Consider the following 144,179-nt stretch of genomic DNA (forward strand, 5'->3'; position numbering starts at 1 on the left):
TTAGAGCAGAGCGTAGTATGCGTAGACCAACTAACTGTCAGCTCTACTGTGATTTGACGTCAAAATCTTGTCTTGGTCGTACTGACGTCGGTTTTTGAACATTGTAATTTTTTTTTTTTACAGTGACTTTTTATTTATTTTCTTAATATAATACAATATATTTGGGCCAAGAGATATACAATAGTTATAGTTAGTTGTTGTAATGCATTTTTTTGCTCAGAATTTCATGCTCTTTCAGATGGTAATCATTTTCGTTTATTTTGACTTTTGAAAATCAGCTATTTCTCTACCCCTTATTTCCCTTGCAGTTTTGCCTATTGTCTGTACACAAACCCGATATCTACGGCTAATTTCAAAATTCATTGTCGTACGCTACGATAATCGTGAGATACACTCTGGTACAGAGTATTTTGCCTATGGCGTCACTATTTTTGTCAAAAAAGTTTTCCCGGGCCTAATCCGCGTCCTCCCTCTCAAAAATATCTTGTAATATATTGTTCTTTGGAATAGACTAAAAATGGCTATGTCGTAGAAAAGATGTCACGGGACCCAAGGCTTGGCCCTCTACTAATCTGTTATAAGATCAACATTTCAATTTGAACCAAACGTTAGTTCTATCAGAGATTTGGGAAAAGGAACCTTATTTCCAAGCACGCGTGCGTTTGCAATGTTTCCAAATTTTCGGCTTATGAAATGTTGATAGATAGACGTTAATTTCAAAAACTGTAAGGGTGGTCCATCTATTTGAGTGCTCAAATGAGACATTTTTGCTTTTTACAGGGAAGTCATCATATCTATTTGATCTAATTTATATCACTTAATTAAAGAAGGAAAATAATATTGCAACAATTAGTGCGGGGTAATGAACTCAAAAATCTTTTTCCCATTTTCAACAGATCCATTTTTATCTTAGGTTGTTCCTTGAACGGATGTGATTCTTTGTCATTTCAAAAATATCTTATATTTGGGAAGCATAAAACACAATCATGTTCTTGTACTTCAGATTGCTCTTATTTTTGAGCTTTTCGAAATATCTTTCGAATTTTAAAATAGCAGCAACCTATACCAGAGAGAATGAAGACAAGGAAGACTTCCGAGAGAATGATTTCTTTGATGAAGAGAAGAGTTTTAATAATCCAAAGTTGATCTTATCGGACAGCATTGGTCATCTTGAACATCATACGACAAACAGAAACAAAAAAATTGACAAAAATCCAAACAAAGCAGACGACTATGTTAGTGTTGGTTCTCAAAATGGATACAACTTGGACAAATCGAAAGTTCAACATTTAGAAACAATGAAAGATGATGACTCTGATGAAGAAGAGTACGAGAGACTAGACGAGGATTGGATTCAAAAAGTAGCTGCTGATGGAGAACGAAGAATAAGGAGAAGGAGAAGAAGGAGGAGACGTCGACGTACTCTGACTTCTTTGCCGGTACGTTTACCTGCACCGTGTGTTGGATCCAACGGTCAAGTTTGTCGGTGGCTTCTTGTGAATGGCGAGTTCAAATATGTTTGTGGACTAGTGTCTACCATCACTTGTAACAGCCTTCGTCGATGAACATGTATATAGATCCGGCGGAATTTTGAAGCTTCTGTCTTTTAGCTATCCAACAAGGCTTCTCGCTTTAAAGCAGGGGTACATTACAGTGATAAATCTAGAACTTATAAATCAAAAACGGAAAAAAAATATTTGAAGGAAACTCGGATTTAATAACTGAGATCAGCGAGGTATGCAGATGGCTAAAAAAAACATAACATTATTGAATGGAAGCTAATCTAGAAGCGATTATAGAAGTGCCTAGACTTTTTTCTTTCCTCAAAGTCATAACAATATTTATTTGTACTTAAACCAGAGGCTATAGTATATGACACAGTGCAAGAGACACTTTTTCAAAAGAAGATCTTGACGTTTGAAAGATGGGGTTTAGAAAGTTACAGCTCTTTTGGTTGTTTTGCATCTTTAGTCTCCTTGCACACAACACGAACTGTAATAGAATTGAACAACGACCGTCGCAGAGAATGTATGACAAAACAATCCCAAAGGAACAGCAACGATACTTTTTGATGAAGTTCTCAAGGAACACTTTGCGCAAAATTAGTTGCATTCCCAACAAAAAGACAAAAGAGTGCAAATATGTCATGGTTGAGGGCGTGATTAAATACCTTTGTCAAGATATCAAATCTTTAATTGTTTGTAACTAATTTTTTAAACCCTTTTATATAAAATTTTGAAAATTTTATTGCAGTATTTACACCGTGTCGAAAGTCTCTGAAAGGGTCCTAAAATCACAAAGTCACTCATATACTCCCATCATGCATGCGGTCATAAATTCCCCTAATTTTAATCAAAACTTGGAAATTTTGGCTGTAAATTGGAAAAAATGGTCATAAAAAAATCAGGATCAAAATTTTCGAAATTCAGCCTCTCAAAAGGTCGACATTTGAACCTCAGACATAAGCTGTCACCTCGGAAACCTATCATCCCCGCAGGCCGGGGTTTCACCAGATTAACCTAAATTTAACTTCTGTGTTCTGATTTTTGCATAAGGCTATAATCGCTAATGAGAAAGTGATTAACATAGTGCTTATTTCTTCTCCTTTAAATGAAAATTTCCAAATAATCAGAAGTGGTGATATTAAAAGGGGACTATTAAAAAGGGACTTTTTTAATTCAAGATGTTTGATAAACGGTGACGATGAGAGTTATTTAATATGTGTTTTGAGTAAAATAGAAGCCCATTTCGAATGCTCTGATCTTACTGGATATGAAATTCTGTATTTAACAGACCAGTGAGTTATATTCAAATGTATCAACTGCCTGTGTGGACCAAAGTTTTCAAAAGTTTCAACGGGGAGTGAATACGGAAATACCGGCAATTTTTTCCCGAAACACCGGAATACCGAACACAATTAACTCCAAATACCGTCAGCAAAAATTTTTATATTTCATTTTGGGGCCTTGTTCGTGAGGAAAGGTATTTCAACTGCAAGAATCGTTGATAAATAAGAAGTAAGGGTTTACCCTGTTAAAATCTTCATTTTAAACTGTTATTTTCTCAGTATATCAGACGAACGATCTAATTTCCATGTGCAAATAGCATAGAAGAAGTGAAGTTTAATTACTGACAAAGTGCAACCATGGTTTGTGCCTCGGTTTGTGCCGACCGAAGAAAGTTTTAAGACTTTCTTATTTGGCTAAAAGCACTATGTTTTAGAATGGTTTTACTATTGTAACAAGCACCTCAAAAAGCTCTTTTTATGGAATTCTTTAGTTCTATTTTGAGAATTAGGCATTACCTTCATATGAGAAAAGGGCAATAGCTTTCTTGAACAAGATTGGGGAGGCAAATCAAAAAAAGACAACGACTGCAAAATTTGTGCTAATTTACAGGTCCGCTATTGTGGCTAAAAGTGTGTTTCGTGATGTGAAATTAGGGAAAGGAACTCCAGATTGGTTTAGTCCGTCCATTTGCCTTTGGATCAAATTCTACTCTAATAAAGAGAAAAAACATTTGTAAGTGCTTGAGAGAAGGCAGCACTTTTTTGCAAAATTCATTATTTAAAGGATAGTGGATGGACTATAACCGAAAAAAAGTTACCACTAGACTGACTAGAGGTGGAGCTGTTTCTGACCCCATGTCACCATGCTACTGTTAGGGAGCTAAAGTATCAAAACTGTCAAAACTGTTCGTTTTAGAAAACATGGGTGTAGTTGTCTAAAATTTAAGAAAGTTTAGCGCCACAGGTGATTTTTGGAAGTGTCTTTATGAAAAAAACAGTTCGGAAAGATTTTAAAATTACGAGTAAATACCGAAATACTGAAGCATTTTTAGGCAATTTACCGTCACCGGCAGCATTTCAAATACCGGAGTACCGTACTTATTTTCTTAAAATCCCTAAATACTAGACAGAAAAAGGAGGGTGACAGTATATGTCACAGTAAACCTTTAACCCCCCCCCCCCCCAAAGTCAGTGACCAAGACAATTAAACGACACAAAAATAGAAAGATCAATGTGAAATCGAAAGAAAAAGACACCACCATCCAAAGACTTTGGTAAGAAATCAGCCTTAAAAAAGAAAGGAGAGAGCGTTTCATTTCTAACTAGGAAGATGTAAGATATGGAAACCGGAACGCGTTAAAAATTATCAAAGAAGAATTCAAGACAATATCTTAAAAAACTTAACAGACTTACACCAACCACAATCATGGTCGTAATATTTGAGAAAAAAGGGAAATCCACCAGGAAGTTTTGAAACCACAATCGATTTGTAAGTGCTCTAAAGTAGATTGGAAGGGTAGAGTTTTAACTCTGAGTTTTAACATGAGACTTAATACAATTAGGACCTGAGGATCCAAAAGTTAAAAAGTGGTCCAATAAGGCTCATAATATAGCCTGGAGGCCTATAAACCCGAGCCAAATTGAAATAAAATATCCGATTAAATTTGAGAGATGGCCCAAAATTGATATTCTCGCGGAAATAAGCTGAATTCTCAAAAGATTTCGATCATGATTGCAGGGTAAAGAAATAAAAATCAAATACCAACAAGAATAAGAAAGAGTATGAAGAAAAGGACATTCAATCCAGGCCCCCAGCGGTTTGCGTGAATGGGCTTTTTGCGGTTGCGTGAATGCATGAGAATTGAAAAATAATTTGCGTAAATGCGTGAATTTCGAAAGAAAATTGCGTGATTGCGTGATGAATTGAGGGGCCACTGAAGTTCACTTATGGTGAGAAGAAGCTGACAAAGGCATTTGTGAATGTTGTACCAAGAAGTTAAAACTGTTCACGGATATCTTTGAAACCGGCCTATTTTTTTAGAAAAGAAAGATAGCTGTTTCTTTAGAGTTTGCATTTGAGGGAACAGCAGTTAATATGATGGTATTTGTGAACTCCAGGGCAATTATACCCTGAACCAGCTTGCTTGCATGTAACACGGTATGTACACAAGCCTTGAATGACAACTTTGCATCTGAACTCGAGGTTATCCCATCGGTTATTACATCTCACCATTTCTGCGGTCATCTGTGCGCCATCATTTTTGCAGTAAACGTAGTTATTGACAATCAATCGTTTACTTTTCCCGTTTGTGAAGTCAGCTAAAAATTTCAAAGAAAATACTGCTGAAAACTTTGCTAAATAGTTGTTTAAACTAAGGGCCTACAGTAAAGTCAAAATTGTTAAAATATTCCAGTCGAGTATTAAGTAGAACTCCGTTTCATTTACCTGAGGGAGCCAAAACTGAATAGAGCGAGAAAAAAACACTAGGTCACCGAGGCAGCTGTGGGATAAATACAGTGGAGTCTCTGAAACTCGAACACGGCCACACGGGGAACTACACAAATTTGCTCGAGTTATGGAGGAAAGGTTTATAAGGCATTGTTAACTGAAGGAACGAGAAAATTTGTTCGAGTTAAGGAGACATTTGAGTTGAAGAAACTCTACTATATTAGATTACAATCAAGGTCACAATTTGTATTTCAGAAAAAAGGGGAATTCCCACGAAATCTGATAGCCACAAACGATTTGGAAGCGCTCTAAGAAGTTAAGTTGGAGGGGTAAAGTTTAAACTCTGATTTTTAACGCTAGACTTAGGACCTTAGGATCTGAGGATCCAAAAGTTCAAGAATGGTCTAATAAGGCTCAGAATATGGTCCTGAAAGCCCATAAAACCCTCCCGAATTGAATATTCGATTACATTTAACAAATAGCCTAAATAAGACTTTTTCGAAATTTCGAAAAACGAGGAAATAAGCAAAATTCTCAATATGTTTATATGCTGATTGTGTAAGAAGCGATTTATTATCAGGGTCATTTTCTATCAATGATTATCCAGTGATCCGTGCATTGCATTTCACAGGAATACAGTAATTTATAAATAAACTATTTAGTGTTCCTCTTACCGATAGCTTTTTGTTTGAGGGCTTGTTCCATTTGGTCCGTACTTTCCACAGTGTCCATGATATCAAAACTTCCACAGAAATTCAAAATGGCGGGTGAAAGGTTCAATTTGTTGGAATGACCGATAGGAACAATTTCTTCTGTTTCAATCCAGTATTTTTGAAGTCGAATACACCACCGGCCTTGTAGTGAAATAAAGATGATATGTAACTTTGAAAGATTTTTTTTTACTTTGACTTTCCATACCAGATAATTTTCTATGTACGTGAGTGGGATTATATTTAGAAGCACAAACGGTTAAGATTGTATCAAGTCTAAAGTCTGAAGCTTCTAATTTATATTATGAGTTGATTCAGAGAACTCATAAAGTTAGTGCACTTTTTAAATGTTACTAACCTTTTTCATTCCAAATTCTACTTCGTCCATTGTTGGTTCATCTTGGGACATTTTTGAGACGTAACATTTCTTGTCCACAAAAATCCTGATCACGCTCAATTTCTAAGGGGAAGGAAATGCAGAAATGTTATGGTTAGTTTACAAACAATCGAGCACTCACTTTTACCTAGACTAGCAAGCGTATGTCTTTCTTTGGACACAGGAACGCGGGAATAGTGCTTCTTATAATAAAGAGTTCTTATAGAAAATAGAAATTGCCGAGGGAGAGTGGTTTGGAAAGACATATTGTATCTAGTGAACATATAGACATAGAGCCAATTGCAAGTTTGATATGCAGCGAAATACAACGACGGGGTTTACTAGTCTTTCATTTACCGAGAATTTGAATAAAAACTGTTGAAATCTTTCAAATAGTGAGCAGCAACCACTCCAGCGTGTTTTGGCACTCTGTAGATCAGGATACCATTTTGTTTATCAATGTGAACGCGTTCGTCATATTTCTGTTGTTTTTCATTGAACTCCAAATGATAATCACTGTCTGATGAGAAAAAAGAGAAAATGAAATATTGATTAAGCGTTAAAGAATAGGGGTTAAGGTGGCAGAAATTACTTTTGAGATGACTAAAAAAATTGCTGGATCCATCCATCGGAAAATACTTTTTGCTTTTATTCATTCAAAATCTTTGCACAAAATTGATAATTCATTGCAAGGAAAAGTTTTTAGGGGGTGTACAATTTGCAAAGAAGCGGTAGGGTGGAATCTTGGCGGTTAGTTCCACTGTCAAAACCATTCAGGCAGAAACAGAATTCATCAGTTGAACGGAATATTTGAACAAAGCTTTTAGTCCCAGAGAAATTCTTTGTTGGTGAACCTTTGGACCTGATGTAGACGGTGTTATGTAGATTTGGGTAAGATTTTACAAAGTGATGGATAAAACCCTTTGTCTTTTTTGAAAGAACTATATCTTTTACATTGATCCGTACTCTCTAGGTATAGTATTCGTTGCAAAATTTCGTCAAGTTATACTTACAGCTGCAAGAACGATGAAAGATGCCAGAGCTAAGATAGTGAATGAACCCTATAACATGCAAAAATGTGAAAATAGAGAATGATAAAAGCAATCAAATATATTACAGGTTATATTAGCTTTACAGCAATTCTCTAATTCGATCTTCAAGGGACCAAGAGTGTTTTTTCGAATCAAAGAAAGATTCGAGTTATAGAGAGGATTTTACACTACTTTTTAGCTGAGGGAACTCGAAACTAGAAAGATTCGAGTTATAGAATTTAAGATTATTGAGAGTCCACCGAAACTGAACTTAATAAAAATCTGCTTATCGTTTCATGAAAATATTGCAGTTTGAGAGTAAAAATGATACTTCTTACCATATTGTTTGAAATGCAATGTTTTGAAGACTGTATGATGATCCTTTGCGTTTTGAGGTGTCGAAGTGTTAAAAACCCAGCCTTTTTATAATGAAGACAACTGTCATTTGATTGGTCCATCTTTGAAAGTTCTATTTACATAAATGAGGGGGGCTTCATATTTGCGGTGCTCGTGAAGAGCAAACCTTCTTATACAGCTGACCTTACAAAATCACAAGTAATGTTGACTTTTGGTGAATTGATCAATCTTTTTCAATATTTACTTCTGGGAGGGTGGGCGAGTAATTTACCCTTTTGTTTCAATTCTTTTTTTTTTATTGTCCGCAAAGGATTATTACTATTTGAAATTTTTCGGGAAAATTTTCTAACTTAATGTATCAAAAATTATGACTGTCTCTCTACGAAAAATCGGGATGAAAAATTTGTCAAAAAGCACTATTTTCAAGATTTCGAGACAAAGAAGCTTTTACAAAAATTTCCCGAAAATTTGTTTTTAGTTTGGAAAGGTAAACCATTTACGTAAAAAAGTTTTCAAAATGTTTTTTCTTCGCCGAAAATAAGGTCCTCAAAGGTTGAAATACTCTTCTTCGCAAAAGTTTTCATTTTCTTTTTCATCTATTTCTTTCATTATCATTTTTAGATTTTCAGATTCAGGAATAGTTGGCCTGAAAGAAAATGTATAACATGCCATAGTTTTGTTGGTTACATCAGGCAGAAAACTATACTTATACATGGCAAATATAAAAAATTCACTATGTTCAGAGCCCTTAATTTCAGAGAAAGCTAAGCTTTGGCATTCACGGTAGTATTATGGTTCAAAAATGACTTTTTGACCCAATTTTTGGCACCTTTAGAGACACGTTGCAATCAAAATCAATTAGGTTATTTTGATTAAAAGTGAAGTGGTTCAGGAGCAAAGACCTGTTGACAAAGGGTCGTAAAATTGACCAATTTTAATTTACATACATAGGCGTCTAAGAGATATCGGAATTCGAGTATCCTGCTGAAGCTGAACTTCTTTCGAAAGGGATCTTCGCACGTGTTAAGTGCTTAGAATATTTAAATCTCATTTCATAATCAGTTTTACGTTAGGGGTCGTCCACATAGTACATACGCACTAAAATGTCGGAAATCGAGTACCCCCTCCCCCCCCCTGTACGCAAGCGTACGCAAATGGCTAAACCCTCTGGTAAGTACGTACTTTTCATTCATCCCTTCCCCTTGGGGTGTCGGGTATATTGTAAATGACTACCAAGGCGAAAATTTTTTCAAACTGCGGAAACGTTTAGACGGGGGTATGGTGGTTCCATTGAGACGGGGGTTCTGTTATTATCAGTTAGGTAGGGTCAGGGTTGCTAGTAACGGCTTGTCACTGTGCCGGGTGCATACTCGGCGCCTTGGGCCCCGCAGGGTTGCTAGTAACGGCTCGAATTTCAGTCAGGTTAAAAAAGGGGTACTTTTACCCATGTTACAATAACATTACCCCCGTCTTTTTTTGTCATCCTATAAGTATTTACAAATTTTGTGTTCTGCTGTGCGAGTGTGGCTCAACGGATAGCGCGCTGGATTTCTGATCAGAGATTCTTTCATTTGGTGAGTTCGAATCCCGGTCGGGTCGATATTTGGAGAAAGTTTGAAATATAGAACAGTTAGTAGAAATCATCAGAAAACAAGTCTCAGAAAGTCAGAAAATAGAAAAGACGAAGAGATAGAATAGAAGATAGGAAGTAGAAAAAGTAGAAAAAATCCTGGAGAGTCATTTACAATCTACACACGACCTCCCCTTGGTGGAAGAAAATTTTGAATTCAAATCATTTGGTTCGGACCTTTATTTTATACATAAAAGTTATGTTTATTAAGAAACTTTTTCTTTTCTATGATGCGTATAATAAGCGTAAAAGTCGACAAAAAACAAGCAAAAAAGGGCTATGAAAAAATTTTCTCTGCGTATGTACATTTTGCTTTGACCCCTCCCCTCCCCCTGTATGCAAGCATACGCTCTTGAGAAGATCCCCTCTCTCACCCTTAGCGCGTACGTACTAAATGGACGTTCTCCTATGCTATATTGAAAATCAAGGAAGTAGTAGGGCAAATTTGATAAACTTATAAAAAGCCGTGATATTACTTTGTAAGTGTAAGTAAGCATGGCGTAAGCATAAATCTCTAGGCGTGAAGACTGAAAGCTTGAAATGTCTTGAATGTCTCCATAACTCGAATGGTTTCCCCCTTGACCGTTCGATTTATGGAGACTGTACTGTATTTGATTTCCAGTTTTACTGGCCTCTTTACATCGCAGAATTGTTTAACCACCCTCTGGCACGTGACAGTGTGGAAGACTATGGGCTACCTATAACAAAATTTGATGAAGAATACTGTTCGTTTTTCACTTTTTCACGTTCATCGAAAATTGAAAAAGAAGAAGAAATAAAAAGCACTTTAATAGAATCAATATATTTCCCTGCTGTCTCAACATACATCAACCGTCAACGTCCCACTCATCACTCAAGGAGGCTTCAAGTGGACAGATAATATTTTCTTTTTAAATAATGGTTCAAGTGTCCAAAAACTGTAGATGTGGAAAGAAAAATCAAGAAAAATGTTAAATCTGATGTTAGAAATAAAAGAAACACCCCTGTGTCACAAACTCGGTGGCACACTCGTCCATGCTAGAAAATTTAGTCAGAATTTTGTTCCTGGTGGGGGAAAAACAGTGACACTTTTGTCCGAATTGGGTTGATTGTGTAAATTGACGTTCATTAGAAAGATTTACAATATAAAATCATTTCCACTGGATTTTTCAACCTGACAACAATAGAATTTTTATCATCCTCATTTGGGTTTCAATAGAAATTTTCATCTTTGGAAGAAATTTCGAAAACCAAAAGTAGAACATTTTTTGGTCTGCAAAAAGATTTATTAAATTTTAATTTGAAAGCCTTTTTAGCGATAAAACTAGACTATGCTATAGTCTAAGACAAATCACTATCTTTTATAAGGCCAGCTGTGTTCGGTATTCGAAAAAATCAAACTAGCGGGAGAGAGAAACTGAGATTCCAAGAAATTAATGCCTTTATTTTTGTGGATACCCTCTCCCTTTTATTTCTTTTATATTTTCTCTTTTCTAAGAATAGCAAATTTTTATCAACAATCATTTTTTTAATAAGGCGATAATGAAAAAATGTATTGTTTCCGGAATGCAGGTGAAGGAAAAAAGCTCTCATGTGGCCGGCCGGAAAAAGTTTTGTTTTGCTATTTTTTGCCACCGCAGGGAGCCTAAAGCGACCGAGGATGGCATTCATAGCTTCACGCATAAGGAAGTTGGGTAAACATCTCATAATTTTGCGTTTGCGTTTGCGCCTTTTTCAGTATTTTAGTTCCCTTAACGGTAGCTTTCTTATCTTACGGTCTCTCTATTGTTTTATCATCATCAAAAAGACTTTTCCGGAGTTATTTTGATCTGATTACTCATTTTGAAATCTCAGTTTGTCTTTTTCTTATCCCTGGAGAGTTAACGAATCTAAGGAAATTCCCTTTTCTGAGAAATTCCCTTTTTATACCACAAGTAGTTATTAAAGCGCTCTTCATAGGTTAAAAATATTACTCTACTCAAAGCATTCGAACAGTTATGTTGCAGTATCTTCAGATACACGCTTTTTATAGAAAAAAACAGTAAGTTATATGATTTTATATGAGTTTTTCAGGCTTAAATGTAAATATTAATGAAAATGGAAACCTGTACTTTTCAGTAATTTCTGAAATTTGAGGCTCAGATTCTTCTTAATTTGTTCTTAGGTTTTGGCCAAATTTCAGCCTCGTATTCTTATGGAATTGTTCTTATAAAAAACGTGTAAGACAAGGCACGGGTGTCACTCTAAGTAGACTGTAAATCACTCCCTTGACACATGTGTTAGAATTTGAAAGAATTTTGTCTATCAGATAAGAGGTCACTCTTAACAAAAATTACTGTAGGGCTCATTCCTTTTGAACGCAAATTCAACTCTATGTGTTCGTTTTGCTGCGGTGGCAATTAATCGTTTTGCTGCGGTGGCACCTTATCGTTTTACTGCGGTGGCACCTTAATGAAAGTTATGGCTAGTGATAACTTAAGGTCATTGAAATAAAACTTTAAAGATAACTTTTATGTACAAACAGTATGAAGTAAGCCCTGAATACTAATGTATCAACTACTAACGAACAAAACTTGATTTACAAGCGGGAATATCTAACCAAACGACACGTTTGATAGCTTGAACGGTCAACTTGATTTTTTTTATGATGAACCATATATAGATGAACCCATAATCTGCGGCCGGGTCAGAAAATTTTTTTTTTCACCCGGCCAATTTCCGGAAACACTACATTTTTTTATTTTCTGCTAAGTTTGTAATTTTTTTTGCAACAAGAATATTTAGCTAAACTTTATAAAATTCCATAAAAAACATGAAATCATATAAGTTTTTTTTTGCCTGAGGATTATAATCCTTATTTTTATTCCTTTTATGTGAAAGAGTCAATTTTATCCCAATTTTATCACCTTGTTTAACCCTTTAAGTGCCAATGACGAGTACATTGGTCATGGGCTATGTAGGAGAACGAAGCTCTCCTGCGATGCCTAGTTTGAGTTAGAAATCGTCATTTTTGGTTTAACTCGTAGGCATTGGATTGGGCTTCATGTTCAAGCAAAAAAAGTGAGTCTTTTCAGCGAGATTTTAAGCTAAAAAGTTAAAAAAAATGCAAAAATTTGACAAAAATTCACTTTTTTAAGAATTTGACCGTTTTTTGACCATTTTTGTCAGCGAGTGATCCAGAGGAACGTAAACAGTGCCGTAGCAACTGGGGGGGCAAGGGGGGGGGCTATGCCCCCAATAATTTTTCAAGAATGGTTATTTTGCAAAATGTAACCGTACATCCTGTGCCCAAGTTCAGGAGTTGCCATAAAGCCATTATAACCGGGAGGGCACATTGCTATACATTGTATTTTACAAAATGCAAAGTTTTTCTTTTTTAATTTGTCATAATTGTCTTTATGTGCATGTTTTGAGTGTATTTTTATGCAATCTAGAGCTCAATTTTCAAAATTTCCCCCCTCGCGGTGTCACTAAACTTCAGCCCCCCCCCAATATGAAAATGCTTCCTACGGCACTGGTAAAGAGATGGGAAAACAGCTTCTTGAAAACAATGGCAAAAACGGCTCGTCATATATACCAGGTCTCTTGCCCTTAAGGGAGTTTATATGTCGAGTAAATAGGTTTCTTTTGTTGTCGCTATGAAAAATCTGCATAATTAGCGTGTTGTGACAAAATTCTTTTGTTTCAAGCCTGATTATGCGCAAACTTTTAGGGCTTATATTTTGGGTACACCTCTCCTATACGAAAAGGTACCTATATCTTCTTGCTCAGAATTTCCTAGCAATTCTACTGATTTAACCGCATCATGACCGCACCATAATATGGAAAGCTAGAGCTCGAAAAAATTATAACTTCACCTTGATTTTACTCGACTTCTGATTTTACAAGAACAAATTTAATATCATTGCGCTAAGAATTTCTTTTGCTATACATTGGTAAAAATATTGCTCCTTATTCTTAAAAATTGAACTAGTAATCGGCAAAAAAGGAAAACAAATTTTCATTTTCATCGTCAAATAAATTGTAGAAACCATCCGATTTGTATGGTGAGCCGTCTTTTCTGGACTTTCATTTAATGACCTAATCAACGTTTTTACAATAGAATTTTCAATAGAAGTGATCGTTGAACTTTGAGTAATCAGAAAAGCTGTTTTTTCCCATCTCTTTACATTCCTCTGAGTGATCCAAGACTTTCAAATCTGGCCCTGCTTTACTTGAATTGAAAAAATGACCGTGCCACTTAAAGAGTTAAGAAAATAAAAAGTTCTAGTATCTTCACCCCAGCACCATTGCTCAAAGACAAAAGCAAATCGATAAAAAATATTGAAAGTATAAATGCTTGCAATTTGTGTCTTTCCTGTTGATAAAAAACATAGTGGATGAAAAATACCTGAGTATCAGAGGTTGAGAATATTCCAACCTCTGAAGACCAATAATAAAAATTTTATCGCGTATGTGTCAATCTAATCACTGTAGAAAAAAATCAAAGATGAAGAATAAATATTACCATGATAATGTCTAGCGTCTAGCAAACTGTTTTATCAGTATGCAGTTTACTATTTACGAATTCCAGAAACCTCCAAGTGTAATTGAAATGAGTTTCTTTCAAAAGAAATCTTTTACATGATCCCCAAATGTATAACAGTAAATACTAAACTTTTAATTTTGGAAATGTCACTTTAATTGACTTGAAATAACAGACAGACTTTATGTTTGATTCTCTATCGCTGACTCTTTTTAAAAAGCATTGATGACATTTTTAAGTTGTGTTTTCAACGACGGGAATAAAAATATCAACTTTGAACTGCATCCAAGATCTTGGATGGTCGTCATGGTTACTTTTCTCTGCGTTGATTGCGCGCTGAATAGAATCTGGATTGGTCGGCACAACGTCGATATATGATTTCGACCTGTGCTTTTCACGGTTGATGAAATTTCTTATGATAATTTTTGCAGGGAAAAGTAAAAAAGTTCCAGCTTGTAAATTGTAAAAAGCTTTTGCAGTATGTGAATCTTGCTTTCAATTGATTTGAGCTTGAATTTTTTTTTACTCAAAAAGCTTTCGTTGAGACATTGAAAAGAGGTTGAAAGGAGAATCGTCCATGTTAAGAAATCCCCAGAAAAATACCAATGAGTAAAAACTCTGAGGCAGATCTAAAATGACACTAAATTTCTTATATAAAAAATTATAAATAGGTAATTCAATCATGATAAACAAACGATTCTAAACTGTTCTCCAACAGTGCCCTGCAGTACCATATTACAGTCTCGATTTATTCCAGAAGACCCAGAAGGCTGTTATAAATTTTTCCAAGTCATAATCTAAAAATATATCCCAGGGCGTCAAGTGAAATATTGCATAAGGCATTTTCTCAAATAATACCAGGACGTCATGTGGAATATTCCAAGTCGTAATCTCAAAAATATACCAGGATGCTGTGAAAGATTGCAAGTTATAATCTCAAATTATACCAGAACACGAAGTGAAATATTACAAGGCATTTTCTCAAATAATACCAGGACATCATGTGAAATATTCCAAGTCGTAATCTCAAAAATATACCAGGATGCTGTATTATAATATTTCATTCTGGTATTGGGCTCTCTGAAATTTATTGCCACACATATTCTCATTGTCCCATGCATCCAATTTCTGATTCTTACCTAAACAAATATAGAATAATAATCTGATAATTTTTACAGAGTAACCGAAAACTTGAATTTTCAACTAGGTAACTGAACTTTTCGACAGTTCAAATCAAAATGAGAGATCCAAATTTGAGGAACTGTGAAAGTTGTGAAAAAGAGGTAAAAACAGTTTTTACCACAATAAATCCACAATAAACTTTGTTTGAAATTTTTTGTTAGTCCAAGCAAAACCTCAAAACCGTTTTTATGCCAAATTAGTATCGTCCGTTTCTTCGAAACTCTACCGCCGATTTCTTTTCCCGTATACCTCCATAACGCCATAGCGCCATATTTTCCCGCCTTTACTATTGTTATTACGTCGATTCTGGATTTGAATCTGCGACTTCGGAAAGCTGGGGTTCTAAGAATAGTATTCAGTACACGTGAGTTATCATAAGATATTCTTTATATTTTTCAAGATAATAATAATGGTCGCCTACGAACAAACCAGAGTCACTGCGAATTGTCTAATTTCAATTAAGGTACAGAGTTCAATATTAATTATTACCAATTCTGATAAATTTCAGTTATTAACAGTTCAATGTTTCTTTAAATTTTAGTTCAACTACTTCAGTAATGTTAAAAGCTTTACTATTGCACCGATCCAACAACCAACGTTCATTGTTCTAGCGCTTAGCTTTTATATGGAACGTCTTACGCTTTCTTGTAGTAAGTCGGGATCTGATGAGTTTATTAATAATGTAATGGTTTATCGTGGTTGATTGAAGTCTTCTGAATTTGACGATTGATGTAGAATTTGACGTTATTCATTATTAATGCCAGGTGCTTTTAGGTTAGGATGTTTGTTCAGTTCTGACGTATATGCTCTAACTGGCGTGCACTTAGAGATGTGTTTTCGAAGCTTGTCTTTTGGTGTTGACTTCGAGTGATTGGTGTTTAGCCACAAATTGTGAAATATGTGGTTTTGGCCATGGTGGTATTCATCATAAGTTTGGTTGTTTATTTAGGAAGAGTAAGAGTTTCAGTCACGAATTCTAGGTTTGATCGTTCTGTAAGTATCTGAAATTTAGCTCATTATCACTATCATTGTAACGACGATAACATCGTTAACGACAAAACATGACTGAAAGTAGTCTTTATGCAAAAGATTTCTAGGGCTTTGTTAGGGCTTTTTCATTTTTAAACCTCACTCGTTGTTTTATTTAAAGCTTTTCGACAATAAAATCAGAGCGTCATCTAGTCGATTTATTTTTCTACCTGCACTGACTACTTCCTTGTTTTATCTACTGTTAGCTCAAAGGAAACGCAGTAATTATCTTGAAGAAGTCTTGATGAAATATGTTGAACAGAAAAGGAGACATTATAAATTGATATTTCCGCATCCGAGTCTATAAGGCGAAAAATTTCAATATATTTGAAAGAAAATCTCCTCGCATTCACTTTATCATGATCGTTCTTAAGAAAACAACGTAAAGAAAAGAAAGAAAGTTTATTATGAAGATGAGAGTTTGGATTTTAGTAGCAACCATTTATTTTTCTATTGTTAATGTCTGTACAAAACCATTGGAAAGGAGGTTCCTCAGCCAAAAAGGTGGTCAAGATTTGAAGAAAGAAGATTGTAGAGAAATCGTCGAAACATTGGAATCTGAAACTTTAAGTATCGAAGATGATCAACAAAATGACGATAACTTTTTAAAATCAATCAGTGAAGACGAGACTCAGAAGAAGAAGCGAGGGAGGAAGAAAAAGAAGAAACGTCGAAAGGAGAACAAGGGTGTCAACAACACAAAGAATGGCCGCGCGCATCGCACTGTTTCAAGATGTGGTACTAGAGTCCAGTATCTCTGCAATTGGCTTTTCATTGATGGACAATTGCGATTGGTTTGCAGTAATGTAAACGTTGTTCGATGTAGATAAATGCGAACTGATAATTTTCAGGAGTAGTCTTGAAGGAACCCTATTGGCAAGAGACGATAAATGTATTTCCATGACGCGTTTCATTTTACTTGGATAAATGAAAATTAAAAGGAGTCTTGGGATAACTGGATTACAAAAAAGTTGGCAAAGCCAGCACTCTCACAACACTGACACTAAATTGATACATTAACTGTTTACATGATATTGTGCAAGCAGATAATATCTCTTTATAATGAATTGCATAAAAATATTGAATGGTGTAGATGCTTTTTCTAACCATAAGGAAGTTGCTTTGCACATCTAAATGGGAAAAACTGATCGTTTTTAAAAACTCAAAATATATGAGGATGATAACTGCCGGAAACAATCAATGCTTAATATAGTTTAAGTGTCAGCAAGAAATTGAGCTCAAACCTATATATTTGTGTTAAAATTGAAAATAAAAATCAATTTGTCACGCTGCAATAATGTTCTTCTTAAATGTGAAATTGACTTTTTTTGTGTTAAGTTTGGGAGCTTTCCAATTCACAATTGAAATAAAAACTGATGGAAAACTTGTTTTTGATGAGCAAAGCTTGGATGAGGGATATGATGAACGAATAATTAAAGACAGCACTGAAGAATCTATTGGCATGAATAAGCTATTAATTTCTGAAAGAGAGATATACGACATCGATGCTGATGAGGCAATCCAGTGGAAAGACGAAGAGACAGTTCAACTCGATGGTGATAAGGAGAAACGGAAGCAAAAACAAAGACAACAGAGAAGAAGAACAACAACAATGAAACCACCCGAAATTTCAAGAGAATTTGGCCGTTTACAATGCCAAAATACAGTGGAGAGACGTTGCAGAATATTGTTCATTGAAAGTGAATTTCGATTGGTTTGTGAAAATATCAATGTTCTTCGATGTAACTGAATGATGTTTAGTTTGTAATGAAATATCAAACAGTTTTGACTGAGTTAGTGGCTAGCCCATGTTGGAATTCTAAAAGGCGAAGCATTTCCGAAGTGCTACTTATTTTTATCACTCCTGTCGCAGTGGGCCGGTGAAAGTTTCACCGGGTCTAATCTAGAGATCTTTAAAGCTCACTGAAAAAGCCATTACCAAGATTGTCACGGGGGTAAAATTCAAAACTTTCGCTTTCAAGAATTTAACGAACCTACAATCTCGGACAAAATATATTGGGAATTTTGGTTAATTCCTCGTTTTTAGCAATTTAAAAGTTCGGGCGAGAAAGTCGCTTTTGGGCTAATTGATAAATCTATTCGAATATTTCAATTTGGGAGGAATTTATAGACTTCCAGCCAATTTTGAACTTTTGGATCCTCAGATCCTAAGGTTTCATATCTTTAGTCTTGCGTTACCTGTCCAACCTAAATTAGGGTGGTTCCAAGTCGTTTGTGGTTGTAAGATTTTGTGGGAAATTCTTTCTCAAATATTATGAATTTGATTGTAGTTTGATTTTCCTTAAATTCAAGCTACCCAAGAAAATGCACCAATATTTTTAGCAATTTAACACCAACTTTTCTTCGCTCTAGTAACAAGAGTCAAACGAACCCATAAATTGAACAGAAAAGTATATAATATGAACAATAATTGAGGGTATGCGAATTTCAGCAATTTAAACCAGTTATTTGTTCGCAAACTCGTACGGAAAATGAGGGTTGGTTTCTACGGATTTTATTCTCCTTTTTTTCTAGGTTTCCAGGTGCTAGCAGTGAGGTGATGAAAATTCTTTTCACGATTTTTCTTTTAATGTGTTTCGAAAAATCATTGTAAGCGCTGCAGGCAACAATAGCAATTTTAGAGGTTAAAATTAGGCCCTATTTGGCAATCAAATTTTATATACTTTTGTATTCAGATCATCAAATTTTTAAATTAAACAAATACATTATAAATGACTCTACATTTAACTGTTTCTTGACACCAATCGTCATCTTTTCTTTTTGAAAAAAGCTGTAACACAACCATGTATCAAAGACCCGGTGGGCCCAACCCACTGGAAAATTTGATCAAAATTTCGTTCCAGTGGGAAAAATATTCTACCGTTTCAGCCCTCTACTAGGAATTTACTTTAATTCCATCCCCATTCGAAATTCAATGTAAAAAACTGCACTAAAAAACCATCCCCACATGATTTTTTTATCTTGGAACAATAATAGAGTTTCCATCTACATCGGGATTGTGTCACGAATATATTTCCTGTGAAATAAAATTCCACCGAGTCTTTGACCCTTGCAAGGGTTACATTTCTACTGCCTTCAAATAATACAAAAAGATATTATACAATGCAATCAAAAATTCTATATTAGTATGCATGTTTCAGTTTCGAAATATTTCTGTTTGATCAAAAATGTTTACCAAAGACCTTTACCAGTTACACCCCCTCCTCACAGACCCGGAGGATTTTTTCAGCCAGTGGGGATATAAAAATAACGGACTGAAACTCAATGGAGATTGATATTCCCATTGATCTATGGCTGGAGATGTCAATTCTTTTGTTTTTAAGCCAGAAATTTCAGTGGCGATGAGAAAAATAGCATAATGTTTTGTAATGAGGGTTGGTTGATTTTTTCTCAGTGGAGACAAAAATTGGAGGATCGTTTTCCACCGGGGACGATATTTTGGCCAATTTTTACAGTGTGAAGGGGTCCCAGTGGGTCCGGCGAGCAGTAGTGACCTGGCTTAATTTTCTTGGTGGTGCAAACTATGAAATCCCCCCCCATGGTTTTTTTGTCCTCATTTGCGCCCGCCATCCTTAAGTGAAAATATTAAACTGTAAGAGCAGTGAGTTGTTGAAAGTAAAGCCCGGAATCTTTGAGTTGAAAAATCTTTATTTATACGAAGGTGGTGGTAATGATAAGTTGATATCTTTTTCCTTGTTGCTCCGCATGTTTTGTTTTGCAGTTAGTACCAGACACGTTGGCGGTTAGTACCTTGGTGGGTCATTTTCATTTTAAGGATTTTGCAGTTAGTACCTACTGGGTACTAACTGCTGAAAGGGGGTGGTATCTCAGAATTTTTCAAAAAATCAATTAGTACTTTAGGATACTAGCTGCTGAAAGGGGGTGGTATCTCAGAATTTTTCAAAAAATCAATTAGTACTTTAGGATACTAACTGCTGAAAGGGGGTGGTATCTCAGAATTTTTCAAAAAATCAATTAGTACTTTAGGATACTAACTGCTGAAAGGGGGGTGGTATCTCAGAATTTTTTTTCAAAAAATCAATTAGTAACTTTAGATACTAACTGCTGAAAGGGGGTGGTATCTCAGAATTTTTCAAAAAATCAATTAGTACTTTAGGATACGAACTGCTGAAAGGGGTGGTAAGCTCAGAATTTTTTTCAAAAATCAATTAGTACTTAGGATACTAACTGCTGAAAGGGGGGGTATCTCAGAATTTTCAAAAAATCAATTAGTACTTTAGGGTACTAACTGCTAGGGGGCGGATCTCAGAATTTCAAAAAATCAATTAGTAACTGTAGGATAACTGCTGAAAGGGGGTGGTATCTCAGAATTTTTCAAAAAATCAATTAGTACTTTAGGATACTAACTGCTGAAAGGGGGTGGTAGCTCAGAATTTTTCAAAAAATCAATTAGTACTTTAGGATACTAACTGCTGAAAGGGGGTGGTATCTCAGAATTTTTCAAAAAATCAATTAGTACTTTAGGATACTAAGTGCTGAAAGGGGGTGGTATCTCAGAATTTTTCAAAAAAATCAATTAGACTTTAGGATACTAACTGCTGAAAGGGGGGGTGGTATCTCAGATTTTTTCAAAAAATCAATTAGTACTTTAGGATACTAACTGCTGAAGGGGGTGGTAGCTCAGAATTTTTCAAAAATCAATTAGTACTTTAGGATACTAAACTGCTGAAAGGGGGTGGTATCTCAGAATTTTTCAAAAAATCAATTATACTTTAGATACTAACTGCTGAAAGGGGGTGGTAGCTCAGAATTTTCAAAAAATCAATTAGTACTTTAGGATACTAACTGCTGAAAGGGGGTGGTATCTCAGAATTTTTCAAAAAATCAATTAGTACTTTAGGATACTAACTGCTGAAAGGGGGTGGTAGCTCAGAATTTTCAAAAAATCAATTAGTACTTTAGGATACTAACTGCTGAAAGGGGGTGGTATCTCAGAATTTTTTCAAAAAATCAATTAGTACTTTAGGATACTAACTGCTGAAAGGGGGTGGTATCTCAGAATTTTTCAAAAAAATCAATTAGTACTTTAGGATACTAACTGCTGAAAGGGGGTGGTATCTCAGAATTTTTCAAAAATCAATTAGTACTTTAGGATACTAACTGCTGAAAGGGGTGGTATCTCAGAATTTTTCAAAAAATCAATTAGTACTTTAGGATACTAACTGCTGAAAGGGGGTGGTAATCTCAGAATTTTCAAAAATCAATTAGTACTTTAGGATACTAAGTGCTGAAAGGGGGTGGTATCTCAGAATTTTTCAAAAAATCAATTAGTACTTTAGGATACTAACTGCTGAAAGGGGGTGGTATCTCAGAATTTTTCAAAAAATCAATTAGTACTTTAGGATACTAACTGCTGAAAGGGGGTGGTATCTCAGAATTTTTCAAAAAATCAATTAGTACTTTAGGATACTAACTGCTGAAAGGGGGCGGTATCTCAGAATTTTTCAAAAATCAATTAGTACTTTAGGATACTAACTGCTGAAAGGGGGTGGTATCTCAGAATTTTTCAAAAAATCAATTAGTACTTTAGGATACTAACTGCTGAAAGGGGGTGGTATCTCAGAATTTTTCAAAAAATCAATTAGTACTTTAGGATACTAACTGCTGAAAGGGGGTGGTATCTCAGAATTTTTCAAAAAATCAATTAGTACTTTAGGATACTAACTGCTGAAAGGGGTGGTATCTCAGAATTTTTCAAAAAATCAATTAGTACTTTAGGATACTAACTGCTGAAAGGGGGTGGTATCTCAGAATTTTTCAAAAAATCAATTAGTACTTTAGGATACTAACTGCTGAAAGGGGGTGGTATCTCAGAATTTTTCAAAAAATCAATTAGTACTTTAGGATACTAACTGCTGAAAAGGGGGTGGTATCTCAGAATTTTTCAAAAATCAATTAGTACTTTAGGATACTAACTGCTGAAAGGGGGTGGTAATCTCAGAATTTTTCAAAAAATCAATTAGTACTTTAGGATACTAACTGCTGAAAGGGGGTGGTATCTCAGAATTTTTTCAAAAAATCAATTAGTACTTTAGGATACTAACTGCTGAAAGGGGGGTGGTATCTCAGAATTTTTCAAAAAATCAATTAGTACTTTAGGATACTAACTGCTGAAAGGGGGGTGGTATCTCAGAATTTTTCAAAAAATCAATTAGTACTTTAGGATACTAACTGCTGAAAGGGGGTGGTATCTCAGAATTTTTCAAAAAATCAATTAGTACTTTAGGATACTAACTGCTGAAAGGGGGGTGGTATCTCAGAATTTTCAAAAATCAATTAGTACTTTAGGATACTAACTGCTGAAAGGGGGGTGGTATCTCAGAATTTTTCAAAAATCAATTAGTACTTTAGGATACTAAGTGCTGAAAGGGGGGTGGTATCTCAGAATTTTTCAAAAAATCAATTAGTACTTTAGGATACTAACTGCTGAAAGGGGGTGGTATCTCAGAATTTTTCAAAAAATCAATTAGTACTTTAGGATACTAACTGCTGAAAGGGGGTGGTATCTCAGAATTTTTTCAAAAAATCAATTAGTACTTTAGGATACTAACTGCTGAAAGGGGGGTGGTATCTCAGAATTTTTCAAAAAATCAATTAGTACTTTAGGATACTAACTGCTGAAAGGGGGTGGTATCTCAGAATTTTTCAAAAAAATCAATTAGTACTTTAGGATACTAAGTGCTGAAAGGGGTGGTATCTCAGAATTTTTTCAAAAAATCAATTAGTACTTTAGGATACTAACTGCTGAAAGGGGGTGGTATCTCAGAATTTTTCAAAAAGTCAATTAGTACTTTAGGATACTAACTGCTGAAAGGGGGTGGTATCTCAGAATTTTTCAAAAAATCAATTAGTACTTTAGGATACTAACTAAGTGCTGAAAGGGGGTGGTATCTCAGAATTTTTCAAAAAATCAATTAGTACTTTAGGATACTAACTGCTGAAAGGGGGTGGTAATCTCAGAATTTTTTCAAAAAATCAATTAGTACTTTAGGATACTAACTGCTGAAAGGGGTGGTATCTCAGAATTTTTCAAAAAATCAATTAGTACTTTAGGATACTAAGTGCTGAAAGGGGGTGGTATCTCAGAATTTTTCAAAAAATCAATTAGTACTTTAGGATACTAACTGCTGAAAGGGGGTGGTATCTCAGAATTTTTCAAAAAATCAATTAGTACTTTAGGATACTAAGTGCTGAAAGGGGGTGGTATCTCAGAATTTTTCAAAAAATCAATTAGTACTTTAGGATACTAACTGCTGAAAGGGGGTGGTATCTCAGAATTTTTCAAAAAATCAATTAGTACTTTAGGATACTAAGTGCTGAAAGGGGGGTGGTATCTCAGAATTTTTCAAAAAATCAATTAGTACTTTAGGATACTAACTGCTGAAAGGGGGTGGTATCTCAGAATTTTTCAAAAAATCAATTAGTACTTTAGGATACTAAGTGCTGAAAGGGGGTGGTATCTCAGAATTTTTCAAAAAATCAATTAGTACTTTAGGATACTAAGTGCTGAAAGGGGGGTATCTCAAATTTTCAAAAAATAATTAGTACTTTAGGATACTAAGTGCTGAAAGGGGTGGTATCTCAGAATTTTTCAAAAAATCAATTAGTACTTTAGGATACTAACTGCTGAAAGGGGGTGGTATCTCAGAATTTTTCAAAAAATCAATTAGTACTTTAGGATACTAACTGCTGAAAGGGGGTGGTATCTCAGAATTTTTCAAAAAAATCAATTAGTACTTTAGGATACTAAGTGCTGAAAGGGGCGGTATCTCGAATTTTTCAAAAAATCAATTAGTACTTTTAGGATACTAACTGCTAAAGGGGGTGGTATCTCAGAATTTTTCAAAAAAATCAATTAGTACTTTAGGATACTAAGTGCTGAAAGGGGGTGGTATCTCAGAATTTTTCAAAAAATCAATTAGGTACTTTAGGTACTAAACTTGAAAGGGGGTGGTATCTCAGAATTTTCAAAAAATCAATTAGTACTTTAGGTAAAGCTGAAAAGGGGGTGGTATCTCAGAATTTTCAAAAAATCAATTAGTACTTTAGGATACTAAGTGCTGAAAGGGGGGGGTATCTCAGAATTTTTCAAAAAATCAATTAGGTCTTTAGGATACTAATGCTGAAAAGGGGGTGGTATCTCAGAATTTCAAAAAAATCAATTAGTACTTTAGGGAACTGTGAAAGGGGGCGGTATCAGAATTTTTCAAAAAATCAATTAGTACTTTAGGATACTAAGTGCTGAAAGGGGGTGGGGGAATTTGGGTTTTTTCAAAAATCAATAGTACTTTAATGTCTTGAAAGGGGGGGATCTCAGAATTTTTCAAAAATCAATTAGTACTTTTAGGAATAAGTGCTGAAAGGGGGTGGTATCTCAGAATTTTCAAAAAATCATTAGTACTTTAGGATAGTAAGTGCTGAAAGGGGTGGTATCTCAGAATTTTTCAAAAAATCAATTAGTACTTTAGGATAGTAACTGCTGAAAGGGGGCGGTATCTCAGAATTTTTCAAAAAATCAATTAGTACTTTAGGATACTAAGTGCTGAAAGGGGGTGGTATCTCAGAATTTTTCAAAAAATCAATTAGTACTTTAGGATAGTAAGTGCTGAAAGAGGGTGGTATCTCAGAATTTTTCAAAAAATCAATTAGTACTTTAGGATACTAAGTGCTGAAAGGGGGTGGTATCTCAGAATTTTTCAAAAAATCAATTAGTACTTTAGGATAGTAACTGCTGAAAGGGGGCGGTATCTCAGAATTTTTCAAAAAATCAATTAGTACTTTAGGATACTAAGTGCTGAAAGGGGGTGGTATCTCAGAATTTTTCAAAAATCAATTAGTACTTTAGGATACTAACTGCTGAAAGGGGTGGTATCTCAGAATTTTCAAAAAAATCAATTAGTACTTTAGGATACTAACTGTTGAAAGGGGGTGGTATCTCAGAATTTTCAAAAAATCAATTAGTACTTTAGGATACTAACTGCTGAAAGGGGGTGGTATCTCAGAATTTTTCAAAAAATCAATTAGTACTTTAGGATACTAACTGCTGAAAGGGGGTGGTATCTCAGAATTTTTCAAAAAATCAATTAGTACTTTAGGATACTAAGTGCTGAAAGGGGGTGGTAATCTCAGAATTTTTCAAAAAATCAATTAGTACTTTAGGATACTAACTTGCTGAAAGGGGGTGGTATCTCAGAATTTTCAAAAATCAATTAGTGCTTTAGGATACTAAGTGCTGAAAGGGGGTGGTATCTCAGAATTTTCAAAAATCAATTAGTGCTTTAGGGCTAAGTGCTGAAAGGGGTGGTTCTAGGGTGAAAGGGGGTGGTATCTCAGAATTTTTCAAAAAATCAATTAGTGCTTTAGGATACTAAGTGCTTCAAAATGGGTTGCTGTCTACTGTACTGTCTTCAAAAATGTTTTTATTTAGATAGGATATATGAAGATTTCGTTTCTTTAGTTTCTATTATTGATGTTTCTAAAAAATAGTTCTTGTATCTTCAGATGTTAAAAAGAAAGTCCTGTTAGTTTGAGCTCTAAACCATAGTAGTTATTAATTATACCAAAGCACAAAAAAGGTTTTTCTGTGTTATCAGGTTTATGAGCTTATTTCGGGTCATTTAGAGCCGAAAACAGGGGGAATCATTCTTTTCTATGTAAAACAATGCTTACTGCTTAATTAGGGGTGGTATCCAATTTTGGACCCCAAATGCAGTTAGTACTTTAGGATACTTACTGCAGAAGGGTGGTGGGTGTATTTCAAAATTTGGATTTTGCGGTTAGTACCCATAGTGTCTGGTACTAACTGCATGACACCTCCCCCCTGCACGTAGCGGACTTGCTCGCCAGAAAAATATTCATATTCACGTGTCTTTCGATTTTTTCGTGATATTTTTTTTAACTTTTAGAGAACTATTAGAGACATTGCATTTGTGATTTATCATTTCTTTTATATCTTTTAGTTCCAACATTGAAATATTTACAAAAAGTATATTCAAATGATCTCGGATCTATTTATGTTGGAACTTTTGGTTTAAATATGCCGTCTGTTAACTGCCCCGTCCCTGGGTGCAACTATGCCACCCCAGACACAGAGGCAGTCATTGTTGCAGCCCTTATCACCGCCCACGCCAATTCGACACATAACGGTCCAGCCCAAGCAGGTCAAGGCACAACCAAGGTGGAGAAAGTCAAGCGCCCAACAATCGTATCATCCAGCACATCTGAAGACTGGACGTACTTCCTGACCCGATGGAATGAGTATAAACAAGCCACACGTGTCGCTGGAAGAGAAATTATCATTCAATTGCTTGAGTGTTGCGAGGAACAATTACGTAAAGATTTAACGAGATCCTCTGTCGGACCACTAACCGAAAAGACAGAGGACGACATCTTAGCAGCTATCAAATCACTTGCCGTCCGAGAGGAAAATATTATGGTTGCCCGAGTCGCTCTAAACAACATGCATCAGGACCAAGAAGAATCTATTCGTGCTTTCGGTGCCCGCCTCCGGGGACAAGCTGCAGTATGCAGATACGTTATCGATTGCCCAGGAGATGAGTGTAACATTGTAGTAGACTATACCGAACAAATTTTACGTGATGTTTTGTGCCGTGGGATTGTTGATCCTGACATTCAATTAGAACTTTTAGGTCATACAAATCAGGACATGACCTTAGAGGAAGTCTTTCATTTTGTTGAAGCCAAAGAGGCAGGCAAGAGATCAGCGAATCGTTTATTAGACAATCAAGCTGCTGCCATCAGAAGTAACTACTCAAAATCTAAAAGAGACACTTTGAAACAATCCTCACAAACTGATAAGACTGACAAAGTTGATAAAAACTCTAAATGTTCGTATGTGGGCACGTTTGGTCACGGTACAAACTCCACGTCTCAGTCTAGGAGAAACTCTTGCCCTGCGTTTAACCACACTTGCGGATATTGCCACAGACCTCACCATTTTGACCACGTGTGCAGAAGCAAGGATAAACCTAAACGTGTGGAAAAGAAATCTGACAATGCTTCGATCCAAGAAGAATCCAACAGTGTTTTCAATACCCTATGTGCTGTTTCTTCCAACGCTTCTACAGAGTCGCCAATTGCTCACCATTGTTACAATCCGTCGACCAACACCTGGAAAAAGCGATCGTCAAAATCGCAGCCCTTCATTCCGTTGTCCATCCAAGTTGCCGAAGAAGACTACCTCCAGCTTGGCTTCAAACCAATTGCCTTCGAGTCAAAACCGATTCAAGTCCGAGCAATGGCCGATACGGGATGCCAGAGTTGCCTCGTCAGTTTCAAACATATCCAACGTCTTGGACTCAACAAGAAGGACCTTCTTCCATCAACCATGAAACTCAACTCAGCAAACAACCAGTCAATCAAAGTCCTTGGTGCGATTATACTCAAAATGTCAGGAAAACGTGAGGATGGTACCATCAAGGAAACAAAACAATTCGTTTACGTTACAAACGAGTCCGACAAGTTCTTCTTGAGTCGGGGAGCGTGCATAGACTTGGGTATCATCTCCGAAACCTTCCCTACTATCGGTGAATCCCTATCATTGGCAGATATCAACATCCCTCAGGACATTGTTTCAGAGTGTGGCTGCCCAAGAAGAGCCCTCCCACCACCCTTGCCAACAGAACTTCCCTTTCCAGCCACAGATGAGAACCGCCACAAATTAGAGAACTTTCTACTGGAATACTATGGTAATAGTACATTCAATACCTGCGAACATCAGTCGCTGCCACTAATGGAAGCACCTCCTATGAAACTCATGATCGACCCAGAGGCAGAACCAGTTGCACATCATTCTCCCATACCCGTACCCATCCATTGGCAAGACACAGTCAAAGCTAATCTAGACCGTGACGTTCGTTTAGGCGTGATTGAACCAGTACCAATAGGAGAACCCGTTACATGGTGCCACCGTATGGTTGTCTGCGCTAAAAAGAATGGCAACCCAAGACGAACTGTTGACTTTCAACCGCTAAATAAACATGCTTCTAGAGAGACTCATCACACGCAATCACCGTATCATCAAGTGCGCTCCGTTCCTACAAACAAAAGGAAAACCGTATCTGATGCTTGGAACGGTTACCACAGTGTACCTCTCCGAGAAGAGGACCGCCATCTCACAACGTTTATCACCCCTTGGGGAAGGTACCGCTACAAAACCCTCCCTCAAGGCTACATAGCATCCGGCGACGGCTATTCACGTAGATTCGACGAGATTGTGTCAGACTTTCCTGATAAGATCAAAGTTATTGATGATGCATTACTTTGGTCTGAGGACCTTGAAGCTAGTTTTTACCAAGCGTGCAAGTGGTTAGACATTTGTGGAAAGAATGGGATAATCCAAAACCCATCGAAATTCAAATTTGGAGAGAACATTGTTGAATTTGCGGGGTTCGAGATCACCCTTGATTCTGTGCGACCAGCTCCATCCATGCTGAGGGCTATCACTGACTTCCCGACACCAAAAAACATAACAGACGTTCGTTCATGGTTCGGGCTCATAAACCAAGTTTCGTATGCTTTTAGTATGACAGAGACAATGTTGCCATTCCGTGAATTGTTAAAACCAAAGACTCCGTTTTGCTGGACGGACGAACTCCAGCATGCATTTGAACAGTCGAAACTGCATATCGTTAGCGAAATCGAAAAAGGCGTTAAGATCTTCGACAAAGGATTGCCTACATGTCTTGCTACCGACTGGTCGAAAACCGGTGTAGGATTCTTACTCTATCAGAAACATTGTTCGTGCAAAAGTATCAAACCACAGTGCTGTAAAGATGGGTGGCAAGTCGTTCTAGTCGGCAGTCGTTTCACCAGCCCAGCTGAATCACGCTATGCACCTGTGGAAGGAGAGGCTCTTGCAGTTGCGTATTCCCTTGATAGGGCAAGACATTTCGTCCTTGGTTGTAAAGAACTGATCATTGCTGTCGACCACAAACCACTTTTGGGTCTATTCACCAATCGCTCTTTGGATGACATACCCAACAACCGGCTTGAGAACCTGAAAGAACTCACCCTACGCTATCGATTTTCCATGTATCACATCCCTGGACTGAAACACCGTGCATCTGATGCAACGTCAAGATATCCAACGGGTGATCCTTCGCCAGAACCATTGTTTCTCCAAGATGACATTGCACCCATCAATGTATCCAACCATACTCTCCAATCAATCCAATCGATCACTTGGGACAAAGTACGTCTACTATCAGCCAGTGACCCTGAGATGAAACAGCTTATTGACTTCATCGACTCTAACATGTCAGCTAGCAAAAACGAAATTCCAGCTTCAGTTCAACCATTCCATCAATTCATAGATCATCTCTCAACCGTTGATGGTGTCGCTCTCTACAAGGACAGAGTCATCATTCCCAAGCAGCTTCGACAAGCCGTCCTGATTGCCCTGCATGCGGCACACCACGGTGTCACATCCATGACCGCCAGAGCTGATTCGTCCGTTTTTTGGCCTGGTATTTCAAAAGACATTGTCAAACAACGTAACAACTGCAACCATTGTGACCGCATCGCCCCATCGCAACCATCTGCTCCACCAACGCCTCTCACATACCCAGAGTATCCTTTCCAATATCTGTGTGGTGACTTCTTTCACCACAAAGGACATTATTACCTCGTATGTGTTGATCGATATTCAAACTGGCCCATCGTTGAAGAGTCCAAAGAGGGTGCCACCAGCCTAATAAATTGTCTCCGACGCTCCTTTGTTACCTACGGAATACCGGACGAGTTATCATCTGATGGAGGTCCAGAATTCACCGCGTCATCAACTGAAACTTTTCTGAAGAATTGGGGCGTCAAGCATCGCCGTTCATCTGTTGCCTTCCCACACAGCAACTGCCGCGCCGAAATCGGTGTCAAGACCGTCAAGCGAATGCTCACCGACAACTCTGGACCGAATGGGGAGCTCGATACCGAATCATTCCAACGTGCAATGTTGCAATACCGCAACACACCTAACCAGGACACCAAGCTCTCACCCGCCATGTGTTTATTTGGCCGTCCCATCAAAGATTTTATTCCAATCCTTCCTGGTAAATACCTACCACATTCCACATGGCAGAACGTCCTCCAAGACCGCGAGAACGCACTCCGTCATCGTCACATGAAGATTGCTGAACGGTTGGAGCAGCACACAAGACGCCTGCCCCCACTCCGTGTTGGTGATCGAGTGAGATTGCAGAACCAAGTTGGCCCCCATCCAAAAAAGTGGGACAAAACCGGATCTGTCGTTGAAGTCAGACAACATGACCAATACGTTGTACGTGTAGATGGATCGAGACGTGTCACTCCCAGAAATCGTAAATTTTCTTTCTCCGCCGCTACGTACCTGTTCATCAAACACCACAATTCGTCGGGAACGACATCCCGGTACCAATTTCTCCTACAGCCCAACAACTGCTCAACACACCAAGAGAAACAACTTATGCTCCCGGCGTATCTCCAACACCACCTGCTCGCTTGACTGAGCAGACACATCCATCAAAGAACCCCTCCGCAGCACCTTCTTCCGACGGACCAACATCAACTTTGGATCCAACACCTACAACCAACGCGCAAGCTCCAGCCTTACGAAGATCAAGTCGTATTCGTAAACCTCCAAGCTACCTTACTGACTTTCAAACATGAACTTTCGTTTGAACACTGTTGATTTACTTGAGAAACTTTCAAACACAAGTTTTCGTTGAACACTGTTTATTTATGTACGTCAAAGACTTTCAGACACAAGCTTTTGTTAGTACATTATGGAACTACATCCAGAAACTTTCAACCAGCCTCTCATTTGAAGGCTTGCGCACACGTGTATATATTATCGTCATTCCCTTCAGTAATGACTGGGGGGAGATAGAGAACTATTAGAGACATTGCATTTGTGATTTATCATTTCTTTTATATCTTTTAGTTCCAACATTGAAATATTTACAAAAAGTATATTCAAATGATCTCGGATCTATTTAACTTTCGTGCATTTTTACACAGAGCATTTCTGAAAGCGAGAAATCGAAAGTCCCATCTGCACTGCCAGTCCACCTCCACACAGCTAAGCTTTCACAAACAACAAACAGCACACAAGATTTTTGCTTGGTTAATATCTTTTTTTTAACGTAGTTGCTCAAAACTAAAACTGGATTTAGTTGAGGGACATTGTTTGCTACTGAATGAATAACTATCAAACTACTGATATTGGATCAAACCTTATACGATTGTCAGAATGAACGACATCTTCAATGACAGTGTGTTACACACACAGTATGCGCTGCTCTACCGAAACCCTACTGATATTATAAAGACATAGACAAAAGGGAAATTGACCGTTAATTCATATTGTCTACCTATATAGTGACTTCATTTTAAAGGAAATTCAATTGAAATTTTTGGTAGAAAGACAAAACCCAGTACCCTATATGGATATTGCATTCGCCGAAAGTAATTTTTCAAAGCGTAAGTCTTGCACCAAAACGTGCCAAAAACTGGTACCAACATTGAGATTCTTATATACAGAAGGTTTAGTGACTGATACATGCCAATGAGAATATACTATAAACGACTGTAGCATGAAGGTAGAGCATCCAGCTACGGTGCGCAAGGTTGTGGGTTCAATCCCCAGCCGGGTCATACCAAAGATTCCCAAAATGGTACTTGGTGCCTCTCTGCTTGATGCTCAGCAACTAAAGAGACGGATCAAGGGTAAGTGGAGAAATCCAGGGAAAGGAGTGGCACCCTCCCCTACCTTCGGGTAGACAGCTATACGAAAAGGGAGCCTTCGGGTCGCCCTCGACTGCGGTCGCAAACTTACTTACTATACTATGACTAACATGAACTGATTCATTCTTATCGTGGACATACGAAGAACAGTGTTACAGCAAAAAAATGGTTGAGCATGGGGGAGCAGCGAGCAAAAAATATAAACAGAAGCGGTACAAAAGCCGAAAAACGATGGATTATGGAGTATTTGATGCTATTTTGTGAATAATCCTTTACGTCAATATTGAAGCTTTAGCAAACTTTGAAAATGTGCCAGAACGGTACTTCGATGTGTATGTACGCCGAGGATTTTCAGCCTTAGTTACCTGAATTCCAGACTGGGACAAAACATTTCAAGCTTCTAAGAAAAGCTTATTATTACACACGCTATTGGAGTAATTTCAATTTGAATTGTTTTGTCACATATTATGAACAGACTCGAACACTCTCTCTACTAATACCACCACGGCACATTGTACCGTGTTGATGTTGAACACAGGAGCGTACTTTGCTCAAATCAAAACTGAACGGGTTTCAACAAAAGCTGGCTCACCTAGTTGGCCCGGGCCATTTGGCCTACTATATGGCCCACCTTTTGGCTCGCTGATTTTGCTGAATAAGCAGTTTTAAAAAAGCGAGTAAGAGTCGATAAAAAGGGGAAAATTACGAAATTTGGTGCTGGCGTACACCTTCAGCCAAGTCTAAAAAATACTTTGAGGGGTCCCTATTGAGCTCTGGGCTAAGTCAAGCTAGCGAAGGAATAAAATCCCTGAGAAGTTAAACTAGCGCATGGCTTGAAGTTGGCCCAATGGTATAAGGCGTTGGGTTCACGCACTAGTGATCCCCAGTTCATATCGGGTTAGGGGCACCTTTAAAATCTTTATCCAGGTTTTGATATTTCACATGTTTTTTATAAGCACGTGTCTGCCTTTGGTTAGTTTCAAATGTACTTTCTTTTGAGTTTTTTTAGTCCAGGTTCCTCCGGGCTGGCGGTATGCTCTGCGCCTCTGCGGGGCATTTTTAGCCATGGGTAATTGAAATAATTTGAAATGTCATAGTTTTAAAATGCCCCAAACTATACCGATTTAGCACCAAAAACAAAGCTCCTCAAATAAAAAACATGAGCTGTTGATACTTGAAATAGAAATCTTATACTTAGTAAATCGATTTGGTTTATATTTTTCTTTTGTAAAACTTTATCAGAAAAATTACCTGGTAATCTTTAAACTTTGGCACCGCTGGTCTTACTTATTACTCTCCATTAAAGCTGAAAGAGGCCCCAAAAATTTTAAAGTTGACAGGAATAAGGGTTCTTTGTGATTTCGGCGCCGCAGGCAAAATATTTTGGTGTAAGAAAGGTCATACAGCTTAAAAGATCTTCTAAAAAGGAGAACGTTAGTCAGCATGAGACCACAAAAACCACAGCGTTGGGGGTGAGCATTTTCTTTAACCCCTGGTGGATACACAACACTTCTCTTACTTTGACTTTTCGCGATTCAATGTTAACAATAGTTTTGAAAAAATTCAAGAGAAAGGATGCAAGAGCGTAAACTAAAAAAAATTAACATTGCACTTATAGAAGGTGCTATAAACGTGTCGAAGGGCGCCAAATCGCCCAATCATTTTTAAACATCAACACAAATTTTAGCGTCCCCTTGAAAAGCTCTTTTGGCGCCCCTCTCAGATCATTCTGGGTGGTGCACTGCACACCCTGCACCCCCTGCCAGGTCGCCACTGCTGGTGAGAAGGAGGTGTACTAATCCAATTAAGATTAAAAGTTTTCACTTGTCTTAAATTTTGTATTCGAAAATTCCACTTTTATGAAAGCTTGAAAGTTGAAGGCTAGCGGAGGAATCACTTAGATGGAAAATGAAGGCACTTATTTCCACTTCAACTACAGTTTTTATTAAAGGATGTTAAAAAAACACATACTGATGAAAAATTGAGAACAATTGTCTGGCATTCCTGACACTGCTGGGGTATATTAGAATGTCACATGAGGATTTTGTCACTTTCGTAGGGAATTCCTACTTTCCTTTTACTTTTCGTTCGAAAGATCAAATGACAAAAAATGTTGCAATGTTTAAATATTTGTGTTCGCGATAAGAGAAGAGCTTTTCCGGATTAAACCAAAATTTGATGTCATAAGCAAAAAGTAATCAAATCGAGGAATTTCTGAAATATTTCTGAACGTTTTTGCACTTCATGGGTCAAGTGATGAGTTTCAGAGCTCTGTCAGCAGTACTGTAAATGGGAGAAAGTTAATTCTAAGAAATTGTTTCAAATTTCCCCGAAATTCTTACGGTCCTTTTTCTAATTAGATCGGAAAAATCGCAGTTGAGACCCTTTTGTAAAAATGACAATCATTAAAAAAATGAATGACTTTATCAGACAAAATTTTATACCAGACATGCAGGCTCAATAACATTTTTAACTTAGTCGGTCATAAATCGAATCTTAGAAGAAGATCAGCTTGCTCAAAAATTGAATCCATCCATCTATTGTCAACTCTTTCGAATTTCATTTAAAATGGTGTACTGAGAATGTGAAAATAAACCCTGACATCGATTTTAAGATTTTTATTGCCCCTGTCTCGTTACACGGTAAAGATCTTTTTCCAGTCAGAATTTATGAATACCAATGTAACCAATGTCATCTCTTGAATGAATGAGCTGTTTCATTTAAAATCCATACAGTGAGAAAGACGAACTTTTTCAAGTGGGGAAAAAGTGAAAATCGCAAAATTTCCATTAAAACCCTCATCAGAAAAAAAATATTCTATTGTCCTTCAAAATGTTTTACTTTGTAACAAAAAGTGAGGGTGGACGATTTAAGATCAATCTTTTAACCCCCTAGAAATTTTAGAATTATGTTCAACCCACTGGATGTTGGAATTAGATCCCTAAAGACTTTTCTTTGATCTCTTAGAATTCAAACGAGCATATCCTTTCACCCCTTGAAAAAAGAAAATATAGATAAACGTGCTTCCTCTGGAAAAAACAACTTAAGTCAAGTTCTCTTGAAATATATACATAACCCTAGAAATTCATTCGTTCAGTTAGAGTGTAGGGGAAAAATTTAAGCGAGGGTGGGGGTGAAATTTTTTAGCCCTTTTGAGCGAAGGGGGGGGGGTTCGAAATTTCTTTTTTACGTTAGGGGTGGGGGATGCGAAATTTTCTTTTGATTTTTCGAAATATCCTCCACTCGCCCCTAGTACATACTTTCTGACCACTCCCTTATAGAATTTTTATCCCAGTGGGGATTTCAATAGAACTCATTATCCAAGCTATGTGAAAAAAGTTCACCGGAGCTATGAGACAGGGGTGTTTAGTTGCATCAGATAATGCTATGACATAGAGAAGATATGTTTGCATTTTCAACAGGTTTTCTTTTATAACATATATACAATATAATTTAATATATTTACAAGCTGCTAGAAATAAATACAAGGAAGGATATTAACGGTAAGAAAACTTTAAATAAAATAAAGTATATACAATTGTCAAATTTACTTAATCAATTTTAGTCTGTTAATTGCACACTATTTCAGGGATCATTTCACATATAGTTTTGAGAGCACCATTAACGAATTTGACTGTACATTCCTTGTTTTTTTTGCCAGTAGGAAAGCAAGATGTTCCTCTGCTCAAAGTAGTGATACCATTATCTTTCACTATACTAACATCTTTCAGATTGTTGAGAAAAGCAATGAGCTTATCACCGAGTTCTTTTGTGTGTGCTTTGCTGTGTTGTGGCGATCTCCTTGATATCCTGTGGTCATTGAATCTTGGATAACATTCAATAAAGGATAAAAACGTTACCAAAAGAAGAAACATTACGATTGATGATCTAGAAGCCATATCTGACAGAATTTTCAGTTGATTTCCTCTCTCAATGTCTTGACTTAAACATGAAAGTTTATAGTATGAGCGTATGGTTAAAAATTCCCCTTCTTTTATAGGTACCAATCATGGTCAGATTTCTCTTAAGAAGATAATCTTTCTCCGAAACCCCGAAAAAAATCTTTTTCTACGAAATATTTCGCCAACATCGGCAAAAATAAGGAAAAAATGATGTAATGTATTTCTGTTGGCATATGCCATTCAAAGGAAAAATTTGCGCCCATTCGATGCAAGAAATGATGTGATAAGCTAAACAGATGGTATTTTAAGGAACACAGAATGGAATCTTAATTGGTTGAGAATATCTAAAATTGTTGTAACACTTGAAACATCTCTTATGAGGAAGTACAAGAAATAATCTGCCTAAAATCTGTGATATTATGTGTTACACAGAGGTTTATTATTAATAATATACAAGTCACAAGTATTTTGCTTCGGATAAGTATCTGAGGATTAATTTGCATACGAAACCACAATATACACGTCGCAACAGATCATTTTACATCACCGTGAACTATATGTAGACTGCAAACCAAACTTTGTTAAGAACAAAGACCTAGTTTTCAGTCTTACCTCAAAAGTGTAGACTACTTGCATTGTTTCGACGTAATAACCTCCTTTGCCACTGGTTGAACGTTTCTTGACGTTCTATACCCGGTTGTGTACATTCAGTATGAAGTTGAGTACGTTTGTATTGATTTTGTTGCTTTGCAACACGTCTTTTTTTTTGAGGTTTTTTTGAAGTTCTGGGTCCAATTTCGTTTCGGAAAGAAGTGGGAATGTTACATTATCTAATGTGCACACACATTCTCATTGTCACGAGTGGTACTAATACTAGACTTTCTGGGATGACGAGTGGGTACCGCCCATTTCGATTTTGTGGGATTTAGAACGCCATGGTCCCGCACGAATTTCGAAAATTAGTAAACTTCGGGTCATAGTTTATAAAAATAGGGCCAGAAATTTGTTTTATTATTTTGGGATTTTGGGACTTTTCCCCGAAATTAGGCTTTTATTAGGGCAAGAATCTGGGTTTTCCATTTTTGATTGTTTTTATAAGTTATAAGCCATATAGTGCTGCAACTAAGTGTCATGTATTTTTGGAATACTTAGCGGAAATAGCCATATGTCTTTAAAAGGGACAGATTTCAGATGTTGCTGTATAGACTCCACTCCATGAGAGGAGCTTTTATTTCTGGACAGCGCTAAAATAAAAAGGAAAATTCAAAAACTAATTCAGTTTGATTATTGATAGGTGATTCTTTCATAAACAAAAATAAATAGTTTGCATGAGTTAACCATTTAGCTGTATGAGCTCTGATAAATTACTGTGCAGACTTCTCTCAGTGCGCCATCAATGAAAAGGATGTTACAGTTTTGAACTGGTCAAACATCCACTGATGCGAATCACACCCGGCGGTTCATCACTTCAACCACTAACAACAGAAGAAATCTTTTTTTTCTACCAAGACTTCGTCATCAAACGTATCTTCGCCGTCTCCTTTTCTCACGAAGTTTTTGTTAATTTCATCATCATTGAGATGTCGAACGGTTCTTGATGCTGCCACGTGGTCAGATTTGTAACCGGCGACGTCATGAAAGATACACGTTAACAATGATAAACAAACCAACCGCATTTTATCAGTAAATTCTACTGAAATCCTAATGATCTTTGATATTTATTACTCCCCGATACCAACTTTTAAGATATTTCAATTACAATAAAGAAATCTATCTGAATCGCAATTTATTTTTATTGACTTAGACAGCATTGAATAGGTTTGGATTTCTTGTCTTTTGCAAACCTGTTTTAATTACTAACAGTGATTAATTAATATATTGTAATTTAATAATAATCTTAATTAATTAATAACAGTGAAACCTTTAGAGGTTTCCTCAGAGTCTCTGAATAGATATGATCTCGCTGGGAATCAACATCAAAGCCAAGGGTTGTTGATCAGAGGGCCGATAAACAACAATGAGGTTAAATATTAAGGGTTAGAAAGATAAACTTTGTCATTGTGAAAATTAAACACAAACTTATTTAGATACTTTAGTTACAAATAGTAGATGGTATAACATTTCGACAAACATATTTGACTGCACCATTAACAAACAAGAAGTTGCATTTCTTGGTGGACTTAGTGTTTTTAAAGCAACTGGTTTTTCTTAAGTTATTAATACCCCTATGAATTTTGAAAACTTGTCTTTTTATCAAAATTTCGTCGTCTTCTTTCGCATTGTTTTCTCCCTTTCTTTCAATATTCTCGCTATCATGGTTTTGAGGATAGTTTTGTCGGGCTTGGAATCGATAACCAAGCGTGCAAGTGAGAAGAGATGCCGCTGTCAAAAACAGGATAAGGTAGCAACGCATCTTTTGAACAGCACAAAGTTACTCTTCTGTTCTTCCTTTTGCTCATGAAGAACTTTCTTTCTTCATTTGTGGAAAGCAAACTCCTTTTAATCAAGGATTTTAATTATTTCGGAATTATCATGTTTAAGAAAAAAAAGTTCAAACATAAGGCACTATGTAAATTACTTTCTCATTAGCATATAAGATATACTTCCTATATTTTGGACATCTGCAAAAGCAACCCTCTACACGAAAAATAAGAATCGAATCATCTGTATGGTCCCTGTGGACGTTGTAACCGTTGACTCAACTTAAGAGCACTAGAACCAATCAAAAGCGAGTTCATTGATATGAATATTAGTATATTTCAAAGGTTTAAATTTTTTTTTGATTTTCAAATAAATACATTAAAGGCTATCGATATTAAATACAACAATCAAAGATTCGATATCTTGTTGACAAACGTATTTGATAACACCCCCAGCAACAAGAACATATTCACACTCTTTGGTCTTTTCAACTAATTCAACTATGTTATTTTTCATCGAATTTTAAACGAGGATGATATCAAAGTCAATTTTCCAGTGGGCTCCCACCGGGGCTGTGACACAGCGAGTGTCTTATGGGAAGGGAAGAAATCAAAGCACTGTGCGACTGTGGTAATTACTTCTAGATTAGTTTAAGTATTAAAAAAAACATCTGTTAATAGCTTCTTAAACTAGTCTAAAAAGCAAAACCTCAACGTAGTATATTACGTTTTCAATCAAAGAACCCTCAATTTACAATAACACACCAGCCCCTGAAAGGTTATCTGGTACCAGATGGGGAAAGGTGGTACGACGACACGCTTTGATTTGGAGGTCGGGTATATTGCATGGTCCGCTCCTTTAGAGCTTTGGCTTGGGCGGCCGCCAATACGCCATCAAGATATCAGATAACGAAGCTTCAAAGCTCTCTTGACCGAACTGAATGCTCGTCTTCTCTAATATGAGAAAGTCAATTACAAGTAATGGTAGGCACTCGTTCACAAACAAATTTGAGCTCGCCATTCACAAGAAGCCACCGACAAATTTGGGTATCAGTTTCAACACACGTTGGAGGTGAACGTACCGGCAAAGAAATCAGAGTACGTCGACGTCTCCTCCTTCTTCTCCGTCTTCTATTCCGCTTACGTTTTCGTTTTTCATCAGCAGCTACTTTTTGAATCCAATCCTCGTCGAGTCTCTCGTACTCTTCTTCATCAAAGTCAGCATCTTTCATTGATTCTAAATGTTGAACTTTCGATTCGTCCAAGCTGTATCCATTTTCAGAGCCAGCACTATCGTCTTCCAACAAAGTTTGCATATCATTATCCTTTCCCTTGCTTTGAGTTCTATGCTCAGGATGATGAAAGTTATCCAATAAAACCAACTTTGGATTATCAAAACTCTTAGAAAAATCATTCTCTCGGAAGTTTTCCTTGTCTTCATTTTCTCTGATATAGGTTGCTGCTATTTCATAATTCGAAAGATATTTCAAAAAGCTCAAAAATAAGAGTATTTTGAAGTACACAAACATAGCTGTGCTCTGGTACTGTAAAAAAAACAACAGAAAATCACATCCATTCAATAAGCCGCAATGAGCCTATGATAAAAATGGATCTATTTTGCGTTATCGCTCTTTAATTACTTCCTCTCCATCATTTGCGATGCAATATAATTTTCCTTCAACATGACGAATTAAACCATATAGATGACTTCCCTGTTAAAAATCAAAATGCTTTACTCTACGTGCAAAGAAATGGGGGGGGACTGTAGACCTTTTTAGGAATTTACTTTTCCTATCAGATAATCGCTGAGCTATCCAGTAAAATAAACTTTAGATTCTTTGAAAATTTTCTGACTTCAACGAATAAAAAATGTCTGTTGAGGGTTGAAACACAGACCTGAAAATTGATATCGCCGTGCTTTTTTATGTTCGTGGATGAGGTTTTTCCGAAAGTTCAAAAACTTCAAGCTGACTCCAAGCAGATTCTAATTTATCCACGCATGACAATTGATTACACAACAGGTCATGTCATGACGTCGTGATAGCGAGAAGAATAATTTGACATTCACGTCAAGGTTGATCTTTCTCATTCAGATCAGATTCAGATGAATGTTGTTCTTGAGCGTGGTGATGGACTGAGAAAAAACAATCGCACTAAAATCAAAATCAACATGTTAAGTTGCTCTAGGCTCACTGTGGTGGCAATCAAAAATGAAAACAGTGACTCTAAATTGGCATTTAATTATGCTTTACAAAGTAAAAATGGACTGATATGCACCTACATTTTAAGAAACTACTTATTTATTGATTGCTATTAAATTGCCGATTCACGTTACAATACCGTGCATAATATATTGATAATTTTGGTATCAAGAAACAAAGCAAGTTATTTCCGTTGTAAAGAGTGCTCGATGTCAACAAAAAGTAGAAGAGCTGTATCAATATCATAATTTTATTTGTCAGTAAAAAAATTACACTACTGTCAGTTTCACGCTGAACGATTGTCAAGTGTAAAACTTCTTCGAAAAAATTTTGGTATCATTTACTACTGAGAAACAAGCTCCCCCTTACTACAATGCTGATGGGTTAGTCAGCCACTGCAATTTTTCGGCTGGAATACGCACCCAGCATTTTAGTAGAGGGGGGAAGGGGGGACACCTGGTTAAATGAACTTGAAAATTATCATATATTATACACAGTATTGTAATTCTTAAATAGCACAAGAAGGAAGCTATTCATCGCATTTTTGCGAAACTTGTTTTAAATACCATACATGTTAAAATAGTTTTCTTTTCATGACGATAACCAGTGATAAGAATACACCTTTTCGACCGTAGTCGTGCAGTCAGGTGCGAGCCACTTTATTATCTAATTATCCCTCTAAACTCGATCTGATCCTTTCAAATTTTACACCTTTTTGACTGGGACGGTTTTTAGGGTGGTGAAACGGACAACAAAATGCCCGCGCGGCAATTGGAGGCAACGGCCGAAAAGATAAAATACACTTTCATTAACCTTTTCAGTCCCAGAACGGTGATGGTTGTAAAAGAGAATCAGTTTTTTTATTGTTTTAAAGGGGTCTGAGGCGAGCCTCATAAATATGAGCTGAGTGGAACATGAAAGGAATTTTCAGCCAAAAAAACGGACTCTAGAAATCGATGGAGATTGATATTCCCATGCTTTTTTCGGACTGAGGGATTAAAATTTATTTTAATTCCAAGTCAGAAAAATCAGTGGCGTAGGAAAAGTGAGTGAGGAATTGCTTATTTGATAATTTTCAGTGGGATAAAGGTTGTAATCCCGTTGTAGTATAGTTTTTTTTTACTGTGAACGAGATATTGGGCAATTTTCTAGTGGGCGGAGGTCCGTTTCTGTGAGAAGGGGTGTCTTTCTACTTGAAGATGAAGCTTCCTTTGCAAAGTATAAAGTCTACACGGAGAAAAAAAGCCAGAAATAAAGAAGAGCTCTATTAACCCATGGTACAATTTGCAGCTGTCTCTTTGACACTTGCTTGTAAATTCTGTTTTGCGCAAATTTTGAAAAGTCGATATGTTTGCACTTCAGTGAAACCTTTCACTCAGGTTGTATTTTATGAAACAAGATTGAGGAATTTGAAAAAAGAAGGGCATGTTAAGAAAACAGGAGTATCACCTCTCTTTGAACGCTTCTCTTGACTTCATTATACACGAAAGGTGTGAAAGTAAACATCAAATGGAATTTTTTAATACCGTATAACAAAGTTAAAACAAGCTACAGAAGTGAATTGATGAACAACTTCAGAAGAATTGAAAGTACGATACCATGCTACCAAACTGTATTAGGAGACTGTTATTTGTTTTGGGACTGGTTTTATCTGGCACCGGTTAGTGACTCTAAAATATCTTTGCAACGATTGCCGTTTCCACTCAAAACACTAAAGGAATTTTAATAGTCGATAGATATACCTTTCGGTAATCAGTTCTTACAAAGTTAACAAGGGTAACAAGCATATTTATTTTTCTTATAAGCATTTACTTTATAAGAATCAAATCAATAACTCTTGATAGACAGTGATATACCTTTCGGTAATTAGTTCTTCGAAGTAAGCAAGGGATGGCGTGCAATATGAGCATGTTTATTTTAATAGGCATGTAATTTATAAGAGTTCTTAGAAATTAAACAACAATTGTTTTAAATTGGTCTTTTTAGCGATTTTAAGCCTTTTTTTTCTTGAAAAATTGTTTCATGAAGGCTCGATGTAAAGTAGATTTCAGATTAGAGGTTCAATCTCTACTTCTTTTTTTTTCCCATGCAGTTCAAATTCTAGGCAAAATTTTCGACTTCAGTCGTCTTGTTTTTATTAAATTCAATAGTGTCTTCATTACACGTTTTTCTTTTATAAGAACAAAGTATATAAGAACATAAGGCTTCGATGGCCAAAATATTAAAAACATGTTGAGAACATTTTAAGGCTTTGTGGACTCGAAAACACCCAATTTCTTAGGAAATTGCACAAAAATACTCACAAAATAGTGAAAATAAGAACACTTTAAGAACATTTTTAGGCTTAAAACTCAAAAAGTTTAGAACACCGGAAGGCTTCAAAAATTTTCGACGTTCTTATTAAAAAAAAACGTGTATGCCACCTCTTCTTGATCGTTAACTGGTTAACAAAAACACACCTGATTTCTTCGATCATACACATCAAATGGAGCCCTAATCGGAACAAATCAAAATTTTTAGCTAAAAAATATATACACTCCGAACCACACATAAAAAAAGTTTTTTTCGCTCATGTGGTTGCAGCTCTTTTGAAATCGAGATGAAAAAAGCAAGCTTTTTTTCAGTGGAGAGGTGATCCAACCAGGTTTTTGACTTTGCGATTTGAAAAACAAAACATTATTTAGATACAATAGTGTACTTACTTACCGTGAATTCGGGTAACTTGCATCAGTCGAGGGAAACTTGCACAGCCATTAAATGACTGGCGAATCAAAGCAGCAAAATTTCAAAACAAATGAACTACGCAGCTCCGCTCGCAGCTTTACTCTACCATTTTTGTTTTGATTTAACTTTGTATTTTGATGACCAGACGGGTCATTCATTTGAGAGCTATGCATGTTAGCCTCTACTGATGCAAGTTACCCGATCTCACGGTACTAGCTTACGAACTTGCTTAAAATCTTAAAATTTGCTCAATTTTCAAATGAAAACATCCACGCTGAGATTTCCGAATAATTCGAGAGACCAACGAAGTTTCCAAACTAAAAAAAACTCTGCAAAAACTATTTCGCAGATCATTCGACCTTTCAAATAGCCTGTACCGCAGCACTTTCCGAATTTTTACCATTCTTGAAAAAATATAAGCTACCTATTATTTAGAGGTTTTATTATGAAATAAGAGTGATATCATTTGCTTGAAGAAACAAAAAGTTAATCAATCAAAAACTTCTATTAAGATATTATTTTTAGAAGCTGTTTCTGAAGAACCATCGGATGAAAAATTTGCAGTCGTTAACACCGAAGCTGTTCTCAACCAAGATCTTGATGTGAATTACTACACTTTTGATAATGGTGAATCCTATTTTGTGGGAATCGCAAATTACCATAATCCAAGCTTTAGCTCAGGAAGTTCAGACATCAAATTCAAAGGAGATAAAGGGACGCAGTTGAATTACGATAACGAATTTGGGACGTTGGTGATTAATAAGACGTTTGACGCGAGCGGTATTCAAGCCAATCGGACGAATATAGAAAAGAATGTCGGAGGAATGGGAACAAATGGTGTTGCATCAGAAGGTAAGCTTTTACTTCTCTTTCGATAACTATCCACCCAAAGTTCGGGGAAGGCACTTACTAGAACCTGCTGTTCAAATTAAGTCCATTGCATACACAAAGTGAATCTAGAAAAAAATGTAACAAAATTTATGGAAATTCTCAAAATCATTTCAAGTTATCTGGAATGTAGTATATCCTAGAAAGAAAGATATTCGAAACATGTGAAGAAACATATTTGAATAGATTTTGGAAACGACTTTCAAGCGACTTTCGCGTCGTACGAATTCATTTATATATCGTTTCATGTTTCATTCTCAATAATGATATTAAAAGGAAACTTTTATCTTCACGTTAAAAATATAAGACGCTTGATCCTTAAACAACGAAAATTTTATATCCTTTCTTCTTACCTTCGTGAAAAAGTTTTGCTTTTCACCACACGTAAGTACTTTGTACAAAATATCGCGAAGGCTCAAGATCCAGTTGATCTTCGAAAGAAAGAACATGACATCACTTTACGACTCTGGCGAACCTAAAATACGGAAAGAAAATCTAGATTCTTGAAGAATAAAACTTGGGTAACAAAAAAATGACCAGATAAAACTCTTTCTGATGGTGAAAAACTGAAACTTAAAATAAACAAAGCAAAGCTCTCAACTGACCTAAACAAAAATATTAAGCAATACCGTCAGAAGTAATGAATTATAAAACTCTTCAGTGATTGCCTTTCCATCATTTTAAGACTTGAATATTTGGATGGGTTACTTGTAGGTTTTTTTTATGAGTTATGTTAAATTTGTCAATCAATCAATAAATCTTTGTTGTTTCTTGTCTGTGACCCATCCAAATATTCAAGTCTTAAAAATGAATTATAACCATGCTTGTCACAACAGGTTTCGGACCAGGCAGAGGAATCGGTCAGGGAGGTGCCGGACATGCAGGATTTGGCGGAAATTACGGTGATAGTACATTTTATGGGAAAGCTTACGGTAAAATTGGTCAATTTATTGGTGGAAGCACAGGTAAGCCTAGAAATTTACATCATATCAGGACTTTCAAAGAAAATACTATTACAATTAACCCTTTAAGTGCCAATATAGAATACATCGGAGGCGAAGCCCTCCTATAGTGCCCAGTTTGAGTTAGAAATCGTCATTTTTAGATAGTCTAACTCGTAGGAATTGGATTGTGCTTCACGATCAAGCAAAAAAAAATCAAAAGTGAGTCTTTCCAGCAATATTTTAAGTCAATAAAATGCACAAATTTAACAAAAATCCAATTTTTTGACCATTTTTAGTCAACGAGTGATTCAAGAAGCTCAAAATTTGGCCCTGTTTTACATTGTTTTGTCCTCTAGCGAATTGATTTGAAGTTTTAACACTGGGCACCTTCCTGTCATTCATTCAGGTCCACGCAGCCCTAACCTACCCCCGTAGCCGCCGCTCACCCCGCCCATCCTAAATCAGGCAGTCCAAAAGAAAGTAGCCAGAGACTCTAAGCTATCCAACGAGCTATGAACAAGCTTCTAAATCCTTTTAGATCCAGAGATATAAGCCTTTAAAGTGCGAACTAGCGATTTTCTTAAGCGACTTTAAAAAAGGATTGTGGCACTTAAAGGGTTAAATCCCCTCTAATCATTGTGGTGAAATTACAAAATGGCTGATTTTTTAGGGTTAAATCCCCTCTAATCATTGTGGTGAAATTACAAAATGGCTGATTTTTTAGTTCCGGCTCTATGTCTTTTCTCTAGCTGTAGTTTATAACCTTTCAAAAAATTGCGCAATAAGAAAGTTATTTTGCATTTTACCTTGACAATTTTAAACACCATCCATTTACTGTGTATTCTTTTCAGCGGCCAATTTCCAATATTCGTGGGCAGCGTCAGGTGGAGGAATCATCATCATCAATGCTCCGCAAACTAACTTCGTGCTAAGTACAAACATTTTCTTCTTTGAAATCTCATTTCTTAAAGACCTGGCTAGACTTTGAGCTTTTGTCAAACAAATTCGCTAACGAGCAGGCTTTGAATTAAAGAGCAACATCAATAAAAATATTTGTAGCAAACATTAAAGACTTGATTTTAAGCGTATGTCCCAGTAATGTAGGACATTTAGACAGGCTTTGGGGCTAACCTCAATGTCGTTGAGGTTAATATTTATAAAATATTATAAAAATATGCAGAAGATCGTTCAAGAACGTCTAATTCATTTCCTTCTTCGATATAGCGGAGAATGGTACGATCACTGTCAAAGGAGAATCTCCGATATTGGATACGAAATACTTCATTCAGTCTGACCCTTGTTCTGGCGGAAGTAGCGGTGGATATGTTCAAATCAAAGCCTATAAGGTTAGAAGTGCACACCACCTTTAAAGTAGTCTCGATTTCCAAACCATTATTCTTTTTACGCAAAAAAAGGGGCAATTCTCCTACAAAGTAAAAAATAGGAGTATGTCTGCCATAAAAAAACCGCGTGAAAGAGTGTTTTGAATAATTTTTCCTCTTTTGACGAGCGCACTTCTCTTTTGCAGAACTGTTCATTTCTTAAGTGTTTGATAATTAGGTGAAGCTGATTATTGACCTGGAATCTTAAATTATTAGTCTAGATCTAGACCACGTTTATAGGAAATAACATTTTTGCGGGGAAGTTAGGCACCAACTACAATGACTTCCTTTAGGTTGTTTTTCTAACTGTATGGAATAAACTCTTTGACAGAAGTGTAGTTTTTCTTCAAATCATAAGTATCATATCTAGTCTTTATGAATCCCGATTTCTCTGACGAAGCCCCGGGTACTACGAAGGCTTGATAAATAGCCACTTTAACAAAAAGATAAAGCTGACTCTTGCTAATTCGAACTGGAAAGGGGGATCTTATTTTCTCGACTTATAGAAGCTTTTTTAAGAAGTTTTCTCGTTAACGGGAACCTGAAATAAATTCAAACTAAAATAAACTTTGAATAAGCAACAGTGTGGTATAGAATTTTTCATATACAATTGTTATATTTGCAGATTACGATATACGGAAAGGTGGAAGCTCAAGGTGGTGATGGCGGTTCGTTCAATGGGACATTTTGTGGAGGCGGTGCTGGGGGCGGAATCATTGAGTTGAATGCCTTGGAAGCCATTACTGTTTACGGCTCATTGAATCTGGATGGAGGGCGAGGGTTACGGCATGGTGGACAAGGAAAACTTAGCATGTCAAGTAAGATGATAATCCGATCGTTGAATCGAGTTTAAACCTTTTTTTCCAGAATTCGTTCTTAACGTTGTGGTTTAAAAATTTTAGATAAAGCGTTGTTTTCTGAACTTATTTTGCTTTTGTCTTTGGTAGAAGAGAAATAACAGATACCAGAATCGGGACCAGAATGCAATTCCATTTCATCCACTGTCTAATAGCGGAGACTTGAGGCTTTCTTAGGGTAATTTTTTCTTAAAAAAGGAGTACATAAAATCATTCTTGCCAACTTTTGTAGCCACCATCCAAAACATGGAGATAAATACTGATTTTTGTTATATGCGTTCCACGGAGTTTGGAAGCAAGTCTCTAAGTGGAAAAATCATTGACAAAAGTGGCCAAGGGACTACATGTAAAATCACTCTCCGCAATAACTTTCACCTTAAAAGCGGTGGTACCGTAACCCTCACTGGGAAGAACTTGCTATGGTTGATTGGTTCAGTAGGCTCCACTTTTCGCTTGGATGGAACATTGAAAGTCATGGGGGATGAGAATGCAATGGTGGCGAGATCAAGCAGTCGTTTTTTAGGAGGATACCATAACCTAAATGGGTTCTCAAATGCAGGTATGAAGTTTTTTATAAGTTTTTCATAAAAAACGCCTACTTTCTCACCCACTAGTTCTCAAGTTATTTTTTTATTCTGGTGTTTTTTTTTGCTAGCCCAGTAAAAGAAAAACTTTCCAACGGTTAATTATTAGATTCTTTTCTGGAAACTCAGTTATTTTACTATCATAAATAGGCTCTTATGTTGATGAATTAAAAGGTCTGTCTTTATTGAAGAACTGACTCTTTTAATATTTTTCGGAATTCTAGGTCCAACTTCTGGGAAGTTTTCAGCATTCCATGGAAGCAGGCAATCGATAAAAAACTTTGACATCAAAATGAATAGATTGCTGGGTGGTAGTTCTTGTACAGGTAGGAAAGCAAATTCGCAACATTCAAACCCTGAAAAAATCCGTTCTTACTTATCGATCTGTCCTCATAAATATTTCATACCAAGAGATAACTAGCAGGATTTTTAAGCAAGGGGAGAAAACATAACGATACATGAAAACTCGATGGGGACTGATACTCTCATTTTTTTAACTGGGGATTTGAACGCTATTGTTATGAAGTCAGAAACTTCAGTGGAAATGGGAAAAAATAGTACGAAAATTGGAGTATTATTTTCCACTGGAACAATATTTTAGCCAAATTTCCATTAGGAGGAGTCTCACCGCCGGGTCTGTGGGAAGAGATTCTTCACAGAGCGAATGGCACTGTACTTCACTATACTTCACATCCTCATTATACAAATTTAGAGATATCGAATGGTATTGGTGGAGGATCCATTGTGATCCAGGTTGAAGATGGAAATATCGAAATCACAGAAAGTAAGGCTAAATCAATTTCATTTCATTTATAAAAATGATTTTTATCATAAACTTGTCGATTAAAATTAACTGAAAATTGAAATTGAATACTTTAGTATTTCGATAAAAAATAGCTTACAAATGTCGTTAATGAAGTGTTTTAGTCGAACTAATTTATTTGTTACGCCATATTAAAAAATGTGACGAAAGAAACTCTGGCATACAAAAATATTTTTGTTTCGCCAACAATAGGTGGTTCAATTAGAGCTGATGGATTTTCATGGAAAACTAATTCAGGTGACAAATGCGGAGCAAGTGGTGGAACCATTCGCTTGAAAGCCAAAAGTGTAAGTATTTAAGATTAGTGCCCTTTGTCAATTTTTCTGAAGCTCTACCATAAAAGGAAAAAGAAAATATTACCACTGCCTCGTTTGTAGCTCGAGAACCTTTTAGTCAATTTGGATTACTGCATGGGACTAAGAATGCCCACGATGAAGAACTAAAGAAAAATATGAAGAACAAAATTGAAATACAGGAGTGTATTATTTTACAAACACTCCATGTTTATTTTCTAGATTGCAATAAATGGCGTCTTATCAGCTAAAGGAGCGCAAGGCTCAAAGTCCAGCGGAGAGGGCGGAATCATTATCGTTAGATCCAATACCTTAAACGTTGGCTACGGTGCAAGTTTGAATGTATCTGGAGGTGATAGACCTCTGAATGAGAGTCTAGAAGGAACGGTTTCACTTTTGAGTATGTTTTTTTCTCTTGGTGTTGAGATTCCTACCATCTCTAAATTTCATCTTGCCTTTTTTACTACCTTCTTACGGCGGCCCTTATTGAGGTTATATTTTCGTCGCCGGCGTAATAAGGCCCGGCGTACGGGATTAGGATTCAATTGTTTCCAGGGTAGAAATAGAAAAGTCGAGCTTCAGCGCGTAATTAGGATTCTTTCTTTTAACTTGGTGTTGACAAGCAGGTAAGGGGTTGATTTGTTGTTTCTTTTGCTTACTAACACAGAGAGTCATAAAGTCAAGTCCAATATCTCCTTCACCTTCTTTTACAGATCTCACCGACAACGTTCGAACTAGTACCCAATCTTCATCCACTTTCCAGCCACAAGCAATTAACCCTTCTGCGTCTTCCATTGAACACAGTTTATGGATCTCAACGAAAGAAATTCCAACTAGCTCTCTATTTGATTTACAAGACCTATCAACAAGCTTTGTTAGTTCAGGTGAAAGTCTCAATGCTCCTAATGCAGATAAAACAAAAGATAGCCAAGAATCTTTTTCCATTCGAAACATGGAAACCCCATCCACAGTTAGTGCAATAAATACATACTTCATCAACCAATCTAAATCTTCTGCATATTTTCACACTTCAACATCATCAGTGAAGCAGGAACCTGATGTAGAGGATAAATTGATTAGACCAGAGTTACAGGTGAAGTAGTGTTCATATTTTGTTTTGTTTCGATTCTAGAAAATGTTTTTTGTTCCCCGTAAAAGCACAATTAAATTTTCTTAAATGTATAGTAAATGAGTCACTGTAGAATGATTATAAAAGGTTGTCTCTCATTGTATTGTATGGGCTCAAATGTTTTTAATAATCAGTTCCGAACGTCTTTTCGTACAGGAGATTGGACGCACCAATCTAACCACGCAAGGAACGTTAGCCATTCTCAGAAACGTCACCAAAACGAAGCTCAATCTTTCAGAAATGGATTTCACATTGCAAGTCTACAGGAATATTTCATTCGCAAAGTTGTCAAGAAGCACGTATACGAGGCTGGAGATCATGAAGGTAGGTATGGTCTTCTGAGTTGATATGAGGTTGTTTTTTTTCGAAAGATAAATTCAAATTTGGTATTTGTGGAAGTTGCTATCATTATGACAATGTTGTATGGATCACTAAAGACCAGTCTCAATTTTCACGCGAAAACTTTTTCTCAAACGTTTTTGCCTGTAGAAAAGATTACATCATTAAGACAGTTTCGAGTGAAAAAGTAAAAAGGTTGAAAGAAGTCCAACTTTTTTAAATCGTTACGTCAAATTTGCCCAATGGAATTGCTTCATTTTCAAACGACCTATAACCTAGACTATGTTATAGGCTAAGACAAATAACTATCTAAGAAATAAGCCGGGATAAAACGGGATTTTTGTCGAAAAGAGTTTACAGCCGATTTTTTTTCGTGTACCGCCTTAACGCCATACCGCAATTTTTTCCGCCTTTACTATCACTGTAACGGACGATAACATCGTCTACAACGACCTTGCAAAAACGTTCATTTCGCGCGAAAGTGGAGACCGGCTTTAAGTACCTTTAAAATTGTTTCAATTTTGGTTTGAAATTTTGATGTGTTTAAATAAACTTTTCAGGAGCTGTTGCTGATTGCTGATAACCTTCTCGAAAATTCAAAACCAGAAACTGAGAAAGAAAATACTCCAGAAAAGAACAAAAAGGTTTTCTGTTTACAAATGTTCTGAAATAAGGAGTAACAGAAAATATCAGGCTTAGACTTTTACTGTGGTAGTAATAGCCTAGCTGGCGGTGCTACCTCAAAACCAAACCAACAAACTTCCCGAAAACCTAATAACATTGTCAAAACGTCAAAACAACGTCGTCTGTAGACATAGTTTTCTTCTATATAGACATGTCACACAATGTTTTGGTACTTTTTCTTTTCCAGTTTGAGAGGGTGTTGACAACTGTGGTATCTTCATTGACCTTTCTTTCGGTAGCCACTGGACGATCCTCGGATAGAAAGAATCAAACTGTCGTCTTGAGGTCAAAGAGCACTGGTAAATAGTGGATTTCGTCTTAATAAACTACACACTAGAGAAATATTATTAGATCCATTGTCAATAATTACAATAATCATCCTCGCGTGTAAATCTTAAAGCGCTTTTCGACAAATTTTAGATCTTAGAACAAAATATTTTTTGGGGGGGCGATACAGACGATGCTATCGTCCATTTTAGAGGGTGAGTAACCGCGGGAAAATATATAAGCATAGAGTCAGGGCGGTTTACAGGAAAAAAATGCCAGTAGAGTTTGGAACACTGTAAACAATGTAAACACCACCGCTACTGCTTACTCCAACCAAATTTATCACGCCTCTCCTAAACTATTCCCTTTTTTAGTAATCTTGTGTAGACGATCTAGGGGATATTGTGTTGTTTCTATAGTTCTTTTCTTCGTTTTCTTCCAGTTTCAAAACAGCCTTTTCAACATAATTTTTCTTGCTCTGAGATCTGGAACATATGAAATATCCATGTGCCTGCATCAGAGTACCATCTGTAACCACCGTTGTATCGCATGGTCGTGAAAAGGGTTCAAAAGATTAGTTGCAAGGAATGATTTCCCATTTACACTTTCAGCAATTGAGATCATCACCCAATTACCACAAACAAGCAACTCAACTTCAAAGAATATTACTTTCCCACAATACTGCAACACAAGGGAACCATGTCAAGGTGTCACCGATGTTCCACAGTCACTCTTAGATGTTGATAACTGTAAGTAAAATGGTCTACTCAAGAAATAATTCATATTATTAGGGAAGTCTATTTCGGGAAAGGTGGCTCCTCGCTGAGTATTTTTCAATTTTTCAGGATCCCAGCCTTATTATGACAATGTCATTAGGACCATTATAACATTTGGAATGGACAAATCTTTTCACTTATTGATGTCATCTTATCAAAGCAAAGGGCTGCGTAACGGACACTCCATAACTAAAAGATTTTCCATTTTTATTGATAATTAGCCCCTTAATTTTAATTGGTTTGTTAGAAATAACCGCCGAGATATGGTTGAGATAATGAATTTAAACATCAATCATTTTAAACTTCAGATCAATTTACTGTGACGTCAATTGTCGTATCGACTGACTATGGAAATTTCTCCAGAGTAAAGTAAGACATCCGTTGACCGTATCATCTGGCTAAGAAATAAATCTTCTGCCAAATGAAAAGAGGGTGTTTTCTTCAACTTGCGTCGAAAAATATTTTCAAAAAATACCATTATACCCCATTCAACATTATGAATTTTATCAATTCGAGATTCTCAAATCTCAAAATATTTGATATTTCGCTATCAGATTTCTTCAATATTCACGAAATGCTGTAAAGAAGGAAATTAGTTTTCAAATGTATTTTTAGAACGAAGAATGACTCGGAGATCGGATCACAAATTCTCTCTCTAAACGTATTTCCAAAGCCGACCGAACCTTTCAACGAACCAATCACAATCAAGCAAAGATATAAAACATCGGTGAGAATTTTCATTGGATAGTCTTGACGACACTATCGTCTACACAAGGTCATTAAAAAGGGAATAATTTAGGACGCGGGATAGATATAATAACATTTTGGTATGCTCAGGGCAGAGTAAACGTCGATTCTCTTCTCAATTTTTCCGTAAACCGTCTATTACGGCTTAGGCATTTGCTCATCCTCTAGCGAAAAAGTAGTTTATCATCTACAGAATTCTGCGATTCAGGCTAATTACGACTGTATACTCCACGCATCAAATTTTTTTACGGATAGTCATGTATCATGTATCATGTATACATCGAAACTCCCACTTTCGTAAAGCATTCTTACCTCAACCCTATTAGCCAACGAATATTATTGAATACATTTTAGGCTAAAAAAGAGCAGAGGATACCGCGCACTGCATTTTGGGCAAATGAAATAGCCCAATCAGGGTAAGTATGTTTGTTCTTGCATTTTTTTGTTACATGCATGAGAGTGTCAAATACAGTTTGACAAACTCCAAAAAAGGCTTGATTATAAAGTTTAAATTTACTTCTTTTGGTTATATTACTCTTTCCCCTTAGTGGACACTGGTCATTCTCTGGCATCACCACATTGCAATCAAATGACACAACGATAACAAGCAGTGTTCATCATTTGACCAGTTTCGCTGTTCTTGTCCAAGTTACCGATTTTGAGGTAAATGTACAACTATTTTTAACAATCAAGCTGCTAGTTTTTTACATTTGAAACATGAGCATCCAAATTTGAGGAAAACACAGATCGAGCAGATTGCAAAGTTCAATATCTCTATGAAAGGCTATCTACACGTCTTTCAGGGGTTCAAAGTTTAGACATATTTGGAATTTTTTACCATAGATTTCTGAAGAACACCAGCTTGCTCTGTCCATCATCACATACGTGGGTTGTGGCTTTTCATTGTTCGCTTATCTGCTGACTTTTGGAACACTTGCTTCTATCGAGTTAGTAGAAAAGTCTATTCCTTACTACGGGTCTGAAAATGAATTTGGCAGAAAAAATAATAGGCATAGACCTGGGCATAAACCTTAAAGAAGTACAGGGAAAAGTATAGTGATAGCTTCATTGCTAACGTTGCATTTTCTTTCATCTCTATCGAGTTAGTATGAATCTGCCCTGCCCTATCAATATGAAATAGATTATCGAGAAAAATATATAACAATACTTTATCTGACACTTTTTTTCTCAATTTTTGCAGGGCCTTGGCGTCAGAACGAAGTCGTGTACATTTGAATTTAGTTCTGGCGCTCGGTATTGGACAAGCTATCTTCCTTCTTGGGATTTCAGCAACTGGAAATACGGTAAAATACTTATCAGTTTTTAGATTACAATAAATCTCCCCTTTAAAATTCCAAATGCTTTATACTCTATTTAAATGTGGATTTCTTACAAACTTCTAAGCTCTGGTTTGGACGACCCGCTTTTCACTCTGTCTATTTAATAGTTTGCTGATTAAAGTCAATGCTTTTCCATCTTTGACGTCAGTGCAATGACTGCTTTCAATCTTTTTCTAGCAAAGATCCAACTTTCTTCTCACTTTTTCCTTACAATTAGAATAGACAGGACAAAAAGTCAACCATATAAACTAGAGCTTACTTTTCTATCCAGGCAGTATGTACTGGCATTGCAGTGAGTTTACATTACTTCTTCACGGCTGGTTTCTCCTGGATGCTTGTTGAAGGTTTGGTCCTCTACTCCAAAGTGGTTCGTGTTTTTCACAATGGGAAAAACTACATCAAGTACTATTTGTGCATTGGTTGGGGTAAGGAAACATTTGTATTCTTCCTTAGACTAGCAAACTAATAGATGAATTAATCATGTCAGAGAGCGGACACAGGACGGCTGCAGGCGTTTGCTAAATAGGAGCGTAGGAGAACAATGGAAGTTGGTGCGAGGGTTCTGATGAACTAGTTTAACTAGCTTTCCGCTTCTCCCGCCCAACCTACAGTCACTTTTCCTTCGTGATATCTTTCAAGCCCAACTGGCGTGGTAGTCTAATTTATTTGTACGTTTCACGTACACTTCTACTAATACAAAATTTACTTGATTAAAATAAGATAACTCTTGCAAGCTATTTGCTTGAGTTCAGGACTAGCCTGGGAATCCATGCTATGATTTCTTCTTTGATAAACTGATGGCAAAATGTATAGCATGGTACGGGCTGAGAGTTTGAATTTCCCAGATCCTAATAACGGTAGAAAACATAGCCAATCAAATTTTGTTATTCTTTTACTGGTCACACTTTCTTAGAGAAAGCGCAACTTTCGAAATTTGGTTTTTATTTTAGTAAGTGAGGACAGCGCTAAATTCGAATTTCCCACTGTAAAAAATGTGAGTCCAATATTGGACTCACAGCTCGAACCCGTCTTGTGTACATCAAATTATAAAAAAACACACAACGGGTCTCCTGTCTAGTTCAGGACACGTCTTGAAGCTTTACTTATATAATCAGTGTTGCAATTTCGATTTTGAAAGGGTTTGTTGGCTATACTCTCAGCCCTATTGGAAAATCTTTGAGCGTTTAAATCCTGAAAGCCTAAGGTCCTAAGTAACCACGTTGAAGGGAATTCCCCTTTTTCTCAATTATTGTTACTTTGATTGTGGACTTTCTCTACCTTTTTCAGGTTTACCAGCAGTTCTTGTTGGTATTTCAACAGCAATAAAGTCGGATGGTTATGGGAATGACCAATATTGTTGGATTTCCATTGAAGATGGTCTTGTATGGGCTTTCGTTGGTCCTGTTATCGCAGTGATTCTGGTAAGTTCCATTTATAAGAAAGAGATCCTATAGATGGATAGAGTCGGTATTTTACGTAATCTTGGACTTTTAGTTAGTCTGTTGATTATTTTTCCGTGGGCGGTGGGGTGAACGGCCAGCCGACTCGGCTATCTATGAACTGACTGTAGCAAGAAGGAGCAGAGGTTCGAATCAGGAACCCTCGATTTGATTAAGGCGATAACGTCTGGAACCATTTACTCGACCATCTTAGCCAGGTCTCCACTAAAATTCTACGTTCTTATTGCGTATTTCTCGACTTCAACTGAGAAGTTTATGTCATATATGCGTTAAAGGAATTATTTCTGATAATGCCTTTTTTACTTGGTAGATCAATTGGTGTATTTTGGTTTGGGTGATCAAGATATTAATGACGTCAGTATCAGGGCCTGTTAGCACTCATCCCAAGACGAAAGAACAAATCAGGTAAACAAAATACCCTGAATGCAATAGAGATGAATGGGGACGAGTTTACGGCAGTTTTATCACCAGAGATAATGATTTCGGGTCAACTGTTTAAGTATAAAGGGGATTCAACCGGGTATCTAGTGTAGTATTGGGGAATTGAAAGATAAACATTTTGCCAAACTGGAAATCCTCGGATCATCAATTTAGTTCTAAAATAAATCACCACAAAAACCTCTAATTTGTTTATACGTTGTCTTTAGAGCTGCAATCAAAGGAATTCTAATGTTAACACCCATCCTTGGAATCACTTGGATATTCGGAATGTTTGCTGTAAATTCCAAGACAATAGTGATGCAATACATCTTTACTACATTCAATGCGTTTCAGGTGACTGCTTTCTTATTTCTCACGTCACTTTTCTCATTAATTTATTTGATGAATATGATTTTCAAGCGATTTGTTTTGAATGAATCTCTCGTGCTAAAAAAGTGCTAAAATCAGAAGACAAGGAAAAGAATTAAAGGAATTGGCCATATTTTTCAAAAACGAAAGCTTCCCCAAATCGAATTTGTTCTTTACGGACTTTCTTGGTAAAGGTTTCTTCAATTAACTTTCCAATACTATAGTTCTTGAATTTATTAATTTCTTTCCTCATAAAATCATTGCAGGGATTGGTGATTTTTGGGTTCTATTGCATTGGCAACAACGAAGTGCAAACAGCCCTCAAACGTCTTCATTTGAAACACACGGAAAACTTCACTTCATCTTTGTTCAGAAATACTAACACTACATCTGACTCCATCGAGGTTGGTTTTTGTTTGTAACAGAGTTTTAACATTCGAGATTTTTGTGGATTGCACGAATTCAATTTTGTCTTTCTGTTTCTAAATTTACAGATTATAAAATGTCTATCTAGACAGGGGATAAATTTCAAAAAAAGCTAAACTGTCATGTTTATGGTATACTTTAATTAATTTATACACCCCCTTTCCACAGACCTGGTAAGACTTTCTCAGCCAGCGGGGATAAGAATAACGGACTGGAACTCGATGGGGATTAATATTCCAATATTTATTATGGTTGAGGATTTCAATTCTTTAGTTTTCAAGTAAGACGATTCAGTGGGGATGGGAAAATAGCATAAAATTTTACAGTGAGGATTGGTTTATTTGATTATTTTCAATAGGGACAAAAGTTAGTGGATAATTTTCCACGGGAGACGATATTTTGGCTAATTTTTCCAGTGGGAAGGGGTCCTAGTGGGTCTGCGAGAAGGGGTATTGAGAATAAAAACACCTTTGTGAATATTTCTAATGTAGCTTTCTACTGCAAAACGCAAGAAGAAGATGAAATCAATCCAAACAAAAATCGAAAATTCGCCGCAAAACTTACCCTCTTCAGGTCAGTAAAACTTTACAGTGTAAGTTAAATAAATACTTACTTACAAACTATTGAAAAGCAAGAAAAAGCCTTAAGATTCGCTTTGCAATCAGAATAACGTTTTAAATTTAGCACTTTGTTTGTTTTTATGCAACATACGTTTCGAAAACCTGGCGATATGTTTTATTAATAGCTTACTTACTTTACTTTAGGCATCCACTTGGGGTGACATGATGTGTTCCCTCCATCTATCTCTGTCGTGCATCAGCCGTATAAGTTCCCTCTCTTCCAACCCAGTGTCTTCATGTATCAGTGATTTAATCGTTTTGGTTGGTCGACCTCTTCGTCTAGGCTTTTCAGGTTCCCAGAACAAAAGTTTTGTTGCAGGTTCGTTACCACGTATAATATGGCCAGCTAGGCGGAGACGGCGGATTTGAATGACTTTGCTGATTGGAGGTCGCCCTCCGTAGAGGACTCTGTTGGTGGTATGTGATTGGGGATTGATGTTTTTCACCCTTCTCAGCATCCTTGTGTAGGTCCCGTCAATTTTTCTCTCGAGAGATTTATTGAGGGACCAGGATTCACATGCATATAAAAGGATCGACATGATTGTCGCATCAAAGATCTTTAGTTTCGTTTTAGCAGAGATTTTCGACTTCCAGCATGTATCAAGCCTGTTGAGAGCAGACCAAGCTTGTGCCATTCTCGTATTGACTTCAGTAGATGTTTCGGAGTACGAGCCGAGGTATTTGAAGTCTTGGACCTTTTCAAGTTCTGATCCATCAATGGTTTTGAAGCTTTGGTTGTTTGTTGAGTTGATATGCAAGTATTTGGTTTTTTGTATATTCAAAAACAAGCCAATAGATTGTGTTGCTAATTCAACTTTGTGGAGAACACGCTCTGCCTCTTTGATGCTTTCGTCAATTAGGGCAATATCGTCTGCGAAGTCTAAGTCGGCAAGATGAATTGAAGGGTGACGGCGGCTTCTTCGTCTAAACAAAGTCAATCCATCAGAACTCTTTATGGCCTTTCTTAGTGCGTAGTCCAGAACGATGATAAATAAGAAAGGTGCAAGTGGATCGCCTTGTAATACCCCTGTTTCGATTTTAAAGAACTCAGTTTCACCTTCCTGAGTAAGAACTGTCGCAGAGTTGTTTTCGTACCATTATTCTGATGGCATCAACTATCTTTCGGTGGAATTCCGTATGCATGCAGGATTTTGAACATACGTTTTCGGTCGATGCTGTCGAAAGCTTACGGAAGTCGATGAATGTGATAACCCCCTTCCATTTTGTGATTTTTCATCTCTTCAATTATCGTCTGAGGGCAAGGATCTGGGATGATTGTCGATCGAGAGCTACGAAAACCATTTTGGTTTGGTCGAAGTACTTTATCAATTTCAGGACGCAGTCTATTTAGAATCAAGCGATTATAGATTTTAGCCGAGACTTGACTGAGACTGATTCCGCGATAGTTATCGGTTTAGTTAAATCACCCTTCTTCGGAACAGGTACGATAGCAGACAATCCCCACTCAGGAGGTCGAGCGCCATCTAGAGTTGCATTGCAGAAGGTAAGAAGAATTTCTTTACATTTAGGGAGCTTCCACAGTTCGAGTGGAAGACTATCGAGACCGGGTGCCTTGTTGTTTTTCATTTGTTTGATGGCTGATTCAATTTCCGTCATAGTAAAGTCTCCGGTAGAGATGTTTTCGTTGAGTTCAAAAAATTTGTTGAGGATCAATAAGTTCGTTTTCATCGGTGGTAACGTTGTTAAGAAGTTTCTGGAAGTGGTCTTTCCAAGTTTTTAGTCTATCGTCTCCTGAAATGAAACAAGTAGAGGGCTTTTTCTTTCCCGAGAGTTCCTTAACAAGTTTCCAAGCGTTTTTTGAGCTGTTTGTCGATTTGGACTTGTCAAATTCGTCTAGGATGATGTTGATCCTTGTTTCCTCTTCTGGTAATGTGTTGCCTTGAGGTGTTGTTGTTTTGACGATACGTCCTCCAGTGGTGCGTTTAACACTTCCGTGCGAGCTTTGGCGACACTTTCAGGTTCTATGGATACATTTCTTTCTTTGTTAGGTAGGACTGTTTTTGCCGTGTTGATACATTGTACAGCAAGGATTTATACGATTTGTCCGTACAGTTTTCCCAGTTTACTGATAGATTCTCGTTTATCGAGTTTGCTGTAGTTGGATCAGCTAACTCTTTCCAGTTTAGTGCCTTTTGACGGTTAGTCTTTGGGGCACGGAGGCTTAGCTTGCACTTGGTCACGACGATGCGGTGGTCAGAACCGATGGGATCAGAAGAAGAGTGTGCTTGAGAATCATGGATAGTGTTTCTCCATTTCTTTCGGCAGAGTATGTAGTCAATTTGGCTAAGGTCTCCGGTGGGAGATTTCCAAGTCCAAAGGGAGCTTGTTCGTTTTTTGAAAGATGTGTTTGTGGAGAATAAGTTGAATTCTGCAATGAACTCTTGGAGATAATCACCATTCTGGTTGCAGATGCTATGGTATGAAAAGTTGCCGGTTTATACGGGCGTTGAAATCTCCACATATTGCGAGGAATGAATGACTTGGTATTGTAAGAACTAGGTTGCGCATTTCAGTGTAGAATCTTTCGATATCTTTTTCATCGTAACCGCTATGTGGAGAGTAGCAAGATATTATACTGGATTTTGGGTTACCTCTGAAATCAGCGATGATAATACGATTTGAAATCTTTCGAACTGACGACAGAATTGGTAGAAGATCTGTTCGGATGATGATTCCTACTCCGCCAATAGTTGCATTGTTTGCTGCTTTCCAGGCGGAAGCAGTGAATAGTGTGTAACGATTCAATGGTTGAGCAATTATCTCAGGGTCGTTTGCATTATGGAGGAAGCGATGTTCTTGGATAGAGCATATTGGAATGTTGAATTTCTCAAGGTGGACGACTATCTCTTTTCGTGAGTTAAGAGAGTTCAGAGTGCGACAATTGAGTTGTGCGATGTGAATGTGATGCCTTTGGTTAAAGAGTCCTTTCTTTTCCTATCATCGGGAGGTACCCTCCTTGTGGGGTTTGGGGTATCGCCGTCATTGGAATCGATTGTCGATACAATAGGTTGGAAAGGACGAAAATCAGGGGCTTCAACCCTGGAGCGATTTAAAGAACTGTTCATGTTGTCTAATGGCTGAAATAGCAGCGTTGAGTAGCCAGTTCTGTTGCTGCCTTGCGGTTCCCAGCTAACTTGGGCGATGTGACTGAATGAACACGTTGTCTCAAAACCAAAATATTAGTCTGTCAATATATGCTAAGGAGACTTCAACTACCCGCAAGAATAGAGGTTTGTTTGTTTCACTACATTCGTCTGGCTTCTCCCCTTTGACCTGTTCGGCTTGGTTGAACCTACCAGGAGATGAACTCCCGCCGACATAGCTCTCCGGATCGTAGAGGCACACAAGCTCCCTCACCAGCGACAAGGTTTAGTGAAAAGAAGGAGAATAGCGTTTGTATGAAAACCACGCGGATCACGCATTTAGGATGGGAATTAAGTGGCTTTATTTCCCATCCAGGAGTTTCGTGTCTAGCCCTTCGGGCTTGGAAGTTAATGTAACCAATGTTGTCAGTGTTTATTATATTTAGACAAAAAATTTGGAACGTCTCTTTTACTCAGAATCCCTCTACTATTCGGGACCTCAGAGTATTGATCGTTGCATTTTTAAAGTGTCGTTGTGAAAAACCGAAACTTTTACTGTTTCTTTTTTTCATATTCTAGGATCGTTATTTGTTTTTGTAAAATGAAACATTTTTACTGTTTCAGGATTTGGGTACAAAAATTACAGATGAGTTAAACAAATCGTTGTTGTGCTCGAAAATTACAACGATCATTGGTAAAGCATAAGAATAATGATTTATCAAACATAGCATATACGTATTCAACTTTTAATTTATCAAAGCCCAATTCAAATTGTACATAACTTAATATTATCTGTGAAGATTGAAACAGAACTTGTAAAAAAAGAGTTGAATCATTTCTCCGATCTTGTGACCATAGCTTAGCATAATGTAGAGGGCCAAATCTTTCATCCCTAATCCTTGAAAATAGACCGCAAAGATCATGCTCTAAATGATTCTTGAAGATTTCGTTGATTATTACACCCCCTTTTCACAGACCCGGCACGATTTTTTTTTCAGTCAGCGGGGATAAAAATAACGGACTGAAGCTCGATGGGGATCGATATTCCTATATTTTTAAGGATGGGGATTTAAATTCTTTTGCTTTCAAGTCAATTCAGCGAGGATGGACAAAAATCGGAGAATGATTTTCCACTGGGGACGATACTTTGGACAATCATTCCAGTGGGAAGGGTTCTCGCAGTGGGTCTATGAGAAGGGGGTGTATTATTGTTGCTCTCTTGATATTTTGCTCAATTCAGTTTGCATTTCTAGACAATAAGTGATGCTAGAATACTAAAAATGAACATTGAAAATATGAGGAATGCCACGGTACACAATAGACGCAAGGTACACTCTGCGCTGGCACAGAATCGATAATAGTCAAGGTAGAATCTGGATGTATACATGTTGCCTTTTGTTTTACTAGCAAGAACGGAAGATATTAACTTTTTACTCACACCTTCAGAGTTCATAAGGGTAAAATTTCCTTTTTAACACATACGTACTACGATTTGGGTAAAAAGTTAGACTCTATCTGTGGAAAATTAAAAAAACTGTGATATTAAAATCCAAGAGAGACGAACAAGCAGTTCAAACTTGACATCTCATTACACCTGGATTACAATAAATACTTCTGGCAAATTGCGAAAATGGAATTGGTCGTGTTTTTCCTGCCAAATCTCCAAACAGGAAAAACAATGCAACGTCATCTGTTACCTTACATGATCTTAATTTGTATTTTTCATGGAATAATGTGCTACAAAGTCGAAAGAAATGACAGAAATATTATCCACAATTCAACAACTAAAAATGAAAAGAAATATCCAGTGATTAATGCTATCGCGATGATTGACAACATTGACGATGGTGAAACAAAATTCTCTGTCAAAAGGAGTTAGAAGCTTGTTCAAACCCATCAATCGCAGCAGGAAGAATATTCGGAACATTGGTTGCATCCCTCGAAGAACTCAAGAGTGCAGACATGTTTTTGACATCGTAACTGGTGAACTGAAAAAAGTATGCAGAACCGTTCGTCGGTTACTATGCAACTAAATAACAAATTGTAATACCCATGTGTCTGAAACGTTTTCTTGAAGTAATTTGATTTAAATTTTGGATTAAAGTTCATTGTAAATTTTTTTAGCAGAATCTAAGTTTTGTTTTAGACCGAAAATTCTTAATTACTTTCAAGAAAATCTCCTAATGATTGATGTAAAGTATTATGTGTATTTTAATGCTTACGCAACTAATTTAGGCTCATCCTAGAGGAGGATTATTCAAAAATACTAGTTATTAGAAAGACTCGGAAATTGAAAGGGAAAATCTTTTGAAAATCAGGTCAACTTTTTGCCCTTCTTCAAAGAAATTTTATTGGTGGTAGGGGTGCTTCAGGAAGAATGAATGGTGAACTTTATGTCTTCTGTTTGGTCGCAAGTTTGATTTTACAAATGACTTTTACTTAAAAAGTAGAAAACATTACCAGCAATGTCGGTGATGAATATGAAGAAGGATTCTTGCCTCACCAAAAAGAGCCAGTTGAGGATGAATCGATGAACGGACTTGGCAAGGATGAAGTCTTGTTCAAAAGAAAACCGAAAAGATTTAACGCGATAGTGAGAGCTGGAACTCGCACGATCGGATGTCTACCAAAACCCATTCAACATTGTAATTACGTTTTTATTGAAGGTGAATTAAAATATGTTTGCACAACTATAGGTTACACCGTTTGTACCTAAAGTTTTTCTTGTTACATATAATATGCTTTAATTCAAATATATTTCATTAACAAGTTAAAAATTTTCTACACATTATTAATAGTTTCATGCTGCTTACAGCAATAATCGCACGATGGGTTATTTTTTCTTATTTGGCGCGCCCTCAAAGAGAGCAATTAATCGTTAATTGCATCCTGTAGAGAGCAATTAATCATTAATCACACTCTTCGATGCCGTGCCGATGTTTACTAAATTGATTTTATTGTTTTTCTTACACTTTTTCTACATCGAACGTTTTGATTGCATTCGAAATTCATTTTGTGAGAAAGAAAATCTATAAACAACAATAAAAGAAAAACATAGAAAGAAGAGAAAAATATTAAACTCTCAGTGTAATTTCTGTAATTTACTTTCCTAACTGGGAAAAAGTAGTGAAAGCTTTCATGCTGCTTACAGCAACAATTATCAGATGTAAATGAAAATCAAAAACATACTCTTTTGTCGTGTTCACACTGCAGACCTTCCTTAATTAAAATGTGGTTTGGAGAATCCTTTGTTGACTACAATACAGAACGTGCATTTAACAAAGAGTCGAACGCGTAGTATTGTAACTTTTAATCAATCTTCCTAAATTAAAAGTCGTAAGCTCTATTGTCTTGAAGGTAGGGTAGAGGCTTCCCTTAAAACAAAAGATTTTATGAAGGAAGATACATTAACATGAACAAAAGGAGCGTTTCCTACAATAAAGTATGACGTACATATTTTCCATTTAAATATTTCCCATTTACTGTAAGATAAAATACCATTCCTGGAAAGAGCAGAGAAGAGCTTAACCAGAGAGGCATTATGTACCATTTTGTGAATCTTTGATTATGAACCCATAATCTTGTGAACCATAGCCGAATGATACTATACCTGTAATGACCGAATACTTTGGCTGGGGTGGGGGTCATGAAATTGAAAATATCTTCAAAAGGGTGCAAACTCTAAAGTGTTTCTCTATAAGACAACTTCTGATCGTTGTATGATATTCAGAGATCTCGCTGATCTACGAGAATTGATAGTGTATATTGTCTGACTTATACAACAAGGCTAGATAATCCTAACTGTAATCAGAGATGGCTGAACAGGACTGAAATTCCTCTGACAATACCAGGACTGTCGTCTTGATCTCTATCGATTGAGGGCCGATTAAGGTATCTCTAATGCGAGATTCCTAGGATTTGAACTGTAAGTACTGTACTACTTGAAAGGCTTTCAGTAGTTAACAAAAGTAAAGATGTTTTTTTCTCCAGTACAACTTCACCCAAGAAAATAGACCCTTAATTTAATTCAGAATTCCAGTTATCAAAGACGACGAGAGTTTTTGAATAATGTTTGAATATAAAGATAACGTTCAAATTGAAAAAAAAATTGGTAAAAAAATAGATGTTTGATGACAAGAAAAAAACATTTACATTAATTTTGTTAGTAAAAAAATATTTTTACAAATAGTTTCTAAAAATCAAAAAAAGTGTAAGGTATGTTAATACACCCCCGTGTCACAGACCCGCTGGGCACCCCCACCCGCTGAAAAAAAGGTCCAAAATTTTGTCCCCGGGGAAAAAAACGGGCTAAATTTGCCTCCGGGGAATCCCCACTGAAAACTTTAAATTTTTCTAGATCCCCACTAAGTAGCTCTTCAAAATTTTTATTTCCCTGCCGGTCCCCACTGAAACTTGAAGATTTTGAGAAAACCCCGCTACCCGCCTATGCTCAAAAACATCAACAGAATTTATGCAAAACTTTAGTTTGAAAACTTATGTTAAAAAAACTGCTAACTGTTATTCTATCTTTGATTAACTCTTAACTGATAATCTTTATCTTTAAGACTGACTGTTCATTGTCAAGCAACTTCATCCAGCCAGCCAATTTTTTTTAACATCCAATTCAGATTGTCTACCATATTTGTTTTGATTTTGAAATACCTTTAAATATATATTTTGCACGCTCGCAAGCTAAGCGAAACAAACTGTCAGATTTCTTTACCTAAGTAGTACGCGCTCAGCTAGGCTAGAAAATCCCGATTTTTTGTTATGAACAGGCCTAGTCTAGAATGTGAGACACTGGAAAAACTGTTTTTACACTGGTTTACACAGTGGTTTTAAACCTTTGTGCTCTTCATGCAGTTTTATGGAGTTTTGATGATTAAAATGGGTTGAAAATAGACTTCTGTTGACCCTGAGAATACTTTAATGGATTTTTATCAGTGTCAGTTTGATGTTTTGTAAACTGTTGTGATTATGATGAAAAGGAAGACAGAGAAAACAAACTTGGAAAACTTTGCAAGCAAGAAGCTGAGTCCTGACACCTGAGAGGGACATGTTTGTCTGGATTTATTTCTACCTCAAGAAAAAAGAACAGTCATCAGACGAAACTTATACAAGGGAGAGAATGGATATTGTCATTGTAGAAACTCAAAAATTATGGGAATGATTTGCTTTGAATCTTGTTGTGAGGAATTTCTGGAGGATTTTATTTTGTTCATCATGATACAACATGACCCATGGCCTGTAAAATACAACAGCAGCAGAAGCATATGATAGGGCTATCTAGTGACCAACAAAGACAAAATTGTTGAATTGATTGCATATGAGGCGGCAATCGCAAATAAATATGTTCATTTCGCGTCCTGCCTCGTTGGGTCTAAAAAGTGAGTCGGTCGGTCGGTCGGTCGGTCGGTCGGTCATGAAAAATTTCGGGTTTCCATTTTTCCATCCATTTTTTTGAGTGCATTCTTGGAGTAAACTGCCAGCCAGCCAGCAGCCAAAACAACCGCGTGTAATGGGTGGTTTAAAAATTAAACTATGACCTTTGAAAACTTGTGACCTCCGATCCCCCAAAATGGCGCATGTAATGATAAACAAAGTCAAAATGCTGCGAATGCGCTAGAAATTGCTCGCAAAAAATCAACAACAATAAAATTTTTGAATGAAGGAAAGGTCATGACAGAAAAAGTCCAACAAATTTACAGACTCACCGACTCAATTCTACTCAATTTTCGACGCGAAACGAAGATATTTGTGATTACCGCCTGATACTGAAACTGTCAAATAGTTCCGATATCAAAGAGATTGTAAACAGACTTCTCAAGACCATGAATGTGATTTTTGTTATCAAAATTATGAATCGGTCAATGATATTGATAATTTGACGTGCTTCTTCCCAAACTCAGAGCTCAAACATCAAACGACATTTCTTGAACTAAACTTGGGAATATGTTTTAATTTCATTTTTGATGGATTATATTCCTGTTCCGCTATCATCCTGACATGCATATACACGAAGTAAAGAAACCCAAGCTATGATTGAAAATAAAGAACAAAGAATTCATTTGCTTGACTGAGAAATGTTTTTCATTTTTTTGGAATTATTGGGTCCATTTGTTTCTTACCTCAAAACTTCCATTTTTGCCATCTTTTCCCCAAATGCCACCATCGTGTGAAACAAATGGACCCATTGTGAATTATTTTATGTTTTGGCTGGTGTCTCTTGGAATTTTAATGAAAGTGACATAAGGAGAAATGAATGTAGAGGCATTATATTTACTGTTTGTCTAGTTTTTACATTTTATTTCATATCTAATTTTGTTGAAAAATGTCCATAAGTTTCATTAAAGCTTGATAATAGATTTTTATTTTTCAAAACAAATGAACAACTTTGATTCAAAAAAGCTTCAACATAACTTTGTTTTTCTACAGAGGTTTTGATATGATAGATTATACACAAAATTTCTAACAATTTTCTTGTTCATCTCTGTTGTATATTTTTATGGCTCTCTCCCTTTGTAAGGCTTGTGATATTTTCATGTTTTTTAATAGAAAATGTGTACATTATTTTTATTGAGATACCTATTTATTCAAAAAGTGAATTGCCTTTGGATTTTAAAAGAAATTGTGAGATCTTTTCTTTTTATATCATAACTTTTTTAGCTTTACGGTTTTTAATTTTATAAGCAACGCAGTGCTAAAGGGCTCAGGCCTCAAAATGGCCTAAAAGCAACTTGGCTTAGGAACTCTAGAGATTTGGGGGTACCTAAAAAAAAGGTGTTAAAAAAGCCAGGTACCTGGAAGTATTCTTAAATTTAGGGGGTACCTGATATGTTTGGGGGTACCTGCATTTTCATTAGTTGGGGCGGGGGCTGTTGTTTTTGTATGAAGTCATCACCCTTGAATTCCTTGAAACCCTTGAAACACCCTTGAAAAGTCAATATTATTTTGGGGACCCTTGAAATGCAAGATTTATACCCTTGAAACCCTTGAAACCCTTGAAATGCCAAATTTTGTGGCCATTTTCAGCCATTTTAACTTTCAGAAATACAAAATTTTTCCCATTGCATGGGATACAAACATCGCAGTGACTTAAAAATGAGAAAACATACTTTTGGAACCCCTGAGACTCAAGGGGATATTCCACGCTCATTCTTAGGGGGTTTACCTTTTAACCCGTTAAGTGCCACTGGAATTATATGAGATTGGCAGGTCTGGAAGATAGAATGGGTGGTTGTAAAATTATCAATTATCAGCCAATTTAAGGGCCCTCCTTTACACAAAAATTGAAAATTCAACTTTTCTCCTTTTGTTGACAGAGTTCCTTGAAATCTTTGAAAACTAGCAAAAATCAACTAAAAACCCTAGAAACCCTTGAAAGTTTGTGGTATATAAAAATCTCTTGAAACCCTGGAAAATTATAGTCAAAAATGACACCCTTGAATTTGTTGAAAAAGAAGTGCTTGCCGCCATGGAAGTATTTTCCCAGGAATGACAAAAGAGCAAAAAATCCCTTTTTGTATTTTTAACAATAAAAAAATTAAAAAGGGGGTAACTCAAAGTTACAAAGTAACCCCACTTTAGAATTCTAAAAATTTTGGGGGTACCAAAATGATTGGGGGTACCTAAAATTTTTGGGGGTACCTGAACCTTGGAGGACCCTACGGTAAGAAAAATTTTTAAACTACTAGGAAACCCATTATTTTCCTTTTCCACTCTGAAAAGACATTGAAATTTTGCTATATTACGACTAAAAAACTGCTGTTTTACTGTCAAAAATTTGAAATTTGAGGCCATATTTAGCCAATCTAGAGGGTCCTATTTTCAAAAACTTTTTGCCCCGTCGGCCCCAACCATGGTGGCGCCTCCTTAGACACTTATGTAGCCGTTACGTCATAATAGCAGAGATACACCACTCTTTTTAAATCCTAAATCCCTCCTGTAAACGTAATCAAATACAATCGAATCCGAAAAAAGTGGTGTAATATTAAATTGAGAGTCGATTGGTCCAATAGTCGGTCTTGTACCATTGAGATAATCTGGTCATTAGGATCATGGTATACAAAATTTATGTCCGCGATAATGAGGACGTTGATCTCATCAAATATATGTGGCAACTGTCCTAGGAAAGTAGCTACTTCAATACAGCTTGTCTATTTCTTGTTATAGCTGTCATGTTAGCAAATAGTTGCTATTCTACCATTTCAAGATAAAAGGTCTATGTTTGGAAATTTTGGCCAAATAAATTTAGGGAGGAAATGATATATAAGTAATTAAACTTAATGAGCCTCATTGACCCAATCAAGGCTGGGTGGGAGGAAAGAAAAAGGTATTATGCATTATGCATATCCATATAATTACATAAAGATTGAAATAAAACTGCTTGTTTATCACACTTACTGTACTGTTTCAACAAACTTGGAAAAAAAAGAAAATTTCGGAATCCCCACTGAAATTTTTATTCTAATTCTGTGTCCCCACTGGTATTTTCTGTCTTTGAAAAATCCCCACTGGATTTACAAAGAAAAATTTTTATCCCCGGTGAAATTTCAAAAGCCACCGGGTCACTGAGACAGGGGTGTGTTAATAGTGTACATTTTTTATAAAAACGTTAAAAAATTTTGAAGCCTCTTAGATGTTCTTAAATTTTTAGGGTTAAAACTTTGAAATGATTTTCCATCCATTTTGTTTACAAATTGCATAAAAGTTGCAGATTTTAGAGCTTGAGTAAGCCAATAAGAAAAACGATGTTGCTTAAAAAAAATACACAATTCGTGACTCCATTTTAGTTGTCAAAGAAAATATTTCTTCCCTTAAAATGATAAAATGTAACAAAAACTGAAATGATTATCTCGAAAACTCTATGTACTAACTAATTTCAATGATTATGATTAATTATTTAAGTCTTAGTCTTTTAAGTTTAATCATCGGAAGAATCGTCACTATCGGTTTCATCTGAAGTAAATTCATTTTCGTTCAACAATCATCAGATTAGTCGTACATCTCATGATGTAATTACATGGATGGTAATCAACACTACCCTTGTTTCCTTTCGTGATAATGATGATGTTTTTCCATTCAAAACCGGAAATTATTTTATAGTTCTCAATCAATAAAATGTTTCCATCTACGAGATATTGATATGGACTTTCACCTTCATTGAAATCGTTTTCATCTTTCCCATACCTTTTCCATTTCAATTTCATCTTGTCCAATGTTTGAAGAAGATCATCATCCTCGTATAATAAATGAGATATCACTAGCACTCCATCTTTCGTGATCTTTCTCATTTCTTTGATGGCATCTTCAAATGATTTGGAATGGTACGGTTTCTTTCCGTCAGGGTGATTCGGTGGTGGAAGTACTAAACCTTCTTTATAGCTCGAATTGTATCTTTCTTCCAAGCTTAATGCCTCTCTAACGATACTTTCACAGTTTCTTAAATTTACGTCAAGTTCATATTTCATGAAATCGTCATACATCGAAAGATCTTCACCACCTAATAAAATATCCCGATGACCGTATCCATTTGATGCAATCCAAATCAAATCAACGTGTTGTTTGACTTTCATGATCATTTCTTTCGATTGATTATCGAGAATACTCTCATCGACGAATAATGCGTTGATGTTTCTCGTTCGAATCCTCTCCACCAGCTTTTCAATTTGCTCTTTTTGTTTCTCTTCATCCAACTGTAAGAAAATATTATTTTAAGTAAATCTCTTCATTTGCATGCAAAGGATCCTAAAACTCTATTACGGAAAAATACACCATTAAATTTTAATTGACGAACTATCGTATCTGAATTTTCTTCAATAATACCGGTAAGCTTAAATCATTTACAGTATTAAGTGTAGATCAGTTCAATATTATTTTTATAAGGATGTTTCATTTTTTAAATTCAAAATGGTCACTCATCAGTCTCTCATACATAAAAAGCTAAGTTTTCGCACACTTGGGAATTAGAAAGTTTTTTTTCCGAATAGAAAAAATGCAATAAACAAACCATGAATCTGCGTTGACATCAGTCTTAAAACGATCTCAATTTTCTTTTACTTTTACTGCTCTTTTCAGTTATTCTACGATATCGTTTGTAATCAATAACACTGGGCGAAATTAGAGCTTTCCATTTTGGAAAGATGTTGGAATGTTCATCTTTAACATCTTTCCTCAGTTAGAGAAAGACCATTTTTACAATTTTGTGGAAATTTGTTGAAAGATCTCATTTCTTCATATTTCCAATTTTGGAAATTTCATCTTAACTATCTTTCCAAAAGTTTGAAAGATGATATTTCTATGATCGTGGAAACTCGTTGAAAGGCGGTCTTTCCTCACTTTTCCAATTTTCAAAAATATGACTTTTACTAAATTTCCTAATTTTAGGAAAAGTGAAAATTCCAATCTATGGAAAGTTGTTAAAAGTAGATTTTTTCCAATTTTACAATTTTCGAAAATTTGACTTTTACTAAATTTCCTAATTTTAGGAAGAGTGAAAATTCCAATCTATGGAAAGTTGTTAAAAGTAGACTTTTTCCAATTTTCCAATTTTCGAAAATATGACTTTTACTAAATTTCCTAATTTTAGGAAGAATGAGATTTCCAATCTATGGAAATTTGTTAAAAGATGATTTTTTCCATCTTTACAATTTTCAAAAATATGACTATTACTAACTTTCCTAATTTTAGGAAGAAGAGTGGAAAAAAGTTGTTTTCTTTACTTTCAAATTTTCAAAAATATGACTTTTACTAGTTTTCGAACATTTGAAATACGAATTATTCCCTATTTATAGTGGAAATCAGTCAAATGGTCTTTTTTTGACGATTTCTACTTTCAAATCTAAAATTTCCCATTAAAGAAAAGTCGGACATTGTATTGTATCACCCTTTTTAGGAATCCCATTATAAAATTAGAATTATTCAGTTTAAAGCCAAGGAACTTATTTAGCCTTCAGAAATTTCAGAATCTTAATGAGAGAACTAAATCTGGTGAATAATAAATTATGGTAAAGAAATAGGTTAAGTGAGTAGCTTGCTGTCGTAGTAGTACGTCTTTCCGAAATTATAAAGCTAAAATATATGTTATTTACAATTCAACGATCATGCAAGTACTTCTCCTCGATTGGAGTACGTTCAAGAGAACGAGAGGATTGCCATGGCTGTCAGTTATATGACATCTTTCATTGCCTTGTTTTTTTTTCGTCAGTTTACTTTTTTTTATTTTTTCAAACGCGGAATGATGGATGGACGGAAGCTCAACAAAAAAAGTGATTAGCTAATATGTGAAGTTCCATTCGAGACATAACATCTTAACAAGTTCAAGCAAAACTATTGCGTGTAGCCAATACATGGCTGTCATAAAAACCAATTCATAAATCCTACCATAGTACTAGGTTCTATGTCCCAACCGAGGAGCAAATCAACACTTATAAAAGAGAGAATCGTCTAGGCATATATACATCGTTGGAAAGCGAAAAAACATTTAAAATTTTCAAAGAAATTCTATAGTGGGGCACTGCAAGACAACAAACAAATAGATTATCATCCCAGCTGGCACACGGCGTTGTTCAAACGTTCAAATAACGCTCTTAGCGTTTATTTAACGTTATTTGAACGTTGAAACAACGGTTTGTGCCAGCTGTGATGCAAGTAAAATGTTTTTTTAAAGGGTTACATTTGTAACGAATTCACTTTCGCTTTTACGGAAACAATGAAAAAATAAAATATTTTTCATAAGCATATACTTTTGGGAATCATTGGGAAAAAATTGCAAATCATCCGATAACAATAGATGTCATTTGAATTTGAGAGAAAATCGAATTATGCTTGAATTTCAATATCTATTAAGATTTCGAAGTATTATATACCGTATTTTTTTAGATTTCGAAAAAGTTTCTTACGAGCATAAGTAAACTTTCACGAATCGCCATGTAAACCTATTTTAGAGATATTTACGCCAAAAAAAGGCAAAAGTTTCTGTTTGTATTTTACTCTTGCAGAAGTAAAGCTCCGAGACGTATCAATCAATCTCTATCGTAGAGCAAGTTTAATCAACAACAAAAGAAAGGCTTTTTACGGTTTATCAAATACTTAAATGTCTAATCCTCGGAACGACTACAATCATTTCATTACAATCCATCTCAGTTCTGGCGAAAACGTATTTACTAAAAATACGCTGAACAGGAAGGAACGAAGCACTTCCAGACGGCTCATAGAGACGATCGCGGAAAATCATTATCGGTTTGCCGTATATAACATTCCCATCGTAATTTTCAGAGCGTAAAAACCAATCCACGCGAGCAAGAACATGTTCTGTATAGACACCGTTGAATGCTTGATGAAGTAAATGATCTTCCCTGGCCGTGGGGAATGGTACATTGTTTCAAACGGTTCAACTTTTCCGGCTTCACCACACCAATAAGCAACAATGTTTGACGATCGTACGCTTCTTGACGTTTCAGCACCATATAAAACGTCGTCACAGACTACTTCTGTAGTTTTCCAGGACGCAATCGGAACGACTATGTCCTTGCCGGGATATAAAGCCTCGTACATCAATTTCAAACATTTCGATTCCCGTTGGGTTAATTCGTAAATTTGCTGTAAAAAGAAAGTAACAAGACAATAGTGTAACTTTAGAATAAAGAGTACGCGAACGAGATAAACAAAAAGCAGAATCTTTATTGGTTTGACTTGAGATCTTCTTTTGCAAATCATCGCTATTTTCCGAAAGGTGAATGTTTTGTCATGAAATCACAAAATTTAAACGAAGTCTTTTAAGGGTGGTAGATTCCCTCCCCCTTGAGGCAACAGAGGCCAAATAAGCTTGAGTCATTGGTTAAACTGGGGTCAAATATCTTGGTTTATGAAAACGAAAATCGTCTATTATGTTACTGAAGAGCTTAACAAAGTTTGATCAATTCTGTCCAATGAAACCCTATGTAAAGATCGTGAATTACCTGTTTCCTTTTCATTACGACGAAAGAAAGATCAGACCAAGTCAAGGCTCTGTAATCGGTCTTTTTCGAAGACATCAATAACATTTCGACGTTGATGTCATGAACACCAAGGGCACCTCTTTGCTGGGTGTTTAAACCACTGAAAAGGGGAAGAAAGTCATCATGTAAGGCTTCCGGAAATGGTATGTTCTGCGCCTGAAGATCGCGGTCAAATCGTCTCATAAGCTGCATCTCGATGGTTTTGTTGTTTCTAGGCATTCTCTCTAGCAACCCATTGAAACGTTCGAAACTGAACAGCCAGAAACCGTACACTGGACCATATGCCTTGATACAATCCACCAAATGGCAATGGAGGTGCATGTTTGGCGTTACTGCATCGCTGCCATATAGTTTCTCAAAAGACTTGCAAAATTTTAATAAATATTTGTCTATTACAGTCAAATCAGCTACCGTGATAGCTTGATTGCAAATGTAAAGGCATGCAATGACGAAATTTTTCCAACATTTTAAATGTTCATCAGGAACGATATCCTTCAAGGCATAGAGCGAAAATAACAGTGTCCAGTTTTTTAGTTCATCAGCGGTAAATGATGCAAAGGAAAAATCGTCGAACTTCCCTGGAATCTTCCCAACGTCATTCGAACACTCTATATCGTTTATCCGTTGTTGAATTAGATGGACATTTCGCTTCGTGATAAAGCCAGCATCTTTCCATACATGTATCATCCGCTTGGTCGTACCCAAAAAAAGGTTGTGCATGGGGTCGATAATAGTCATTAAAATAAAGTCATAATAAGGCAGTTTTGAGAGGATGGAATATTTAGTACCATATTCTGTTTCAAGTCTTCCCCGTTCTGCTTTTGTTCCAGCATTGAAAATTTCGGACATCTGATTGCGATGTTCAAGATCAGTGCGTGCTGTCCAATCATCAGTGTCAAATCCACCGTAATCCTTTCCTTCTGCTATGCTTCCTGGGAAGAATTTGTTGCATTTGTTGCATCCTTTGTTTGCATTGTGAGCTGAAAGAAAATATAGAGTAAGTTTTAAGACAATAATCACGTAGCTAAAAATATTGAAGTGGAATGCATGTGTGACCATTCATACATATTCGAATATAGGTGAGCTATTTAAATATTTGTTGAAGATTCACTGATGTAAAATATTATATATAGAAATATTTTTCATATGATATATCCCAAACACAGTATTTTTTAGACGGGTACAAAATCGCAATCTAATTTAAAGTGAAACCTTGTGGTTCTAACTTGAAAGAAAAATGGTTGAGTAAGTAGAGGCACCCAGTTAGAGTTCGTGAATAAAAGTCTTTTAGCGAAACGCACTATAATATTTTTAAATACCTTTGAATCCACACAGTTTTCTTGAAGCGGGAATATCGCAGCCAATACATAGAACGGCAGCTTTAACATTTTGTATGATACCATTGTGTAATTCAACTTGATATCCATCATTCCAGGCCAGTAATAGTTCATCTACTAACGGACTTAAAAAGGTGTTGGTAGGTGGTTCCTTTGCCATATTTGGGATCAATCCGTGCAATATGATGTTCTCTTTCTTGAATCTAAAATTTAGAATGTAAAGGTTAATTGGGTATATGCTTAAACGGGCTACCATTTCATGTAAAATATATTGTCCTATTTATTTAGTAAAAGAACTTAAAATAGAAAGGGGCTCACAAAACAAATTAGCTAGTAAAGAAGTCAAACAAATGTTAATGAAAATTTTAGACCACCCAAAACTAGGGCGACTTGAAAACATGTAGTATCAAGTCAGGGGAGGATGTTGACCATCTTATGGATATTTTTCTAAAACATGTGTACAATTTGGAAGATTGAAGACAGATGGGTATTGTGGGAGCTAAATACAATTTAAATATGTCTCTATGGATGCAATCTGTCATTCTTAGGTACCTCAAGCTTAAATAAACAAAATAAATCTTTGAAAATCAGCCAGTGAGTAAAAAAAACTAATTTTAAAGCTATTTTTTATGAAAATGGTGATGGTAAGTGAAATTTTGTAAAAAATATCCATTTTGTAACATCAGATTTTGAAAGAACCTTTTTTTCTCTTGTTTTATTGTTTTGTCTCATGATTAATAACATGATGAAGTTTCTCTCTACAAAATTTTAGGACCAAGGGTCAAAGTTTTCAGCAGTTATGTGGTTTGAAAGTTTGTACTGTTTCGGAGATAACTTTTCCGCAACAATTTCTTGTAAAATTGGAACAGCTCTGAGTTATAACAAGCTAGATGAAACTGACTAACTTTACATTTTTAATGTAGCCCTGTTATATGCCTTTCAGAAAACAAACAGAAAACTGGGTTATCAAACCTTTTCTGAGATATTTTTAAAATCACTTCACAGAAGGTATACTTTCCGCAACAAAAAAAGTTATCTCCGAAACTTTTTCTTTTTCCATTTTTTAGGAGCATGATGTTTCTTTGATGTCCTCAAGTATATAGTTTGGAAGAACTTTATATGGTGGTCTATAAGCAATAGAAGTTATTCAGTCTGAAGTGATTTTGCTTTAGAAAACTGCTGTTAAGAATTTTAAAAATATTGAGTTATTCCGAAACAATAGTTATCTCCGCAACCAAAATTTGCAGTCAATCACAATTATAGGCTGATAAGAGGTTCTTAAGGGGTATATTTTTCATTTTTTAGATTGGTGTAATCAATATACACAAACATGCACTATTATTACTTTGTTTAAGTATCTTCAGTTGTTTTGAGATGAAATAATTGTCAATTTTCTGTTTCGGAGATAACCATTTTTCTTTCTTTTTTTCTTTTCAGAGTAAAAAAGCACTTATTTAAAGCCTTTTTACTTTTAACTTGCTTAAACGCTTTTCAGAAGTGTAATAGCCATAATAACAATCTTTTCTTGTAGTTCTAAATGCATGAAAGTGTTGTTTTAGGCTTATTGGTAGCAAAATTTCTCAAATATTTCTATTTTGTACTACTACTATTTCTAAGTTGTACTGCTATTCATATAGGAATTTCTGAATGTAATGACCATTTTGTGCTAATTTTTTATAAAAATCTCTAGGGACCCTATTATATGTCAATTCGCTTTTGAATTTTCCTTTTTCATGTACTTTTTTAGTGCTTCACCATGTTTAATTATACTTCATAATATGTTTCGGAGATAACTAGGAATTATCTTAATCTAACAGGGATCTAACATCAATTTGAGCCTGCAGCAAATACTTGTACCAAACTTTGCTTTACTTTGTTTTCAGAACTAAAACTAATAAGAAAAACATGGGGAAACCAAAAAAAGGTTGGCTTAAGGTCAAGGTAGCAACCAAAGAAAATGAAGAAAAGAGCAGCCGCAGTACAACTTGGCGAAAGTCTGTAATGGAATCTGACCCGGATCGGTATGAGAATTTGAAAAAGAAAGACGCAGAGCGGAAAAGACTGGAATATGCTAATTTGTGTCATCAAGCCACAGGATCAGGAGTAGAAAGTCGCCATGCTAAACTAGTATTAAAAGAGAAAAATCAACGCCAAGCTTTAGCTCAAAAGAGATATCGAGAAAGAAAAAAACAGAAAGCCAAAGACATGACCACAGTTGATCTAGGACAAAATCATGAAAGTACCACAAGACCAACCTTGGAAGGAATAAACCCTGGAAATGAGCCAGCACCTGTAACTTCGTCAACCCCTGAAACCAGTTCAAACAGTTCAAACAAAAAATCCAGAGCAGCTTATCACAAAATGTATCGGCAAAGCAGAAGTCGACAAAAAATGCAAGTTATAAAGGAAAAGGACAGAGAGCGAAAGAAAAAATCTACAAACAAAGGAAATACCAGAACACTAAGGAGGAGAAGCAATTGCAACATTTTAAGTCCATGCTCATATGCCAAAAACATTGATAACTTGATTGAGGCTGCTACACCATCAAAGGAATTGGAACTTGCAAAAAGGAACTTGAATAAACGTAAAGAGCGCACTGTAAAGGACACAATATGTCAAGGTGTCAGTGACTTGTACAGCGAAACCAGTGATAGCTCAATGTTGAGCGTGACCGTAAGGAAGAAAATAGACAAAACAATTGCCAGAAAGATCCGTAAAAAACGCCTTGGATCTAAAGCTGCAAAGCTTCTTAATAAAGACCGACGTTCTTTTTCAAAGTATGTAGTAAAGAGTCGAGGAAGACCTTGCATAAAACAATCAACAAAATCAATTGTTCTCCAATTCTACCACAGCAGCAAAGTTTCAAAGGAAAGACCAGAAAAACGATTTCAGGGGAAAAGGCTGATGATATTGCCAAGTTTGCAGGCATTCAAAAAGTTCCGAGTTGATCATGGCAATATAATAAGCTTCAAAAGCTTTTTATCTTTGAGACCAAAGCACATTATTCCCTTCAAAAAGTATCACTTCACTTGCTTGTGTGTTTATTGCACAAATATCAATATAATTTTGGAGTCAATAAATCGCCAACTGTCCACAATACCGGATATTTCACCAAGCATGAAAGCTGATATGCGAATAAGAAATGTATATGATCTTGCTGATATCATTTTATGTCAAAAGCCTTTTGGGATGAAATTCCATAAAAAGGAATGTGTCGAATCTCACTGCAAACTTTGTAGAGACTCCAAAGAAATAATACTTATTTTATTAATTTATCGATGCAAAGGGAGGTCATGGTCTTATGAAGTGGCAAGTATGGGAACAAACAACCATAGTAGTAAATGTAAGGAAGCAAAAGAAATTTGTGAAAGAAGAGAGGCGAAGAAGGATGCTAATCAATAAAACTGGCTCATATGAAGACGGCATTAATCATCTTGTAAATGTATTTGATAAACCTTGTGTAGGAATCACAATGCGCCAACATCTGTATTCTGCATTTTGGCAAGATCAGCAGTTCAGCCAATGCAAGCAAAACATCGACAAATCTCAAGTCGTTGCAATTTATGATTTTGCTCAGAACTATACAACCTTGTATCAAGACGCAATCAAAAGTTCTGAGTTTGGCAAGAATCAAATTACCCTCCACCCGATTCCTGCTTATTACTGGGATAGTGCTGGCAATTTGACACGAGAAACCATTGTTATTTCCAGTGATGATTTAACTCATGATCACCTTGCCGTGTCAACTTACAGAAAGAACTTGGTCAATCACTTGAGAAAGAACAGAAATATCACATTCAGTCATCTTATAGAGTGGTCGGATGGTGCTAGTTCTCAATATAAGTCGGTGTATGCTCTTATCCAGCAAATAGAAGATGCCAAAGAATTGAACCTCATCATCACGAAAGATACCTTTGGATCGGAGCATGGGAAAGGGGAAAGTGATGGTGAGACTGGTGTTATTAAATCTTCTGCTGATTCATATGTTCTTGGTTCCCATGGTGTCATTGAAAATGCATTCGATTTAAAGAAATTTGGGGACAAGCAATTATCAATAATCAAGAAATCAGAATTTAAAAAGTTAGGAGTTGTCCAAGCGATGAGAACTTTCCACGTTCTCAATGATATCGAACGTCCGCATCGGGAAAATGATTATTACCCTGTGAAAGGATCTCGCAACAAGCTACACTCCTTCACTTGCTCGCCAACATCCGAAATGATAGCTGTTCGGAAGTTATCGTGTTACTGCAAGTTCTGCAGATCAGGAAAAGTGGAATTGTGTCCTAACCTATTAGAGACTGGTAATTGGGAAAATCGCCCTTTTGTCGTAAAACCAAAAAGTATCCTTTCTCAATTTGTTTCAATAAAAAGATATATTTTATGCAAGAAATCAATGTTCCTTTGAAATATATGTTAAGCTGTTTCAGTTTTTTCCTTAATGTTCTCAATTTATAAGATAAAACAGCTCTGCTGAAATCACCAATGCATAATGTTTCGAAGAAGACTGGTAAATCTTGTCCAAATGTTAATGATAAATCTGAGAAACAAAACAGGGTAAATAACCAAAAGAATTGTTTGTTTTTTTCAGTCTTTCAGTATCTTTATTTAAATAGTATATGATATATAATTAGTTTAAAATAATTTTACAAATGTAAAAAAATTCTATAAATAGTTTCTTTCACCTTTTAGAAACGACCAAACCTTACAAAACCTGGTGTCTCAGAAAAAAAGAAACTGAAAGTTGTAGAAGAAGTGAAAGATGGTAAGTATCAGCAAATTTTATTCATGTTGTTAGACACAACATTTGTTGAAGCTTTTTGTTTGAGATGAAGAGTTGCTGGCATCAGGCTATAATTGCCAATTATTGTTGTAATAAAATGTATTATATTGGATTAATAAAGGAAATTAAGTTGTCTCCACTTTCAGAAGAATAACTTAAAATTAAGTACTGCCTGACCGAGAGTTGAACTCGAAACATTCTTCAAACTTAACTCAAACAATCTATTATTTCCTACTTAATTGATACTAATTTAAACATTTAATTAGCCACTCCTTCTACAATTTTAAGTGTCTTTCTTTTTCAGACTCAACTATCAAGAAAACAACTCCTAAGAGCCTAAGAGAAATATCAATTGACGATGTCAAGATCAGTGACTGGGTTAAAGTTATTTATGAAGAAGAAATTTTTGTTGGAAAAGTAATGGAGAAGGTCAATGGCCAATGTCGTGTCAGATGCCTGGCAATGCCATTTGGAGTGAATGTTCCTCAATTGTTTGAGGAAGAAAACAAAGCCGTTTTTTATGAAAGCATATATAGTTGTGATGGTTGTACACCCACATTAAAAAAACATGGCCGCACTTGGAAATGGACATATTAGGTGTTCAGAACTTGTTTTGCTTTTAGCTTTTGTTTATATTCTTAGCTTTTTTGCACACATTTTGTTTTCATTTCATCATTATCATATCTAATATTCCAAATCACTTTCTCAAATTGTGTTCTTATTTAAATTTGTTCGCATGATATTTCTAATTGATGTTGCTGAGATATCCAAATTCCTCCACTAAAACTTTGTAGTTATCTCCGAGACTGGTTAACCCCAAACAATCTGAAAAAAGAAAAAAAAAGTTTAATTAGATTATCTATTTTAGTCGTTTTTACTTGTTATTTATTTGCATAGTATAGGTGTTAGGCATATTTTCAATTTAGTAGTATATCTCTCTAAATTTCTTTATGTTTCGGAGATAACTATTGAGAGTTATCTCCGAAACTTCCACACCTTTCATTCCTAGCCATTGCTTTTGGAAAACATTAAGATCTCAGTGACATAGGGTCAACTCCTTATTGTTTCATAGTTAGAAAGAAAGCATATTTTTTCAAGATTTATTCTGTTTATTATTAAAAGCCTTACTACATTATTAAGTCAGTCAATTTAAATTATGAGAGGAGTTAAAAAAAAAAAAAAATTGGTTTCTTTAATGGAAAATGGCCTAATAAGCTTTCTGATGTCAAAAAACCTTTGAAATTTTCACTCAGTATATTGTAACTTTTAGTTTTATGCAAGTAAGATACACTTTTTGAGTTTGTTCGAAAAAGTTATCTCCGAAACCCCAGGAGGTCAATTTTTTATCTTGACCATTATTAGTCTGATGAAAAAAATTTTTGGTGTGAAATATTTCTTTAGTAAGTGCTTTTAATTGGTAGGGTTATTGGAATTTAAATTGTAGCTGAGTTCTTTTTATTTGTGTTGAAAATTGTTGAAAATTAGGTTATTTTGATATTTCACTAGTCTTACTATAGTTTCTGAAGTAAAAAGGTTATAGGATAAATTCTTTTGTTTGAATTCTATTAGTCTAAACCACCTGACTCGATTTAAATGCCAAATCATTTTGAAATATCTTACATTTGACTCTATGAAGATCTTATTCTGAAGGGCACTTTTTTAAAAAAAATGAAGCAGTCTGCTCATAACCCCTCAATTAAACCCAAGACCAGAAAGAATTAAGGTCTAAAACCTTTAAAAAATGAAGATCTATCCATTTTAACATATGAAAATGGGGTTAAGAACCAGAATCTTGAGTGGTCAATTTTCATAAAAAATTCACTGAATTGTACACATGTATTAGAAAACTGTCCTTATTTACAAAGAAACAATAGTGCCATTAAAGAGACTGCCTCATACCCAAAGTTAAAATTTTGACAAGTATCTTCAAAGAGTGGAAGTTTCAAATCTTTAAACGGGACGCAAACGCCCTCTAATAACATTGTGCACATGACTAAATAATAGTTAAATCTTAAAATATTGTCTTATAAAATCTATAGTTATATAATGACTTTCATCTTGAGATTGGGGATGACGTTAGCCACTTTTCATACAGAGGATAATTTAATATTAATACGCAAAAAGCCAATCCCACAAGCACAATAAAAGTGCAAAATTTTTGATTTAGAAAAACATTTATTATTTAAGTTAAGAATTTCTGATAAATGATAGAAATGAATACCTTATACTCCTTGGGAGATTCATAACAACTGAATAGATAGCACCAATACTGTATGTCCTAACATTTTTGTATGGGCAAAACCAATCACAATTGAGCATGATCCCAATATTTCCAGGATGGTTTAAAAAATCCATTTCTTTCGGGTCTGAGAAGTCCTTCCAAACTTGACCATCATAAATATCTGACATAATTCCTGGATGGACTTTGCGGGTCATCCAAGATTGGCACAATTGCCAAAAGTTTTGTCGCTTGAACAAATACTTCAGTGTTGTTGACAAAGGCTTATAGCAATAGGTCTTATAAGGTATAAGGGATGTCCTATTTCCTACTCTGACTGTTTCTAATAGTTCCTGTCCACATTGTCTTCTCAGGCGTGGGAGATCATGGTTTGGAAATTCTATGTGGGAACATCTTTTCGATATTTCTTGTCCTCGAATTCGGGTGACTGATTGTTCCATTTCATATAAGGTGTGACATTTGATACAGACAACAAATTTTTTAAAGCGTTCACTTGTGTTGAAAAATTTGTGGTATAGATAAAGACTGCTTGGAAATGCAAGAAGAATGACATCACTAAGTCCACATTGCTGGACTAGGATTGTTAATAATCCATGAATGAACTTTAATAAACATTCCAGAGCACCGTCTGTGATATTGAAATGATATTGCCACAAGGCCAAAAAAAGACAAATCCAACGTGCGATACTCATAGCTGGTGGTTCTTGTTCTGGCTCATTCATTTCTAAGGGTTCGTCATTCTCTTGAACATGTTCATCAATAGTGATATTGTTTGTATAACGCTGTGAAATCATTTCTAAGATTTCATCATCTAAGTCCTCTGGATCCCATTCCTCTGGGCTCAGTTCTTCTTCAAAATGAGAATTCGATGTATCTCCTACATTACTGTATTCAAGAGGTTCTTCATTTGCAGGAGCAGGCTGTTGATTGTCATTTTCAGGAACTGGTATATTTGCTGGATCACTTTCAAGACACTCATCAAAATCAGAAGACTGTTCACATTGGTTCATATGCTTCCGGAATGATTTGTTTGAAACTATGTTGTTGCAGGTAGGGCATTTCCGCATACTGAAAGGTAAAAAAGAAAAAAATATTCAAGCAAATAAAATAATTAATTTCAGAAAAAGATTCCAGCTCTAAAACATACAAATACTTAGACTTGCATAACCGGTGGTAAATTTACGCAGATATTATACTATTGTATATGTATAAGAATCGCGAAGCGTCCCAGGCAGTTGACTTGATTCACAAGTTGCGAGCAAAAAATTTATAGGGCCCCGCACTAGTCTGAATCGCAGACCTACAGACCTTACTATCGCGAATTTGAGGTAAATTCTTTTTTTGCCAGCATCATTTTTCCCAAATTGTTGGATAAAAATTTTCAAACAACGATACTTTGAAAAGTGAATATTTTTCATTTTCGTTAAAATCATATACTTCGATTAAATTGTGCAGCATGTCTGATTTAGATTTTACTGTGCCTTAATGGCCAATAGACCATGGGTCAGATCAGATCATATTTTTTTGATTGCTTTCTCCAGCTAAAATATAAAAATTATGCTTGGTCTGATCCTTTTCTCTCTCAAATAGAATGTCAGAAAATTATTTCTTTCTATTTCAAGAATAAATCCATCATAAATCAGTAAAAGGCGTAAAAAGAGGCATCGAGGCAGGAAAATGAAAAGAAATAAGACTAAAAGAAAGTTAAAAGTTAAAAGAAAATTTATCATGGTGTTCTAAATCTATATTTAAAATGCCATGGATTTTGTGTAATAGACAGACTGTACCTTTATAATCATAGAGGTAGGTGAGTCCAGTCAAAACACAGAGTTGATCTGTAGCATCACGCTTCACCTTCTTGCCTTAATAGATAAATCCAATTGAAACAAATTATTGTCACAAACTCTTTGATAGTTTTTCTCAATCTCAGAAGAGGTTTATATGCCAATGTGGCACACAAATAAGGTGTAAGCACAGCAATTTTATACATACAGTTTGAAAAAAGTTCAATAGGCATTAGGAGAAAACAAAAGCATGGATTTCTTTGAGCAATTACTGTTATTCAAAATATTGGAAGATTTTATGTATCTCTACCATTACTGAAAACACTGCATCTTGAAAACAGGGGGAAAACATAATGAGTCGCAATAATTTTGTGATGAAAGGGCAATATCAAAATTTCAACAGCTTTAAAAATATAAACTTTGAAGACAAATTGTAAATAAAGTAGTTTTTTGCAACAACTCTACACGAGTACCAAAAGATTTGAAACGTTTGAAAATAAAATCTAATCATTCAACATTCAACCATCTCTTCCTTCCCTTTGATTTGTTTCAAAATTTCCTTTTTGTCACTTGTTAAAATTTTGATCAGGTTTTAAGTCTCAGTTTACTAACTAACTCATCTTGTCCAGAACTGATTTAATGGCAAGCAACAAAAATCTTAGATTTGTTTTAATTTGACAAGGAACTTATTTTGGCGAGTCAGCAATACTTTTAATTATGACAAGAACTAATTTTGGTAAATTGGTAAAAGAAAAAAATTTGGTAAAAGACTGACATACAAGCCACCATCGTTTTTCTGAATAAAATGATTAGGAAATTCAAGATATGAAAAAAGTTAATTCGGACATGTCAGTGAAAATTCCAAGCACTCGGGTAAGTTATGACATAAAAACCGCAAAATCTAATAATGACGTCATAATCGATGATGTCATAAAAACTAAAAATTTAATATCTCAAGGGTCGATTATCCAATCGTCTTCAAACTTTCACCAAAGATGTATCTCACTAAAGTCGATCATTTGAAAAAAATTATTTTCAAAATTCTGATTACGTCAGCAAAAAATAGGATTTCTCCTTTTTTCCTAATTTCTGCTGACGTCATGAAAATTTTGAAAAATCTCTTTTTTCAAATGATTGACTTTATACATCTTTGGTGAAAGTTTGAAGACAATTAGATAAACTGTTCTTGAGAAATTCAATTTTTAGTTTTTATGACTTCATCAATTATGACGTCATAATCAATTTTTGCGGTTTTTCGCGAAAATCGGCAAAAAAACAATTAGGTTACACATCAGGTTAAAAACTACATCATAGTACCCTTCATGTTCAGTCATTTGTTTGGTTGTTTTCTGTCGGCTAATGCGATCTAAAAATTATGGTAATTTTCAGTTTTTCAGACATGCCATAACTTACCCGAGCAGACCCGAGCACTTTTTTGTGGCCGTTATACGGCCAAAATACTCAATTTTGAATTGAGATTCAAAACTCAATATTTGGAGAATTTGTATTTTGTGTACTAAACTGTCAAAAAGATGAAGATAGTGAGCAAAATCAAAATGTATTCTTTCTATGATGATTGAAAATAAATTCAATTCAATACATCCCTTTTTATTTTTGCAAATGCAATGCTTGAAAATAAACCCTTCATAAGTGGCCTTGATGGGTTTTGGTTACTCTGAAAGGCAAAACTCAATTTCTAAGTCAAAAAACGGCCAGTGACCAAAGTGCTTGGAATTTTTCCATCTAAAATTTGCTCTGTTTGTTGTGTCGCCCACCCCCTGCAAAAAAAAAATTGAATTCCCTTTCCTGGGGCAGGGGGGGGGGGTGAAGCAGTTACTACAAGACATCGTGCCGGTTAGTACCGTGGTGGTGTGTCATATGAATTGGATAAAATCACTTAGTACTCAGATGTACTAACTGCAAAAAAGGGTGGTCCCCTGCTAAAAATTTGCCAAATTTTGGTACTAACTGTGTAAAAAATAGGATTAAAAAAGACCATATTTTACCAAAAAAGATTTTGGGGAAGTAGATTTTTTTTTCAAATTTTCGAAATTTTTTTTTAAATCTTAAAAACAATTTGCTGGTTGCAATAAAAATTTGATTTTCTAGAATGTTGTTTTTTCCTATTGAAAGCTATGGAAAATTGAATCATTTTTAAGATATTAAATTTTATTTTATTTGATTTTATTGAATTTATGAAGGTCAAAAGCCTTTTTCAAGGCTAATTTCAGTTAGTACTAACTGTACTAAGTGTACCAAGGTGGTGGTGTTACTAACTTCTTCCGAGAAAGCAGTTAGTAGGCATGATGTCTGGTACTAACTGCTTCACCCCCCCCTGCCTGGGGGAATTTTCAAAAGCCTGCACCTTTTGCGACCTGATACGGCGAATAGGACAATTTTTCAATGTCCAGCTATGTTTTGTTCGTACGTTTGATAATGTCATAGAGAGAGATTAAACATTTGGAATTTGGACAAGCCTAAAGTACAAAAATTACTATGAATTTCTAAGACTAAGCATTTTCTCAAAAATGAACAAATTTCTAAGGCATATTCTGAAAAATGGAAAAAACAAGGAATTTCCAATGTCTCCTCAAAAGAAATATGCAATTTCCGCAAGTATTTTGAATTTTTAAAGGAAATTCTGAGCCCTTAGATTTTGCAAAAAGTGTCGGCCCGGAGGGGAGGGGGTATACAAAACAGACTGAAAATTTTTAGAGCTTCTCAGCATACTGGGCCAGAAAAAATGCATTCTGTTATCAGGTATAGGTTAATGTTACCTAAACTTTTAAATATGTAAATAAATAGGTTCTTACTTCAACGATTGTAAAAGGGAAGAATCCCATTCGGATTGATCATCATCATCATCATCATCATCATTTGTATCTTCACGTCCTTCACCATCACTTTCAAAAATGACACGGCTATTTTGAGCTGTTTGTTCCTCAGCAGATGAACTTTGACGGTGAGAGGACATTATTTTGTCTTTAAAGGATGCTGTGTCTGTATGTGGTATATTATGTACTTAATCTGACTGGAAACCGAACTATCACACTGAAAATGCTGAAGTTTTTCTGCAAAACAAAACTTTAATGTACTTTAGAGCAATGACCTTTACGGCCAAAGAAAAAAGAAAAGGACTGGAATCGACAACAAGCATAATGATGATGTTTTGGCGCCCAACAGTAGAGATCAGCATCTTAGAATATCAAGACGTAGCGATAATGGTACGCTGCTAGAATTTCTTCTCTCAATCTAGATACGTCCCCAAATATTGATACGGTCTTCGATTCCGATGTACACAGATGTACATCTTTTTACAAAGAATAGCCGTGCTTTTATAAATCCTAGCGTCCATAGCTGTCATGAATGGAGCGCGTTATTTTCTTTGGCCAACACACGTGACACGTGGTGGATGTATTTTGGATCTAGTCACTTTATTGTCGATATTGTGGTAAGTAACGAAATTTTTAATCTTGTCTGATTACCCCTCGCTTTTGAAAGTAATAACCCGAAACTATATCTAATTTATTTTCAAGTTTTATATATTTTGTCTTTTAATCCTGTTTTAAATAATATATAGTCTCTTACTTGTGACTGCACTGCAGTCATCCCCATTTACTGGGGAAGGTTGGGACGGGGATCTGCCACTCGTTCTCCCTAGATTGATCCACCTATCACCCCTTACCTTTGATCCTTCTTTAAAAGCAGAGAGACATCAATAATCAAGTACCACTTTGGAATCTTCTTATAGTATGACTCGTCATGAAACCCACAACAACCCTGACCCACACCAACCCTGACCACCAAACAATCTACACGTTTTTTTATACAACGAACACGTTTATAAGGAACTCGAGGCTGAAAATGGTCCAAAAAATAAAGAATTGTTTAGGAACTGCTCAGGCTGATAATGTCTGAGAATAAGAAAACAAGTTTTAAGAACAGTAAGAGATGGTTATCCAAACTTAGCAGCTATTATGAAAATGTAAAAAGGAACTCGATTAGGAACTTTGATTGAGGCCAGTCGAGGCTTAAATTCTCTTTAAAAATAAGGAACTCCTGGCTCAGAGCAAAGTTAAGGTTCCTTATAAAAAAAAACGTGTACCTTTACACATTTTAAACCCTATCATATTTTCTAGTTTAGTTTCTATAGTTATTCTTTTCACTTTCAGGAGATTGTGCTAAAGAATGGAAACATCTTCTGATGATGAATTTATTGCTCCTAGTCCAAGTAAATTTTATGTTTTATTATATTATACTTTTAGCAGAATTTGGTGAGCCTGCTGTGAAAGGCTCTGAAGCTCAGAATTACATAGTGAGGCTTCAGAGGCCATTTTCACATGTTTTTGAGGGCATTTATACATCATAAAAAAGGTTTTTGGTTTGGGTTAGTCTGTATACTTTCAAATTTCTTCTAATAGATCCAACACAAGGAAAACGGTCAATCCTGGCATCTGGTAAATCATCTTTGTACAAAGGTCAGTATCACATTTGATTATTTATAATTTTTCTATATATTTCAGCTCAAATAATTTCATATTGTAATAATTTGTACACAGTAATTTAAGGCAGTGAGTTTGAAGTTGTGAGCTGCATATATTCACACAGATTCACATATAAAGTTGCATAAACTGTAAATATTCTTCTTTATGTATTACATAATTATTTTTGAATTGTTTATTCATACTTTTTATTCCCTTAAAAAATATTTTCAGGTGAAACAAAGCACAGTCAATCTAGAAAAAGAAAAGGAACTGGAGGTATAGATTTTTTACTTTTAGAGATTTTGATTAGGGTTTGTATTTTAAAGAGTTGTTTTATTAAATTATAAAATTTGAATCTTTTGCCACTTGAATTGGAATTCTTAAACTTAGGTGGTGTAAATAATTCTAAAATTAGTATTTTTTATGAATTTTCAGACTCCATATATGTTTCGTCTCAGACACAATATCGCCGAGGTGAGATTTAAAAAAGTTTCAAGTATTCTTGGTGCAGTGATATCTGACTTAGTTGTGTCCTGTTCCCAGTTTGGAAGGTTTATGACCCTTGTCTCTCAGTATTTTGGTTTGTAGATTTCCATCTCATCAAAGTGTTATATGGTACACATTTGGAGACATAAAAATATTTGCATGTCTGTTTTGACCACTTTCTGTTCTGGTTTGAAACAAAAAACATAACCACTGAATTACATCTTATTGGAAAATAATTTTAAAGAAAAAATTAGTTATCTTTTTATAACTTTGTAGTGCATAATTTAAGGTAACACAAATTTGATGCAATTTGAAATAGTCTATCACAAAACTTTTCTTTTATTTAGATAGTGGAACTGAAACTCAAAGTCTCTCTGAAACTGAAAATGATGAGCCCAGAATATCACAAAGAAAGAAAAAGAAGAGATCTACCAAACAAAGTAAGTTTCAATAAAGAAATTTGAGTGAAAAATTTTCTGTTAATTTATTTATGGTTGTCAAGATTTGATTGTAACCAGAATTTTACTTTATACCATAGAAATATACAGAGAACCTCAAATTGAGTCACATCAAGCATCCAAAAACCTTAACAAGTCCTATGAAACAACGCCACCATCGAAAAAGCCAAAAAAAAACCAGCAAAGTAAATATCATTAAAAAGCTTTATATGTTAATTGTATGGTATCCTTTTGGTTTACAAATTCTTATTATAATTTAAGATATAATTTATTTTTAATTCAATAATTCCCAGTCACATTAGCATTGCACAAAAGACAAATCTATAAAGTGTACAGTTACTTTCTCCTGTTTGTAGTATTATTTCTTTCCTTCTTCTTGACAGCACCTAATAACCAAAATGAAGCAAGACAACCTTTACGGGATCTTTCCAACTTAAACAGTAAATATGTTCATGTTTTACTTGCCAATAATTGTAATTGTAATTTTCCTTTTGGAATTTGCTGAAGAGAGACATTTTAATGCAGGCTTGAACTCTTGTCTTGTTGAGAGAGTATAAAATCCTCCTAACCTTTTCTTTTTGTATTCTCTAAGTGTATTTTAATTTTGTAAATTTTAAAACTTCAAGTGAATCAATTTTTTACTTTTGTAAACTAAAAATACTTCCTAGTTTAGTAGCAAATTATGTTTGTAGGAATTTGATGGAAAATTATTTCTTAAACAGATCTTGTTGAATTAGATGTTATGGTAGATTTTGCAGGTTTTCAATTTAGCGGATTTTAAATTTGACACCTTTTTTTAATAACTGCCATACCCACCAAACTCAATTTCAGCCACTATACATAGACTTTATAGGTTTTTATATTGAACTATCTTTTCATTTACAGGTACTCCTAATTCATCCAAATCCCAAGAGCCTGCTGGTGTTGCCATATCACCAATAATTCAAGGTACTAACTATTACATTCTTAAAACCTGAAAATTTCAGCCTACTTTAGTTATCAGTTTTTTATCAAAATGTTATTTCCCCTTTCCTGAAATGTGTTCCAAATCTGCACTTGGTAAAAATTGTATTATTAGTTATCTTTCTGTCTACAATTTAGATCACTCCAGTTTCATCCATCAACTTTTGAAGAGACAAAAAGAATTAGAAGAGCGTGTTCTTAACATGGAAGCGTCCAAAGCTAAAAGGAAATCAAAAACTCTGGAAAGTGAAGAATGTAGAGCGACAACACGCGTAAGAAGATGCTTACCTTTCCTTGACGCAGAATTTTGAATTTTTTTTCAAGTTTATATTTCTATAGAATTGCAAGCATATTTGTTGTGTTTTGTCATTTATTAAATATTATTTTTATTGCAGAATTATGTCCAAGTGTGGTATAACAAAATTTGCACAAGAGAAGACATCACATGGGACTTCGATGTTGGGTAAACAATTTAGTTGAAGATATCAATAGTCCCCTCAATATATTTTCAGGTGCCTAACAAATGGGGCGTTGGAAAAATTTTCAAATCTTAACAGTTGGTCTTTAATTGCTGGGGTCATTCTGTACCCTTCCCAAATAAAAAGGGTAGACAAAATCAATCGATTTAGAGAAGAAATTAAGAAACTGCCACTGGTAGAATAAAGTCAAGGTTTATTATAGGTATTTGAGAGTGGTACGACTTTTAATCCATTCATCTAATGTATAACTTAACTTTATCTGAAACCTAATACACCAAGACTTAAAATAATTCTGTTAATAAGAAAAAGTACAAAAGGATTGATTGCCAACTGTCCCAATACAAAGAGGAAGAATAAACCTAAAATTTGGTTATCTGGTTTAGTTTTATAAGTTAAAATCTCTAAATTTTCTTTTAACAAATGAACCAGATTTAAAAAGTTGTATACTAAATTATAAGTTTACCCTTCTTCTTTGAAATCGATACTTAACTCGATTTGCAATTCAACATGATCCATTTCTCTTTATAGTGTGTACGCCGAGGACAATATGGCCTTGACTGATAAGATCAGGCTAAACGTCATTGGAATGGATAAGACCATAAGCCCAAGTGAGTTCAAGGGTAAGTGTTTTGATTTACGAATGATTTGAATTAGAAATTAAAAGAGATTAAATCCAGATTGTGAGTTTTTGTTAAACTGACGAGTGTGTAATTTGATCAATTTTTGGTAATGTTTGAAAAAGACTCAATGGGCTCTTCCAGAAAATGTTCGTACATGGTGGCGGGTTGGAGGATATATTGTCCAGGGGTAAACTGTTTGGGGTAATTTTGAATGTCGGGTGGTCAACTGATGCTTGTTCAGGGGTAAAGATGTGACAATGTTTGGGGGGGGGGTAAATTTCCAAAAATTGTTAAAATGTAAAATGTCCACTGCGCCCATTTTCTAACGTTTTCTGGAAAAGCCCAATAACTCTTTTTTGCACAATGAATGTTTTCTGTTCACATAACTTTTGTTGATTTCGAAGTGGTTTTTCTTCCATTTAGTTGCTGTGGAGACCTATTACAGGTCATGCAAATACTATAAAAAGAAGAAGGAAAAAAACCCAGATTTCCTGTCAAAGACTAAGCTCCATCAGAGGAAGATGGCGGTAAGGCTTTCGTCATATGTTACTGTCTTTAAAATTTGTTCTTTTTTTGCAATTGCTCCATGACTGTTGGGGCCGTCCACATAGTACGTGCGTACTAAGGGGGGAGGGGTGTCTTCTCACAGTCCTGTGAATTCAGGTCGGCATTTGGCAGTGCCGACCCAAAATGACCAAAACCGACCTAAATCCTTTGTTTTTGCCGACCTCTTTCAATCTGGATCCACAAGGCTGTTCTCAAAAGCGTATGTGTGCGTACAGGGGGAGGGGAGGGGTCGAAATAAAATCTATGTACGCAGAAAAAAATTCACAGCCCTTTGTTTGCAAAAAAGTACGTACGAGGGGTATAGCCATTTGCGTAGGTTTACGTACAGGGGAAGGGGTTTTCGATTTTCGACATTTTGTGCGTACGTACTATGTGAACGGCCCCGTTACAAATACTGTATTGGGAATGGCCATTCATAAACCATAAACCATTCGTCTTTAAATAGTTAGATAATTGGATCTTATCATTTTTCAGAAACTGAAGAAGCGAAAAGCAACTTTGCAAAAATGCACGTTATCACCCGAAGTAAAAGCCAAAATCAAGAAAGTCTTAACGATCGATTATATGTCATCCGAAGAAGACCGTTCAGACGATGACGGAGATCATTTTGAAACACGTCCGCTCCGCTGGAGGAGTGTAGAATGTGACAAGCAATTTGATATCCTTGATAAAAAGGCATTTCAAATGATGTCAAAACGTGCGCGCCGTCAGACAGTTGTCAGGAAGATGGGACCATTTAGTTGCAGACAGCCACCAAATATCACGGAACACAACAGCTGGGCGATAAGGCAAACCTGAAAACTGACCATTTTGATATTTTTTCAACGTTAGTATTCCATCAGTTGATTTCTTTTGTTTCGTAGCCTGATTTAGATTTATACTCTTTTTGTATTTGTTCCAAATTTAAAAACAAAAACGATTTTTTGGTTCGATTGTAATCTGGCCTAGTATTGATCATCAAATACGTAACCACTGTCATTTTACACTTTTATCTTATGTTTTATATTTATCTGATGTACTTTTAGCAGGTCTAAATGTATTCAACTTTTAACTTCGTTTTAAACTTTGAAGTTTTTAAAGATTTAGTCTTTTATTTTTGTAACATACTTCGCATTATATTATGTTAGATTTTTAAAAAAGTTCTTATTTATTTGCTTTCGAACATTTTTATATAACAGATTATATTTCGAGTACAATATTTTTTGTCTAGGTGCATAGCCATAACTGAATGAAAGATTGAAGTGCTTTTTAATAAATCATTGTGTCATTGTTTAATTATTTTGAAATTTGAAGGCGAGAACAGCCTTTTTCGATCACAAAATGAAAGATGTGAGAAAAAAAATGCAAGCAAATCAGACCATTATTTACAATTGCTTGAAAAGATGGGAAATGCGTTTTTACAATTTTTTAAATAATGAACTTTACAATGGTTTTTTAAGCTCACAAGTTAGTAAGGTGACTTTTCTAAATTTTTGATTATGTTGAAAAGACCATATTCATTTACGTTGGAAAGTTGAATTTTTCACGTTTTTCCACCATTTGTAATAATTATCTTTCCACTGATTGGAAAGTTAGAAATACGATCTTGTGGAAAGATAGAAAGGTAACCTTATGAACTTTCCAATGGATGTGGAAAGGCCATCATTCCACTCATTGGAAAGATGTGGAAAGTTGACATTCACGTATTTCCACCATTTTGAAAAGTGAAATTTCTAATAGTTGGAAAGTTGGAATAATGATCTTTCCACTGATTGGAAAGTTAGAAAGATGACCTTGTGGAAAGATAGAAAGGTAACCTTATTAACTTTCCAATAGATGTGGAAAGACCATCATTCCACTCATTGGAAAGATGTGGAATTGTCACATTTCCACGCCTTTCCACACATTGGAAATCTCTTTTTTCGCCCAGTGTAAAACAATATATTTTAACATAATTTGCAGGCGATCATTCAACCAAAGCCGTTTTTATTCAGTTAAAATTAGAAAATGATTCAATTTAGATTCAAAATGCAACTTACGTAGTGCGGGATGTATCCATAGACGTCGACTCCATGTTCTTTTCCCAATTCGTCTTTCAATCTCCATTCAAGAAGGGTTTCTAAACGAAAATTCCTCTGAATAACATACATAACACGTCCTTTGTATTCCGCTATTCCACTCAATTGTTTTGCTTTCTCCTGAAGGAAGAATGACTTGCCGCATCCGTAAGGGGCAACAAAGAAGATCTTATTGAATTCAGAAGTGTTTGTCTTCATGATGGGAAGTTGACGCTGACTGTAAAAGAGTATGTTGTCAGTGGTGCAGACGGTATCGATGGCTTTCGAGATATACTCAACCCAGTTCGATGTCGTAATGGGTGCTGTTTTTGAAGCATGAATGGCAAACACAACGATTCTCAGGAGGTCTTTAACTTGATTTACTGCTGGGATGAAAGGTATTCCAGAGGGAACGGTCGGAAATTTCGCAAACAAGATGGATAACCAACATTTCAAATCTGTTTCTTGGTCAATGTAATGTTGATTGTTAAAAGAAAGGTCGTCCTTTTCAACCAAAATGGCTGGATGGTACGTCCAGCCATGTCCCAATTGATCACTCAACCTCTCCTCTATCAATTTATGGTATTTATCCAACTGGTCAAAAGCTTTTATAGTCAGTGTCCGTTTGATTTCTACGCCTATGATTAATTTCTTGGTCCACGAGAAAATAAGGACGTCAATCTCCTGATGCATTTTCTTTTGGACATTGGTGAGGAAATTGATGGAACTGAGAATCACAGTATCTTGAAGAACAGGGTCGTCTTTGATGGAATAGAGTTTTTCAAAAAAAGAGTGTTCACCTTTTTCACCGAGCTCCGATAGAACTAATCCGAAAAGCCATTTTATTGTTGGATGGGATGGTGGGTTTTGTTTGACCAAGTTTTCGACTTCTTTTTTAACATCTTTTAACGTCTGGAAATGAAATTAGGGATTAAAAAAAACGAATTCTTTCTTTTACTGAACTATATCAATCTGAAATAAACTGTCAAAACCAGTCAAAGTACACGCTTTTTTTTATAAGAATGGTGTTTTTGCATTTCATCATGGATATTCTTAACTTTTTGGCGAAAATCATCCAAAAATATTCTTACGGTATTCTTAGGTTAAGATCGAAATTGGCAATCTACAGGTTAAAATGCATTTAAAATGGCATTCTTAGGTTCAGTTGCTAAATTCTATGATGGTGATATTCTTACCATACTCTTAATTTTTTGGCCATTTTCATCATGGATATTCTTATAAAGTGTATTCTTATAAAAAAAAAAGCGTGTATTCAAAGAGACAAAAAGATTCGACACAAGACAATTGACAATAATAATCACGATCAGCTTCAGAGGTCCTTGTTCCCGGGGGGGATGAGTTGGATTACTTGTGGTAATGAAACCCCGGGGGGAGGTAATAGGGCAAGATGGGTTAGGGGGATGCTCCGCTGGCCAGGGTACCTTTTTTAACCTCCACGAGTCCCAGGTAGGGTCGCAAAAACACCAAAATAGAAAAACCAGTCCCTCGTAGGGTACCTACTTTTGGGGAAAAAGTAGAAAATTTGAGAAAATTTTGGAATTTCAGTCCCATTCAGGGTCACTTTTTTTGCAAATTTCGAGTCCCACGTAGGGTCCATTTTTCGAACCTCAGCGGAGCACCCCCGTCGGTTGAAAAGGGTAGTACCCCCCCGGGCCTTGTTCACCTAGAACTTTGTTACCTAAGGATTTTTATAAATTTCGAGAACCAAATTGTTGATAAGTTACCTTTTTGAGAGTTTGTTCCAGTTTTGATCCTGGTGATTTTGAAGCCAATTCCTGAATACATGCTTCGATGAATGTGTTTTTGTCCTCAGTTGTTGATGGTAGAGTCATATTGACTGTCGCCAACTCTTTTACAATTAGATACTTGATCTTTACATTGAGAATCCAATTGCTGAATTCTTTTCCGTTGATCTCTTTGTCAGTGTTGTTTTCCTGCAATTCAGAGAAAGCTTGAAGTGCCTTTGTTAACCAGTGGCGACAATGGAAGGATTGGAGCTCACGTGTGAACCAAAAGGCTGGCGAATCCTTCTTCAAATTATCCAAACATTTCTTGAGAGTGTTTATGTCAACATCGTAATCAAGGATATGCACGGTTGAATCCTTCTTCGCGTATTGGTGTGATTGAAAAACTGGGGGAATAAATACAGGATCGTGGCGGTTGGTGTTGAATAATGCTGAATCAGCATACTCTCTAAAGAGAAGCTGATCAGCGGCAAGAATAGGGTCGTTAAGTAACTGGCCATTCCCGAGGTTGAACTTTCGGTTTTGTTTGTCTATGGTGGATTTTGCATTTGTCAATATTTGTTCATACAATGATGTTCGTTTGGTGCATTTTAATGGATTGATATTCTTCGATTTTAATGCAGTGATTTTCTGTTGTAAATTCAATTGTGATGCCATTTTATTTTTTTTAAAGCAACTTGCAAATAGACAAAACAGTAGATATTAAAATTAACACACAGCCTTTTTTATCAGAATACTCTAAGGTCCCGAATAGTAGGAGGGTCTGAATAAAAGGGGGGGGGTCCGAAATTTTTGCAAAATATAATAAACGGGGGGGGGGGTCTGAATAAACGGGAGGGGGGGGGTCAGAAAAAAATTAGAAGTTTCCTTTTACCTTTTACCAAAATTCGAACGTTCGAAATGGATTAAGCCTGATTTACACTTCAACTCAAAAACAAAAAAATAGAAAATTAATAAACGGGGGGGGGGGGGGGTCCGAAAAAATTTCGAAAGTTAATAAGCGGGGGGGGACGTCTATTCGGGACCTTAGAGTAGAGAAAGTGATAGTTCAAAGATTAGAAATGATCTTGTTTGGTTTATCAAAAGACTTTTGTCAATTATAGTCATACCACGGGACTCAAAATAAGGTCTGTTATATTCTAAGTAGTTTCTTGGTCTTACAAGAAATTTCTCTTTTATAAGAACAAGCAATATAAGAAGATAAGGCTTCGATTATCAAAATACCAAGAAAAAATTAAGAACATTTCAAGGTGTTGCTGACTCTAAAAGCTAAAATACTTACAAAATGGCGAAAATAAGAGATGTCAAAAATACTTTTAGCCTTAAAACCCAAAAAATCGTGAGGTTTCAAAATCTCTGGATGCTTTCGTTAAAAAACGTATAGTTAAGACATTAGGATATTTTGTGGTTTTCTTTATAAATAGGGGGGGGGTCCAAAAATGACTTTTTTTGGAAATTTTGATGTTTAACCGTCTTTTTTAAATTAATTTTTCATCATGCTGATTCGGAATTTAAAATCCGTTTTTCCATATCTCTTACCCCTGGGCGGCTACCGGAGACCCTTTTTTCGGAAAACCGCCCAAAACCACTAAAAGTCAATTTTTTTGAAATTTTCCATTATGAATAGCTTTCTAGTGCTGTGATATATTTTTTAGATCAGTTTTTCATGCTGATTCCGAATCTGAAATTCATTTTGTTATAGCTCTCACCTTTGGCCTGATATAGGAGGCTGTTTTTTTACTAAAATCTTCGAAACTAAGGAAAATTGATAATTTGAAAATGTTTCATTTTGAATGAACTTTGAATGAAAAATTTAATGGTAACTACTTATTTTAGATAAAGTTTTCATGTTGATTTCAAATTTTAAATTAGTTTCTGCATATCTCCTGCCACTGACCTGCGATGGGGCCGGCTACATGAGGTTCCTTATTCAGAAAATATTGCAAAAAATGTGCAAAAATCGATATTATTGAAAGGATATTTCTAAGCTTTTAGTTTGTCTGTGGCTTTTTGACACTTGGCTAATGTTATACATTCATCGTCATAGGGTGTCTTGAGTACTATATCTTTATCCAATGAGCTAACCCTTTGTACTGCTGCTATGAATTTATCTGCTCAACTAGTCATGAAGCAAGATTCAACCTGCTTAGAATCTCGTTTAAACCATCTTGAGCTAGTGATCCTTTCAAATACAATGATTCCCTAAATTAATTGAACATTGAAAAGTTGATAATTGTTTTTAGGAAGCCTTAATCATTTAAGGGGTAAGTTAAAATTAAAATCACTAGGCTAATATATGGAATTTTTCAAATAACTTTAATTCAAATAAGGCATATAAGAACAGGTTTATAGTGAATCTATTGAAAGATACCAATGTTTAAGAAATATAACCTATTCCTAAAAAGTAACTTTCAAACAAATGGACCAATATGAAAGCATTTACATGGTTGTCTCCCAGGAAAGGAGGGACGTTTTACTACTTAGAAGTTCACAAGATAATTTAATTTCTCAAAACTTTTTTCTAATTAACTTCTCAAAGAACCCTTGTTTGAACAGATAGTCATATTTGTGGAAGTCCTTAATAAATGACACCAATAATTGGCCCAGCGCTAAGCGAGTGGGCCTTTCATTTGCAACGTTCTGTTCGTGTGTACGTGTGTCTGTCCGTCCGTTTTGGTAGAAACGGCGCTTAAAACCAGTACCACACTTTTCAATTTTGCCGTCTGGAGAGGGAAAATCTTGCTAAAGTCGGATACTGGCTATAAAAGATATATTTTCTGATTCCGCGCTCCTTCAAAACAATTTTCTAAACAAAACAAGATGGCAGTCGAAGCGAGGAGGTTGATTCATACTTTCTTGAACATTTTCTTTGCTTTATGTAGTGGTCAAGAGACTTTCAAACCAAAGAAATTTTGTATTGATTTTTCTTTATAAACCTTTTTCAACATTCTGCCATATCTTATAGTCTTTGCTCAAGTTTTCATAAAGTTTTTTGAGTGAAAATTCTACCTTAAAATCACTTTCATTTTTAGTTTCTAGTTTTCAAAAAGACTTTATTTTTAGGAAATAGCTATTAATGGCTTCTGATATAGAAATAAATAAACTGAAATGCAGCTGATGTGTAAAATTGAATAAGATTGGAACATTTTTCTTGATGCCACACAAGAAAACAGTCACTTCTGGATCTCTCGCTGTTAACAAAACAACGGTCAGTGACAATGGGACGTGGTACCATGAAGTCGGGTAACTTGCATCAGTGGAGGCAAACATGCATACCCTCAAATGAATGACCTGTCTGGTCATTAAAATACAAAGTTAAATCAAAACAAAAATGGTAGAATAGAGCTACGAGTGGAGCTGCGTAGTTCATTTATTTTGAAATTTGAGTGCTATGTATGTTTGGCTCCACTGATGCAAAGTTACCCGACTTCACGGTATGATTTTCAAACTCAACACATAATTGTTTAAAGTAAACTGATTCTGGAATTTGGTAATGGACACTAAAATGGAGCTCATGTTTAAATTGGAACAAGATTGGAACTTTTTCCATGATGCTACGACGGGTGAAAATGGTTATTTCTGGATCCGTCTCGTTTGACGATTGGTGGCTTGATTTTTCAAACTCGATACAAAATTATTTCAAGTAAGCTGATTTTGAAATTATGTTAATGGAGACTAAAATGCAGCTTGTGTGTAAATTTGAACAAGATTGGGACTTTTTTCATGATTCTACGCATATTAAATAAATTTCTGGATCTGTCGCATTAAACGCTCGGTCGCTTGATTTTTCAAACTCTTTCACCGTTTAGTTTTTTAAAGATCATTTTTCTGGTTTATGGTCTGATCCAACTAACATGCCTACAGGGATATTTCTCCCTGCATGTGAGTGCACCTAATTGGTTAAAAAGCGCCCACTCACTATATTTTTGCGGTTTTTTCCACCTAGGACATTTTTATTCCAACCCCCCGCTTATTAAGTTTTGAGATTTTTTCCAACCTCCCCCCGCTTATTCCAAACCCCCTAGCTATTAGGTACCAGAGATTATTCAACTGGTTGAACCTGCGCCTGTAGACCCGGTTGGTTAGGAGACCATTCAATAAAATTTCAAGCGTCTAACCAATGAGAAGTACCGCGGTGATTTTGAAAAGATTTTTCCTGTCCTCACTTTGATCCATGTCAACAGGGTCATACATTTGCTATTTCACACGCTCGTTTTCAACACGTTGCTTTTCGCTGGGCCTTCACGCCCAACGGGCTTCTTGTATTGTAATTAAATCAACAGCTTAAGGTCTGATTTATTTTTTAAAAAGCATTAGTTCTTCAAATCTATTTAAGCAGGTATTTAAGGGATGGATAAAACAATATCGCCTTTTGATTGGTTCAATAAACAACTATTCGAATGTAGGATTTTTAGATTCTATCTATTCGGTATAAGGTCTATACATCCCTATGATTTTTATTGTATAACTTAACCTTTCAAACAATGATATACGGCTTGTTAAAGCCAATATCAACTTTTGAATGTCCAATGCGGACAATCATTGCATTTGGAAGATGTTTACTAGCTTAAGATATTTTTACCGATTTGATTTTTACAACTTTGATTATATTCTAAGCAGACAAATTAAAAGCAGCTCAGTCCATATGGTTGCATCATTGCATAAAGTACTAAAAACTCTTTGTAACAAGGAATGTATAACCAAATGTTTTGATAAATGGAATCCAAGTACAACAATCTCCTTCAAAAATATTCATTTCAGTACATTTTTGCGATATTTTCAGAATAAGTAGCCGGCCCCGTAGCAGGCCATGGGTACGAGATATGCAAAAAACTGATTTGAAATTCAGAATCAGCATGAAGATCTGATCTAAAACTAGTTGTTATCATTAATTTTTTCATTCAAAGTTCATTCAAATTCAAACATTTTCAAATTATCAATTTTCCTTAGATTCAAAGATTTTAGTAAAAAAACAGCCTCCTATACCAGGCAAAGGGTGAGAGCTATGACAAAATGAATTTCAAATTCGGAATCAGCATGAAAAACTGATTAAATAAAGATATCACATCACTAAAAAGCTACTCAAAATGGAAAATTTCAAAAGAATTGACTTTTAGCGGTTTTGGGCGGTTTACCGAAAAAAGGGTCTCCGGTAGCCGCTCAGGGGTAAGAGATATGGAAAAACGGATTTCAAATTCGGAATCAGCATGAAAAATTAATTTAAAAAAGATTATTAAACTCAAAAAGTGTAATTTTGGACCCCCCCCCCCCTATTATAAAGCGAACAAACAAACAGAATTTCATACAACACTTATATTCCAATAGATGGAACAAAAGACTCTATCTAATGGGCTATAATAACATAGCCTGTGGTTTCCGATTACTGTATACCTTTATAATTTATAATTTTTTATAAGCACGTTTTTTTTTCGATATAAGAACACAATATATTTAACCATAAGGCTTCGGCGTCCATAGGCGAAGCGAGATACCCTGCAAAATTTATGAGGGAGTGCAGACGTTTATGACATATTCATTATCTTTTGATAAAACAAAGACAATAATTAGAGTGTCGTAAAAACTGCTCTCATCCATATATTTTGCAGGGTATCTCGCAACGCCTATGGGTCAGAAATATATAAGAACACTTTTAAGACTTAACGGGCACTTAAAACATATTTTATTCAAAAGTTACTCAAATAAAGTTTTAAAGTTTGTAAAAAAGAGCATGTTAAAATCATGTTTTTAAGCATCAGTCTGAAATGTCGAGAACACCAAGGCATTGACATTCTTATAAAAAGTGTGCGTAAGAGGATCTTTGTTTATTTTCTCTCTTGCGTGCAACACAAAATACAAGCTTTTTTTATAAGAATGGTGTAAATCCATTTTATCATAGATATTCTAAACTTTTTTGGGAAAATCATCCTAAGACATTCTTACAGCATTCTTAGGTTAGGATCCTAATTCAAACGTCTCAAGCATAGATTGGCATTTTGTGAAAAGGGTGAGTCTTGCTTGGGGGTAATTGACAATTTATAATTGAAAATGCTCTAAAAATGGCGTTCTTAGCTTGAGTAGCAGAATTCCAATATGGTGATATTCTTAGCATTATTCTTAAATTTTTGGCCATTTTCATCTTGGATATTCTTATAAAGTTTATTCCACTGCGATCTTTCGTTGGAACTATCATAAAATCGGGATTATTTTGGCTTATTTTCTTTGTATCTCCTACACTAGTGATCATAACGATAAAAAATTTGGCCTGAGAAGTCTTTTCATAACAAGTTAAAAGTAGGAAAAAAACTTTTTTGATAGATTCACGAGATCACAAGTAATCTGGCACTTTCGTTTTCTAGAGATCCCTCTATCCCCTCCTCGTCCCGACTGAGATCCCTCTAAATCGGAATCGAAATAATTCTGGATTGGAAAGTGCTAGACACTTGAAATTTTCACAGAAAGTCCCTTTTCATGCCCTTCAAAGGATAAAAGAATTTTATTCTAAGCCAATTTCTCAAAAATTTGCAAAAACTGAAAATTTTAAATCCGATAAATCCGATTGAAGATCGCCGTGTTCTTATAAAAAAAAGCGTGCATGTCAGTTATCTTTGGGTAAAAGATGCTACAGCAGAATTCAGGAGATAGGTTAGTTAAACACCCCTGTTTCAGTCGCCAAAGCAGTTATTTAGTTATTAAGAATGATAAAAGAGGGGTTCCAGGGGGTACCCGATCTCGCAATTCCGCTAATTTTTTTCCAAATTCCCGTCAAACCAACCATTTAAGAGAGAACTGAGATTCCGCCACCAAATATTCCTTTGAATTTCAAGATTTTTGTCAAAAATCCCGCGAATTTCGAATATTTTTTGCCAATTCCGAAATTCCGAAAAACATTTTGGAAAATTCCTTCTCCCGCATTAAAATTGTCCAACTTTCCGTCTCCGTCAGAGGGCCCAATTTCCGAAATTCCGTCTAAATTTCCATCAAATTCTGCCACTTCGTCCGGAAAAACCGTGAAAATTGGTAGAAATTTGAATCAAACAGCTTTTTTATATTATATGACAGGCTAATACTTCCTCCTATATCACACCCCTTCTCATAAACCCACTGGGATCATTTCCCATTGGAAAAATTGGAAAAATTGGCAAAAGTTTTGCCTCCAGTTGAAAATTATACTCTTAATTTTTATCCCCGCTGAAAATAACCAGATAAGGAAATCCTCCCTGAAAAATATTATGCTATTTTTTCCATCTCCACTGAATTGTCAACAAAAGATAAATATCAATCCCCTATTATAAAGATATGGAAATATCAATATCAATCCCCACCGAGTTTTGGTTCGTTATTTTTACCCCTACTATGGCCGATAAAATCACACCAGGTCTGTGAGATGAGGGTTTATTTTCCACTGGGGACACGATATGTTGGCTGATTTTCCTAGTGGAAAGGGTTCCCAGTGGGTGCGTGGGAAGGGTTCCCAGTGGGTGTGTGGGAAGGGTTCCCAGTGGGTGTGTAGGAAGGGTTGCCAGTGGGTGTGTGGAAAGGGTTCCCAGTGGGTGTGTGGGAAGGGGTATATCATGGAATTGGGCAACCGAGCCTATAATTTCTAGGGTTTAACCATCGAATACCATAAGGTTGCACAAAAATGCTTTTTTAGCTCGAGATATATGTTGCATGGTAGAATTACGCAAGGTTTGCATCCTAACCTTAGAATACTTAAAAATTTATATAAGAATATTTCAGGATAAGACTTTTCTTATAAGAACAAACTATATAAGAACATAAGGTTTCGATGACCAAAATGTTAATGTTCAAGAACATTTTAAGACTTTGTGGACTCAAAAGTACCCTATTTATTAGGAAAATGGTAAAAAATACTCACAAACTTGTCAAAATAAGAACATGCTAAGAATATTCATCCGACCAAAAATAAATTTCTTCACTCCAATTACCGTAAGTTGGTCTAATATCGACATCCCTCGTCTAATTCCGACAGCCTTCTTTAGAGAAAGGAATAATATGAAAGCTTGAATCACTGATTGAGAAATTATTCCTCTCTGACCACTAAGCAAAGAAAAACAGTTTCAACCTTTCTATGAATTTCAGCTGTCTTTTTCTCATTTGAAAAGTCGGTATAGATTTGACGCCTTTTGATGCAAGTGATGAGCAGCTTTTGTAAGGTGAATAACAAAGGATGCAAACAAAATGCTATGCACCTTACCTATCTATCTGCCCATATTTGGGGTGACATAACAATGGGAAATTAATGGAAACCTTTTTTAACAATAAGGATATTTGTTGATCACATAATAATGTATTTTCTTTGACAAAAGTAATTTTGAGCTTTAGTTTGCGGTGATGTCTCAAGTTACTCTGACGTTGTTCCAAAAGTTGATTTTTGTTATTTACATGTTTTTTCATAAGAAAAAGGGATATTCTTAACTTTTCGGAGAAATATTTGAGCATTACTGGGGAGTAATTGGAAATTTAGAGGTGAAAATGCTGTTAATTTTAAGTCAACGCCGAGTTCCATGATGGTTATATTCTTAACATTTTCTTAGGTTTTTGATCAATTTCATTATGAATTTTCTCATACAGTGAATTCTTTTAAAATAGCGCTGGTTGCTTATGGTTATAAACGTACCCACTTAACATTCTAGAAGTATCTCATTGGGTGCTTTTTCACTGAGACTGTCGGGCGAAAATCTATTAGCTGAAACAAAAGAAAATTGATAGGAAAACATTACTGACTCCCAAAACAGTTGTCAAAGCGTTTATGACCCTTTGAATTTGGAGTTAATTGCAGCATGGTTGACAAAAATTTAATTGAAAATAATTATAAATCAGTCGTTTTTATAAACAGTTCTCCAACAGTGGCTGCGTTTAGACCAACTGGCATTTGTAATTTGGCATTTGCTCATGAGGGATTCGATTTTAATAGCTTTTCCATTGTATTTTCTGTCATGGCATTTAAGGAATCGTCTTTTTAGAGTCATTACTGAAAAGGTGATTCCCTCAAGTTCAACTTTGACAGATCAAACAATGAAAAGCATGGAATTTCTCAAAAACTGCAGTCATTAAGACTGAAACTTTTTGCCGTAGAGCTAGGCTATGGCAAATCTTGCAAATTTTACAATCTATAGAAAGAACTGAATAAAAAACGTGCAAATACTTTCAAAAATCAAAAATGTCATTTTTTCTCTTTGTTTTGGTTCCGTTGTTTGGGGGGGTTTCATGGTTGGCGGAGGAGCGGAATCGGCCCTTTTTTCGGACGGAGTGGCGGAATTTGGCGAAAATTTAGACGGAATTACGGAAATTGGGTTCTCTGACGGAGACGGAAAATTAGACAATTTTAGTGTGGAAAAACGGAATTTAGCAAAAACATTTGCGGAATTTCGGAATTGGTAAAAGATTTTCAAAATTTGCGGAATTTTCGACAAAAATATTGAATTTCAAAGGAATTTTCGGTGACGGAATTTTGGTTCAATTTAAGACGGTGTGACGGAAATTGGAGAAAAAATTGGCGGAATTACGGAATTGGCATCATTAGGCATTTGACAAACCGAAAAATTGCGCGGAACAATAGAATTCAAAAGAATACTGCAAGCAATTACAAATGCCAGGCTGGTCTAAACGCAGCCAGTGGAGGCATTCTTTCATTTTATGCAAAAACCAAACCATTTCACTGCTGATAAATGTTGATGCTCTGAATGCTATTTTATTGCAAACAATCTATTTTCGGTGTATCTTTGGATTGATTGGTCATTAAGCCAAGAGAGCTCTACCCCTCTCTTGGAGAACAAAAGGTTTAATGACCAATTTTTGACGTTAAATCTTAAATCTTAATATGAAGCGATCAAAATCTGATGTTAAGCACGAATCTTCATTGTATATCTTTTACAACCCTTAGAAATTTATGAAAAGGACTGTTGATGAGAACCACTTATCTATCTAGCGTAGTGAAAAGGTTGGCAAACGATACCATACTCCAGGATGCATCGTCTCTTATTTTCTCCCTATTTTCTACTTTCCTATCTTCTATCTTGATTTTCTGTCTTTCTCAAGTCCCTTACCAAAATATTGACTAGAAAAGTATACTTTCAGTATATAGAAAGTATACTGCATTCATACTTTTGCTCAAATTTAAAGATGAAAGTATACTCTAAGTATACTTACCAAAATCAAAGCATCACTCAAATTAACAAAATGTGTACTGCATTTATACTGCAATCAGAAAGTATGAGAAAAGTATACTGTTTTTATACTTTACTGTACTTGTTTTTCAAAATGAGATAAAAATAAAAATGACTAGGTGCATTAGATCAAAAAGTATACTTTAAGTATACTGCCCTTGGAGAGGGAAAGTTCTTATTTGTTTTGAAATCATTTTTCCTTTGTTAATTTTCATGCATGAAAGATTTTTTTAAAAAGAAGTGAATCTCATAAAAACTTTGAAACACATGAAAAAGTTCTCTCATAACATCAGAACATTAAATGAGTGTGGTGTTGTGAGAGAAATTTGTTTTTGACCATTTTTTGAACAGTTGAAAGTTTTTAAACATATTTATAAATTTGAAGATGAAGGGTTTGCTTTAACGATAAGTAAAGTTCAATGGATGGTGTGCAGCGACCTTGCTAATGTAAGTATAAAGATTACCTGTATATTATTCAAAACTAATGGTGCACTATATGAATGTAATAAATCTTGTTTGTGATTATACTAGTCTGTGACAGCATGATGAGTTAGGTAGTTTAAGTTAAACCTGGTGTGAGTGTGGATACAGATTTTCTTTATCTGCTAAATAGCTTTTAAGAATATTTACTTTCAATGTTACTTACAGTTACTTTACTGTTACTTTCAATGTATCAGATTAATGGAGTTTAGTTTTAAAATTTCTTGAAATTCATAAGCCTTATCTTATAGGCATGAACTTTTCAAATTTCATTGAAAATGTGTTTTGAATGGCCATGTGGTTAATACTAGCAACTTCTATGAAAGTATACTTTATTTATACTTTTTTGCAGTATATATGAAGTACACTTCCATGCAGTATACTTACAGTATATGGAATATTGTTCCAAAAATTTAGTACTTAAAGTATACTTCCCAAAACATCAAAATATATACTGAAAGTATACTTTTAGTACTTCTGAAAGTATACTTGCAGTACAGAATAACATATACTTTAAGTATACTGAGTTTTGATAAGGGGTGTTTCTAACTGTTTTCTAAGTATTTTTCTGAAATTTGCCCGTACCGGTGAAACAGGTCTCCGACCACCAAATGCAAGCAGCCTTGGTTTACAAACCCAATGCTTAACCGCTTATATTGTGACTCTCAAGCCCCAACCCTAACCCTAACTGATAATAACCGAACCCCCGTCTAGGTCCGCGGATTGAAAAATTTTACTTGCATCCTGGAGTATGATATCGTCTGCCAACCTAGTGAAAAAGCACCCATTGCGAAACATCATCGCCTCGTTTAAGCAAATAACAGATTACAGATTAAGTTTGATGACTTTTGTATTTTGTATTCATAGAAAAATGAGGAAAAATGATTACTAGTGATTTTTTCGGCAAAAACGTGACCAATGCCTTGTTTCTGTTAGATTTCCACGAATACAAAAAAGTGACTTTTTATTTCTATTTTGATATTTTTCGAAGAAAGTCAGGAAGTGTCCAAAGGTAAGGGATAGAAAGGGACTTCTTCCTGCTGCATCGAACCGCAAGAGATATAGCTCCTTCATTCCATCTTCGCGAATTATGAAAAAGTCTAACTCACAGCCCCGCTGAAGTCCTGAAGCCCTCCACCCCAGCAAAACCCGGTGAAAAAAGCTTTGTTGTCACTGGAAGTAAAACACTTCTTTTATAAGAACCATTAAAATTTTGCCGAGGCTCGGCTGTTCTTACACTTTTACCATTTTGAGCCTCAAATTGTTCTGTAATAATGTGATGCCGGCCCACGTCTAGGTCGACACCACACTATTAACGGGTGGAGGACTAGTCCGAACATCAAACAGAGAAGGGGAGACTGTAGGTATTTCTGTACTGGCTATATCTTACATTTACATAAAAGTCTTACCTTATACACACACCACAGAAACCCACCACTCCATTTCAGGTCCGAAACCAGACTCCCAGATCAGGCGATCTAAGCAAAGCAAAACACTTTCAAGTTCATTCAACCGTAACGTCCATAATGGCGGATCAAAATTTTCTTACCTCACATGGGGTCCTAGGCTCAATATTATGGTCTGAAAATTTTTTCTATCTTGAGCTATGAAGTACTTTCGTTTTCAAAACTTAGAAAACGAAAGTACTTCGTATCTCTTGATAGCGATATTTTCAGACCATGGTTCTGACCTTTTTCTCAACCAGCATAAAATTTCTGATCGATTGGTAATATAATATACATGGTTTTAAGATCAAAAAATATTTTTCTTAGGCTAGCAGAGCCTAGGACCTCATGTGACGAAAGAAAATTTTGAATCCGCCATTATGGATTTCTAAATTCATGTAGAAAAAAAATTTTTCCTGAATTTTATTATTTGGAAGGTAGACAAGACCCTCGGAAAATTTCAAGTAAATCAAGTAAGCCAATCAAATGTTACAACACAGCCAACGCAAATTTGGAACCAAAAGTAATCATTTCAAAAAATCGAAATCGAAAGTGCTTCATATCTTTAGATAGCAAAATTTTCAGACCATGGTTTTGACCTTTTTCTTAATCAGCATAAAATTTGTGATTGATTGGTATATAATATGTCTATGTTTGAAGTCAAAAAAAAACTTTTTTTCAAGCAAGAGGGCTAAAAAGGGTTGAAAATCTAAAATCCGCCATTATGGAAATTTGAGCCTGATCCAAATAACGCCACACACGTTTTCTGACTCTTCAAGGACTATACTTTCATGATCAAAAGAAAAAATGACTATACGCCAATGTGCATGCGGGACACAACTCAGCCCCTAGAGTAATATAGAAATGTCATATTTTCAAGATGCACGATTTTTTTTTATAAGAATGGTGTAAAACCATTTCATCATGGATATTCTTAACTTTTTTTGGAAAATCATCCTAAAAAATTGACCAGATCGCGTAACCCGAAAAATTATGAAAAATAGTTCGATAAGTTTCATACACCGGAAAAGAGGATTCAAATTGAAACATTTATAAATAAAGTTAAGTGCTATTCTTGAGAAGGAAACGAGTTTACTTCAGCATCTACTTTTTTCCACTCTGGCCATTTTTAGAAATACAAGTGATACTTAGCAACGGTGTTTGGGCTTCTGCAGTTCAAAAGTACTCGTGGTAACTGTTCAGTAAGGCTCTTTAATGTCTTGTTCTGGACGTCTAAAGAAATTATTACAACAAACCTTATATAATTTAGCGTTTGAATCTTCAGGAAAAAGGTCGACGGAAAATTGTCCAAGAGATTTTTAAATAACGTATAATAAAAAACGAATAAATGAGCCCCCACTTTACATATGTTTGTGACGTCTTATCGTTTATATTTTTTATAAATTTTGTGTATATGTACATCGACTTTAAAGCTTGATATTTCGCAAACAAGTAACAAGACGACTTAAAGTCGAAAATTTTGCATAATATTTGAACATCAACGACGAAGACGCGTGAAACGTGACTCCTGCAGTATTATGCATTTCGAATGAAGCGTTACACAAAATATACACATTGTATTGTACATAGAGGTATGATACCCTGTTTTCTTATGAAAAATCTCAATCCATTAAAAACGAAAAGATCCCTTAAAAAATGCGACTAAAAAATTCCTTTATAATTTTAAAAAAATCTTTAAATTCAGAATAATTTAGAGAACTATAATGGCTATAATAAACTTGAGAAAAATAATTTTAATTTTTTTGAAAATGAAGAACAAATAAACCAGCTGCGCTGGAAGCTCCGGCTTAAGAGATTAAAAGATGTGAAAGATGAGCTTGTTGAGTTAGTTGTGTTAGAACGTTGCCCACAAACTGCTAATCAGAACAGATCAGAAAGCAAAGTAATAATTCTATTGCAGAGCGAGTATGAGAAATAATCTTAACGAATAAATAAACCAGCTGGTAGTTTAGCTCTTCTAAGTGATTACATATGCACTTTCTTGCCTAAAGAACCAACCCCACCCCCCGTCCACTCAACCTCGACTTGAAAGTTCAAAATTGGAGCTAAAGGAGATAAACATTTAGAAGTCAATATTTCCAAGTTCTTGATTTGATTGTCCAGATAAAATTTCGGGGAGAAAAATAGCCTAAATTAGAGGCCACGGGCTTTTAGCTAAGCATTATTTTTTTCTGTTGGGATAATACTTGGGGGAGAGTAGGATAAACCAATTAAAATGGTACAATAGTGTGTATGTAATAAATAGTGGTATACTTGGAAAAAAACCTGTTTTGGGTTTGAAAAATCTTCAAAAGGAACGGTCACCCCAGCCAATGAAATTACGACAAAGTCCAAAAAATATCATTTCCGGTTATAACACTGTGAAAATCAAATTTACACAGGAATTGTGTTTTATTATCCTTTACTGAATTCCCATAGTGATATGTTTGTAAAAAATCTGTGTCGGGTTTGAAAAATCAAAGGAACGGTCGCCAGCCGCGATGAAATTACAGGAATTGTGTTTTAGTATCCTTTATTGAATTCTCATAGTGATATGTTTGTAAAATATCTGTGTTGTGAAATTACCCTCAACTGCCCCAACTTGGGACTATCTTACGCAACATGGGACGGCCATTCCACCAGCATTTCACCAAACCTCAAAAATCATTAGATTTGAGTTTAATGAACCGCGTATTAAAAAATACCCGATTTCTCTTTCGATTTTACAGTAAGTGAAAATACAGACCAGATATCAACAAGTTCCATGTTGCGTACACTCATCCCAAGTTGGAGCAGTTGACGGTACGATACAGAGTTAAAAAACAATCATTTTCAGCCATAATACAGTGAAAATTTCTCCGATCTTGTTCAAACTTACACAGGAATTGTGTTTTAGTATCCTTTACTGAATTCTCATAGTGATATGTTTGTAAAAAATCTTTGTCCGGTTTGAAAAATCAAAAGGAACGGTCGCCAGCCTCGATGAAATTACGACAAAGTCCAAAAACGATCATTTTCAGCCATAATACTGTGAAAATTTCTCCAATCTTGTTCAAACTTACACAGGAATTGTGCTTTAGTATCCTTTACCGAATTCTCATAGTGATATGTTTGTAAAATATCTGTGTCGGGTTTGAAAAATCAAAAGGAATGGTCGCCAGCCGCGACGAAATTACGACAAAGTCCAAAACGATCATTTTCAGCCATAATACTGTGAAAATTTCTCCGATCTTGTTCAAATTTACACAGGAATTGTGTTTTAGTATCCTTTACTGAATTTTCATAGTGATGTGTTTGTAAAAAATCTGTGTCGGGTTTGAAAAATCAAAAGGAACGGTCGCCAGCCGCGATGAAATTACAACAAAGTCCAAAAATGATAATTTTCAGCCATAACACTGTCTGACTGTGAAAATTTCTCCAATCTTGTTAAAATTTACACAGGAACTGTGTTTCATTATCCTTTATTGAATTCTCATAGTGATATGTTTGTAAAAAATCTGTGTCGGGTTTGAAAAATCAAAAGGAACGGTCGCCAGCCGATGATGAATACAACAATAACAAAGTCCAAAACAGGATCATTTTCAGCCATACATAACACCACAAAAAATACTGTGTATCAATGGCTGTGTGTTTGAAAGTTTCATTGTCAAGTTTGAAAATCCAAAAGGGACAACCACCAATTAGATGACCAAAAGTCCACAATAGATCATTTTTACAGCATAAAATCATGAGAAACACACGTATTTGAATTCAGTATACAATAGCAGTACAACGTACAACGCAACATCAAACTTCTCATAAATCATGTTCAAAACATCATGAATAAGGATGAAAATGATCAATTTTTCACTGAGATTTGTCAGTATTCACAGCTCACCAGTCCACGACCTTTCGATAGCCATCTTTTTCTAATATTTTCGGCCAATCAAATCACAGTATTATCGGAATCAGTGATCCGTTTTTGTTAAATCGGAATAGATCATCGGATTAGATAAACAGACAAAAAATGTCTTGACCCTTCTTCTTGTCGGAAGAGAGAATTAAAGGCTCCTAGGCCGGAGCAAAAATTAACTTTTTATTCTTTGATGCCAGAAACCTCACACTGTGCTTTGAAGGAACTTGTGAGAAAGACTTCTTTCAGTTGCGCAAAGTTTAAATCAACTTCTTTCTATAAACAGTAGAATTTATCTAAAATTGAGAAAATAGCTAGTCAGAAAAATCTGTTGTATACTATCTTCGCTTTCTGATATAAATGATGGCCCACCACCATCATATTCATTGGGATTTTCTAGAAAAAATTTGAATATGGGGGGGGGGGTGGAGGATACAACATTTTTTCGGAAATTTAGCCCCCCACTTCCCAGATATTTTGACTTTTGATCCCCCAAATAGCATGTCTAACCCCCCAGACAAGCATCAATTGACCCCATGGAGAGCAATATTACCCCCAAACAGAGCAGGTTTACCCCTGGACAAGGCAAATTTTGTAGAGTTTGCACTAGAAAATGGAGGGTAAAAACTAGCCAACTTTAAGCTTTAAAGAAATAATACTCCTTGAGATTAAAATTTGGCTATTTTTGCCAAAACTTTCCAAAATCTCAACGCAATAATCCATATGAAAATGTATTAAGAAAAGCTCGTAACTTAAGGGCTCTGACCATAGTGAATTTTTCATAATTGCCGTGTTTAAAATGTGTTTTCTGACTGATGTAACCAACAAAACTATGGCATGTTATACATTTTCTGTTAGACAAACTATTCCTGAATCTGAAAATTCAAAAATTGCATTGAAAAAATTTGATGAAGAAGAAAATGAAGACTTTTGCGAGGAAGAGTATTTCAACTTTGAAGAGCTTAGTTTAGAAAAAACATTTTGAAATTTTTTTCGCAGTAGATGGTGTATCTTTTACCGAACAATAAAAATTTTTGCAGAAAATTTTTGTAAATGCTTCTTTGTCTCGAAATCTTCAAAATAGTGGTTTTTCATCAATTTTTCATCTGGATTTTGCTTAAAAGACTTAAAAAAACAGTCATAACTTTTGACACATATTTTTAAAAAACATTTCCGCAAAATTTGAAATAGTTCAATTCTTTGCGGACAGTTTGAAAAAAGTTCGAAACAAAAAGGTTAATTACCCATTAAAACTTAGCACTTTTTATAAAAGAAGGTGATGCGACATATTATCAACGTCTTTTTAAAGTTCATAACGTTATTTTTGCAATTAACTTCTTAATTACTCTTAAGGGGTTTGATTAAAAAGCAATTTATAAAGGCAATTCTTTGTTAAAAGTGTTAAAGAATCTAAAACATAACTTTTATAATAATAAATCTCTTTTATCACCTATAAGATAAGGTACATGGTTAGGGAAAAATAAAAAGCTAAAAGTATATACAGCGTTAAAAAAAAGGAAACAAAGTTCAGAACAAGGTCAGACACAAATTATCATGACGAGAAAGGGACGGGATAGGGAAAATGGCAGGGGAGGGGTGTCATGAAGATGTGGCTGTCCTTGAGCGTTGAACGTGTTCCTCTAGGATATGTTTTAGAGCAAGCCGATATTCCATCACATGCCAGTTCTTTATAAGGAGCTTGCATAGGTCAACCTCGCTTGAGTTTTCATAAATATATTTCCTATCAATGTTGTGTTTTTTATCCAAGATTACTTGAACGAGGTCAAGGCTGCTCATATGAATAGTGTTTGCTGCCCTCGCGAGAAAGCTATAGTCAATATTGTCAGTGCAGCTGAGTGTGTTATACATATATGAAGAGGTGTTGGAGTTCACCAATGTTTGTCGTAGAAGTTTAACTTTTCTGTCCTCTATGAGGACAGAGATATCCGGGATATTGTAAATTTTTGTGCAGATGATTTTTGCTGTTTTTCGAAATATTAAACAGAGATTTTAAACAGGACCTCGCTTGTCTGTTTAAGCAGTCTAGTTCAGTTTTAGTTAAGTCAATAAGTTCCAAACCATATAGTAATTTTGGCAAAACGATTGATTGAAAGATTTTGACAATAGCATCCGGGTGACAATGCCTTAAGCCAGAGGTTATAAGTGAGGTGGCTACCGACCATAACTCCGAGATTCGGGAATCTTTGTGTCCACTAAGAGAGAGTCTGTTGTTCTTTGTGCACCAGTGGAATCCAAGATGGGTGAGTTTTTGTTGAGGATTGATTTCTGTAGATTCAAGTTGTATCGTTGGATTAGCAATACTACTCCGGCCGGAGATTACAAATTGTGTTTTTGATTTCGATGGGTTGAACTTCAATCCATGCTCTCGTCCATATTTTTCGCATAAACTAACCATTGATTGTAGGTGTTTGAGAGATGGGCTGAGAAGGATTATGTCGTCCGCGTAGGCAATGACTGCTGTGTGTAGTCCGTTAGGTAGTGAGCAGCCAATGTTTAATTGTTTAACTTTTACAAGAAGACCTTCAGTGTATAAGTTGTACAGGTAGGGTGAGAGGATCCCACCCTGGCGTACACCTTGAGTCAATGTGAAGGCTTTGGAGCGAAAAGAACCATAGCTGACGATTGCTGAACTGTTCAGATAAAATTGAATCAAAAAGTTTAAAACTTGGTTGGTTAACTCTGAATCAAGAAGTTTGGTGAAAAGTGTTTGCCAGTTGCAACAGTCAAAGGCTTTCTCTATGTCCAGGCTACAAACGTATACCGGTGTATTGTTGTTATTATAATATCGTATTGTATCTTGGATGACGAGCTCAGCATGAATCGATGATGATGCTTTAGTGAAGCCGTATTGAGAAACATTGTGGTCCGTGAGTTGAGGGCATTTCTCAATAATGATAAGTTCAAGTATTTTTGTGATGATCGGGAGAAGACTTATTCCACGGTAGTTATTTGCGTCGTTCAAAGACTTTTTGTGTGATTTCACCAGCGGCATAAGTATTGACGTACTCAGTGATGCAGGAATGTCTTTGGAGCGAAATATTTCGTTTATTAGTTTGGTGAGGTATTCATTGAATGTGTCACTTGATGCATATTTGTAATGTTCTGGTAACAACTGGAAAGGGTCACGAGATTTACCTGTTTTTAGTTTTTCTATTACTGATGAAACGTCATGCTGGGTAACGTAAAATTCGTCGGAATCGAGATCTTTTTGAAGTTCATGTAGCATATTAACAAGTTCTTCATTCGATGTGGTGTTATCAATGGTGTCGATTCTTGGTGTATTAAGGAGCTTATCCAAGTGGTCACCGAATTCTTTAGCAATGTCGATTTTGGTAGATTTGCCATTGATTGTGTATAATTTCTGTTGCTTTTTCTTAATTAGATTAATTTGAGCCCAGTATGAAGATGGGTTTAAGTTCTTGAGCTTTTCCACATTAATATAGTGTTCAACTGTTGCTTGGTGCTTTGCGCGTTTAACGAGTGTTCTGAATATCTTACGTGAGAATTTGTAACGGTTATATGAGATGTCTGAATCGTTTCTAGGGAAGTTGTTTTCTCGCCAAATGTTAAAGTGTAATTGTAAGTTTTTCTTGGCTTCAGTTAGTTCGTTGTTCCACCAGCGTTTAGCTGGAAATTCGAAGAAGTCTTGTTTAAAAGTTGTGTAGCAGTCAGATGCCGATGAGTGTAGGATATTCTGTAGGTTATCAAGCATGGTTTCAGTGTCGATTACATTGTTGATTTTAGTGATGTTTTCTGAAACTTTTTCCTTGTATAGTTTTACAAATTCACTATTTCTCCACATATGGGTTGGTATATAGTCATTGGTCAGAGTTTCTGTTTCAAGTTCAGTGGCATGATTGTTTGTTGAAGGTGGGGATTGTAACGTCAATTTAACAGCTAGGTGGTCGCCTGTATTCAAGGCATCTGGTTCAGGGACGTGTGAGTCAACAAGTAGATCTAGTAACGATTGTGATATAAGGACATGGTCTATATATGACTTGTTGGGAAGCGAAATATGGTGGTATGTGTAGTTTGGACCATGACCGTGAGTGATGTCTATTGGAACAAGGTTATTATCGGCAATAAATCCTGATAGGTAAGGTGAAAGAGCATTGGGTGGTGTAGTCCTTTGTGTGATAGGTTCATTCGGGCAGCTTTGAAAGTCTCCAAGGATAATCGATTCAGATGTAGCGGAAAATTGGTTCAAAATACCAGTGATAGATGATAGTTGGTTTTTATATGTTTCTATATAGTCTGATTTGTTTATCGATTGAAGGTATACTCCTGTGATAACTAATGGTTGATTATTTAGTGAAGTCTGTATTGTTGTCATGTAGTCCTCTTGGAAAATTGTAACTGAATTTTGAAATTTCTTTTTGCGTAAGAATAGTATTGTTCCACCGAAAGGTCTACCAGTGTTCTGTTTGTTAGCTGGCTGAAAGCAAATATAGAAGTCCTTTTTGTAATTGTGGATGAGGTGTGCTTCGCTTTGAGTAAGCCATGTCTCTGAGAGATGAATGCAGTCATGATCAGTAATAATGTTGTTTACATATAGATAGTTTGATTTAAATCCATAACAGTTCAGAGCAATAAATTTTACGTTGTTGTTATTATTACTATGCCCAGCCATTGCGTGAATAATAATGAGAATTATGTCCTTTGTCTAATTTGTGATGTGGTTTGCTGTGAGATTGACTTTGTTATTTCTGGTCTGGATATTGGTTCTGTTGGTCTGAATGGTGGTTCTGTTGGTGATTCGTTTGGTAGTGCTGTTCATCGTAGTCGATTTGGTAGTAGTAATCATCTTGCTGTCGAGGTTTGTATCTGGTTTGACGGGATAGAGACTTATTTCGAAATTGTTTAACAACGAGTCCTTTTGCCCAACGATTAGGTTCGAATGCCTTGTCTTTGTCAACAGATGGTATATCAATTTTGAATGATCGGTTGTATTTGTTGACTTTGTTTGGTGTAACGTCTATAGCTGGTAAACCGACTTCCTCCTCTACGTAACTTTTGACATGTGCGATCTCTAAAGTGGGGTCAAATCCTCCAACGAACAAAGAGTACGGTCTGGTAGCACCGGTTATATTACCTCTGACTTGGGGTTTGTCACCGTATACAACAGTCTTACTCGTAACTTTAGCTTTCTCGGAGGTGGAGTCGTCCGTGTTAGTTGGATGGTTATCATACGTTGGATGGTTAACGTACGCTGGTTTTGAAGCAGATCTAGTAGGTTGAATTTGTGCATTTTTGCGTTTGAAAGTAGTGCCAGTGCCAAGGGGAGTTTCATTGTTGATGATTGAAGAGTCGAAAGGAATTTCATTAAGGATACTACTGCTAAGGATGTCGTTGTTGGACGCTTGACGTTCTACATGGGGGTTGTAGGATCCTCCAGATTTCCTTGGTTGAATTTTGTTTTCACTGTTCATAAACTTATCAAGTTTCATCTCAACACTAACAAGATGTTTCCTCAGATCAGCATTGTCAACACGCAACTTTGCGTTGTCTTCTAAGAGTTCTTGCATTTTCTGGATAAGTAACGTTATGTTTGGTTCAAGCAACGGAGATGCTATTTTTGTTGTGTGCGATTGTTGCTTATCAGATGGTCTGAAAAGAGAGTTGGCAAGCCTCAACACAATATGTCCTTCATGGATTGAGAGACCCAACTCGTAAATGTCATTTACAGCGTACAGTGGGTTTGTGCGATTTTTCAGGTGTTTAGATACATTTTTGTCTGTGATGAAAAAACCGTTTTCTGTTAGTGTGTCTTGGTCGAATACGTTCAAGAATTGTTGAAAGACCTGTTCTCTAAGTGTTTTGAGAAAAGGAATTTGAAGCTGTTTTGAAAGTTCGTTTGTAACTGTGTCCTTCGGCAAATTGTAGATATTGTCCAGGTTTGTAAGAAATGAGGTTGAGTCTCCTTGAGTTTCTTTAATTTCCATCACAATTAGTGGAAAATTAAAGGTGTTGTTGTTGTTTTCTGATGTTGAAGATGCGCCATCTTGAACACGCGCGTCTTCGTCCGCCATCTTTTTATTTTTTTTTATGTTCAGATACTAAAATCAGTTTTCTGACTATGGTCAGAGCCCTTAAGAATACAGACCTGGTTCCAAATAGAATATAGGGATTTATTTATAGCATGTCACTCAAATTTTCCCACCAGATACAAATTGACTTAATAAACCTCACTTAAAATGATGCTATTATTTTTCTGATGTTAAAGTTAATTATTTCTAGGTTGACCGTAAATCTTGCAAAATCATAAAATAAATGTTTACACACCAGTGAAAGTAGTAAGTGCTAAAACAGTAAAAGAATCAATATTATACATAATCGATTAATAGGTCTTTTAGCAAAATGATTCCTTTATAACTGCTTTAAACTGCATCCCATTAAACAAATTCTTCGCAATCTCATGCTGGTTATCCCGTGAAAAATATATAGGGGAAAGATTCCAGGAAAGGAACAAGAATCTTAGTGCGAAAATGGGAATCTTACACAAAACAACGGTACCACTGGAGTTTTTAATGATTCAAAATGAAAATCCCGATTAGCAAAAGGTGTATCAAAATCGGTGAAGCTTGATTGAAGCCCGATTAGTTTGATTTATTACCTTGTTGGCCATTCTTTTTACATTCCGACGGCTTATTAGCAGATACCCACGCTAAAGCTTAAAGAGCAAGCCAATATCTATCATCCCACTGGAGAGGAAAAGCTGGAATTTTTACTTACCAAACTCATTGTCCGGCGGGAATTTTGGGTACTAAGCTTCCTGGAAAGCACCACCGTACTGTGTCTGATGGGACCACTAAACCTTGTACGGCGTTGAAAATAGGTTAATTTGAAATCCACAGTACATCCCACCGTACCCACCGTACATCCACCGTACAATGTACCATAAGTTGGTCTAATATCGACATCCCTCGTCTAATTCCGGCACTCATTTTGGAGACAGGATCTATATTAAAGTTTGAATCACTATTGAAAAAAAAGTATTATTCCTGCCAGACCACTAAGCAAAGAAAAATAGCTTTGGTCATTCTATTAATTTCAGCTGATAAAAAAAGTGTTTAAAATTGATGAGGGATGTCGACATTAGTCCAAGTTACGGTCGGCGGTGTCCAGACAGGGTCATTTCCATTACAAAAATGATTGCTGAATTTCAATTGACATTATTTCTAGGAAATGCTTGCTAAAACTGACTGTTTGTCACAACGGGTTTTAAATAACTATCTGGTGAAAAAAAGAAATTGTTATAATATGTTGGTTTTACTTGATAATTTCTGGTCGTTACTATACGAGTCGGTCTTCACGAGTGCGTTAATTCATTAATCAATTTCGGAGTCTTTTTCTTAAATTCTAAAATATAATAAACAATATGCTAAATCTGAAGTCTAAATATAGTATTAGTGAAATAAAGTTTGATTCGGTTATAGTAAATTTTTTTAATATACTAGAACGGGATATCGGTACATCGTTATTGGCCTTTTTTTAGATCGGTAAATCGGTACCCTGAGTATCAGAGGTTAAGTTTTCAAAGAAAATAGTAACCTCTGAAGACAAATAATAGAAATTTTATCGCGCATGTGCCAATCTAATCACTGTAGAAAAAATCAAAGATGAAGAGCAAATATTACCATATTAATGTCTAGCAGACTGTATCAGTATGCAGTTTACTATTTACGAATTCCCCAGAAACCTCCAAGTGTAGTTGAAATGAGTTTATTTCGAAAGAAATCTTTTACATGATCCCCAAATGTATAACAGTAATTACTAAACTTTTAATTATGGAAATGTCACTTTAATTGAATCGAAATAATAGACAGACTTTATGTTATGATTCTCTATCACTGACTCTTTTTACAAAGCATTGATGACTTTTTGTAAGTTGTGTTTTCAACGACGGGAATAAAAATATCGACTATGACGCTCATCCAAGATCTTGGATGGTCGTCATGGTTACTTTTGTCTTCGCTGATTGCGCGATGAATAGAATCTCGATTCGTCGGCACAGCGTAAATATATGATTTTGAGCTGTGCTTTTCACGGTAGTAAATCGGTATTAGAGGAAAAAATTGATCGGTAATCGGTATTTTAAGACCATCTCGGTAAAAGACCCATTTTATGTCGGTATTTCGGTATTTTTGGTCAACTATCGGTGTGGACCACCTCCTTGGTATCGAAGATCATGAGCCATTGCGCTCCAAAACCAATTTTGGTGGAATAAATTTTAAAATCTTGCAATTTCTTTCGCTCGCTTTCGTTCACCAATTTGGTGAACACGCAATATTTAAAACAAAATATCTCAATTTTTTTGCTCGCTTCGCTTGCACTAGCCTCTTCGAATTCTTCTTGATAAGTATCAAATTCTCATCGCTTTTTTAGGGTTTATGCTATATGGTTGCGGATGACTTTCAAAAATTTCCATATGGCCAAAGCCTCCTTTTCCATGTGAATATATGAACGATATGTTCTAAGCACTCACACGTAAATTAGTACAAATTAAGGAACACTCGGGGACGCCAATTTTAAGAATCATGGCTGCAATTTTGATAAGGCAAGAGTCTCAGCCAGGGGTCTGCTTGACACATTTTCCTGCCGTGAATACAGTTGACGCTCTCTAAACGATCCAATTTGGCGTTTTGGCATGGGGCCACGCCTCCTCAAGTGGAGTTTTGAACGCCCAACTCTTAAAATTACCCTAAAATGCGCTTTAAATTGCGCCCAAAGACCAGAAATAACTTGAAAAATCATGAAATCTTTTTTGCTACCTTCGCTCGCAATTAAGTTATAAGACGATTTTTGAAGGGAGATCTAACTGCGCCCCACGACCAATTTGGTGAAAACAATATTTAAAAGAGAAACTCACAATTTTTTTCTTGCTTCATTCGCACGCACTAGCTTCCTTCAATTTTTTGATATAGAGATAGTATTAAATTTATATCTTTATCCGTCACTTTCTACTATTCGACATTCTATCACTCGATAAGCTCCCATTTTCGATGAAAGTTCGAGGTTCCTTGATGGTTTTCCGTTCTCTTATTCAATTTTTAGCATCTTGCTTAACTTTTGGTCAAATTTAAGTTCTGTTTTGGAAAACATTTTTTGCTCGCGTCAAACAGAGTTAACTTTTTCCACTGACTAATAGAGAAGCATGACCATGGTTGTGTTTTTTTTGTTCTTTTTTTGTCAAAAATTTTGTTAAATGTCATTATACTGTAATTGGCTTTACTCAATCCATCTTGATGAGCAATGTCGCAATTTTTTCTTGCTCGCTTCGCTCGCATTTCCTAAATGTTTCTAAAATGACCTGAATTTTAATTTTAATTTTTGGTATACGAATGCAACCAAAAAATGGGCGCCAGAATAAGCATACAAGGCGCCTTAAGCCAAAATTCTACTTTTGCCTGCCCATCCTTGATCTACCCACCACGCTACTGTTTGATAATCGTCATAGAGACTTTGGATGGTGACAAACCCAACCTTTATCGTCCACACATACCCAGCACCCAATTTTGCCTAAGTACCCCCTCCGGGAGATAAGTACCTGAAAAATTGGGAAAAATTAATCGGTATCGGTATTTGAACGAAAAATTTATTGGTATATCGGTAATTGAGAGAAAAAGTGATCGGTATTACGAAGGCCCGTACGCTCCCACTAGAAAGAGTATATCAAAGTCTCATTGTAACATGATTTTTCTTTTCCCGGTTATTAATTTAATTTATAGAAGTGTATTTCTCAGGTCTATTGACCTCTATGAAACAATCTTACATCTTTACAATTTATAGATCTTATCTTTCCATTCGTTTGTCAATTCTAGTTTGAATTTCCCTACGGACGGTGCATTTACAACATTGGTTGCCAAACTGTTCCAAGTATCAATGCTCCTATAGTAAAGTGGTGAATTCGTTTGGTATCCTCTAATGCCGTCTTCAGCGAAATTCCTCTTTAATTCGAGATTGTGCTTACGTTGAGGTCGATTTCGAAGAACGAGTTTCTGACATAGGGAAGATTTATCATAGACATTAAGATGTTTATATACTTCCACCATGTCCCCGATTTTACGCCGGATCTTGAGGCTGGGTAGGTTCATGACTTGTAAACGTTCTTCATATGAATGGTTTCTATAACCACCGACAAGTCTTGTGACCCTACGTTGGACACTTTCAATTGCATCAGAGTGTTTGATCAGTCGTGGAGACCAAACAGCTTGCGCGTACTCAAGGTGAGGTCTCACAAATGCAATGAAAAGTGTGCGGAGCATCTCGGGAGAAAGGAAGTCGAAGCTTCTATTAATCAATCCAACGATCGAGTTAGCCTTCTTGATCTTGGTGTAGATGTGTTCTTCGAAATTCAGTTCACTATCAATAATCACTCCAAGATCCTTCTCTTGATCAACATGTTCTAGGACAGAGCCAGCGATCTCGTAAGGATGTGCATGTTGAATGTTCCAGAATTTCCCTAGTGTCAACACGTGGCACTTGTCAGGATGGAATTTCAACAACCAGTCACCAGACCACTTTTCCATTGCCTCGATATCGTGCTGAAGTCTAATTGCATCTTCAGCGTTATTTATTTCTTCAACAAGCTTTGTGTCATCGGCAAAGAGAAACATTTCTGAGTTGGTAACTTCAGCTAGATCATTGATGTAAATAACGAAAAGGAGTGGGCCTAAGACACTTCCTTGTGGTACACCACTTTGCACCTGGCATTTCTTAGATAACTTTCCATTGACCTTCACATATTGGTAACGATCGGACAAAAATGCTTTCATCCAACCAAAGGGGGGGCGTACGGGGTTTCTGATTTCCGAAATTCCGAGCATTTTTGACCTGATTTCCGATATTCCGCAAAAATATTTTGCTAATTCCGATACCGAATTTTTTTCTGTAGATAATTTTCACTTAAGAAAAACTTTGCTATCCCCCCATAAAGTGGAAGAAACAAGGAAGAAAGTGTGGGGAAAAGAATATTTTTGCCAGTACAACTATTACACCCTAATTATAGTTTCAAATTAAACACGCTTTACAAAATTAATAAAAATCATCGAGTAAAACGAAATCAATTTAAAATTGGGTGAAGAACTGAGTTGATTAAGATATAAATTTTGAGTTGATTTTGATTGCACCAACGAATCTTGATGATCGACCAATCATAAATTCACGCGAGTAGTGGGGAAATGTACGCGTCTTAGCCATAGCTGTCTCTTGGCGGACTGTGCGTTGACGAACGACACTAGTATATCTGTTTGCCCAGACTCGTAGTTTCTTTTCGTCGGTTTTGGAGATTGGGGTAACTTGATCGTTTTTTCGTGGTAAAACACGAGAAAGTTCTTTGAAGTTTATCGAACTTTTCGGTCATACCAGCTACCTTTCCTGCTGGTAAAATAGTGAGCCAACCATGGGTACAAACGTTTAAGAGATTCTTTCACGGACCTCATAAATTCACGCGAGTACTGTAGCTGGCTCATAAGCACTTGTTTTGTGTGTGTGTAGTTGAATGGAAATGTTCTACCGAAAGGGTCATCATATACTCAACATGTAGTGCTTTTAAAATTAAACATGTTGGTGTTTTCTTTAAGTTTTTTTAAAGACCATTCATTCAGAAGCTGAAGTGAGATAAATGATTTGGTCGGAACAAAACAATGAACACCAGTTAGAGAAGCCAGGGGTTTATTGATGCTCTTTCTGGTCTGTCTCGAATGACAAAATAGAGGACAATGCTTCAGATACCATTAGCCTCTGGAAGCAACTTCAGTTCATAATTTTCTGTGGAGAAGGGAAAAAATCTAGCTCATACCTGTCCTCGGTAATGTAAATAGATCACCTCAATAATTTGTCTGCCCTCTTATTCTTATTCACCCTTTTATTGAAGAGAGTAAGAAATTGTAATTAGACCCTTGAAACCCCTGCAATAAAAACAATCTTGACCTTGAAACCGAAGCTATATAGCTTATAGAACTGGAGTTTCAATCGTTTCGAATGATAGGTAATATATGACTCTCAGTAAAATATTAACGCCTTATTATGAAAATGTTAAGTTTGAAATTTAAAAAACAAAAAGATTTGGATTCGTTTACCTTTCTTTTCGTGAATAGGAAAGGCACACATGTTTTTATTTGTTCATTTTCAATCTGGACTCGAAAGTTAAAAGCTTCAACATATGTTTTACCTGAGCAACTAAATTTATAAAAGACAGCACGGCATTCAATTATACTGGTCATATTACCAAATAAAAAAAACAAGAAGACAAATGACCTTCTTACAAAGTTTTCAAGGTATCATGTCATTCATCGTGCGAGATTTGGTCAGTTTTGAAAAATCTTCAATTTTCCACTGCTTACAAAAGGTCCGCGCAAGAAATAAGATTGTGTTGTGGAGCAATCCATACCTATACCCATCATATGTGCGCGCGAACGCCGCTAGCTTCTAGCGCGCGCTTGTGCTAGACGTCATTGATACAGAAAGCGTCTTTTGTGGATAGAAATTATTTCCGAAGCACACAATCGGATAGCGAAAAACCGAAACTAAAGCTCTTCAAACCGAATTTCCGCAGTAAAAATAGGCATTTTTCCGGAACCGAAGTCTTTTTGGATTCCGAAATACCGGAGTGTTTTGATGTGATTACCGAATTTCCGCACAAAAATAGGCCTATTTCCGCAATACCGAAATCTCGTACGCCCCCCCACAACCAAGTACCCTTCCTCTGATACCATACGCTTCGAGTTTTCTTAGTAATCTGCGATGTGGAACGGTGTCAAATGCCTTTGCGAAGTCGAAATAGATTACGTCAACAACCTTATCATTGGATATCGAGTCTACACATTTGTCTAAGTAGTGAAGTAGTTGCGTCACTGTCGATCGTTTACCCATGAACCCATGTTGTTTGGTTGATAGCAATTTCTCATTCGTGAGGTGTTCCATTATTTGTTTCTTTAGGATTCTTTCCATTACTCTACACGCAACTGATGTTAAACTAACGGGCCTGTAATTTTCTGCAAGGTTCTTTTTTCCTTTCTTGTAGATCGGGGACACATGTGCAGTCTTCCAATCATCAGGTAGTTTACTTTCTACGAAGGACTTGGCCATGATAGTATGTAAAGGACCGGCTATGTAAAAGGCCAGCTTTTTCAGCATGACTGGGTGAATCTCATCAGGTCCTAGCGATTTATTAGGATTCAAATCTTTCAGTTCCTTTGTTAGATCGAATGCTACATCTGTGTCTGTTCGTGATGGAAACTCAGGTAGTGATCCAGCAGGTTCATTCGTAAAAACACTGCAAAACTGATCCTGTAGGATGTCAGCTTTATCCTCATCAGTAAAACGAAGTGATGATTTATCATTTGGATCAAGGAGAAGAGGGGAAATTCCCGTTTTGGTCTTCATTGAGTTCCGGATATGCTTCCAAAACTTCCTAGGGCTTCTTTTTGCTTGACCACAAATTCGTTCTTCTAGTGTTCTTCTTTCTCGTCTGATCTTTCCTGTAACCTTGTTTCTCGCAGTAGCGTAAATAGCTCTATTTCTCTGTTCCGAAGTTGTACCTATTGATCTTATCCATTTGCGATGAAGGCGACGTTTTTCTTTTAAGCTTTGTTGAATATCTTGATCGATTGCAAAACTTCCCTTTTTTCTGTAGGCTTGTTTCCCCTTCGTACGAGGAACGTACCGATTCCTAAGCTCGAATAATTTATATCGCAACATCTTCCAGCAATCATTTACGTTTGCATTTTCTGCTTGTTGATGGAAACCTGTAACCCAGTCAGAGTTCTCAAGATGTCCTTTCATTGCTTCAAAATCTGCCTTATTGTAGTTATAGTTTTCAATAATGCATTCTGTTTCAAGGTAACATTCGAACGTAAATGATAGAACACTGTGATCACTTTTATGAAGTGGTGAAAGATAGGTTATGTTGCTAACCTGGCTTTCTTCATTTGTCAGAATCAGGTCAATAATTGATGGCGTATCGGTACCTCTAGCTCTTGTTGGTTCATCGACGTGTTGGTAAAAGAAGGAGTCTCTTAAAGCTTCGAGAAATTGTTCGTCTTCCTTCGTGTCATCGTGAGGAGTTGACCAGTTTTCCCAATTGATATCTTTATAGTTGAAGTCACCGACGATACACTTATGACTGTATTTCTTATTCATTGCTATTTCCTTCAGAAGAAGATTAAGTGCTGTATTGTTTTTTGCTGATGTTGGCGTGTTGGTTGGACTTTGATACATACATCCAAAAAGCAAAGAATCCGCTCCTTTGAGTTTGATTCCCAGCAAGCATACCTCCTGAAATTCACTATTGGGTGTCACTTCGACTACATTTTTGATCGATTTATGTGTCAAAACGATGATTCCACGTCCAACATTATTTAAGGCATTTGTTTCGTAGGGTTCGGAGTAGCCTTCAATGTGGTAGTCTTGTATGAGACGTTCTTTTTTCGAATGTTTCGGTTTTACTTCACAAATTGCAATGATATCGGGTTGTTCTTTTGAAATCACTTCATTTAGTTCTTTTCTCTTTATTTTAGTTAGTTGGTCTGCATTAGTGTATAGTATGTTAAGGTTTTTTCGTTTGTTAGTTTGTTCGTCTTTCTTCTTTGTTACGTCTTTTTTTCGTGTTTGGTTTATTGCCGATCTTTGGCGTTTATCTTCTTTACACCGAATCCGTTTTTTGCAAAACCCCGCACTCTCCAGACTCCATCTTTTTCGGTTTGATTTCGTGCCTTAGCATCTTCTGCCGCCTCTTTATACTTTTTTCTTTGAGCTGGAGTTAGATCTTCGCAAATGCTCATCCCCTTATAGGCATCAATTCCTTTTAGCGCTGGGAGATTTCCAAAAACATTCATTTTCTCTTCCTCACTGTTCAGAGTAACAATGCTTTTTCCCGTCTATTGATTTGCCAATTCTTGAGATATACTTGATGTTGATTTTGACGTGGAGCTTTTCGATGAGTGTTTTCACCCATGCTTCATCTTTTTTGGTAGCATCCTCTGTCGTTGGATCCTCAACACCATGGATGATGATGTTCTTTGATCTTCTGATCTTATCCCTTTCCTCTGCTGCCTCCTCCTCGTGGACCTCTTTAACGGCGGTCTTGATATTGTCATTAGGCACTTGGACATTGGCAGAAGTGGCTGCAGCATACGATTTTTTACATTCCTCTTTCAATGATGTTAAGATTTCCGTTCGGAAGGTTTCTAGTTTCTTTTCCAGTTTACTCTCTACATATTCGACAGTATGAAACGCCGGGTCATTATTACAATTTCAATTTCTTCTCTAGATTAGTGAGCTCTTTTTTTTGAGATTCAATAATCTCGAGAGCTCGAGTTTGTTGTTCAGTTGACTTCAATTTTCTTAATTGTCTTTTCGTTTTCTTTAATCGTCTCATTTAATTTTGCAAGCTCGGCGGCCGTTCGCAGGGATGGTTCAGGTCCAGGTTGAGGGGAGAGGACCAAAAGATCTTTATTTACTTTCACACAATTTTGACACACGTATTTGCATGCGTTCGCAGTTCTTCTCCCGTCTTTACAGACTGCAATCATGTAGGGTGGTAGCCTTGTACAAATGTGCACTAGTCGATTACACTTCGAGCAGGTTAAACTTTCTTCGTTTTGGTCGTCAGCACAGGATGAAGGACTGCAAAGCGGATTTGGAGTATTTCTATTCTTCGTGGACGTCATGATGGTTGGTTATGGTGATGTTTAAGTTGAATTGGTTGATGTTTTTGATGAATTTGAGTGGTTCTAGTAGCGATTTTTCATGATTTTTCAGAAAAACTCAGATTTTGTTGAATTTGACTGTCGCTATCAGATGTGACCTTACTCAATTGTATTTGACGTCAACTAATAATATTAATAATAGTTCATTTTTCATTGTCGGTCATATTTGATAGGGCAATATCTAGAAATGTGTCCTTTCTCTTTGGACATGTAACAAATAACTGATCGCTCAGAATAATCGTTTTTTCTTGATCTTTAAGTTCTTCAACTTAATTTATCAAATCTTCAAACAAATATTCCATTGGTGGGTGGACTGTTTTTTTTCAACAGTAAGGCATGGGTAGCCTCGCTATACGTGTTTGGCTGTTTCATTTGGATGCAGTTACGATAATCGGCGTTCAAGTCTGCAATCACAATGTCCATCCTAATTTGCTTAAGCACATTCAAGTTCTGGGACAGCTTCTCCAGTCTGCTTAAATATGTGCTGACAGGGTCTCCTTGTTAGGAGATCTGGTGTAAGAGTTGACGTTTTCTGTACTTAATTTGTGGCACATCAAACTTGTTAGTGAGTGCCTGTTTTAAGTCATTAAAGTTAGCAAAGACAGCTGGGGTACGATAAAAGGTAAGCACTGTAAGCGTTCCATCTGTCAATACTCGAGCAAGGAGTTTAGCTTTCAACTCGGCTGTTAGTTCAAAAAACTTGAGTGTCAGTTCATACTGACTGAAGAAATCAACTACGTCATTCTTTGGGCTGAGTTCAAATACAGGCAGAGTAGATATCTCGTTGTCTAGGCATAAAAACTTGTGCTGTGGCAGCTTCATCTGCGGCTACAGCAATTTCTGCTTGCTCGAGGTGAAATGGAACAATTTGCGGAATGAATTGATCTGCTGTTTATGCTGGTGTATTGTGATTTGGGAGATCTGGATCTAAATGTTGTAATATGTCTCTTGTTGAAAGTTCAATGGGCTCTGGTGAATGTATTGTCACGTAATCGTTGTTAAGAAGATTTCTTCTTAGTTCGATAAAATCTTTGTTGGCTTGAATGGAATTACTCAATACGTTCAACAAGCCTTTATGCTCATATACTTGAGAGCAATACTGTTCGATTGATGAAAGTAAGTCTTTAAGGACTTCTGAAAATGGTTCAACTTCTCGTAGCGCGGAAAGCTGTTGGAGGAGACTCTTTCTTTCGGTAACAAACGTTGGGGTGTGTCTTGTTCTTTGTCAATTAAGTCTGCGTTCAATGAAGTATAAGCCCGAAGGGCTAGAATTGAATCTCTTTGGTAGGATTTGAAACCAACAAAGCTTACCAAAGTTGCGCGGCTAGTCTGGTTTTTACACAAATGACAGGTTGAAACTAAAATTTACCACTAAATTTCGAAAAAAATATCAATTGTAAACAGAGGAATTGCTAGATTCAATCAGTCGTCAAAGATACGGCGCATTTTTTATTGCTCAAGGAATCAGTTTGATATTGAGCGATGGTTCGTTTTTTCTAGTGTCAATTGGTTAAAGTTCTTTCAAACGTTATGATTAGGCGTCACGGTAAGATGGCATCTCTCTGTGCACAATGGGATGCTTAACTCGTCGATTTGATATCATATCTTAATTAGGCTGAAACTAAGAAATCTCTACCTAGTTATCTGTCGATACCACGAATCTATGCCAATTGGGCATATACATACAGCCCCGGGGGGGGGGGGGGGGCAGCTGGGCAAAAGGACTGACGGGTATGTGCGGGTCCTAAGGGTACCTTTTCCAATATGTTTAAAATGCACTGTAAGGGTCGGAAAAACTAGAGATGCACTGTAAGGGTAGAAATTTCAGAAAATTCTTGAAAAATCTAGATATTTTGACCAAAAATGCTAGAATTTTGACCATTTTTTACACGAAAGGGATCGAAAATTTGGGGGAAAATGCACTCTAAGGGTATGATTTTCACTGATTCTTGCTGCACTGTAAGGGTGCAATTTTAAAAGCCAATTTTTGGCCCGCACATACCGTCAGTCCGCAAACCCAGTGCCCCCCGGGATACAGCCTATCTAGGTTTTCATTTTCAATCATTTTAATTTGGGAAACTCTCACTCTCAGCGCGTTGTATTCTGTGTTATTATTTATGTTATATGTAATATGTACAAACTCTAAGAATTCAAACAAACACACAGTGTCTCCTATATCCACCTAACATCTCCACCTGCGGTATTCTAGATGGACGTGAATACACTATCCGTTTCCTCAATCGAAATCAAACAAAACCATGGTCAATTGGATCTATACAATATGCTTATAATAAAACTTATCCCTCTCTATACATTTTCTCTTCTCATCACTTGGTCACATATTCACGTTTTAAGAGCGCAAACACGGAACTAAATGTTTGAATTCGTATCGTATAACATTAATCAGTGAAAACCGTTATAACCGCAATGGGAATTCACGTGAGTTGAGAAATGTTCATACTTTAAACTCAAGAGAAATGTGAAACCGAGTAATAAAAAGGTAGATAGCAAACGGAAATTGCAGATGCGATGATAAAACACTTAACAAAAGCAAAATAAATATCAAATTTCAAAATAATAACAAATTCATCATTCGGAAAATTTATCTCGTTTGAGAGCCTCCATGCCGTATATATCTAGGCCAATATACACTTGTTCTATGGTTTTCGAGCTCTGGTTTTTGAATCAGGGTCGAAATATAACTGTGTGTCCGAAACATAAAATGAAGAACTAAAACGGTCTGTGAATAATCTGAGACTTAATCTTCCGAACGATGAATATCAAAGGCCTTAAGATTAGATTGGCTTACCTTAGAAATAATTGAAGATTGTAGAAGAGTCGATTATATCATAACATATTTTCTAAATGCAACTTAATATCATTCTCTGGTTATAAGCTATATCTCTCCTAAGTATAAAATATTTCTAATTATCTAAATATGACCATCGATTGATTTATAAATATCTGTATGCAATGATGATTTTTAATAAAACTCATATTTATACTAAAATCGTTATTATAAATATAGTTAATTAATAAATTGGGCTTTGATTGGATAATTCTTTGATGTAGGGTGGTTTCTATTGGACGACGACCGGAGAACGGCCCTAACTAGGTGTGTCTCTATTTAAAGTACTCATTGATTGTCTTATCTGGGGTATCAGGTTTAACTTTTGGTTAAATGATTTTTATAATTGTTGGTGATAATGGTTAAATGTTTCAACACCTTGATAGAATGTTTCATTGGCACATGTCATATTGGGGCTCTGTGGCGTCATATAATAAATACTGTTACTGTAAATGTTCCCACGGTCTCATCAAACCCCACTTTGAAGAAAATCTTTTTCATCGTTATTTTTCGAATTTTCGCACACTACCATATCAAAATTTTGAGAGTAGTTCTGTTTGCAACCCCGATTTTGCAAAATTTGGAATCACTATAGAAAAATTATATTTAATCCCAATCCGCTAAATTACGCGAAAAATCAGGGAACTCCTAATCTGGGAAATTGACTTCCCGCGAAATTTGACATGAATTTCACGGATAAGCCCATCCGCGAAAATTTACCCTATTAAAGTAATCCGTCGTTGCTGTCTTAAAACATCACTTTTTCGGTTTGGGAAAGGTTGCTAAATTTCTCGTCCGCCCTTTCGAGCTCTTCTAGCTCATCGGTAGCATTACTCCTTGAGATAATATTTTTGTCTTAATTTTACTGGTAGGTAAACTCAGTCTCAATATACTTTAACCCTATTCATACTAGGCTTTTAAGGGTGGGCTTTTCATGTACCACCCCTTCTTAATTTTTGATCTAGTTTGTCTCTTTGGACGAAATTTGACACACAAGATCCTTGTCATTTAAGGTAACTTTTGACAAAAATAATTGTTCGACAACGTCTCTCATTATGCACGAAGTGAGCAAAAACTGTAAGTTTTTTATTTCATATAAATAGTTATTCTAACAGAGGCTTTAGAAAAAAGTTCCCTGAATTTAAATGCTTATTTTATCCTAAATATTCAATAAATTACGGTTTCAACAATATATTTGGCATAAATAATAAATTTGTATTGGAAATGTGTCAATTTTTGTGACACCTTACTGTCAGCATACTTAATAAAGCAAGAGGGATAGAAATAAAAATGTTATGGGTGAAAACTTTTGAAAAGGAGGCTAATACAGCAGAATTAGGGCAAAACAGGAAACTTTTAAAAACGTTTTCCCAAAAATTAATTAGCGGAGGGGTTGGAATAAGAATGTCCTGGAAGGATTTTCTTTTATCCCTTTTATGTTTGATAATTTATACTAAATGGCTAAAAAAACGAATGTTAGCCAGTGTAAGAATCACAGCTGACGTCATATTTAGTACTTCTGATAAATGATATTATATTTTTTGATTTGTGATTATGATATTATATTTTGTGATTTGATTTCTCTACTACATATTTTTATTCACTCTCTTTATTCCCCCAATAACTATTCTTCTTCTTGACCGCCCTTACGTAAGGCCTATTAAAGTAATTATCAATATAACTATCTCCTCATTTTAACCCTAGCTACGAAACAATTTTCCTTTATGCCTTTGTATCTATATCTCTGGATCTATGGAACATCTGTGGATCTACTATAATTATCCTCTATGTCTTTGTATCTGTATCTCTGGATCTGTGGATCTTTCAGTTAATACAACTAACCTTTATGTCTTTATATCCGAATCTCTGGATCTGTGGATCTATTGGTCGTTAGAACTATACTCTATGTCTTTGTATCCGTATCTCTGGATCTGTGGATCTATGGGTCGATACAACTATCCTCTATGTCTCTGTATCCGTATCTCTGGATCTGTGGATCTATGGGTCGTTAGAACTATACTCTATGTCTTTGTATCCGTATCTCTGGATCTGTGGATCTATGGGTCGATATAACTATCCTCTATGTTTTTGTATCTGTATCTCTGGATCTATGGACCTATGGGTCGATACAACTGTACTATATATCTTTTTCTCTGGATCTGTGGATCTATGGGTCGATATAACTATCCTCTATGTTTTTGTATCTGTATCTCTGGATCTGTGGATCTTTGAGTTAATACAACTAACCTTTATGTCTTTATATCCGAATCTCTGGATCTGTGGATCTATGGGTCGTTAGAACTATACTCTATGTCTTTGTATCCGTATCTCTGGATCTGTGGATCTATGGGTCGATACAACTATCCTCTATGTCTCTGTATCCGTATCTCTGGATCTGTGGATCTATGGGTCGTTTAGAACTATACTCTATGTCTTTGTATCCGTATCTCTGGATCTGTGATCTATGGGTCGATACAACTATCCTCTATGTCTCTGTATCCGTATCTCTGGATCTGTGGATCTATGGGTCGTTAGAACTATACTCTATGTTTTTGTATCTGTATCTCTGGATCTATGGACCTATGGGTCGATACAACTGTACTATATATCTTTTTCTCTGGATCTGTGGATCTATGGGTCGATATAACTATCCTCTATGTTTTTGTATCTGTATCTCTGGATCTGTGGATCTTTGAGTTAATACAACTAACCTTTATGTCTTTATATCCGAATCTCTGGATCTGTGGATCTATGGGTCGTTAGAACTATACTCTATGTCTTTGTATCCGTATCTCTGGATCTGTGGTGGATCTATGGGTCGATACAACTATCCTCTATGTCTCTGTATCCGTATCTCTGGATCTGTGGATCTATGGGTCGTTAGAACTATACTCTATGTCTTTGTATCCGTATCTCTGGATCTGTGGATCTATGGGTCGATACAACTATCCTCTATGTCTCTGTATCCGTATCTCTGGATCTGTGGATCTATGGGTCGTTAGAAACTATACTCTATGTCTTTGTATCCAGTATCTCTGGATCTGTGGATCTATGGGTCGATACAACTATCCTCTATGTCTCTGTATCCGTATCTCTGGATCTGTGGATCTATGGGTCGTTAGAACTATACTCTATGTCTTTGTATCCGTATCTCTGGATCTGTGGATCTATGGGTCGATATAACTATCCTCTATGTTTTTGTATCCGTATCTCTGGATCTGTGGATCTATGGGTCGATATAACTATCCTCTATGTTTTTGTATCTGTATCTCTGGATCTATGGACCTATAGGTCGATACAACTGTACTATATATCTTTTTCTCTGGATCTGTGGATCTATGGGTCGTTAGAACTATACTCTATGACTTTGTATCCGTATCTCTGGATCTGTGGACCTATGTATCGATACAACTGTACTCTATATCTTTTTCTCTGGATCTGTGGATCTATGGGTCGATATATGTCTTTGTGTCTCTGGATCTTTAGGTCGATTTATTCAACCATTTTTGTATTTATGTCTGTATGGGATCTCATCTATCTCTGGGTGTCTGGATCTTTTAGTCATTATACTTATTTTTTTCATAGCTAAATTTCATGATATTTAGACCTATTCATTTTGCTTTTGTATCTGAATTCTTTGTTGCTTGGATCGTTTAACCGATCCATGCATTTATCTTTTTTTAATTTTTATCTTAGATTTTCTGTATTTAATAAAAATATGATATTGCTATTGGGATTTACAGAAAAGTGTTCTAATAGAAAGTACCATTTCAGTTTATAAAATTTGAGCAGGCAAACGATTTTGGTTGAGTCGGTTGTAGTTTGGGATTCCATTTGTATATACTTTATTCATACAAATTAAACTATTTTGTGAGGTACATACGAAGAAATTTTGTCCGAAGATACGTAAAACCATGTTCCTTGGTAAAGCAGACCGAGCATTCGATGTTCGTTATCATCTGATAGCTTTGACTGACAGGTTTGAACGCTTTTTTATTAGAATAGTGATTTTTACGGAGGTGAAATTTTCTAAGCAGCCTTTACAATCTTGGGTGACATATTCTTAGCATATTCTTATTTTTGATGTTATGTTTTTATTAAGAAATTATTCTACCAATCTTTTTACGATTGGTCTATTTTACAGTGATTTAAGCATATCTTGTCTTGAAAGAAGAAAACATTCCTTCCTGAATGCTACCCCTATTGACACATTTTTTGTTTAAATTGTACTATTTTTATCATTTTTTCACCCTTTATTCTATTCAATTTGAAAAAATCTCACCCTGGTTCAAGTTAGCTTTGGGATGTTTAAAGCTTATTAGGCGTGACGCCCACCTATGTTCATATCCTCTTGAAAGTCGTTTATAGCTGAAAAAAAGCGTATTGATGAGAGAATTCCAAAAAGTGCTGTGCCAAAAGTTTAAAATTACCCAAACTCAAGATATCGGCAAAACAATTATATTCAAGTAAAAAATCTGTAAGAAATACACGTCAAACAAACGATTTTAGTATCGTAGTTAACGAAAAACACCGATAATTTTAATTCTGTTAATGCATTGGAAATTCTAAAATATTATATGAATTTTAAGAATAAGATCCAACAACGGTATCATTATTACGGTTCCCGTCGTCGCAAACGCCCGTTTAGCTCACACATCAAAAGATAATAATATAAGATAATATATAAGATAAAATAAGATAAAAAAATAACAACAATAAAGAAATGTTTTTTCAGTCATTAAGAAGCAACCCTTTTTTTTCGAAATATAACCTCAATTTGTTATTGTAATAATGACGTCAGCTGTGATTCTTACACAGGCGATTTACCAAAAAACGATTTGATTTAGAAAATAACCATAGTAATCTTTTTGATACTGTTCTAAATTGTTTTTTATAAGAACAAACTATATAAGAACATAAAGCTTCGATGCCTAAAATATTAAAAACAGGAACATTTTTAGGCTTAAAAGTCCAGGGGAAGAGGCGATAGTCTACCTGAAAAACTGCTACGAAAAGATTGTTTTCTGGAGGAAGAATCTATTTTTGCTTCCCAAGGGTGAATCAGGGAAAGAGTATATTCGGAAAATGACTAGACTGATAAACGAATGGGTTGATGAGAGTCCTATCAAGACTTGTGCGATGTACGTCGTTCATGTTATGCCAGCTTTGCTGCTCCAGAAACCATCGAGAACATCTAAAAGCAAAGACCATGTCAACGCGCTAACAAGAAGAATGGGCAATTCGATCAGCTTCTACGAGAGGTCCAAGCTCTACAAAATCGACTGCCGAAAACTGAACGTAAGAAAAACATCAATGTGATTTCAAGAAAGTTTCTCGAACGGATGAGCAAGGGGAAGGTGAACTCGGCGATAAAACTTCTAACAAACAATATGAGTGGGGGTGTGCTGCCTTTGAACGCCAACACCATCGATCTGTTAAAGACAAAACATCCCATCGGACGAGAAGTGCGTGAAGACGTTCTAATGGAAGGTCCACTTCCAACGGTCGAAAACATAATATTTGACGTCATCGACGAAAAGATGGTGTATGAAGCAGCGAAGATCACACGTGGTGGTTCGGGTCCATTTGGAATGGATGCTGTTGGGTGGAGACCAATCCTAATGACACGCGAGTATGGAGATGCTGGTTCCGATCTCAGAAAAGCGATTGCTGAGCTGATCAAGACGATTTTCATCAAAGAAGTCGATGACACATCATTGTCACAATTGATGGCATCAAGACTAGTCCCGCTTGACAAAAATCCAGGCCTACGACCAATTGGCGTCGGAGAGGTCCTGAGGCGAATTATGGGGAAGGTTGTCATGTCAGCTTGCTCCAAAGACGTCGTCAAAGCAACCAACAAAGCGCAGATGTGCAGACGTCAATCAGGAAATGAAGCTGCAATACACGCAATGCGGAAGATGTATTCCAACGAAAATACAGATGCAGTGATTCTGGTGGACGTAGCAAACGGGTTCAACAATCTTAATAGAGGTGTGCTATTACATAACATCAAGTACATCTGCCCTGAGATCGCTACATACACCACCAACTGCTACACCAATCCTGCAAGATTGTTTGTCATCGGAGGGTTGGAGCTCAAATCCAGAGAAGGCACAACTCAAGGCGATCCTCTTGGTATGGCCATCTACGCTTTGGGAATAACCCCCCTGATGAATATCATGCTGATGGCGATTGCCGACAAGCACAACAAGATGGTGGGTTTTGCAGACGATATCACCGCAGCAGGTGACATCCAGTCACTCAAACAATGGTGGGATCATCTCCTTGAAATCGGCCCTGCATACGGATACTTCCCGCAACCATCAAAATCTTGGCTGATAGTAAAAGAAACCAAGCTCATCGAAGCAACCGAAGTATTCGCAGGTGCAGAGATTCAGATCTCCACTGAAGGTGAACGTCATCTAGGCGCGGTGATTGGGACAAACGAAAACAAACGAAACTACATCAACGAAAAGATCAGCAAGTGGAAGGATGAAATCATCCTCCTTGCTGACATAGCCGCCACATTTCCTCAATCCGCATATGCTGCTTAAAGTGATTATTATTTTTATTTTTACAAACCTTTAGCTCATGGGAAAGTCGGAAAAGTTCCAAAAGCTAGACGAGTGCCTGATAACACATGAAAATGACCTAATCTCGAACAAAACCAAGCTGATTTAAGCCAAAATGTCATCCCATTATGGTGGGTTATCTTTGTTACGATTGTATAAATTCGTAAACCCACCTGCTATAAATCTTCTTATATGTGTTCAGGATTGTATTGAGCTACATGTTTTTTTATAAGCATTGCACTTGTAAGCATATCTAGGCTCAGATATGGGGAAGAATTAAGCATGCTAAGCATTACCCCGAGCCTATGAAAAAAGTATAAGCTACTTTGTAGTATGTATGTATAGTAGTATAGCAGTATATAAAGCTATAAAGCAGTATTAAGTATTAGGATATAAGCATCCTTCAAGCATTTTTCAGCCTTATTAAGCTTTCGACCTAATTATCTCTGAGCCTGTTTTCGGATTTTTATATGCTTATAAAAAAACACGTATGAGTTCAACTGTAGACTCTAAATTAAATATTCATCGTTGAAAGCTTCAAATTTAGCGATGTCTGTTAGAAGCCAAACTTGAAGAGAAACCAAAAACGAAGCAAGACGAATAGATCAGGGGAGGTTGCTTGAAAGATTAATTTATCTTCCTTTATATATAAATCTTGTTTAGAATTATTGATTGTAGGTAATCAATAAAAACACGGCCTCTTAAATGATATATTTCTATCGAACAGATATACGCATTTTCCAGGAATCGCATTATTTCCCAGAACAGATGATTTTATCCAGGAGAGACCGGGACACAGAACATTCCGTTTTATTCCAGGAGGAAAAGCCGTCAAGAACAGATATTTCATCTATGCTAGTCGTTGGCTGCTCTTGTTACAGGTCTTTGATCGTTAAATCAGATCTTCCGCGCGACAAAACAGGTAGGTCTTAGATAGCTAAATCAGGTATTGCATAGCTAGATTTTGCACTACAAAGTTTTGGAGGTCTTGCTTGGATCGCTATTGGAGATCTCTTACGGAATTTTTCCATGGATCACAAAATTTTCAGTTCCTAAAATTCTTGGAAAGATCCCACCGTGTTTAAATGCTCATTTTAAGGCACTTTAAGTGAAATATCAGGAGAATAAAAAAAATCGGATTTGTTTTCATCCTTTAACTAAGAAAGGCTGTAGAAATCACCTGGGCCATCGAAAAATGAATTTTCTTTTGCAATTTTTAATGATCTTTTAAGTTTGCTTTAAACTTAAAATTTTATTAAAAAATCATTCCAGATAAATTTGGAAAATTCGTGAGACTATTCTTCTTGAATCTTATCATAATAAATAAATTTTTGTTTGTTCAGAGATGCAGACTCGTTCGAGAGACCTTTCTCATCAATTTAAATAGAAAATTGGAAAATCGCTTTATCGTGTGTTTGGTGTAACAATACAAGTGAGACAATTTGATGACAACAACGTAAAATTCCGAGATTTTGCAGATGAAAAGTCAAGGCAAATTTGTATAAATCTGGTACGTTGTTTTGCTCCTAAACTTCACAAAATCTGTAAAGCTAATAAGATAAAAGTTGATTTGTGGCAACGGGAGTTCTTGAAAAAACATCTTCAAGAGCCATTCCCCGAAGATCTCGACGAAGACCAGCCTCCGTGTTCGATAATTCTTTCACTTTGTAGGGCACCCCTTAGATCAGGGCAAATCTTTAATATTTTGTCCATTCAAGTGTGTAGATCTCACGAACAAAAAATTTTCCTCTAAAATTCCCTGCAGTTTTTTAGTAATTTAGCCCCAAAGCTCACTATTTTTCTCGATTGGGTTCGATTAGGCTCGATTGTCGATTTTATCGCATTCTTTGTTTTGATCCGGCGTTACAAAAAGACGAACAGACTTTCGACTGTATTTTGCCGTGTTCTAAAGCGTTCTGCAAAAAGTTCTAAAATCGAAAGCGAAACCGAGTGAAAAAGTAAACAAAAATCTGATTCACTTTGTTAATAAAAACCGAGAAAACTGTTTAAAAAAAGATTTACTGAAAAGACATACAAAAATGTAATTCTTAAACGTCAAAACTGGTTGGATTTGGCTGGGGAAGAACATCAAGCCATCGAAATTTCCCAGCATATTGCAGGTCTAGGAACACAGTTTGATCAGTCTAAAAATTTGGAATGTCCCCAAGACTTCACTAACTCTTCCAAACTTTAACGTGCTAGTAACTATGTAAAGAGGTAGAGAAAAGAGGAGGAGAAATTACATCCAAGAAAATCGACAAGACTTAATCTGCAACAACAACAACAACCCAAACCAACAAATGAACAAACAAATGAAGCATCATCTTGTTCAAGAAAAAATGCTGATGTGAAATATCATGCAACAAAATAAATGTTTGAGACAATGTTGGAAAATACTGCACAAACCATCAACAAGAAAGTTCACTTGTTTGAAGAACCATGTTTTATGGTTTGCTCCCAGCTTAATGAGTTTTTTTACTCAAGATTTTTACTAAAAATCAAAGCCTCTTAGTAAAAATCAGAGATTCCTAGAAAAAATCAGAGATTCCTAGAAAAAATCAAAGATTCTTTAAAAAAATCAGATTCAAATCAAAGTATATTCCTTATAAAGAGGGCCAGTTTCTAAAACTTATTTCAACGATTTGTAAATTGGCTTTGCACATGTAATTTAATGTAATTTTGAAATGCAATATACAATAGCGAGGTTAAGCAAGAAGCTATCTATTACGTGAGATTCTAGGCTGGATCCGAGGCGTTTTAGCCCGTGTTTTCAAGCTTGCGTCTTTCAGGAAAAAAGAAGTTAAGCAAAAGAGAAATCTATTACGTATGACGTCATGTTTTGTTTTGCCCCTTTCGCTTTCGCTTTCTAGTTTCCAATTTTTTTTGGATTTGAGAAAACACATACAGTTTGCAGACGTTTGCAGTGCAGTCTGGACCGGTGTTGCTGTAGAGTATCAAATCAGAATCAAAACAATCAAAATGGATGCTGCTGACCAAGAAATGGATGACATGATGGATGTAGATTTTGCTGTTGGTAATGGAGGTTTTGTCGATGTGGAAAGTGGAAGTGAAAGTGACGGTGTTGTTGATGAAATTGAAGTTGAGACTGATGATGTTGACAGTGGTGATGGGGAATCTGATATTGGAAGTGGAAGTGGCAGTGACAGTGTTGTTGATGAAATTGAAGCTGAGACTGATGATGTTGACAGTGGTGATGGTGAATCTGATATTGGAAGTGATGGTGAAGACAGTGGTAGCAGTGATGATGATGATGATGATGAGGAGAGTTACTCTCGCCGAGAGTTACTCTAGTAGTGGTGATGAATCTGAGATTGGTAGTGATGAAGAAGATGAGGTTGATGGGATTGTGGAAGCTTATTTGGCAGGTGTGCTAAATGATGAAGAATTTGCAAATTTGATGGTGGTAGCTGCTAATGGAGGTGTTCGTCGTGAAAGATATTTGCAGAGGTGGGAACCATTTGATTTTGATGTTTGGTCTGAGGAAGAATGTCGTGTTGATACCAGGTTTAGGAAGGAGGATGTGTTGAAGGTTGTTGATTTGTTTGGTTTAGGGGAGGAGATTGTGACGTACAACAGGGTGAGGGTTGATTCTGTGGAGGCACTGTGTTTGCTGTTGAGGCGGTTAGCATTTCCTTGTAGATTTGTTGATTTGATGGCAAAGTTTGGTCGACCGAAAGAGACGCTTTGTGTTATTTTCAATCACATGCTCAACCATATTTATCACAATTTTAGCCATCTTTTGACATCCTTTAACCAGCAATGGCTGTCACCACAACGACTCACGTTTATGCTGAAAGAGTTGCAGCAAAAGGGGCTCCACTCGCCAACTGCTGGGGATTCATTGATGGAACCCTGAGACCGATTGCCCGACCAAAACAAAACCAGCGCGTGATGTACAATGGTCACAAACGAGTACATGGGTTCAAATTTCAATCCATATCTGCCCCAAATGGTTTGATAGCTAACTTTTTTGGACCGCTTGAGGGATCACGTCATGATTCCTATTTGTTAGCCCAGTCAGGAATATTAGATGCACTGGAAAGACATTCGGTTGGTGTGAATGGTGAGGTTTTGTGTGTGTATGGTGACCCTGCATATCCCTTGAGTGAACATATTCAGACTGGCTTTCCTAATGCTCAACCAGAAGATCAAGTTGAATATAACCGAGCCATGTCTAGCGTTCGTATGTCTGTTGAGTGGTGCTTTGGTGAGATTGTTGAAAGGTTTCGCTTCACTGATTTCAAGAAAATGATGAAAACAGGATTAAGTCCAGTGGCAAAACAGTATACAGTGTCGGCCCTGCTTCAAAATTGCCACAATTGTTTGTATTCTTCAAAGTGTGCTTAATTTTTTGAATGTGATCCACCTGCTTTGGAAGACTACCTCCAGCCAATCTGAAGATCAATTGACGTGTGATGAATGCGGAAAAAACGGTTTTTTTTAAAACCACAAATCTCCTAAAAAACAAATCTTACTTGACTATCTCTCTAATAATTATGTCTTTTTTGACAAAACCTAGAGTCCCCTTACCCTTTCCCTGTTTCTAACATTAATGATAATTTCCCTCTTTTCCTTTCAATGGGAAATACATTTTAAATTTGAAAGGAATGACCCCACACAAGTCAAATATATTTTTTTCCTTCAAAAATACGCACCGCTTAAATTATTTAAAAATTTACCCACTCAGAACATTTTTCTCTTGAAAAAAATATTTTTTCCTTTAAAAATACGTACTTATATCATTTTCAAAATTACCCACTCAGAATATGTTCTACTTCAAAAATACGCACCGCTTAAATTATTTATAAAATTACCCACTCAGAACATTTTTCTCTACCAGTCAGTTTTCAAAGACACTATTTTAATATGACACTGACTTTTGGTAAAATTTGAATTAAAGTGTGTTATTGTTACATGTCAAAAATTGTCTTGATCACAGATTGGTCTTTCAATGATTTTTTGTATAGAGACAACCTCTTGAGGGAACTATTAAATTAGTGTGTGGTGATTAGTAAAAGCTTCATTACAGGCTATTACTATTTCGTCCACGTAACTATTGGTGGTTGTCTTCATGCTTTGAATTACTGACAGACCAATCAGTTTTCAAAGACACTATTTTAATATGACACTGACTTTTGGTAAAATTTGAATTAAAGTGTGTTATTGTTACATGTCAAAAATTGTCTTGATCACAGATTGGTCTTTCAAATTTTTTTCTGGAACACAACCTCTGAGGGAAACATTTGTGTGTGGTGATTAGTAAAGCTGTTAGGCTATTATATTTCGTCCACGTAACTATTGGTTGTCTTCATGCTTTGAATTATTAGACAGTCAGTTTTAAAGCAATTTTTTTATATGAAACTGACTTTTGGTAAATGTAATTGTTATAGTCAAAATTGTCTTGCAGATTGGTCTTTCAATGATTTTTGTATGGAGACAACTCTTGAGGGAACTATTAAATTAGTGTGTGGTGATTAGTAAAAGCTTGTTTACAGGCTATTATTTCGTCCACTTAACTATTGGTGGTTGTCTTCATGCTTTGAATTATTGATAGACCAGTCAGTTTTAAAGACAATTTTTTAATATGAAACTGACTTTTGGTAAATTGTAATTGTTACATGTAAAATTGTCTTGATCACAGTGGTCTTTAATTTTTGTATGGAGAAACCTCTTGAGGGAACTATTAAATTAGTGTGTGGTGATTAGTAAAAGCTTCATTACAGGCTATTACTATTTCGTCCACGTAACTATTGGTGGTTGTCTTCATGCTTTGAATTATTGATAGACCAGTCAGTTTTCAAAGACACTTTTTTAATGAAACTGACTTTTGGTACATGTAAATTTAATTGTTACATGTAAAAATATTGTCTTGATCACAGATTGGTTTCAATGATTTTTTTTATGGAGACAACCTCTTGAGGAATATTAAATTAGTGTGTGGTGATTGTAAAAAGTTCATTACAGGCTATTACTATTTCGTCCACGTAACTATTGGTGGTTGTCTTCATGCTGTGAATTACTGATAGACCAGTCAGTTTTCAAAGACACTATTTTAATATGTCACTGACTTTTGGTAAAATTTGAATTAAAGTGTGTTATTGTTACATGTCAAAAATTGTCTTGATCACAGATTGGTCTTTCAATGATTTTTTGTATGGAGACAACCTCTTGAGGGAACTATTAAATTAGTGTGTGGTGATTAGTAAAAGCTTGTTTACAGGCTATTACTATTTCGTCCACGTAACTATTGGTGGTTGTCTTTATGCTTTGAATTACTGACAGACCACTCAGTTTTCAAAGACACTATTTTAATATGACACTGACTTTTGGTAAAATTTGAATTAAAGTGTGTTATTGTTACATGTCAAAAATTGTCTTGATCACAGATTGGTCTTTCAATGATTTTTTGTATGGAGACAACCTCTTGAGGGAACTATTAAATTAGTGTGTGGTGATTAGTAAAAGCTTGTTTACAGGCTATTACTATTTCGTCCACGTAACACTATTGGTGGTTGTCTTTCATGCTTGAATTATTGACAGACAGTCAGTTTTTTAAAGACAATTTTTTTTAATATGAAACTGACTTTTGGTAAATTGTAAATTGTTACATGTAAAATATTGTCTTGATCACAGATTGGTCTTTATGATTTTTTGTATGGAGACAACTCTGGGGAACTATTAATTAGTGTGTGGTGATTAGTAACGCTTCATTTACAGGCTATTACTATTTCGTCCAGTAACTATGGTGGTTGTCTTCATGCTTTGAACTATTGATAGACCAGTCAGTTTTCAAAGACACTTTTTTAATATGAAACTGACTTTTGGTAAATTGTAATTGTTACATGTAAAAATATTGTCTTGATCACAGATTGGTCTTTAATGATTTTTTGTATGGAGACAACCTCTTGAGGGAACTATTAAATTAGTGTGTGGTGATTAGTAAAAGCTTCATTACAGGCTATTACTATTTCGTCCACGTAACTATTGGTGGAGTTCTTCATGCTTTGAATTATTGATAGACCAGTCAGTTTTCAAAGACACTTTTTTAATATGAAACTGACTTTTGCTAAATTGTAATTGTTACATGTAAAAATATTGTCTTGATCACAGATTGGTCTTTAATGATTTTTTGTATGGAGACAACCTCTTGAGGGAACTATTAAATTAGTGTGTGGTGATTAGTAAAAGCTTCATTACAGGCTATTACTATTTCGTCCACGTAACTATTGGTGGTTGTCTTCATGCTTTGAATTATTGATAGACCAGTCAGTTTTCAAAGACACTTTTTTAATATGAAACTGACTTTTGGTAAAATTTGAATTAAAGTGTGGTGTAATTTTTGCATGTCAAAAATTGTCTTAATCACAGATTGGTCTTTCAATGATTTTTTGTATGGAGACAACCTCCTGAGGGAACTATTAAATAAGTGTGTGGTGATTAGTAAAAGCTTGTTTACAGGCTATTACTA

At 35.8% G+C, this 144,179-nt stretch overlaps 4 protein-coding genes and 2 long non-coding RNA genes across 7 annotated transcripts; 3 read left to right on the plus strand and 3 right to left on the minus strand.

Moving 5' to 3' along the window:
- Positions 1-4,595: 4,595 nt before the first annotated feature.
- Positions 4,596-6,835, minus strand: LOC136818381 (uncharacterized). 2 transcript variants are annotated; one of them, XR_010848230.1, is made up of 4 exons: positions 6,681-6,835; positions 6,306-6,407; positions 5,912-6,091; positions 4,596-5,107 (listed from the first exon to the last, which is right to left on the minus strand). It is a non-coding gene; the product is annotated as an uncharacterized lncRNA (long non-coding RNA). The 2 variants fall into 2 exon arrangements; XR_010848229.1 differs by having other exon boundaries at positions 6,306-6,694.
- A 35,066-nt stretch (positions 6,836-41,901) lies between these two features.
- LOC136818380 (adhesion G protein-coupled receptor L3-like) lies at positions 41,902-61,351 on the plus strand. The gene is made up of 29 exons (XM_067074718.1): positions 41,902-42,019; positions 43,609-43,935; positions 44,808-44,936; positions 45,767-45,847; positions 46,140-46,261; positions 46,923-47,115; positions 47,387-47,713; positions 47,963-48,064; positions 48,451-48,522; positions 48,754-48,848; positions 49,077-49,254; positions 49,568-49,947; positions 50,140-50,307; positions 50,883-50,966; positions 51,194-51,305; positions 51,885-52,022; positions 52,358-52,418; positions 52,665-52,776; positions 53,151-53,212; positions 53,345-53,459; positions 53,640-53,743; positions 53,998-54,100; positions 54,408-54,561; positions 55,424-55,557; positions 55,907-56,001; positions 56,244-56,370; positions 56,652-56,789; positions 57,303-57,384; positions 61,160-61,351. The coding sequence occupies exons 1-29, from the start codon at positions 41,959-41,961 to the stop codon at positions 61,183-61,185; spliced, it is 3,882 nt and encodes a 1,293-aa protein (XP_066930819.1). The 5' UTR covers positions 41,902-41,958; the 3' UTR covers positions 61,186-61,351.
- Positions 61,352-69,192: 7,841 nt separating this feature from the next.
- On the minus strand, positions 69,193-96,189 carry LOC136818395 (uncharacterized). The gene is made up of 3 exons (XM_067074730.1): positions 95,512-96,189; positions 93,749-94,678; positions 69,193-70,230 (listed from the first exon to the last, which is right to left on the minus strand). The coding sequence occupies exons 1-3, from the start codon at positions 96,187-96,189 to the stop codon at positions 69,505-69,507; spliced, it is 2,334 nt and encodes a 777-aa protein (XP_066930831.1). The 3' UTR covers positions 69,193-69,504.
- LOC136818387 (uncharacterized) lies at positions 72,597-73,903 on the minus strand. The gene is made up of 2 exons (XM_067074724.1): positions 73,495-73,903; positions 72,597-73,135 (listed from the first exon to the last, which is right to left on the minus strand). Exons 1-2 carry the CDS (start codon positions 73,852-73,854, stop codon positions 72,770-72,772), a joined length of 726 nt encoding a protein of 241 aa, XP_066930825.1. The 5' UTR covers positions 73,855-73,903; the 3' UTR covers positions 72,597-72,769.
- LOC136818388 (uncharacterized) lies at positions 88,405-89,077 on the plus strand. Its single transcript, XR_010848231.1, has 3 exons — positions 88,405-88,433; positions 88,593-88,631; positions 88,991-89,077. It is a non-coding gene; the product is annotated as an uncharacterized lncRNA (long non-coding RNA).
- Positions 89,188-92,695, plus strand: LOC136818389 (uncharacterized). Its single transcript, XM_067074725.1, has 8 exons — positions 89,188-89,286; positions 89,485-89,541; positions 89,987-90,049; positions 90,203-90,336; positions 90,460-90,527; positions 91,072-91,163; positions 91,587-91,690; positions 92,205-92,695. Exons 4-8 carry the CDS (start codon positions 90,268-90,270, stop codon positions 92,526-92,528), a joined length of 657 nt encoding a protein of 218 aa, XP_066930826.1. The 5' UTR covers positions 89,188-89,286; positions 89,485-89,541; positions 89,987-90,049; positions 90,203-90,267; the 3' UTR covers positions 92,529-92,695.
- Positions 96,190-144,179: the final 47,990 nt, after the last annotated feature.

This window comes from Clytia hemisphaerica, unplaced genomic scaffold (assembly GCF_902728285.1).
Source record: "Clytia hemisphaerica strain Z4C2 unplaced genomic scaffold, Clytia hemisphaerica genome assembly, whole genome shotgun sequence".
NCBI lineage: Eukaryota > Metazoa > Cnidaria > Hydrozoa > Leptothecata > Clytiidae > Clytia > Clytia hemisphaerica.

Excerpts from the sequence above, each read along its gene's own strand:
- LOC136818387 (XM_067074724.1), bottom strand. The coding sequence starts at position 73,854 with ATGCACCTCCATTGCCATTTGGTGGATTGTATCAAGGCATATGGTCCA. Across the intron at positions 73,136-73,494 it reads TCGTAATGAAAAGGAAACAG|CAAATTTACGAATTAACCCA; the intron begins GTAATTCACGAT and ends TTCTTTTTACAG.
- LOC136818395 (XM_067074730.1), bottom strand. The coding sequence starts at position 96,189 with ATGGCATCACAATTGAATTTACAACAGAAAATCACTGCATTAAAATCG. Across the intron at positions 94,679-95,511 it reads TGGAACAAACTCTCAAAAAG|ACGTTAAAAGATGTTAAAAA; the intron begins GTAACTTATCAA and ends TTTCATTTCCAG. Across the intron at positions 70,231-93,748 it reads ATGGATACATCCCGCACTAC|TTGGATGAAGAGAAACAAAA; the intron begins GTAAGTTGCATT and ends ATTTTCTTACAG.
- LOC136818389 (XM_067074725.1), top strand. The coding sequence starts at position 90,268 with ATGGAAGCGTCCAAAGCTAAAAGGAAATCAAAAACTCTGGAAAGTGAA. Across the intron at positions 90,528-91,071 it reads ACATGGGACTTCGATGTTGG|TGTGTACGCCGAGGACAATA; the intron begins GTAAACAATTTA and ends TTCTCTTTATAG. Across the intron at positions 91,691-92,204 it reads TCCATCAGAGGAAGATGGCG|AAACTGAAGAAGCGAAAAGC; the intron begins GTAAGGCTTTCG and ends ATCATTTTTCAG.
- LOC136818380 (XM_067074718.1), top strand. The coding sequence starts at position 41,959 with ATGCTACCAAACTGTATTAGGAGACTGTTATTTGTTTTGGGACTGGTT. Across the intron at positions 45,848-46,139 it reads GCAAACTAACTTCGTGCTAA|CGGAGAATGGTACGATCACT; the intron begins GTACAAACATTT and ends TCTTCGATATAG. Across the intron at positions 49,255-49,567 it reads AGGAACGGTTTCACTTTTGA|ATCTCACCGACAACGTTCGA; the intron begins GTATGTTTTTTT and ends CTTCTTTTACAG.